This window comes from Budorcas taxicolor, chromosome 7, assembly GCF_023091745.1.
Source record: "Budorcas taxicolor isolate Tak-1 chromosome 7, Takin1.1, whole genome shotgun sequence".
Lineage (NCBI taxonomy): Eukaryota > Metazoa > Chordata > Mammalia > Artiodactyla > Bovidae > Budorcas > Budorcas taxicolor.
The window spans coordinates 61405635-61549813 of NC_068916.1; the positions used below are offsets into that span (position 1 = coordinate 61405635).

The 144179-nt window shown below is 46.4% G+C and overlaps 1 protein-coding gene across 4 annotated transcripts; it reads left to right on the plus strand.

Moving 5' to 3' along the window:
- Positions 1–3121: 3121 nt before the first annotated feature.
- NDST1 (N-deacetylase and N-sulfotransferase 1) lies at positions 3122–82366 on the plus strand. Of its 4 annotated transcripts, none has more exons than XM_052642550.1 (17): positions 3122–3278; positions 4150–4208; positions 22339–22437; positions 32495–33382; positions 41996–42490; positions 45345–45432; positions 61336–61490; positions 62147–62332; positions 64068–64196; positions 65013–65195; positions 69567–69663; positions 70839–70962; positions 72987–73161; positions 75430–75600; positions 76220–76329; positions 77697–77799; positions 81237–82366. In XM_052642550.1, the coding sequence occupies exons 4-17, from the start codon at positions 32870–32872 to the stop codon at positions 81354–81356; spliced, it is 2649 nt and encodes an 882-aa protein (XP_052498510.1). In that variant the 5' UTR covers positions 3122–3278; positions 4150–4208; positions 22339–22437; positions 32495–32869; the 3' UTR covers positions 81357–82366. The 4 variants fall into 4 exon arrangements, with proteins under 4 accessions (XP_052498510.1, XP_052498512.1, XP_052498511.1 ...); XM_052642551.1 differs by lacking the exon at positions 3122–3278 and adding an exon at positions 3625–3715; XM_052642552.1 differs by lacking the exon at positions 22339–22437.
- Positions 82367–144179: the final 61813 nt, after the last annotated feature.

Here is a 144179-nt window from a genome sequence, read left to right on the forward strand (position 1 = left end):
TACCCAGGCTCACAGCCTCCCTCCCCCCAACCCCTCAGCTCCATTGATGAGATGCTGGCCTTGCCCAGCTTGGGCAGGAGGATAGCTGGTGGCCTGACCGGCCTCGTGTAGCCTGTCTCCTATCACCTCCTTCACCTGCGTACAGCCTGCTCACTCCAGCTGGCCCTCAGGATAACATCCCTTCCATTGGACCCCTCATAGCAGGTCACCCATAAGCCGCTCCCAATCCACCTCTCCAGCTTTCTTGCTCATTCCTTCCTTCCTGTTTCCTCCCCCTTCCCCCTACCCCTGTCCATGCAACACTCAGCTTTTCCTGAATGCTTTCCATGTGGCCTGTAACAGGTTGTTCCTTATACCGGGAATGTCATCTCCTCACCCCAGTCCCTTCTGGTTTCTCTGGATCCTGCTCAGAGGCTGCTCCCCTCTTACTGTGGGCCACAGCACTTGCCCTAGGTTTGAGGGGATGGAGGAGCAGGGCATCTTGACAGTGTCCCGCAGAACCTCCCAGGGTATGGATTAGAAATGCGAGTTCTCAGTTCCACCCAGACCCAGGGAGGCCGATTTCCTGGGTGGGGCCTTTTTGCAGGCTTTCTGGGAGACAGTGAGCTGGAGGGCCTTGGGCCCTCAGCTCAGGAAGCCTCTGGACACAGAGAGGGTCATGCAGATCATCTCCAAACACACCGGGACACTTCTTAAGAGTGCAGATCTGTGTCCTTTCAACCCTGCATCTGTTACCGAGAACACAGGCCCTGACACAGGGAAGACGCCTGCAGGACCTCATGTGGATGAAAACGGTTTTCTAAAGCAGATTTGAGCATAAGATTTTGGGGCTTGTTTAACCTGCCCAAGACCCAGACAGTATTCAGGGTTTTTAGATCGTTGACTGCAGGAACATGGATCATAAAAGAGAATTTGCTGGTGGATGCTGATTTCCCTGGCTAAACTGATGGCATGGCTGGAGTATGCCCTAGGAAGTCACAAGCCTATCTTTGAACAAGGCCTGCAGTTTGGGCCTGTGGTCACCAACCCTAGGCTAAGTCCAACTGACTGTGCTCCATCTAAAGCTGTCACATGGACATGACTGGTCTTGAGCCTGGTCCCACCCCTCAGCAGCATACCTTGCTCAGGCCTTTGAGTCTTTCCCTCTCTGAGACATGAGTGGGCTGGCTGAAATCCCTTCTCCCTCTCAACCCTTCCCCCCTCCCCACCGCAACCACAGGGAGGTTACTCTTTAGGGAAATTGGGGTGAGTCTGTCTTACTCTTTAAGTGACTGGCTTAACTTTTTTACCTTTCCTGGCTTTGCTATTTTTTTTTTTTTCACTTATATTTTTTGTTTTATTGCAAGATATTCACTTTACAGTATTGTGCTGGTTTCTGCCACACATCAACATGAATCAGCCACAGGTATATATTTGCCCCCTCCCTCCTGAACCTCCTTCCCATCTTCCACCCCATCCCACCTCTCTAGGTTGTCACAGAGCGCTGGGTTGAGCTCGTGTCACAAAGCAAATTCTCACTGGCTGTCTGTTTCACGTATGGTAATGGATATGCTTCCATGCTTCTCTCTGGATCCTTGCCACCCTGCCCCTCCCACACCATGTCCACAAGTCTGCTCTCTGTCTCTCCACTGCCGCCCTGCAGACAGGTTCATCAGTACCGTCTTTCTAGACTCCATACATGTGTGTTAATATACAATATTTGTCTTTCTCTTTGACTTACTTCATTCTGTAAAATAGACTCTAGGTTCATCTACCTCATTAGTACTGACTCAAATGCATTCTTTTTTAAAGCTGAGTAACATTCCATTGTATGTATGTACCACAGCTTTTGTATCCATTCATCTGTCAGTGGACATCTAGGCTGCTTCTATGTCCTAGCTACCGTAAGAAGTGTTGCAACAAATAATGGGGTGCATATGTCTTTTCCAGGTATGGTTTTCTCAGGGTATATGCCCAGTAGTGGGATTGCTGGGTCATATGATAGTTTCATATATATATATATATATATATATATATATATATATATATATATTAAGCTTTGCTCCTACAGTGAGGTAATCTTGAGCCTCTGAAGGCCCTTAGGAAACCACCAATCTATTGCTTTCCAAATTTGCTCTAGTCTCACTCCAGGCCTATGAGTCAGACCTGTAGGGTAGGGTAGGGGCCTGGTGATCTACATCATTAAACAAACTCCTTATGGCTCCTAATCAAGCAATCAACTAATGACCCAGCCCCTCATTTTACAGACAGGCTCATGAATGGCAAAAAGCCCCACCTGGAACAAATACATCTGTGTGCAGGCTCCGGCTCTCAGCCACTTAAGAAACTCCCAGAAATCATTTTGTCTTTCTGGGCCTCAAGGTTCTCATCTGTTTAATGAGGATGACCACTGTAATCCTGCTTAATTTGCAGGGTCCTTGAGATCCTTGAAATAACACTGGAGGTAGGAAACTGAGGCTCAGTGGGAGAAGAGATTTGCACAATGTCCTCCATCTCTTCATCTGCCTGTTACGTGCCAGGCGCTGGGAATTCAGCTGGGAACAACTTGTTGGGGAAGATGACATTCTAGAAAACAATGAAACCAATAAATGAACAAGATAATCACGATAAAGGGAATAAAGGGGTTTTCGAGGGTAAGGGCAAAAGGGTAGGGGGTGCGGGGAAGAACTGCGCACGCAGGAGGGGTCACTCCAGCAGAGACCTAGTTGTTTGGGAGCCGTCAGAGGAGGCCCTGGAGGGCTGTCACAAGCCTAGTGGAGGCAGAGCCACGAGGCCCCTTCGGCCCGGCGGGCCGCTCCCAGGGCCCTTGGAAGCACGGCGGGCGCGGGTCTTTGTCTCCCTCGGTCTCTCTGCAGCGTCTCCGACCCCCCAGTGCTGTTCCCTCCTTGACCCCGAATAACTTGTTGGCTTCACTCGGGCTTTGTTTCCTCGAGGTCACCGCCTCCGGGACTCCCGACAGCCGCCTCGGGCCCTCGTGGGTCCAGCATCTGACACCCCTCCCGCCCCCGCCCCCTAACCCGCTCCGAGACTGGGGTCAAAGGCAGCCCGCGTCACGTGGTCGCCGAGCAGCACCGAATCGGCCGGGAGAGCCGAGGGAGAATCCGGGTGGAAGCCGAGAAATCCAGCCCCGATAGCAGCGCCCAGTCCCGCCCCGGCCCCCGCCCCGGGGTGCTCGCCGCACGCCCGCCGGCCGCTCGGGCCTCCGGCGCTGATCTCCGGCCGGCACCCACGCTCCATCGCGGGATCGAAACCCGCCTCCACCGCCGAGATTCGGGGAGGTAGGCGCCGGGCCGGAGGGTGTTAGGGGAGGCAGGTGGGGGGGTCCCTTGGCGCGCGGGTTCACCCCTCTGTGCTCCGCGGGCCCGCGCGGGGGCGAGGTGGCGCGCCCCAACTTCCAGCCTCCTGGGAGACCCCCCCACCTCCCACCGCGGGATGGGGGGAAGGCTGAGCGGTGCCCCAGCGCAGTGCCGGGGGCCGGGACTGGGGGCTGGGCACCGGGAGGGAGGGCCTAGGGGTGGAGAGCCTGCGGAAGGCGGGGCGGCGGCGGCGGCGGCGGCGGCGTGGAGCGGGGGTGGGAACGGCGGGAGGCGGCCGCGAAGGGGTTAACCCCGGCCCGGGCCAGTGCCCCACGGCGCGCGCTCGGCCCGGGGGACCCAGGCGTCCGGCGGCTCGCCGGGAGCGCCCCCTCCCCCGGGTGGCGCCCTAGCCGAGGCAGGTAAGAGGCTGGGAGGGCCGGGGCCGGCCAGTCCCCTGTCGCCGAGCCGGCGGGGCCCGAGTCGAGCCGGGCGTGCAGGCCGCGCGGGGCCCGAGTGGCTGCCGGCTCAAGTTTGGTGCGGGCGGGCGCCGGCCGGGCTTGCAGCGTCCGCGGGGCCCCGCGCACGGGGGTGGGAGGACAAAGGGGTGGGGGACCGCGCGGGGGCCAGGGGCAGGCCGGGGTGCGGGCGAGGGCAGCGCGGCAGCTGTAGGTCACGGATAATGTCACTCACGAGGAATGCCCCCTCCCCCTCCCCACTCCCGAACAGGGGAAACTTTTGTCTAGCGAGGGAGGGGGTTAGAGGCCGGGTCCCCGCTTCGGGAAGGGTAAGGCAGCAGGACCGGTTTTCCCTGGGTAGTGATCCGTCTAGTCTCTTAACTCCTCTCCTCCCTCAGGTTCTCGGGAGCAAGGACACCCCCGCTTTGAACGCTGCCCTTTAACAACCTGGGACGAGGTAAGAAGGGTGCGTATGTGGACGCGAGGGCTCTGGGACAAACTGGGAAATTGGGCACTGGCCTCCTGGCTCTTTCCCAGACTCAGGCCCCGGTGGGTCAGCGAGGAGCCATGCCAAGCCCAGGGGATACAGAGCCCCACCATCACACCCAGCTGCTGTACCCACCCGCCCAGAGCATTTGGAATGGCCTGGGCATTATTTTCCCTGGTTTGAGGTTCAGATTGACCTGGGTGCCTGTCACTTCCCAGCTCTGTAAGCTTTGGCTGATTGCTTACCTTCCCCTAGCCTCAATTTTCTCACCTGTAAAATGGGCGAAGTGTAAGAATGGGCCAGGATAAGAATGAAATGAGAACCTGGGGTACCTTAGTAAACAGGAGCATGCTTATATTCAACAAGTATTTGTCCTGTGTGTATTACACGCCAGGCCCTGGGCTAATTGCCTTATATACTTCATCTTGTTTAATTCTACCATGTGACTATCAGCAAGATAGTCACAGAGGGGCAAACTGAGGCACAGAAATCGGGAAGGTTACTCAGGTGAGAAGCGGTGGAGCTTGGATTTGACTCCCCTCCCCCAGCCTGAGTCTCGACTATAGGGCTCTATAAAGTCCTGCTGTAACTGATCTCATTTTCCTCTGAAATTATCAGGACACCCTTGGCCTTTCCCTTACCCCCAGGTGTTGCTCCTTCTGCCCAGTCTCGTGAGGGCTGACATCTTGTGCCTTGGTTCTTATTATTGTGGGAGGCTGGAGCCTGGGCCTGGCGCTGGATAATGGTCCAAGTTCTGTTGCTGGCTGGGTCCATGGCAGCAACTAGCTTGTCGTGCGGGTGGTGCAGGGAGGTGCTCTGCCCAGGGACAGCTGGTGGCTGTCTCTTCCCAGTACCCAGGGAACCAAAGAGCTTTCCAACTCCATTCGGACCAGGTCACTTTCAGATCAGCAAGGGGCAGAGGTAGGGCCAGGAGCGGAGCCCTTGGGGTGATGAGAGACCTATGGCCAAGGGACTTACATTCCAGGTGTCCTCTGGTGTGACTCATTAGCAGGGTCCTCACTGCAAAAGTAGTGGGCTGCTTTGGTGCCCCAACCCCAAGCGTCCTTGAGGATAGTCATGAAGGGTGGATTTTAAGCCCATGTCTCGATTGCAAAATCCTCATGGAAAATGCATGGGTTTCTGAGTCTAGAGGACACTGTAGGCCCTCAGTAAATAGCCCAGGAATGAATGTGGGGTGGCCTAGACTTTCACTTGCATAAGTGCTCTGTGTTAGCCCAGTCTTCTGGTGGCGGTACCATTCCATGACTATGTATCAGGCTCTGAGTAGGGACCTTGAGAAATTTATTTAAAAATAGAAAACAAATTGCTGGTTAGTAAATGACATATTAAAACAATAGAGTGGGAGTAGACAATAAAGTTTTGGGGAGAGGAAAGTTTGTGCATTACTGTTCTAACTGCTCCAAGGGGGCTGTTCCAGCACCGAGTCTGGGATTTGCAGTGTCCATAGGCTTTTCCTGGACCCTGAGAGTAGGGGGTCCTCTTGGACTGACAGTTCATTGCCAGTTTGTAGGAACAAGAGGGGAAATTCGACTACTTAACTAGACTTTAAGGGCACTCAGAAATGTGGGGGATTGAAGAGTCCTGAGGGATGGGAATGACCCTTGGCGTGTGGTCAGACTCTCTCTGTCATGATCAGAGCAAGAGAATCAACAGGTGAAGGGAGGAGAAGCCAGCAAGAATGAAAAGATGGATGGTGAATCTCCGGCCACAGGAGTATGCAAAGACAGTTTTACAATCACAAATCGAGGATGTGGTTAAAGGTATGAAATCATAGGCTGGGGGTTGACCTAGGGGCCAACTGAGAAACCCTGCATGTGAGACACTTAGGAACTGACTCTGGTTTTCGAAGCTTAGAGCTTTCTCTGCCCTGGGCTCTGGACCTGCGTGACCCGTCTTCCAAACTTTGAGGTCAAAAACAGGCCTGTAAGTCCCTGGAGACTGGGCAGACTTCTGCTGGCTTGGGATTTGGTTTAGGATATGGCTTGAAATATCTGGACTGTTTGGAGAACTTGGACATTCTTTACTTGAAATGGAACGTTCGGGTAACTTGTTAAATATGTATGGAAAATGCCTGTGGACGGGGGTGACCGGGAAATGAAATGTGGTGAGGTGCTGCTGCTTTCTGACTGGAGAGTCTGCTAATCTGATGGAGGAGGGAAGGCAAGGATCAAGTGATGGCGAAGAGGCAGGATGTGATCAGTGATAGATGGGCTTTGGAAGGTCAGTGGAGGGGAAAAGCTCTTCTGGTTATTAATGTCGACAGGGCTTCCTGGGGGAGGAAGTGCTTGTGAGGGTGCAGGCAGCGGGAAGGGGGGCAGTGGGAGGCAAGATCAGGTCATGGGGAGCTTGCAGTATCCTGCTCAGGAGTTTGGATTTTATTCTGTGGCTGGTGGAGAGGACAGAGGGTTGTAAGCAGCTCATTGAGTTGGTGCCTGTTACTGTGTCTTGTGCCAGGCTCCTTACAGATGCTTCATTGAAATCTCACAATACCCCTGCAAAGTAGCTTTTTGCTGCTCACCCCCAACCCCACCCCATCTTCAGATGAGGAAATGGAGGCTCAGAGGGGTTGAGTCACTTGCAGACCTGTGTTTGAGCCCAGGCTTGAACTGTTTCTGCCCTCTTGTGCTGCTTCTCTTGGGGGTCATTTGGCAGGAGATGGTGGCAAGACTGGCAGGGTTGAGACCAGCTCAGAGATGATGCTAATTGTGGTCCAGCAAAAAGTTGACCGGCATCTGACTCAGGCCACAAGATGGACTGAGAGGGAAGGAGGGGGAGGCTACAGGACTTCGTAGGTGTCTTGGGGATGGCGTCATCACAGGTGGCTAAGGTTTGGGGAAGGACCCATAAGTGGCCGTGTCACTGCTTTCAGTTCCCTACAGGGCTAACAGTGACACTAACGGGCATAAACCGCCTGGGAAAACAGCAGAGTCCCATTGCAGACAGCACACAGAGACTCTGGAGAGGGTGCAGAAAGCGTGTGCCAGGACCGTCAGGCCTGGGTGACTTCTCTCCGTTCCCTTTTCACCCGAGAATCTCGGCGTTTAGGGTGTGCTTGACCCACTTCCACTTCATTTTTCTCATAGCCTTTCAGAACTGCCCCTTCTGTGCGTTTCTAGAAGTTCCTCTGCGGTGCTCTCCCTGGGAGAGCCCTTGCCCCATGGAAACCCTCAGCCCAGCTGCCCTTTCAGAGGCCCCTCAGGATTTCTAGATCAGCCACCAAAGCCTGAATTGCCAGGGCCTGTGGTTTCACATAGGCCTGAAACCTGCTGCCTTCCTTTCTCAGTCCGTGAAATGGGTTCAGTCTGTCTTTCCTCAGATATGAGGAAATAAGGCTGAATCATGAATCAGGCTGACTGAGTTAGGGGTTGGTTTGAAAGTGAGGAATGGATGGGGTGGGATGTGTGTTGCGGGGGGGTGGGGGCAGGGGTATCTGCCTCTGTCCCCTCATTAGAGGTTAAAGTAGAGTCTCACCAGCCAAGGTACTTTCTTCTGCCTGTGGGCCTGTCACAAAGCTCTGTCAGCTTGAGCTTGGAGGTTGGGAGCTTGGAAGAAGGGGTGGAGGGGGGTGTCTTGGACTGTGTGGTGTTGGGGCTAAAGCCAGTCTGTCACCAAAGGGATTACAGAGGTCCCCAGTGGCTCAGCGAGCGGTAAAGAATCTGCTTGCAATGCAGGAGATGCAGAGATTTGGGTTTGGTCCCTGGGTCGGGAAGATCCCCTGGAGGAGGGCATGGCAACTCACTCCAGTATTCTTGCCTGGAGAATCCCATGGACAGAGGAGCCTTGCAGGCTACAGTCCATGGGGTCACAAAAGAGTCAGACATGACTGTGCTCACACACACACACACAGCCTAACGCTCTTATCTCGATGAAGAAAAGTTTGTGTCCAGTTGCCTCCTGGACCTTTTTATTCCTGCTTGTTTTATTTGTTGATACAGATTGGATTAGTCTAATTTTAAATGTGCACTGCAAATGAACACTTATTTGAGGGCCAGGCATGGGAGGTGGGTGGCTTGCTGTGTGACTACAGTGCTCTATTTCCCAGTCCCCCTTGGCCCTCACAAAGAAACTGTCCCCTTTCCCTCCCTGTGTGCCCAGTCCCTTCCTGTCTCCACATCTCTGCTCACAGAGAGGATGCTGCACCCTAGTCACTTCCGCTCACCCACCCCAGAGTCCCTCCCCAGCCAGTACCCAGCTCCAGCAGGACCTCTTTCTAAATCCACAAAGCTGGCACTACCTGCTCCCTGCTTTCCATGCAGTCTGTTATCTGGGCCTCTACAGGCACCTTCATACACCTGGTTTTGAATTCTGGCTCCTTAAGAACATGTCTCATCTCCTCCAGGCTCCATGCTCTGGAGGCAGTGGCTGCAGGCAGCCCGTTTCTGTCCCACTGGATTTGGGCAGCTTTGCACAGTGGAGTCAGAAGTCCCAGGTTCACGTCCCAACTCTGTCATCGTTAGCTGTGGGATCTAGATCACACTACCTAAATCTCTCGGCATGGTTTTCCTCAACTGCAGAATGAGGATAGTAATAGTCCTGTTTTGCAGGGAGATGGAGTAGATCTCTGCCTGACCCAGTGTCAGAGCCCAGTAAGTGGGAGCTGTTCAGAGATAACAATGGTTATCATAATTATTGTTTGTACCTAGGAGGTGATCTCTCTTTCTAGAGATGAAGGGAGGAATCTCTGGGATTTCTAAGCTTTCTGTCTAGGTTACTTGAGGCTTGTATGGGTGAGGAAACTGAGACTGGAGAGAGGGCAGTGTGCATGGGGCATGGCAGCTGACCGTCTCATCCTGGAAGCCTGGCAGGATCTCTCTTGGTTACATCTGATTTTCCTTTTTTTAAACTAATTGTATTTGTTTTTACTGTCCTGGGTCTTCATTGCTGCACAGGCTTTTCTCTAGTTATGGAGAGAGGGGCTACTCTCTGGTTGTGGTGTGTCAGCTTCTCATTGTGCTGGCTTCTCTTGCTGTGAAGCCCAGGCACGAGGGCCTCAGTGGCTGCATCCAGGGGACTCAGTAACTGCAGTTCCCGGGCTCTGGGACACAGGCTCAGTCGTTGTGGTGCATGGGCTTTAGTTGTTCTATGACATATGGAATCTTCTCAGGGGATTGACCCTGTGTCTCCTGCATTGGCGGGGGATTCTTTATCACTGAGCCACCAGGGAAACCCATTCTTCTCTTCTTTCCTGGTTAAGATGCTCAAGTTCTATAGTCCCAGCCTCCTCCTTGGTGGCCCTGTTGAGTGGTATCGAGAACTTGTGCCAGATAGATTGGCCCAGCTGGCAGCCCTCATGACTGCCCTCAAGACCAGGGGCCCATACTCTAGACTGTGGGCAGCCGTGGAGGTTGCAGCCTCTATGGGCCTCCTGCCCAGCCTCCCTGTGCCCCAGGAAGGGGGAGAGGATGGTGGCAGGGAGAGGTGACCTGGGCTGGATCTCAGGGTGGGCTGATGGGGACACGCATTGAGAAGAGGCTAGGAACCAGGCTCTGGAGCAGGATAAGCTGGGTTCGCATCTCTGCAGGGCCACTTCCTACTTGGTGGGACCCTGGGCGAGCAGTTGTAGGTTCTCATCTGTACAAAGAGGATAACTGTCCTCATCTCACGGCATTTAGAAAGAAAACACAAGGAAGATGCTTAACTGCAAGCCCAGGCCAGAATAGATATGGTTATTGTTGTAGCTGATGATGTAGTTAATGACCAAGGACCCCATTTTCATTCTCCCAGCAACAGAAGGAGGTGGGCACTGTTATCACCCCCCTTTAGCAGATGTGGCGACTGAGGCCCAGCGAGGTGGATGACTTGGCCTGGAGAGGTTCAGACTTGGCAGGTCCGTCCTTGGTGTCTGGTGGTTTCTGAGGGAACTGCTCCGGTCAGACGAAGCTGACTTGCATGAGGCGCTGGAAATGAGGAAGCAGTCTGAGCTGGCCGAGATGGAAGGGGATGTGTCTGGATGGGTGTCTGGAGGTATGGAGTAGAATCCTGCTGTTCCTCGCTGGGAAGTGGTGGAGACCTGAGAGTTCTGGCTCCATGAGGCGTAGCATGGATTCTGCTCACCTGAGGGCCGGCCAAGGATGGGCCTGTCAGGGCAGGTCCGGGGTGGCGGTCGGTGGAGGTTTGCTGTGGTTATTGCGCAGCCACCTCTGGTTTATGCTGCCTGCCCAGGCAGAGGCCAGGTGAGGAGAAATGAAGGTCGTCTTCGCAGGGCCTTCTCTCTGGCTGCACCATCTGCCCAGGTCCCCTTCCTCCTGCCCTTACACCGGGCAGCTCCTGCGTGTGTATTTACAGGACTGTTAGCATCACCTGTTCACAGACACGCCCCCTTACTCACCTGCATGTTAAGTCAGTGGTTCTCAAAGTTGGTTTCTGAACCATTGGCATCAGCATTACCTGGGAACTTATTAGAAATGCAGATTATCCAGCCCCACCCCAGACTTACTGAATCTTAAACTGATGAGTTAGGGAGGGGAATCCAACAATGTAAGTTTCTCAGGTGATTCCGATGCATGCTCAACTTCCAAAAGTACTTAGTTGGGTAATTAAAAAAAGAATTGATGCTTCTCTGGACTCTGAACATATTCAGATACCAGCAAATGCAGGGGACCCAGAGGAAAGCCAGTTTCTCTCTAGCCTGACTTCAGAGAGTCTCCATCTTGTAACAGCTTCCTCTGCCTGGGAAACAGTCTTGTGCCACAGTGATGGGGTTCAAGAGAACCCCAACGTGCTTATAGGAGACAGTGCCAGGGCCACTTGGGAGGTTGGGGAACTTGCAGGTGGCAGACTCTGTGGGTGGCAAGGATGGGTGCCAGGAATAGGCTGGCTGTATTCTAGCACTGGGGGCAGAGAATGGTTCCTGCTGCAGAGAAGGGTGTGTGCTGGGGTCAGGGGCACGTGCATGCATGTGTGGTCACAGTGACCAGATGTGGTCCAGGAGGGCCACGGGGCCTTAGCTGTTACCACCAATGGTTTTAAAGCGTCTCAGTCATTTTAATGATGGTGATTGTATAATTGCCACTCACATTTGTGGAGAGCTTGTCAGTGCTTGCTAGGCACATCCATGTAATCTTCTCTGGAGTAATCCCCAGAGTAATCTTGTAAGGTTGGCATCATTATTGGCCCCATTTTACAGATGAAAATACTGAAGGCACACAGCCATAGCTGGTAGAAATCTAGGAATTTTATTGTGGGGGCCTTAGAAGCATGATCTCCTTGGAAGAGAGGCTGTGGAGGATTGTTTTGGTGTGTTTGTGTAGCAGGCTTTATAGAGCTGCATTCTGTCAAAGGAGTAAGTTGGGCTTTACTGAGGAGGAGTGATGGGATTGTGTGGGGGTGGTTAGGGCTCAAGCCTCCAAATCATGGCCTCCACTACAGACACTGTCACTCTCCCTGTCTCATGGATGGGCCATTTGAGGCTCAGAGAGGTGCTGAGCTGAGTTCCAGGCCCCACAGCTAGAGCAAGAAATAAAGTGAGAAAAAACCCGGGTCTCCTCCCGTTTTAGCAGGAGGGTTTGGGGAATCGTGATCAGAGAGCCCAGCGTGTGCCCTGCTGTTCTCATCTGCCTCCGTGTCTTTGGGGGCAGTGCAGGAGCATCCCTGACACAGTATAAGAAGCCCTTCAGCTCTCAGTGGGGAGCAGGGACCCACACAGGGCCACCCACCATGTCACGATTGGGACCAGGCCTGCAGTGCGCTCTGTTCTGTCCAGGGGAGGCTTTGTTTCCTGAAAACTGTCTCTGCCCCCCACCCCTCCTTTGGCAGGCTGGGTAGCCATAGCCCTCAGGGTGGCCCAGACCAGTGCTGGGGGTAGAGAAGGGTGTGTCTGGAGGAGAAAGCTGCCAAGGAGGGTGGGGCGGCATCCAAGGGGAAGAACACCAAGAAGCCCAGACCCCAGACGGAAACCAAATGTATTTTCTAGGTCCTGAGAGGATATTTGAAACAATGGAAGTAGAATGGGGGAAGTCAGACTATGAAAAGGGCTTCTTGATATCCTTACAGGAAAAAAAAAAGTCTTTAGGTTTGACTTTTGTTTCTCCAAAGGATGTTTATGTAACTTCTTGAAAGCAGGATCCCAAGGCTTTGTCAAGTTTCGGTGCTGCTGTTTATAGACTTGGGGCTGTGGTGCTGGCTGGGACTTGATGCGTTGTCTTCCCAATTTATAGTTGGTGAAACTGAGGCTCTGACAGGTGGAGGTGCTGCCTGCGGTTGCACAGTGAGGCAGCAGGAGGCTTGGGATGGGAGCCTGGGTCTTGCGGGGCCTTGTAAGGGGCAGTTGTCGTCACCTCTTGCTCCCATAGCGCCAGCTGGCCTGGAGCCCAGTGGAGACTGTGGAGGGTCCCTTCTTGGAAACAGAGCTGCTATAGTCTGGGTAAGGCCAGGTCTAACCTGTAGACAGGTGACCCATTGAATGGTGACTTGCAGGGTGGGGAAGCATAGTGCTAAGCTTGGTGATGCCACCCCGTCCAGATGCTGGGGCCCAGCTGTGCACTGTCTGCCTAGCAGCTGGGAGCTGTGAGTCACTCCCAGTGGGTGCAGAGGCGGGGGCTATTGTATATCGTGATTCATTCTGTTCTCCCAGCCCTGAAGGGATGACTAGGCCCTGGGCCCTGATGCGTGCCCACGCCTGTGGACTAACGTGGCTGTCCATTTGGACTCAAGTTCAGAGATGAGGGGGCCAGAGAGCCTCGGGGAGTCCCCTTCCTCCACCTCCCTCTAACTTTGGAGTATTCCATGCTTTGGATCCGCTTTGGTCCCCAGCACAGGGCTATGTGAGCCCCTCAGATCTCCTGCAATGTTTTGTAGGCATTTCTGTGGATTATTTTTCTGCAGAGAAAATCTGTAGGTTTCATCAGGTTGTCAGAGGACTCAGTGGCCCCCAAAGTGCTGACAGGAGGGCAGGGGGCTGCATGCATGCCCTATGGGCTTGAGAGAAGGAAGCTGAAAGGCAGTGTGGTTCTAGCAGAAAGTAGCCTGATAGCAGTGTAGTTTCGAGGTTCATTGTGTGGTCCTGGAGGCCACTGTTGGGTTCTGAAAACTGGCTCCTCCTCTGAGCCAGCTCCGGCATCACCTTGGGTAAGTTAGTATGTCTGTGCTTTAATTCCCCCATCTGTAAAGTGGGAAAAATGAGAGTAGTTATCTACAGGTGTTGTAGACTTTTTAAATAAGATAAAGATAATGTGTGTAAAGGATTTGTGCTCTGCCTGGCACAAAGTAACCACTTGGTTAAAGTTTGCTGTTATTATCAGTTTCAGCTTTGTTGCTAATTTGCTGTGCGATCCTGTTAAGTGCCTTATCTTGGGGTCTTAGTCTCCAGCCACAGCTCTGCTGGGCTTTTCAGGAGCTGCAGGGCAGGGTTGAAAAGCAGCAGTGGGCAGGGGAAGGCCGGGGGAACCTTCTGCATCCTGGGTCTCCCCAGCCCAGGCCCTCACTGGTGCCTTGAGGCAGGATTATGTAACCAGTGGGGCCTGGCCAGGCAGGACTGGATTCTCAACCTCATTTTGTCCTCCATTGTCTCTTTCTCTCCCTTCCCCCGCGGGGCTGTTACATTAGCTGACCTGTTCCTCAGGCTCCAGGGATGAAATCGAACCCGTGCTATTCTGCCACCGACTGGTTTAGTTAGGAGGTTGCTGGGCAAGTGGCCCCTTCCCCGGCCACCTGGGGACAGACAGAGATGACGCCTCTGTACTTGCTTTGGGCATGGAGACCAGGATTCCTTTTTAGGGGGATGGGCAGGCTATAGGCTGGGGGGTGGTGCCCTTGACCCATGGCTTGAATTGGTACGCCACCTCCGCCCACCCTGCCATGACTCGCTTTCCAGGAGTGACCTACCCATCCCTGCAGCCCAGCGCCAGGCCTCCTCTCCCAGGAAGCCTTCCCTGGTAGCTCGGCTACAGAGATCTATCTCTTCTCTTCTGAGCTTTGCATTCTGTTCTCTTTAAGAAAACAGAGGCCGCAGACTGGCAGGACACATCCACCCCAGGGGCAGATTTTACTTGGCCCACACCAAATATTGAGCTAGTTGCCAACAGGAGATTTTACGTAAGATCTCAACTTCTGGCTTTACTTCAAAAATGAGAAGATTGTAAAACTTTGAGCCTAGTTCCCCAGTGGCCGCTACTGGAGATGAAGCACGTAAGCTCCACTTGGCCCCATCCCTCCCGAGCCACTTGGCACACTTACACAGTCTCTCTAGCCTCCTAGGCATCTGAGTTTTCGACCCTGTCCTGTAGGCACGGCTGGTTCTCTCGCCTGTGCTGTGTTATGGTGCCCTGTCTGTCAGCTTTGTGGGCTCTTTGAGGGTGGTTGGGGGTAGCTGACTCCTCTCTCTGTCCCTCGAAGCACTGTGCTCAAGCTCAGGACTGCATACACAGCAGGAGCATAATAAGTGTTTCCTTTATGAACGAAGGCGGGGCATTGCTGAACCTCACCAGCTGTGAAGATTCCATTTAATGGAAGCCTCTGGATCAGCCTGCCCCGTGGCCTGAGAATCCTCCTCCCAGATAAGCCGTGACTGCTTAGCCACTGACCCCGGCAGCTTCTTAAGCTGGGGATAAACAGTCACTCAGAGAGTCGTCCCCATGCTGCAGCATAAGCAAGGAGAGGGACATTTCCCCTGCAGCTGTCTCCACCTTCCACTCTCCCCTGGGGCTTAGAGGAGCTTCAGGGCAGAGAGAGGCTGGGATCAGCAGCCTTTGGATGGCATCAAGTGCAAACCTCTGAATCCTGGGGAGATGGGAGATAGTGGGGGAGAGTCAGTTCAAGTGTTTACTGGACTGGGTTTCCCCTCCTTCAGGCCTTTCTCTGCTTTATTCTTCTAGAGAATGTACTTTAACCCCCAGCTTCTTCAGCTATCTATCTATGCAAGGCTTATTTTACTCTTTTAATGGAAATCCTAACCTTCCCTGGGGACCAGCTAAGATGTCCCCTCTTGGAAGAGGTCTTAGCTGAGAGGTCACAGTTGTTCTGGGTACAAGAAAAATCTGGGAAGCTTTTTTTTTTTTAAAGAAAAAAGCATGCAGGTTTCTGGCCCTCATCTTTGATTCCTTCAGTCCAGAGTAGTGTCCCCCTCCTGGAGATTTAGACGCGAGGGTCTATAGACATGCCTTGAAGACCCTATCTTGGCTCGGGAGCCCAGGGCTGGAAGGGTGGACCTCTGGGTACGTTTGCGCTATGTGACATCTCATGTCCCTTTCCCTCTCTGAGCTGCTTTTTCACCTTTTGTGCACTAACACGCTGGGTTCCTCTGGTGGTTGTGACTGAAAGTGTCTGGAGCGCCATCCTGGGAGAGGCTGACAGGGGCAGCTGGGCAGGTGTCAGAGTCTAGGCCAAGCCCAGAGGGATTTAACACTGCTCAGGTGACAGACAGCTCAGGAGAGGAGGGCCCTGATGGCAGGGGAGGAGGCAGGCTGGAAGCCCGGGTCCCAGTGGGCAGGGCTTGTGCCCAAGAAGGTTGGAGGACTGTCTTGGGCTGCCAGTGACCTGGCCACAGGCTCAGAGGCATCTCGCTGGGTGGTCTGGTGGCAGACAGGTTGAGGCTTCAAGCACGGGCCGGCGCAAGTCATTTACAGATGGGTACGTCGAGGTGCGCGGAGGGAGGGACATCCCCCGTGTCTCACGTGATTATGTGGAAAGCCAGGCTTGGACCCAGGTCTTCTGACTCCCAGGCAAGGATCCACTCCTCTGTCCTCACCTCCCTCCTCAGGGTCAGTGCCAGGCCCCCCGAGCTGGGACAATCGTCTGGTTGTCTGTGACAACCTCGAGGCTTGGCCTGGAAAAGCGAAGCCACCATCGTCATAGCCACCCTGGAGGCATGAAACTGGTTGGTTGTGCAAATTACCCCTCAAACATCCTCCATCCCATTTTTTTTTCATTTTTCCTTAAACTGCCTCCAATGGGCCAGCTGCCTCTGTGCCCGTTTCCGCCTGGCACTGGGCTTCTTGCTCTTTATTCTGAGAACAAAGCTTCCTTCTGATGGCCCTCCTGCTGACAACAGGAAAAGGGCAGGCGTGGCACTGGGCCTCCCTCCTCCGCTTCCCCTGGCTGGGGGCGTGGGGCAGCCTTTGTCAGATGCCGGACCCCAGCAGCACTGGTGGACTGGCGGGGGGAGCCCAGCTGCAGCCCAGTCCGTGTTCCCGCGGGGATGGTAGCTGCCCCATGGGCCCAGCTGTCAGACCCAGAAGCAGCCAGAAGAGTGGGCACAGGCATCAGATAGGGACCAGTGTAAGTCCTGGTCAGGTCCAAGCAGTTACTTGTTCCAGGACTGTTCATGTGACAACCGTCAAGACTCCAGCTGCTACAGGCAGAGTCTCACTTCACCTCCAGGCTCTCCTGGTCTCCTCGGGGCTGAAGAAACCAACAGATGCTCAGATGAGGGCAGCCATAGTCCTTCCGCCAGCACATTTTTATTGAGCATCTATTTTGTTCCGGGCACTGGGACACAGCAGTGAACAAAACAGCCCAGGTCCCTACTTTGGACTTGGGGGTGACATTCTAGTGGTGAGAGAGAGCCAACAAACTGATGAATAGTGGCTATTTGTCAGGTGGCCAGAGTGCCTGCCACAAAAATAAAGCTGTGTTGAGTGGTGGCTCTGCTGTGTTAGGGGTGGGGGTCATGGAAAATCTCTGGTGAGGGGATGGGAGACTCCAGGAGGGAGCTAGGGAGCCACAGGGTGTGTGGGGAAGAGCATTCCAGGCAGAGGGTGCGGCAGCACAAGGCTTCGCAGCAAGAGGGTTTGGGATGTGCTCCAGGAGCAGAAGACTGGCGTGGGCAGGGGCAGAGTGAGAGCGGCCCGAGGGGGAGAGGTGGCCAGCCAGGCCGGGGAGGACTGCCTAGGGCCTCTCGGGCCTTCTAGAGGACTTTGCTGTTGAGTCTGAGTTAAGGGGAAGCTGCCGAGGGGCTGGGGCCGAGGGCTGACTCATGTTTGCGGGCAGGGAGAAGTCAGGAGGGTGGAAGCAGGACATGGCCAGGCCGGGAGGGAGGGAGGGAGGTGTGGCGGTCACACAGGTGGCAGTACAGCTCAGCATGGCGAGGGGTCGGGCTCCGGATGGGTTTCTCAGGATGCTGTGCTGATGGATCAGATGGGCGGCGTGGGGGGAAGAAAGTGTCAGCGGCAAGGTTTCTGGTCTGAGGGACTGGAAGGACGTCTGTGGAGACAGGGAAGGCTGCAGGATGGCAGGTTTAGGGAGAGAAGTGGAGATTTCAGATCAGATGTGCTAGTTAGGGGCATACCCGGGGGAGGGGAGATGCGCGAGTAGAGGCTGGTCCTGGGCGTTCCTGTCGTTGGAGGGGTGTGGGGGTGCCCTTGAGGACCTTCCAAACTCTTGAGAACCTGTCTGTAAGAGCAGCATTTCCTGGGCCTTTCATGTTCTTTTTCTTTCTTTGTAAACCTGCTCCTTTTTCCCCCTTCCTTCTGGACAGAGGAAGAAGGCAGACTCTGAAGACTCTGTCTTGGCGGTGGTCCTGGCCTTTCTGCCTGGTGTGCTTCCTTGGGTGAGGGCTCCTCCTGGGGTGGGTGGCGTGGGGGGAGTCCTCGAAGAGGAAGCCAGAGGCCCCAGGCCTTTCCCTGGCTTGGTTACCAACAGAGAGAGAGGTTTTTCTCTGTGCCTTGGTTTCCCTTCCCGCATATGGAAGTGTTAAGCTGGCCCCAAGGTTCTGAGGGTGGCAGGGAGCACTTGAAGAGGCCAAACACAGAGGTTAAGAACCTGGCTTAAAGTCCAGTGTGGATGCGAGTCCTTGTTCTTCCACCTGGCTGTGAGACTCTGGGCCACTGGCATAACCTCTCTGCGCCTGAGTTTTCTTATCTGTGAAAACAGGCCAACCATAGTACTTGCATCCTGCATCAGAGAGTTCCTGTGAGGGGTAAATGAGAAAATGCACATTGCCACGGCCTCGGCGCACACCACACGCAGTGGATGGAGGCTGTTAGTGACAGTGGCTGTGCAGTGGGTCAGGTTGAGGGGCTCTGCCCCGTGGGTGGTGGGAGCCACGGCAGGCTGTAGAATAGGAGACTGGTCCACACGTGCTCTGAGGAGGCAGCTGTGAGTCTGCCTGAACCCCGTCCACCTGCAGGAGTGACAACTGAGGGCCACCCTGATGGACTCTCTGCCCTTCCTTTAACTGGTGGTCTTCACTGACTTGGCGTGGGCAGCTTCTGCCTTGCACACGTCCTGTGGGAATGGAGGTTGTCATTTTCCCTCAGATCTCCTACAGAACCCTTTGTCTCTACATCCCAGTGGCTGACCTTAGGGAATGTGAGTGTGGGGCTTTGAGGGGTGGGTGATGTTGAGTGTCCTCAGGTTGTCTGAACAGGATCAGGGCAGGCCTGGAGTGACATTCCACTGGGCACTTGGATGTGACCTCGGTTCCTGGTCTGGGTCCAGCCTGGGTGCTTACTCCACTGGAGCCATGGAGGGGTTGACAATGGGTGGAATGTGGCCCCCTTAGGACCCACACTTCAGTGGTGCCCAGGCATGCTGACCGAGCCTGTGCTTTTGCAAGCCTGTTACCCAGCAGTTGAATCGTGCCAGGACAGCCAAGGACATTTCAGATTCCCCTGTGGCTGGCAGCCAGGCTGTCACCAGGCATTGCTTGTTTTCCCAGGGTCCAAGAGTTTTTCGAGGTGGAGAGGGCTCTGGAGATATTCCAGGGACTTTTCTTAACAGCTGGGTAAATTGAGATCCAGAGAAAGCAAGGCACTTGACCAAGGTCTCACAAGGCCGCCTCCCTCCCATCTGTCTCCTCCCTCTGTTCCCATGTCCCTTGCTCAGACTCCTGGCCTCTTGCCTGGACGTTTGTAACAGCCTGCATCTTCTGGGCTCTCCAAGAGCTTTGTTTGTCTTCCTGTTATCCTAATCTCGCCATAACCTGCAGGCACACATGCTGTTTGAGTGTGTCTGCTGTCCTTTCCCCTCCGGTCCCAGAGTGAGCACAGAGATTCCAAGTGCAGGCCTCAGAGCCAGACTGACCTCTGGTTGAATCTCCACTCTGCCCCTTTCTAAAATGGTGAACTGGGGAAGAGATGCCATGTTTCTGAACTGTAGTGTCTCTGTGAAATGAGAACAGTGGCAGTAGTTTGTGAAGCTGTCTTGATGGTTAAATGAGATAACAACATGAAATGTGGGTGTAACACCAACTCAATGGACATGAGTTTGAGTAAACTCTGGGAATTGGTGATGGACAGGGAGGTCTGGCATACTGTAGTCCATGGGGTCGCAAAGAGTCAGACACGACTGAGCGACTGAACTGAATACCTGCACAGAATGAGCTCTCAGAAACGTTTGTTAGTGGGAGCTCCTTGGTGGTCTAGTGGTTAGGAGTTAGTGCTTTCACTGCCGTGGCCCAAGTTCAATCCCTTATCAGGAAACTGAGATCTCACAAGCCATGCAGCATGGTCCAAAAAAAAAAGTGTTTGTCATATAGGCCCATCAGTGCTGGTTGAACTGAAAAGTCAAGGGCATGGAGCAGTAGACAGCTCCAGACCTGGGCTCCAAATTCACTGCCAAACGTTGCCTCACTGTGTTCTTGGGAAGTCACTCTTCCTCCAGGAACCCCACTTTCCTCATAGCAGAAAGAGGGAAGAAATCCCTGCCATGATCTTAGAAGCTTGTCATGTGATGCCAGAGCAGCATCTTTGAAAAAGCTTTGCATCTGTGTGATGGTTTAAAAATGGCACAGTGGTGGCGGTGGTGTGCTTGTGGTGACGAGGACTTTGTGGCCACAGTAGTGGACAGCTGGCCGGGCCGGAGGCTGGTCAGTCTGCAGATGCTCAGCACCCACACAGGCTTCCCATGCCTGCCTCTGCTCCCGCCGCCTCCGGCAGCCCGCCTTTTGCATTAGCCTCAGCATTGCACCCTCAAAGACGTGGGAGGTGCAAAGACCCAGTAGCATCTTCTGAGCTGTAGTGAGTTCTGGGTTATCTGGCAGATCCCGTGGAATGTAGGATTACAGCCAGGCCCTGGTTCGAATCTCAGCTCAGCACTTCCCGACTGTAAGCTTGAGCCAGTTGCTTCACTCCGGCGAGCCTCATTTTCCACATTTGTGAAATGAGGGCTTGATGAAGCAGAGGCCAAGCATTTAGGAAAGGGCAGAGCACACCGTTACACAGAGGTGTTATACCATGTTTTCTGCCTGCAGCGTGGTGCCTGATGGGCTTCTGGATGGCGGGAGTGGGGGCCATTGTGCCCGTTCCTGGGGCTGAGCGTGGAGGTCGGTTATGCTCCCTGCAGAATCGCCCAGCTTGGAGTTAGGTTGGCCCTTGGAGTCATCTGGCACCATTCCATTTTACTGGTGAACACAGCAAGGAGGGAGTGCTTGGCTGGGCTCACTGGCAGGTTAGTGGGAGGCTGGGCCTAGGGTGAGGCGAGGGAGGCACTTAGAGGCAGACTGAGAGGAACACTCAGGTGCCTCAGTGAGACTCCTGGTGCCGGGCAGGTGCCCGCCAGCACCTGAGAGTGGGCGCCTGCTGCCTGGATGCCTCATCCTGGCTCAGTGGAGGACTAGAACACCAGTCTCCCGACTCCAGAAATCAGCCCCTGAGCCTTGGGGGTGTGCAGACACCTGCAGGGTGCCTTGTAGAGCCTCATCCAGGCCCCTTGGCCTCTTTAAAAGGGGCCTTGGATAAGTAGTCACCGGCCTGCTGCTGTTTACTCTGTCTCTGCTCTCGAGCTGTCTGTGATCTAGAGAGAGCAATGCCCTCCCCCTCCCCCTGCCTGCTGCCCCTTCCCCTGCCAGCTGCGCCTCCGTGTGAGCATCCGAGCCCTCACCCGGGTGGGGAGGCATGTTGGCAGCAGGCTCCTGTCGTGGTGACAAGCCCCAGCGAGTCTGGAGAGATGAGGGCGCTTTCATGCAGGCTCTGATGAAGCCTCCTTGGTATCAGCAGGCCTGGCTGGTACCCACCAGGCCTCTGGGAGATTAGGGGGCTTCTGGGGCTCCAAGTGCCTCAGGCTTTCCTTTCCTCCTTGTTGACCCCAGAGCTCCTGGCTTCCCTCCACTCTGGCCATGGGGCCCGGAGGCTTCTCAGCATCCCCCAGGCTTTCGTGCCTCTAGGCCAGGCTCCCTATGACTACCGCTGGGCCACAGGTGACTTGTTACGAGGTGGCCAAGGCTGTTAATCCCTGCAGGAGTTCCTGGGATCACTGCGGGCTGGCAGGAGCCTAGGCCACCCTCGTGGTGTGATGTGAGTAGCCTTGGACAGTCAGCAGTGTCCATCCCCAGACCCTATACTTTCAAACATGCCATTAACACCCCCCTGCCCAGCTGCTACTCTTGGGGCCTGAAACTCTGCCACTGAGCAGGTTGTCTTGTGTTCTCCTTGGCATCCTCTAAAAAGGCAGATACGTTCGCAGGTGGACGTTCTTACATGTTTACTGCTGAAGAGCAAACCCAGGCTGGCCTTAATCCAGCTGCCTATGTGACCATGGCCCAGTTGCCCCTCCTCTCTGGGCTTTGTTAAGGCCCTTTTCCTCTCTGGAACCTCCGCGCTGTGGCAGTTACCCTTCTTTCTCCTCTTGGGGTTGGTGGGGGCAGTGACAAGGGCCTGGCAGCTGGGGTGGGGACCAAAACGAGGCGCTTTGACCACCTGCTGGCCCTGTAGGGGCTATCAGTCCTGCTTCCTCTTCGTCTCAGGACAGGTGGGGAAACTGAGATCTGGATTGGGGGACGGGCCCTGCTTTGGTCACATAGGAAGTCAGGCAGAGCTGCAGTCAGAGCTCAGTTACCCTTGCTGACGACAAGGGCTCATCCGCTCCAGGCTGCCACCCTTGAGAGGAACGCGAGGGCCATCGGCATAGGGTCAGGGACATACTTTCTCCTCTTCCATGGAAGCCGCCTCTGTCAGGGCAGGGGTGAGGGCGCAGGGTCCCTGCCTGCTGTAGGGTCCCCAGGCGTGGGACGGAGTCGGACGAGACATCCTCTTCCTGAGGTTCAGGAGGGTAGGAATTGGTGGCCTCTGGCAAGGGACGCAGTATGGGGGAGGCCTGGAGGCTTCCCGGAACGTGGTTGGTGGCGCGGGGTGCCCCCGGGCCACCCCCTCCCTCCCTCCCAGGGAGGGGACTGGGCTGACAGTAATGCCATTTGTCCTGGCTCTAGGATTAGGCGCGGCTGTGTTAAGTGAGGAGCAGGGAGCCATTACGAGGACGCGGCGACCTAAAGCGGAGTGGAGCTGAGCGGCTGCTGCCTGGAGCTCTGGTGGGTCCTGTCATGTTTCTCCCTGGCCTCCCTGCCCTGTCTGACCATGGCCTCGTGTTCCCTCCCTCCTGTGCAGTCCTCCCAGGTCTGTCTGATGTGTGTGTGCCCACAGTGTGTTCATGTTCATACCCATGCAGGACGGGGCCTGGGGTGCAGGAGTGGCCCCCAAGCCTGGCCCTGGGGGTCCTGTCTGCATACAGGACCAGAAGCGGGTGCCTCAAGGATCTCTACCACCAGGACCGCCCCAGGGAGGCAGCCTAGGGCCGACCTGGCAGACTCCTGACTGAGGAGAAGGAGACTGTGGCTGAGGGGTGGAAAGGACGGGCTCAGCTTCTCTCTGAGCTTCTCCTGACAGCTCAGCAAGTCCACAAATCCACCTGAGGCCAGCAGGTCTGGGAGTTAAAGATTTACCACAGGCCCTGGGGGAGCTGGTGTGGTGAGGTCCCAGGGTGCTCCGACGTTACCTTCGTGGCTTCAGTCCTGTCTAGGTGGTGAGGATATGGCTTGTCAAAGTCAAAAGGCTGCTGCAGACTTTCTGTGTTTGTTCTTTGTTTTGGCTGTGCCGGGTCTTCACTGGGGCATGTGGGATCTAGTTCCATGACCAGGGATCGAACCTGGGCCCCCTGCATTGGGAGCATGGAGTCTTGGCCTCTAGACCACTAGGGAAGTCCCTCTATGTTCTTAGCTTGACTTTTGGGGAGGGAGTTGTTCACAATCTCTGTGAGTTTGTATGGAATGTGGCATCTGTCTGCGAAGAGTCTGCTGACAGCCTTCATGAGATTCTCAAAGGGTGCCGTAACCCCCAGAGGTCACAAACTTCTGATCTAATCTGTACCCCCTTGTTGTCCAGTTAAGGAACAGGCTCAGAGAAGGGAAGGTATTGCCCAGAGGGAGCCGGTGGACACACTGGGATGCTGATGGTACTCCAGGCCCATGTGGAGTTTGCTTCCGCCTCCAGGAGTTGGAGGCCCCCACCCCATCCCGAGTACACATGTTTCTCAGGATCTGTCCAGGGGTCATATGGCAACCTGGGATGGGCAAGAGGTGGAGGGCAGGGGCTGGAGTTGGCCAGTGTTTCCCAGCTCCCCTGCAGGGCTGGCAGACAGGGTGGAATGAATAACGGTAAACTTGTGTGTACTTCTTGAAAGAAAACGACGAATAACTGAGATCACGGTTGGGCACTGCTTGCCGTAGTATCTGGTGTGTAGCAGACCTGTGAGTCATGCTGGTCCCCATGATCCTTCAAGTTGGCCTTGTTAACTCGGATCTCCTGCTTCTGACCCTCACCACCCAGCTCTCCCCTTCCTCAACATGAGGCCTCTGCGTGGGGCATGGAGGCAGCCTCCCGTCTCATGTTGTGGGGTCTCTGCCTGTCTGGGATGGGGCAGGGGATGGTCAGGACCCTCAGGCTGAGGTTCTGCCTCTCTGGGGACCTGTGGTGCTTCATCTGTCCATGAAGGAATGCTTTCCTGTTGCTAGGGATGCCGATCAGCCTGCATTGAGGCAACTGGGGCCAGTCACCTGCAGGGAGCAGGAACCTACCCATCCCTGGGTAGGTTCTGGGCTGCAGAACCTAGTTTAGGAATGGTGTGGAGTGCTGGGCAGCTGCACAGAGGCTGGGGCTCCAAGTGGGCCGGCTTGGGGTAGTCCTAGCTCTGTCCTTGCCCAGCTGTGTGACCTTGAGTCAGTTGCTTCATCCCCTCTCTGAGCATAGATTTCCCTTCTGTGAAGTGCACGTATCAGTGACACCACCTCTCAGGGTGTGAGGACTGGGTGTGATGAATCAAGGGAAGCCAGCATCTGGCTGGCAAGGTACCAGGAGTTCAGTCAGTGCCGGCTGCCATCAGCGAGGGAGGTTAGGATATTTGCAAAGAAATATCTTACTGTTTGGTCCCCACACCCCCAAGTGCCAGTGATCCAGGCCTGAGAGAAATAACTGGGAATGAATTTGACTGCATAGATGGATTTGGGCATTGGGTAGAGAGAGCCCTATTTTGAGGAGTTCTGGGGGCTAGTGAAGAGCTTGCTCTGTGAGGGTTCTGCCCGCCTTGGTTTGTTTGCCTGAGAGCTCCAGTGGGGCCAAAGGGCAGAGGTCCTGCGCCCTCTCACTCCCCGCTTTGCCGCCCTGCCATCTTGTTTGTTTGCTCAGTAAACCCCGTTTTCAGAGCTGGTGCAAAAGTACACTCTCAGCTCAGGCCTTGCTGGAAGAAAGACAAATTCTCAACAAGTAGGGAGTGTCGGTTCTTGAGAGTTTTGTTGGGCATTCCCCTCCCGGGAACCCAGCACAGACCCCAGGTTGGGAGCCAGGGAGTGAACCAGTGCTTTATGGTCTGTTTGCTTGTTCATTGATGCTTGATTTGTGGGTCTGCTTGCAGGCAGGATCATGAGAGGCTGCTTTTGATGTTAAAACACACGTAAGATGCTTGAAAACAAAAACAGAAAGCTCAGCATTTGAAGGGAACAGAGGACGGGGTGTGCAGGCGCTGGCCTGTATCAGCTGTCCTCAGTGGACTTGGAGGGCGCATGCTGCTGAAGGATGGATGGGCTGGGGAGATTCCCAGTTACCGCTTGTTAGCAAGCTCTGGGGCTCGGTTTCCTCATCTGTCAAATGAAGGGAATGTTGTTCGTAGTGGTGTGGTGAGGGGTAAATAATAGCATGTAGTACAGGCATATCATGTCTAATACATGGGAGTTCATGCTTTAATACGTTTAGCTTGGCAGTTCCTTGTAGCAGATTGAAAAAGGGAAAGGTCATTGGCAGGGGCACTTCACTCTTACGTACCTACCGTGAGTGGGTGATCACTTCGCCTTGGAAAGCATTTGGTGAAGTTGGGGCCCAGTGTGCTACTCTTGATTGCAGCTGACATCTCTGGCACGTCAGTCTGGCCCTGGGTGGTGGGGTACAGGGCAGGAGAGCTCATCCAGGACTTCTGAAATTCAGAGCTGGCGGAATCAACTCTCAGCTGAGGCTGGCCTTGGAGGAGGATGTGTAGGCTTTTTTTGTGGATAAGAAAATGGGCCAAGGCAGATGGGGGTGGGGCAGGCCTGGTAGTGCAACCCGAGGTGGTCCTTTCATCTCTCTGGGCCTCCTTGTCCCCGTGTGCTCACCGCAGGGTGGGCCATATACTCTGCAATCCTGAGACCCTTCAGCCAGACTGCCGACTGTCCCTTGGTGGCAGCTGTGGACTCCAGGGTGACGGATAGGCAGCCCTTTGGCCCCCAGCCAGGCGGCGCTGCGGGGCTGTGGGGGATGGGGCGGGCTGCAGATTCCAGCAGAGGAAGGGATTTGCTTCTGGTCCTGGCCTCCCAAGGGTGTGATTGCGCCAGAGAAACTCCTGCACAGCTGGGAAGCAAATGTGAAGGATTTTCTTTGCTATACATGTGGTGGGTGGGGCAGGCTGGGGCTGGGTAGCTGGTGGAGCAGGGTGACTGTGGGGTGCGGCTGGGTAATGGGTGGTGGTGTGACTGTGCTGAGGGTGTGACAGGCTGGGAGGGGCCAAGTCAGCTGTGGGGAACGGCCCTGGGATTGCATGTGGGGCTCCCAGTGCCCAGTCGGCAGCCACTCCTCCTCCCTGAGGCTGAATGCCCATTCACACACTTTTGAGCCTGTTTGCAGGGCTCTCCCCACACTTCTTCTCAACTCCCCACCCCATCCTTGTGCCTGTGGTCTGGAGGCCTGTGTTGATCCATTTGAACATCTCAGCACCATGTAAGTTTGCTTGTCCATTCATGTGCCTGTGAGTGTGGAGGAAGTAGGGGGCATGGTCAGGAGTGACCCAGGCAGGAAATAAAATCTGGGCTGGGTGAGCATGTGGGGCTCTGGGTACCGGCCTCCATTCAGCCCACAGCAGCAGCACGCCAGAGACCTCGGACCTTGGAGCCCAAAGGCCTGCACCTTCAGTGCCCAGTGCCCTGCTTGGTACCTGGCGGGGCTCAGTAGGAACAGAATGAGGAAACAGGGAATGGGTCATCTGCTTGTTCCTGACTTCCAGTGTGCGCCCAAACCTGACCTCTCTTCCTGTTTCTGGATCCACTATCAATTTAATGTGTGGTCTTTGGCCAGTTCCTTCTTGAGTCTCAGTTTCCAAGTCCATTAAGTGAATAATCATCTTGTTAGTCTGTAATCACCATGTGCCAGGCACTGAGCAGTTTTACATAGATCATCTCTCTCAGTCTTGGCAATAGCCCTGCAAGATAAATTAGTAGTATAAACCCCATTTTACGCTGGGGAAACTGAGACTCGGAGAGGTGGAGAGATTTGCACAGAGACCTTTAACAAGGATGCTAGCAGCTACTGCATCACTGCCCCTCAGATGTTTGGGATGACACAGCATGACGCATAGCGCTCTTTACGGGAGGCCTGCTGCACGTGGAGGCAGTGAGTGCCGGGGAGCTGGGTTGTTAGGTGCACTTCACCATGAAAGGCTCAGGGAGCTCTTGGTCTCACTCCAGAGCCCACCTGTCCGTCCAGGGCAGAGCTCGACCTCCTCCTCAGTCCTCCTCTCTAGACAGCTTGGTTTCTGAGAGGTTCCTTATAGCCTCTGCCTCTTTTCTCTTTGGGTCCTAGAGAGGATTCTGGGGGCACCTGGGTGTTTTGGAATCGGGGGTGGGGTCATAAGTGACTTTCAACAGAGCAGTGGCCACAGTTACCGTGGTATTTCCCGAAAGTGCAGTGTTGCCATGGCATCTCCATGACAACCAGAGCATCTCATTCATTATCCCCAGCACCTTGGCAGGGAAAGCTGGGCCTAGGGCTGAAAGAGCACAGTGGAGGCTTGGTTGAGGGCTTGGTAGCTGAGGCCCCCTCATGCTCTCCCCTATCCCTGCCAAGATTCCCCTGTAGGCTCTGAAGCCATCACCATTTCATGGGGTTTGGGTTCAGATTTCATTTCTGCCACTGACTAGCTGTGTGGTTTAAGTGGCTTAACATCTCTGAGCCTTATTTTCTGCAACTGTAAAGGTGAATGACAGTATTAGTTGTAAGGATTAATTGAGATAAAGTATGTAAAAGTGCTTAGCACAGTGCCAGGCACAGGTCATAAGTTCCAGTCCTGCCCCCATCTGCAGGCTCCAGGGTACAGAGCCGTGTGTAGAAACACTCCAAGTCTGCTCCGCCTGGACTACACGCGCGGGTGTGCTCGGGTTGGTGTGTGTGTGTGTGTGTGCACTTAAGTGCTTAATTGCTCAGTTGTGTTCCACTTTTTGCAACCCTTTGTTGCTTTTTACTTTTTATTTATTATTTTATTTTTGGCTGTGCCGGATCTTTGTTGCTGTGTGTGTCTTTCTCTGGTTGTGGTATGAGGGCTTCTCTTGTAGTGATTTATCTTGCTTTGGAGCATGGGCTTTAGGGCTTGCAGGCTTCAGTAGCTGAGGCATGTTGGCTCAATTGTTGCGGCTCCCTGGCTCTAGAGCACAGGCTCAGTAGTTGTGGCACACGGGCTTAGTTGCCCTGACTGTGGGATATTCCCAGATCAGGGATCGAACCTGTGTCTCCTCCATTGGCAGGTGGATTCTTTACCACTGAGCCACCAGAGACGCTCTCTTTGTGACCCAATGGACTGTAACCCACCAGGCTTCTCTGTCCATGGAATTTTCAGGCAAGAATACTGAGTAGATTACCATTTGCTTCTCTGGGGATCTTCCTGACCCAGGGATTGAGCTTGCATCTCCTGTGACTCCTGCATTGTAGGTAGATTCTTTACCTGTTGAGCCATCAGGGAGCTAAATGAGGGAGGGAGGTCAGCTATGAGACTGTGTTTACCCACCTGAGGCTGGAGCTGGAAGTATAAGCTACAAAGGTAGCCAGTGGGTGTGCATGCCCTGTGCTGAGTTCAGCCATTCAGTCGTGTCTAACTCTTTGTGACTCCATGGACTGTAGCCCTGCAGGCTCCTCTGTCCATGGGATTTCCCAGGCAAGAGTACTGGAGTGGGTTGCCATTTCCACAGGCCTAGTGTCACTAAAATGTGTGTGTGTGTTTTTTTTAAATGGACTTTTTGTTTTTTATTTTGCCCCACCACGCAGCATGTGGGATCTTAGCTCATCAACCAGGGATTGAAACTGTGCAGAGTCTTAATCACTGAACCGCCAGGGAAGTCCCTCAGATGTGCTCTTTTTCAAGAAGTTGGAAGTTCTTTTTTTCTTTTATCAGTAAACAACTTAGTCTTCTATTTGCCTAAGGCCAGCTGTTGCAGGCACTGAGGCCCCAAGACTTCCAGAAGGGATAAGGGGGGTTGGCGAGCCATCCTGCCTCCCAGTTGCTGCCTGCCCCATCCTATTCCTGCAGGAGATGGGAGAGTAGATGAAGTGTACCCTTTCGCCATCAAGTATCTCCTCAATTTTGTGTGTGTGTCAGTAGCTCAGTCGTGTCTGACTCTGCCACCCCATGGACGGTGGCCCATCAGGCTCCTCTGTCCGAGGGATCTGCAGGCACGAGGAGTGGAGTGGGTTGCCGTTTCCTTCTCCAAGAAGTTGTGAGTTCTGACTTTTATATGAAATCTCCTGATTTTAAGATGCTGATAGCTAGTCTCAAAGAAAAATGCTGTCAAAGAATTTTGCATCCTGTTTTGGCTGGAGGGTCCTGGTTCTCAGCTTCTGTGCTATAGAGTAGGATGGGGCAGGAGCCCGAGGAATGGGATGTGGGGGCAGGAAAGGGGTTGGTGGGTGGAGATGACTTCAAAGACATGATGATATTGGAACTGGGGTCTTGAAGGATGAGTAAGTGTCCCAAGGGGTAGGGGAAGACATTCCAAGCAATGGGAACTTCATTAACAAAGGCTTAGATGCATGACCAAGACTGGTGACTGGTTGGGCGAGGCTGGAGTTTAGGAAGATGGCTGGTGATGTTGGCAAGGCCCAGGCAGGCCCAGGGCGGGAGGGAAGTGTTGAGGCCTCAGCCCCCAGATGTCCTTGAGGCCTGCGCAGCTCCACGGAAGTTTGAAACCTTTGTTTGGCATCCCTTGAGCCACAGGGGTGCAGGAATTCAGGCAGGTATGGAGGGCCTTGAATGGCTGGTGCTGGGCCCTTGAGGGGTTGCAGTAGGGGCCGCACTGGAGGCCCCCGTGGCCAGCTCGATGGTGGTCCGCGATTTGCCAGCTACCCGGCCTTCTCTGGGGCCAGGGGCTAGTTGGTCACTCTCTTTCCCTCTTTACCCTCTCTTGGGCTTGAGCTTTGCATGGCCTTCTCTCTAGCCTTCTGGCTTCTATATGGCCTCTGGTCATCCATCCAGTTCCCCAGCAAGGCATGGCTTCTGAAAGTGGGGATTTGGGACTCCAAGGGCCAGTAGAGACTTAGAGAGTGCCCAGAGCTTGACGGTGCTTTGTGGGCTCAGGTGTTACCCACGTTATGAGTACGCTAAATAGGAACACATCAAAACAGCAGCTGGGCTTTCCTCAGGGTTGTGTGCCAGGCATGACACTTCCTGTGTATCCACTCATTTAATTTTCACAACTTCGGAAAGTACGTCAAGTTTTGCAGTTTTACAGATTAGGAAACTGGGGGCACTTAAAGAATTTGCCCAAGATTACACAATTGCTAGGTGGTAGGGCTTGGGTTTGAATGAAGCTGCCTAGCTCTAGTCTGCCCATGTAACCTTTAGGCTCTATTGACCTAGGGCTTTAGGAAGTTGGAGGCACTGGGTTTGGACTATGAAATTGTTACATTTCCCAGTGTACGTGCATTTTTTTAAAAATAGGGAAATGTCTGATTCCCACAGGGGTCGGTGACCCCAAGACGCCTGAGACTGCTGGTTGTGTCATTAGCACACATGTTGAAAGGCTGTTAATGCAACAGGCTGAAGGCCGGTGACCAGAGCACCCAGGCCAGCAGGGGCAGTGGGGTTAGATGGCCTGAGTAGGCAGGTGCCTCCCCACCCACTGTGCTCCTGTCCTGGCCCTGGGCCAAGGGGTGGGGCTCGCTGTGGCCGCAGGGCAGAGGGCTGCCCTTATCAAAGGGGAACGGGACTTGGGTACACCCTGGGAATAAGCTGGGCCAGTCGCCCCAGCTCTCTCGGCCGCACCTGGGAAGCCTGTCCCGCCTTGCCCTGCCGTCAGCTGGAATTGCAGGGACTCCCTGGAAAGCTCTGCCTGTTCCCTTACGCCTACGCTGTGCTATGCATCCCTCTCTCTCCCTACCCTGGGCCAACCCTTGCTTGGCTTTCTGGCCAGTTCAGGTACCACTTCCTTCAAGGAGCCTTCCTTAATCCTCCCCCTTCCTCCCCAGGGGGATTAAGTGCCCCTCAGTTCTCTCAGATACCCTCCCTCCTCCCACTGTCACACTCCCTGCATCGTGGGTGCCTGTTTTCTTGGCTGCGTTGGGTTCCCTCTGATGCTGGTACATCGTAAGAGACTGAACTGTAGAATATCAGAGGTGGAAGAGTCCTCAGACATCATCTGGCCCAGGCCCCTCGCTGACCGACGAGAAGCCTAGAAAGGGGCAGAGTGTGCCTGAGGCCACACAGCACGTTATGGCAGAACTGGGAGCAGACCCAGTGGCTAAGACACGTCCTCATTTCATACCCCTGCCTCTTTGCTGAGCACATCTTTTAAAAATATTTGTTTTCACCTAGTCACAAGATAACAAATGATTATTATACAAAATCTAGGAAACAAAGGAAAAGAAAAGTCAGAGATAATTGTTACTGTTTTTTGTTTTGATTTTTGGATTTAGTACCAGTTTCTGGCTTATACGTAAAATTTTTCACAAAAGACAGTATGGTCTTACAAACGTGTTTTCTACTTTAACAATATATATGGTAATTATATTTCTGTGTCAGTTAATGTCTTCCTTCAGCATACTGTAAATGGCTGCCTAGGATTCCATCACATGCTTGCATTATAATTGCTAAAGACAGCCCCCTATTGTTGGGCATTTGCTATTATAAACAACACTCTATGCTATTATACAGAACGGGAATTCGTTTTCTTGTGGGGAAATCTTTGCACACTTCTCCAATTACTACCTCTAGGATGAGTTCCTAGAAGTACAGCTGTAGGGTCTCTGGTAGACTGTACCCACGCTGAGCAGACCATGTGGTCTAGGGGCTGGGAGCGGGTTTGAGGATCTTCATCCCTGCCTCTGGGTCTGAGACTCACATTCCCCTCCTGGCTGTGCCAGCCCAGTCCCTCACACCTCCTACCCTCCCATCCTGCAGGGGAGCTCTCCTGCCAGTTTTCAGCAGCTACCTCCACTCAGGTTTAAGGGAGACTAGAGCGCCGTGGTCGGGTTGCTGTTTGGGTGAGGATGTTGGGCGAGCTTGGGATCCTCAGGGCAGGGGGTTTGGTCGCGTGCTGTGCTGGGCTGGTGTATGCCACTGTGGGCTTGTGCCCTGAGGATGAGAGATGCCTGTTGTATTTGGGGCAGATAGCGATAGCTGCCGTTTCTTACGTGTGGCTTACGCCGTCCTCCTCCCGTAGGTTTCCTCAGTCACCCTCGACCCCAGCCAGGTGCAGCAGGCCTGGTGATTTCACACGTGAGATCGCTGAAGCTTGAGAGGGCCTTCTAGCACAGCCAAGCCGCTGATGCTTCACAGCCTAAGTCTGAATCCTAGTCTGAGCCTTAGGCTTTAATCTGTCAGATGGCACTGCTAGGCGCATTCCGAGAGAGAAATGGGTGGGAAGCACGCGGGTAAGGGAGTGGGGGAATGCGGCGTTGGGTCGTGATTTAGAATTCCACCTCTAGCTGCCAGGCCTTGTGAACGCTTATTGTCCCACTTCATTCTTCCTGCTTCTGGAGTCTTCTTGGTGCAGTCTTGGACTCTGGTAATCATGATAAACAGCATCTATCACTGTAGACACCATATGCAGGTAACTGCTCAGCGTGATGTATGTATCATGGGACGAAACCTCCCAGCCTCTGGTGAGGCAGGTACTGTGGTTAACACATGGAGAGACTGAGGCTCAGAGAGATGAAGAAGCTTGCCCCAAAGCATGCACCCAGGTCGAGCAGCAGTAGTTGAACTCGGGCCTGCCTAGATCAGGTCCTGTGGGTCCACAGTCGGTGGAGCCCCCCAGGGCCCACACTCTGGCTTTCCACCTTCTGATTCTCCTTCTCTCTCCACAGCCTTGGCCCCGGGGGCCCCATTGAGTGAGCGGCATGTGGCGCCCCCAGGCCTGTCCAGCATCCTTCTGCACGCTGCCCAGCACCCCCAGGAGGCCCTGACGCCCTGGGGCACTTCTGCTGTGCACAGGACCACGTGGGGGTTTGCCATGGTGACATAAAGGGGTGCGGAGGAAGGAAGGAGCGCAACCAGCCGTGGACTGCGCCCCTGGCTGGGAGGAAGGGCCAGGGCCCAGATCCTCCTCTCCCCTGCCCACTGCGGGCCTCACTCACTGAGTCTCTGTGAATCTCTTGGCTGGTGGACAACTCGGGCGTCTCCTCCTGCGTGGGGCCTTGGGGCAGGCCGGGGCCCTGGTGGCCACGGTCTCGGGGGCCAGGATGCCCGCCCTGGCGCGCCTCCGCAGGTTGTGTCGGCACGTGTCCCCGCAGGCCGTCCTTTTCCTGCTGTTCGCCTTCTGCCTGTTCAGCGTTTTTGTCTCGGCCTACTACCTTTATGGCTGGAAGCGGGGCCTGGAGCCCTCCGCGGACGCCCCTGAGCCTGACTGTGGGGACCCTCCTCCCGTGGCCCCCAGCCGCCTGCTGCCGCTCAAGCCCATCCAGGCAGCCACCCCTTCCCGCACGGACCCGTTGGTGCTGGTGTTCGTGGAGAGCCTCTACTCGCAGCTGGGCCAGGAGGTGGTGGCCATCTTGGAGTCCAGCCGCTTCAAGTACCGCACGGAGATTGCACCGGGCAAGGGCGACATGCCCACACTCACCGACAAGGGCCGCGGCCGCTTCGCCCTCATCATCTATGAGAACATCCTTAAGTACGTCAACCTGGATGCCTGGAACCGGGAGCTGCTGGACAAGTACTGCGTGGCCTACGGCGTGGGCATCATTGGCTTCTTCAAGGTACGCGGGGAGCAGGTCCGAGCAGTGAGGGGCTCCAGCCGAGCTCGATTCTCATCCCGCACTCGCTGGCTGAGTTCCTGACTTTCCCACCTGTACAGTGGGTGTAATGACAGCACCTCCTCCCAGCTTGTTGGTCGTGAAGGGTGAGCGGGTAAGTGTAGGTAAGGTGCTTGGGGTACATGGTGCCCCGTGTCTGATAGGGCCTTTTAGGTATTAGCTTTATTAGGAGCCTTGCCTGCCTTACACAGGCCTTGCATGCTGCTGGCCCATTCTTAAGAGTGGCCCTAGGCATGGGTGCAGAGGAGAAGAGCATGTGCTCTGCTGGGTCATTCAAAACCTGTCACGGCAGTTCTCCCAAGGGCGGGGCTATGTCCCTGTTTTGCAGATGGGCAAACCAAAGCTCAGGAGGGTAAAGTTAGGTTACAGGAGGCCATGCTGCCTGTAAGTGAGAGAGCCAGCCTCTGAGCCCAGACTCAGATGGTTGGGACTCTGGGTCCTATACCCTTTCCTCTTGGCTGTGGAGGGGTATATGGAGTTCATGCACCCCTTCAACCAGAACCATTTTGCATTGGAAGAAGGAAGGGAAAGAAATCCCAGAGGACAGGTGAGCTGCTCTGGGCTTGGTGGGGTACCCGGAGCAACTGCTGGGACCATGGTCCTTTCTGAAATTGTCATGGAGAAGCTGTCCTTGGGGAGGAGGTTGGGGATAACAGGACAGGAGACCCAGAGGCTCTGGCCAGAGAACCCTGAACTGCAAGGTGGGTGACTGGGACTAGCTGGGTGCTTGGGGGTGTTTGTTCCTCCATTCAGCAAATATTTTCGGAGTGCCTAGCATGTTTAAGTTCTTCGGTGGGCACTGGGACACAGTGGTGATAGAAGTGTGCAAAGTCCCTGCGGTTGTGCTGCTGACATTTCTGTGCAATGGGTGGGGTGGGTGACTAGACAGTGGGCAAATAAACATACCATGTGGCAGGTGGTGATAAGTACAAAAAAAAAAGCAGGAAAGGGCACGTGGATGATGGATATGGGCAGTGATGCTGGTTTTGATAGACTGGCCAGAGACGTTTTCTTTGATTAAGTGACTGGAAGGGCGTGAGAGGAGCCCATGACTCTGTGCAAAGGGCCTTCCAGGCAGAGGAGACAGTAAACACACAAGTCCCAAGGTCAGCCCTTGTGTGGCGTGAGTGGAGAGAGGAGCAGGAGATGGGTCAGAAGTAGCCTGTGTGCACCGGTGGCTGCTCGTTCGTGCCCAGGCGTTGGTGGCACAGCTGCGCCCTGGTCCTGTGCCCTGTGCTGGGAGGACTGGTCTAGATGAGGGTGTCTCACGGTGTATTCTTTCACACACTAATGGAGTAGGATGCTCTGCCACTAGAAAAGGTTTTGTGGGCCAAGAAATTGAAGGCCCTTAGAAGTCCTGCAGTGGACCAACCTGGTGAGCTTTGTTCCCCAGCTGGCTTGATGACAAAACCCTTTATTTCATGTCTCAGCATCTGGGGAATGCTGGCCTGGTTTATGGCTGGGCAGTGGTGTAGCATCAGACGGCTGCATTGTCTGCTTTCCCTTTGCTCCTGGACTCTGTTCCCTTTCCTGACATGAGCTTCATTATGCTCGATGCAGAGCCCCAGGCCTGAGAAACGTCGGCGTGGCTGACAGCTACTGAGTGCTCAAGCACAGCCACACACATCTTATGCACTTTATGTGAACTAACACATTTGACACTCATAGACCATCCTCCAAACCAGGTGGAAGTCATCTTGATTTGAGAGAGAAGGAAACTGAGGCACGGAGGGGCAAAGCAGTGTCCCCACACTCAACACCTCTAATGAGCATAGGCGTAGGATTTGAACCTAGGTGATCTGGTTCCACAGACTTTATTCCCAACACTGGGATGGGTCCAGGAGCATTGAAAACCATGTATTTAGTAGCATTTGCACCAGAGGCCATGCCCAGTGCCCAGAGCTCCCCTGGTTTCTGGGGACCAGTCAGTGGACTCTGGTCATTGGGCGCAGTGGGTACAACAGAGCTGGGATCCTCTCAGGCCCTGGTCCCTTGCTATACAGAAGGTGAGCATTTGGCCCAGGGAGGGGCAGGGGTATGCTGAGTCTCCTGTGGGGCCTGTGGTCATTCCAGTTCTCCGTGCTCTTTCCACCCTACTGTGAAAGACAAGACCCCCTCCTTGGTTTTCATCAGGGGCCGGTGACTTTCCATTCTGACTGGAGCCATCTGGTGGTCAAGCTGCGTGTTTCTGCTCTTCTGCAAGAAACATGTGCTGCAGGTCGGGGGTTGGGACTCCAGGGGTCTGGACGCGCTCACTTTCCAATGCCCACAGCACTGGACTCCCTGGTCAGTGGGAGAGCAGGGGCTGGAGAGTCCAGACTGTGGGTCAGCTCTTTCTGTCAGTTATAGACAGAGTGACCTTGGGCAGGACATTCAGCTGGTCTATGAAATGGAGCCAGTCACAGCACCCGCCTTTGTTGTGCCACATTGAAGACAGGACAGTGGACAGAAAGCACTAGCACAGTGCTTGGTGCCCAGAGCCACCCAGGAAATGGCAGCTGGCTTGCCTTGCCATCTTACTCAGCACACACAACTGGGGGTGGCTCTCTGTCCTGTGGCTCAGCCAACATGTACCCCTGAAGTCCCTGAGGGCAGAGTCGGTCTTCATCAGTAGCCCTGTTTTCCTGGCTGAGCCTGGAAGCTCCAGGTTCCCCCGGGTTGAGCACATCCTGACAGAGGCCTGACAAGGGCCGCTAATGCTTTCTGTGCACACTTGTGTGTGTGTGTATAAGTTACCTCAGTTGTGTCTGACTCTTTGCAACCCCATGGACTGTAGCCTGCCAGGCTCCTCTGTCCATGGGGATTCTCCAGGTAAGAAGACTATAGTGGGTTGCCGCATGCTCCTCCAGGGGACCTTCCAGACCCAGGGATCAAACCCCTACATTGGCAACTGGAGTCTTTGCCACTAGTGCCACCTGGGAAGCCCTGTTTGTACACTTATTCTGTGCCACACCCTCAGCTTATTGCCCTGCAGGCCTTGTTGTTCAGTTGCTCAGTCATGTCCAACTTTTTGTGACCCTATGGACTGCAGCACTTAGCATTCCAGCTTCCCTGTCATTCACCATCTCCCAGAGATTGCTCAAACTCATGTCCATTGAATCGGTGACGCCATTCAATCATCTCATCCTCTGTCACCCCCTTCTCCTCCTGCCCTCAATCTTTCCCAGCATCAGGGTCTTTTCCAAAGAGTCAGCTCTTCCCATCAGATGGCCAAAGTGTTGGAGCTTCAACCTAAGCGTCAGTCCTTCCAGTGAATAATCAGGGTTGATTACCTTTAACATTGACTGGTTTGATTTTCTTGCAGTCCAAGGGACTCTCAAGAGTCTTCCCCAGCACCACAGTTCAAAAGCATGAATTCTTCAGCGTTCAGCTCTCTTTATGATCCAACACTCACATCCATACATGACTACTGGAAAAACCATAGCTTTGACTAGATGGGCCTTTGTTGGCTAAGTAATGTCTGTGCTTTTGAATACCATGTCTAGGTTTATCATAGCCTTATTTCCACGGAGCAAGCGTCTTTTAATCTCCTGGCTGCTGTCCCCATCCCCAGTGATTTGGGAGCCCAAGAAAATAAAGTCTGTCACTGTTTCTACTTTTTCCCTATCTATTTCCCATGAAGTGATGGGATGGATGCCATGATCTTAGTTTTTCGAATGTTGAGTTTTAAGCCAGCTTTTTGACTCTTCTCTTTTACTTTCATCAAGAGGCTCTTGACTTCCTCTTCGCTTTCTGCCATTAAACTGGTATCATCTGCATATCTCAGGTTGTTGATGTTTCTCCTGGCAGTCTTGGTTCCAGCTTGTGAGTCATCTAGGCCGGCTTTTCACAGGATGTACTACTCTGCATACAAGTGAAATAAGCAGAGTGACAGTATATAACCTTGACGTACTCCTTTCCCAGTTTTGAGCCAGTCCATTGTTCCATGTTCGGTTCTGTTGATTCTTGTCCTGCCTACAGGTTTCTCAGGAGGCAGGAAAGGTGGTCTGGTATTCCCATCATTTTAAGGATTTTCCATAGTTTGTTGTGATCCACACAGTCAAAGGCTTTAGCATAGTCAATAAAGCAGAAGTAGATTTTTTTTTTTTTAATTCCCTTGCTTTTTCTAAGATCCAACAGATGTTGGCAATTTGATCTCTGGTTCCTCTGTCTTTTTTGGATCCAGCTTGAACACCTGAAAATTCTTGGTTCACATACTGCTGAAGTCTATCTTGAAGAATTTTGAGCCTAATCTTGCTAGCATGTGAAATGTGCAATTGTGTGATAATTTGAACATTCTTTGGTGTTGCCCATCTTTGGGATTGGAATGAAAACTGACCTTTTCCAGTCCTGTGGCCACTGCTGAGTCTTCCAAATTTGCTGACATATTGAGTGCAGCACTTTAACAGTATCATCTTTTAGGATTTGAAATAGCTCAGTTGGAATTCCATCACCTCCACTAGCTTTGTTCATAGTGAGTTTCATAAGACCCACCTGACTTCACATTCCAGGATATCTGGCTCTAGGTAAGTGATCACACCATCGTGGTTATTTGGGTCATTAAGACCTTTTTTGTACAGTTTCTCTGTGTATTCTTGCCCCCTCTTCTTCACCTCTTCTGCTTCTGTTAGGTCCTTGCTGTTTTTGTCCTTTATTGTGCCCATCTTTCCATGAAATGTTCCCTTGGTATCTCCAATTTTCTTGAGATCTCTAGTCTTTTTGTTGTTTTCCTCTATTTCTTTGCATTGTTCACTTATGAAGGCTTTCTTATCTCTCCTTGCTATTCTCTGGAACTTTGCATTCAGTTGAGTATATCTTTTCCTTTCTCCTTTCCTTTCTCTTCTCTTCTTTTCTCAGCTATTTGTAAGGCCTCCTCAGACAACCACTTTGCCTTCTTGCATTTCTTTTTCTTAGGTATGGTTTTGGTCAGTATCTCCTGTACAATGTTACAAACCTCTGTCCATAGTTCTTCAGGCATTCTGTCTACCAGATCTAATCCCTTGAATCTATTCATCAACTCCACTGAATAATCGGAAGGGCTTTGATTTAGGTCAGACCTAAATGCTCTAGTGCTTTATCATATATAATTCTCATAGGTCTTGTGAAGTGAGTACTTTGTTTTCAGGTGAGGAATTGAGGCTCCAAATGTAACATGGCTGTCTAGACTGACACAGCTCGTAAGTCTGAGCCAAGATTCAGCCACCACGCTCAGCTCTTTTAGCCCACTTTTGGGAGCAAACTGACCAATGGCTGTAAGACCTGAGGCCCTAAGAAGTAGTGACTTGGCATTGAAACATGTATACTATCATGTAAGAATCGAATCACGAGTCTATGTCCGATGCAGGATACAGCATGCTTGGGGCTGGTGCACGGGGATGACCCAGAGGGATGTTGTGGGGAGGGAGGTGGGAGGGGGGTTCATGTTTGGGATTGCATGTACACCTGTGGTGGATTCATGTCAATGTATGGCAAAACCAATACAGTATTGTAAAGTAAAATAAGGTAAAAATAAAAATTCAATGAAAAAAAAAAAAAAAGTAGTGCCTTGGGAAGTAGCACCCTGAGGTTTCCAAGGTCATGCAACCAGTTACTCTCAGTCTGTACTGCTGCTGCTGCTGCTGCTAAGTCGCTTCAGTTGTGTCCGACTCTGTGTGACCCCATAGATGGCAGCCCACCAGGCTCCCCTGTCCCTGGGATTCTCCAGGCAAGAATACTGGAGTATTGCCATGTCCTTCTCCAATGCATGAAAGAGAAAAGCGACTCTCCGCGACCCCATGGACTGAAGCCCACCAGGCTCCTCCGTCCATGGGATTTTCCAGGCAAGAGTACTGGAGTGGGGTGCCATGTACTAGGCCTCCCCATTCCCGGGTCAGGGCTGTTCCTTCCTCTGCCTGATGACCCCACTGGAAGACTTGGTGTCTCCTGTGTGGGTCCCCAGTGCTGAAGAACAGGAGGGATTCCTCTCCCTTGGGGCGAGGCCCACAGTGGGGATTCAGTCTCTGCCATGCTTATGGTTACTTTCCCTTCCCTTCCCAGACATTTGCTTTCACTGCAGGTTGGGGTGACAGTCAGTGACTTGGCTTTCTCCCTTCCTTGCCGCGTCCCAGCAGGCCAGCTGCCTGAGCTGCCAGCGCCTGGCAGTCAGTTCAGGATCGGGGCTTTGAAATGGGATATCCCAGTGCCTGTGGTCCGCTGTGGCCTCCCCGGCCACAGCAGGTGATGGACAGGGTCTGAGATGTCGCTGGCCCCCACTGCCTTTGTCCCTGGTGCTAGCTTAGTAGTCTTGGGGACTCTGGGGCTGGGGGAGGGGCCTCTCAGTTAGGGACTCTCAACACAAGGGTGGGGAGTTGGCACGTGTTCCTGGTGTGTGGAGAGTGGAACACAGGCCCCTTACCTCAGCTTGTGAGGCCAGGGCCCTCCAGAGCCTTACAGAAAAGCACTTGTGCGTGGAGGTTATTACTGAAAGGTGCCCTGGCACAAGGCTTGGCCCTCTCAAGTGTCCTTGCATGGCGCTCACAGGCCAGCTCTCCAGCATGGCCCAGTGCACCACCCTGCCTCCCTCTCCAACCATTTGGCGCCCTTTGTCCACTCTTGCTTTGTCCCACCGCACTCATTCCTCACACAGTGGTCAGATGGACCTTTAAAATGCAAATAGGAACCTGTCATCCCTCTGTTCAGATCCCATTGATGGCGTCTGTTGGCTTCCCAGTGCCACTTCCAGCCTCCAGGGTCCTGCAGGTCTGGCCCCAGCTGACCTTTCTGCCTCTTCTCCCTGTTGATTACTCTGCTGGCCTTTCCATGTTCCTTGACTGTGCCGCACTCTCTCCAATCTCAGGACCTTTGCACTTGCTGTTCTTTGAACTTGGCTCCCACCTCTGCCCTAGTTGACACTTGCTCATTCTTTAAATCTTAGTTCAGAAGTCCGTTTCCTAGCGAAGCCTCTCTTGAGCTAGCTGACTATGCTCAGTTACCTACTCTTCTATAGCTCTGAACCTCTTCTGTGTAGTTGTGCCACATTGACGTTTTATGTGCATTTCTGCTATTTTGATTTCTCTCTTCTCTGCTTGCCTTTATAGTTCATAAGGGCAGGAGCAGTGTCTGTTTTCTCACCACATGCCTGTTACTTAACACAGTGCCTGGAATAGTGAATAATTGTGGGTTAAACAAATGAAATGTGTAATGAACTGCTGGCATGTGCCAGGTATTTGGGATCTGTCTGTTCTTTCTTTTTAAAAATTCAGTTGCTCATCAAATATGCCTTTTCTCCCACTGGGTGTCAAGCCTGTGCTGGCACCAGGGATCCAAGGTGGAAATGACATCATCCCTGCCCTTGAGAGGGCGCGGACTGGCAGAGAGACTCTGAACAGATGGTGCTGCAGCTGAGGCTTTAATATGGTCCCAGGGATGAGAAGAGGGCAGATGCATTGGGTTTTGAAGGATGAGCAGGAGTTTGTCAGGCCAAGAAGACGCAAAGGAGCTGGCACAGGGGCAAAGACAGATTGTACTGCAACCAGAGGAGGGTGACTGGGAGGGTGAAGGACAAGGGGCAGGGGCTGTGGGTCTAGGGAAGAGGAAGGAGAGGGTGCTGGGGGTACTGTCTGAAGGTCCCCAGAGAGCTGGCAGCGGTGGGTCCTGGGAGGAGACAGGCACAGGGAGCTGGACTCCTGCGGGGCGTGGCCTCGGGCGTGCCGGGGCGTCTAGGGGTTGGGAGCACTTTGCGGCAGAGTGTCTCCTCCTGTACCCCCAGCAGTCTCCTGCGCTCTGATCTCTTCTCCGTGGGCATTCGCCCAGGCTTTCTCCTGAAGGAAAGATGGTGTAGCAGAAGCCAGCTTGGAAAGCCCAGGCAGGGAACCTGGTGGTCAGGTGGGCGGGCTCTGGGGTCAGCCATCTGGCTGTGCGGTGTGGCTCGTCCTGACCACTGTGTGACCCAGGACGGCACCGCGCTCAGAACCTCGGTGTCCTTGCCTGTGAAGCAGGGTGACAGAGGCTGATGTGAGGACTGAAGGAGCGATGGTGACGCCGCCAGCCCTGTTCTGATCACTTTGCCAGGCTTAATGCTCACCCTCCTCCACCAGCCCTGAGGGACTTGCTGCCATTCTTGGCCATGTTTTATAGCAGAGGAAACTGAGGCGTGAGGAGGTTACATAACTTGCTCAAGGTCAGGCAGACTGGTGGCAGAATCCGTGCGCTCCACTGCTGGCTTTCCCATGTGTGATTTTGGACAGGTTACCCAGCCTTTCTGGACCTGGTCTCCTTGTCTGCATAACGGAGATGCCTCCATTGTGGGGCTGCTGGGAGGATTACAGGGCCCCTTCATGTGAAGTATGCGAGCCTGGCTCCTGGCTTTGGGAAGCCGTCCTGTGTGTTAGCTGGCGTAGTACTGAGGTGGGCAGAGTGGGGCGTGCTACATTCACACAGGCTCAGGAGTGTGATGAGGCCTCTGGGAATGAGAGCGGGTACTGCTGACATTACTTTTCTCTGCCCATCCCAGTATTACACCTGAGATTCCATGGTCCCGGGGGGCTGTGGATCTGATGGCTGTCTTCCCCCTCCCCTCTCCTCCCCTCCCTGCTGCAGGCCAATGAGAACAGCCTGCTGAGCGCGCAGCTCAAAGGTTTCCCCCTGTTCCTGCACTCGAACCTGGGCCTGAAGGACTGCAGCATCAACCCCAAGTCCCCGCTGCTCTACGTGACCCGGCCCAGTGAGGTGGAGAAGGGCGTGCTGCCCGGCGAGGACTGGACTGTGTTCCAGTCGAACCACTCCACTTATGAGCCAGTGCTGCTGGCCAAGACGCGCTCGTCTGAGTCCATCCCGCACCTGGGCGCGGACGCCGGGCTGCATGCCGCGCTGCACGCCACGGTGGTCCAGGACCTGGGCCTGCACGACGGCATCCAGCGTGTCCTCTTTGGGAACAACCTCAACTTCTGGCTGCACAAACTCGTCTTCGTCGACGCTGTGGCCTTCCTCACGGGCAAGCGCCTCTCGCTGCCTTTGGACCGCTACATCCTGGTGGACATCGATGACATCTTCGTGGGCAAGGAGGGCACACGCATGAAGGTGGAGGACGTGAAGGTATGGCTGGGGGTGCCAGCAGGGGCAGGGGACGCCTCAGCACCATCAGCGTCTGCTGTCCCCACTGTGACTTTGCTCTCTGTACCTCCTTTATGCTGTCCGTCCCCCTCCCTTGGCCATTTGGTTCTATTGTCTTCTTCGCAGCAGGTTGCCATTTAAAATTATTTGAAGTACTGAATATAGAGGAATTTTGCTTCTGGATATGTGGGGCTCAGGAACATAACTACTGAGAGATGGGAGCTGTGCAGAGTTGTTTACCTACCTCTTAATCCAGACATGATTTTTAACTCTCAAAAATGTGTATGTCAGTATCAAAGCTCCTCCAAAACTCATAAAACAAGAATTAGAGCTTAAATTATACACAAGGCATACTTTAACTGAGCTCTGTATAGATGGTGGAAGGCATGTATTTAATTCAAAAAATGTTTACCTAACTTAACTAACTATATGTAAAAGCATTTTGCAAGCCATGAAATTTTACACGTTTCACTGTAAAAGAGATACCTACAAATTAAGACCATTAAGCATTCTCTAAAAGACAGCTTCCATCTACTCACTATTTTACTCAGGGTTATATGCAAAGGGAACAACATCACTTGTGTAAATGGGGAAATCAGTATCACATGCCATAAATAGAGGGCAGCCATAACAATAGATCCAGTGAAAACAAAACAGGGGATTAAATTCTAGCGAAGTACCGCTGCCTACTGACCGCCTGTCCTCTCTTATGTGAGATTAGTGAGAGTTAGAAATGTATTAGCGCCAAACCAAGACTTTTTTTTTTTTTGATGTTAGGAGAAGTGAAAGAGACTTTACAGGAATGCTTTCCTCCCATGGGTGTTGTGTTGGGATTCTCTGTAGGTCCTGAAAGGGCCATAGTGGGTAGGGCCCCCGGGGTGAGGGGCAGGGGGATGTGTTGACTCTTCCTTGGTCCAGAGTGAACTCTCTGCTCCTCCTTACACCTCCAGAGGAGAAGAGCAGAGCAGGGACTGTTGGGGAGCAGGCAGTGTCTGGGGAGTCAAGACCTGGGTTCAAGTCCCAGTCTGCCCCTAAGTGGGTAACCTGAGTACACCCCTTCCTTTGTCTGAGCCTCAGCAGTGAAATGACAAGATGGGGTGGGTGGGAGGGCCCTGGATGGCTGGGGTGGGGGTGGGGTGTGTGTGCAGGTGCCAGGCTCTGAGTTCTCTGCCCCACTTTTAGGACAGGGCAGTATGGCTTTTTTACATGTTTGCTTCTGAGATTTCACCTCCTCAAGGGCTCCTCTGTTGGAAGAAAGTTTTGTGACAACTCCTCGTGAGCCCTCCAGCTGAGGCTTCATACAATGCCACAACCCACCTCCCACAAAGTAGATTACTCTGTTTTCTACCTAGGTCATTCTTCCAGTGGCCCAGCCTTGCTCTCTCCTCTGTAACTTAGGTCTTTGCTCCCTGTCCAGGATGAGTCCTTGAGAGGTCCAGAGTTGGCCCCAGAAGGAAATCAGGCTGCCAGACTCAACTGTGTCTCCCATGAACCCCAGACTTGGCCTCTTGGTTCTTATTTTCCCCATTTTTAGAGTGAGAAGAGTGCTAGCAGTTTGGAGCTGTTTCTGTAGAAGAGTACCAACAGAGATGCCTTCTTCCACGCACGCAGCTCAGTGGAGACTGCCGAGCCCTCCAGCAGCCGGGTCCCATTTGCCTTAAGCATCCTTTTTTGAGTCAGAATGGACAGCTTAAAAAAATTTTTTTCTTCAGTCCCAAGCACTGGCGACAACTGAGCTTTTCTTTCAGGAACATGAATGTTGCCTCATTAACTTGTACAGTACGGGCTGTCCAGTACAACTTAAGTAATACCAACAGCAGCTTTTATTCAAGGCTTGGCAAGCACCAGGCTCTGTGTTCAGCCCTTTCTGTGTGTTGCCTCATCTGATCCTCACAGCAGCTTTGTGAGATGGGTATTGTTTTAAATCCCGTTTTACAGAGGCAGACACTAAGATTCAGAAAGGTGAAGTGACTGGCCCAAGGCAACACAGCTAGGGCATGGCTATCCATGAGGTAGTGCATGGCCCCAGGAGAGCCAGGACTTTCGTTTGCAAAGTGTTCTGATAGCAGGCTCTTGCAGGTTTCCCAGCAGCCTTGCACATCATGCCTGGTAGGGATTTTTTGAGTCCCTACTCCAGAGGACAACTGTTTGCTTGTTTGACAAGGGTCAGCATCCCTTCGCTGACATGCAAAGCACTGTGTGTGCCGTGCATGGAAACGCTGCATTGCTGGACACACAGTACCTCTTTGGAAAAGTTGTGGTCCTTTGATATCAGCCTTTTAGTCACCAGTGAGGTGAAATCCCCCTCGTTTGGCAGATGGAGACGTGAGGCTCACAGTGGCAGTGACTACAGGCGTGGCGATGCCACCATTTTTCATCATTTGCCAAAATGCCAGGCTGTTTTACATGTAGTATCTCATTTAAGAGTCCCATGAGAGAGCTGTTGTTATCCCCATTTCACACCTAGGGAAACTGAGGCCTGGAGAAGTTGCTAAACTTTCTCAAGGACACAGCAGTACCAGGCTTAGGGTCTAGGCCTTGTCTGGCTGGAGGCCTGGTGGAGGTGGCGGCACAGGCCGGCTTCGTGGGAACAGGGCCTGCACGGTCACACAGGGCCCCATGCTTTGAAGACGCCCACACAAGGTGATTCTCTGCTGTTGCCTTCCTGACATTTTTAACAATTTTTGTGCAAACATCCCTATTCTTATTTTTCCCTGGGCCCTGCAGCCTTTGTAGCTGGTCCTGTTGGAGCCAGACCCTTGATGTGGGCCCTCATGGGAGGAGCAGGAGCTCCTGGCTTCCTCTCACCCCACTGTCCCCACTCTGCCTATCCTAGGCCCTGTTTGATACACAGAACGAACTACGGACACACATCCCAAACTTCACTTTCAACCTGGGCTACTCAGGGAAATTCTTCCACACAGGTAAGTGGGCCTGGCTCTGCCCCTACTCACAACTTCCACGGGCCCTCAGCATCCAGACCCTCGGAGTGCAGTGCCGTGGGGACAACAGGAGAGTGCATGGGCCACTTAGGGTCACATTTGACCTGACCCCTGTGGCCTCTCCCAGAGCCACACAGCCCACAGAGCAGTCCCAGCCCCAGGTAGAGGGCATTTGGGGGTAGCAGTGATGTGACGACAGCCCCCAGTTCATCCCCGGCCCTCAGGCTCTGCTGTCCTGGGGGTGGGCATCTTCTCCCTCTTCTCTGTCTCACCCCCGCCTTTAATATTCTTTGTACTGCTTCTGCCTTACAAAGGAATTGGTTGAATTTTAAGAACATTACAGAAATATATAGCAGAGAAAGTGAAAAGGCACTATAATTGTACCCACCCCAGAGATGAGCACTGTCATGAGTTTATTTTCTTTCTTTCTTTTTAAAATTTTATTGCTGTATAGTTGATTTACAATGTTGTATTAGTTTCAGGTGTACAGAAAAGTGATTCAGTTATACATATATACATATCCATTCATTTTTAGATTCTTTCCTCATATAGGTTATCCCAGTATATCGAGGAGAGTTCCCTGTGCTGTACGGCGGGTCCTCGTTGGCTCTCTCTCTCATTTATGGTCGTGTGTACATGTTAATCCCATACTGCTGATTATCCCTCCCCCTTCTTTGGTAACCATAAGTTTGTTTTCCATATCTGTAACTGTTTCTGTTTTGTGACTAAGTTCATTTGTATCATTTTTTAGAAATCAGATTCCGCTTATGAGATATGATATTTACTTTGGCTTATTCAGTATGATAATCTGTAGTATCCATGTAGCTGCAAATGGCATTATTTCATTCTTTTTAATGGGTGAGTAGTAGGTACTGTCAGTTGCTCAGTCGTATCCGACTCTTTGCGATCCCATGGACTGTGCCCGCCAGGCTCCTCTGTCCGTGGGATTCTCCAGGTAAGAATACTGGAATGGATTGCCATTCCCTTCTCCAGAGGATCTTCTGACCCAGGAATTGAACTTGGGTTTCCTGCATTGCAGGCAGATTCTTTACCGTTTGAGCTACTCTATGTGCCTTCTCTTTATCCATTCCCCTGTGGGTGGACATTTAGGTGGTTTCCTTGTCTTGGCTGTTGTAAATAATGCTGCAGCGAACATTATGGTGCATGTATCTTGTCAAATTATGGTTTTCTCTGAATATGTGCCCAGAACTGGGATTGCTGGATCATATGGTAGCTCTATTTTAGTTTTTTAGGAAACCTCCATAACATTCTCCCTAGTGGCTATACCAGTTTACATTCCTGCCAACAGTGTAGGAGGATTCCCTTTTCTCCACACCCTCTTCAGCATTTACTGTTTGCATATTTTTTTGATTTTTTTAATTGGAGAATTGTTTTACAGTGTTGTGGGGATCTCTGCCTTACATCAGTGCAAATCAGTCATGATCATATATGTATATATATCCCCTCCCTCTAAGCCTCCCCAGCCCCCTGGCCTGCTCCACTCCTCTGCATCATCACAGAGCACCGTGCAGAGCTCCCTGTCTATTGTTTGCATAGTTTTTGATGATGGCCATTCTGACTGGTGTGAAGTGATAGGTCACTGTATTTTGCTTTCCTTTTCTCTGATATTTAGTGATGTTGAGTATCTTTTCATGTGCCTTTTGGCCATCTGTATGTCTTCTTTGCAGAAACGTCTGATCTTCTGTCTATTTTTTGATTGTGTTGTTTTTTCGACCTAGAGCTTCATGAACAGTTTTGTGTCTATTTTGGAGATTAATCCCTTGTCAGTCACTTTGTTTGCAAATATTTTCTCCTATTTTGTGGATTGTCTTTCTGTTTATGGTTTCCTTTGCTGTGCAGAAACTTTTGAGTTTGAGTCCCATTTGTTTATTTTTGTTTTTGTTTTCATTACTCTGGAAGGTTAATTCAAAAAGATCTTGCTGCGATTTCTGTCAGAGTGTTCTGCCTGTGTTTTCCTCCAAGAGTTTTATAATGTCCAGCCTTATATTTAGTTTTTGATCCATTTTTAGTTTATTTTTGTGTCTGGTATTAGAGAATAATTTCATTCTTTTGCATGTAGCTGTCCAGTTTTCCTGGCACCATTTATTGAAGAAGACTGTCTTTTCTCCAGTGTGTAGTCTTGCCTCCTTTGTCATAAGTTAATTGCGCATAAGTACGGGGTTATGTTTCTGGGCTTGCAGTCCTGTTCTGTTGACCTGTATTTCTGCTTTTGTACCAGTAGCATGCCTCTTGGTGACTGGGCTTTGTAGTGTAGTCTGAAGTCAGGGAGCCTGATCCCTCCGCCTGCATTTTCCTTTCTCAGCATTGCTTTGGCTATTCAGTCTTTCGTGACTCTGTACAGACTTAAAATTTTTGTTCTAATTCAGTGAAAAATGCTATTGGTAATTCGATAGGGATTGCATTGAATCTGTAGATTGTCTTGGGTAGTATACTCATTTTTGACAGTATTGATGCTTCCAATCCAAAAGCATGGTATATCCCTCCATTTGTGTCATCTTCTGTTTCTTTTCATCAGTATCTTATAGTTTTCATAGTACAGATCTTTTGTCTTACATGGGTTTATTCCTAGGTATTTTATTCTTTTTGATGTGATGATAAATGGGATTGTTTTCCTAATTTCTGTTTCTGACCTTTATTGTTCGTGTGTAGGAAAGCAAGTGATTTCTTTGTATTAATTTTGCACCCTGCAACTTTACCAAATTGATCAATGAGCTGTAGTAGTTTACTGGTACCATCTTTAGGATTTTCTGTGTATAGTATCATGTCATCTGCAAACAGTGGCAATTTTACTTCTTTTCCAACTTAGATTCCTTTCATTTCTTTTTCTTCTTTGATTGCCATGGCTAGGACTTCTAAAACTATGTTGAATAAAAGTGGTGGCAGAGGACATCCTTGCCTTGTTCCTGATTTGTAGGGAATGGTTTCAGCTTTTCACTACTGAGAATGGTATTAGCTGTGAGTTTGTCATATATGGCCTTTATTATGTTGAGGTAAGTTCCCTTTATGCCCACTTTCTGCAGTTTTGTTTGTTTGTTTTTTAATCATAAATGGGTGTTGCATTTTGTCAAAAGCTTTCTCTGCATCTATTGAGATGATCATATGGTTTTTGTTCTTCAGTTTGTTAATGTGGTGTGCCACATTGATATGTGGATATCGAAGAATTCTCACATCCTTGAGATAAATCCCACTTGATGGTGGTATGTGATCCTTTCAGTGTATCGTTGGATTCAGTTTGCTGCTATTTTGTTGAGTGTTTTGTGTCTCTGTTCAGTAGTTTCTTTTGTGTGTGTTGTGTCTTTGGTTGGTGTCAGGGTGATGGTGGCCTCATAGAATGAGCTTGGGAATATTTCTTCTCTGCCGTTTTTGGGAAGAGTTTCAGAAGGATAGGCATTAACTTTCCTCTAAATGTTTGATAGAATTTGCCTGTGTAGCCCCCTGGTTATGGACTTTTGTTTTGGGAGTTTAAAATCACTGTTTCAGTTTCAGCACTTGTGACTGGTCTGTTCATATTTTCTGTTTCCTCCTGGTTCAGTCTTGGAAGGTTGTGTCTTTCTCAGAATTTGTCCATTTCTTCTAAGTTGTCCGTTTTTTTTTGCATATAGTTTCTGTGTGTATGTGTGTGTGGGGTCATCTTATGATCCTTTGTGTTTCTGTGGTGGTCATTGTGTACCTTCTTCATTTCTAATTTTATTGATTTGCACCCTTTGCCGCTTCTTTCTGAGAAGTTTGGCTAAAGGTTTATCAGTTATATCTTTTCAAAGAACTGGGTTTTAGGTTCATTGAGCTTTTCCATTGTTTTCTTTGTCTCTATTTCACTGAGTTTTTTACTGTGATCTTTATGATTTCTTTTCTTTTACCAACTTTGGGTTTTGTTACTTCTTGTTCCACTAGTTGCTTTAAATGTAAAGTTAGGTAGTTTATTTGAGATTTTTATTGTGAGGGAAGATTGTATTTGCTGAGTCCCATAGGTTTGCTATTTTTTTATTTGTCACTTGTCTCTAGTTATTTTTTTATTACCTCTTTGATTCTTTCATTGATCCGTTGGTCGTTTAGTAACATATTGTACAGTCTCCACATATTTATGTGTTTTACATTTTTTCCTCAGTAATTGATTTCTAATCTCATAGTTTTGTGGTCAGAAAAGATGCTTGATGTGATTTCAATTTTCTTAAATTTACCAAAGCTTGATTTTGGCCTATGATGTGATCTGTCCTGGGGAATATTCCATGTGTAGTATAGAAGGTGTTTCCTGTTTTCTATAAATATCAACTAAGTCTATTTGGTCTAATGTTTCTTTTAGGGCCCATGTTTCCTTGTTTATTTTTTTCGTCTGGCTGAAAAATCCCCCACTATTGTGTGTCACTGTTTCTGCTTTTATAGCCATTAGCATTTACTTTATATATTAAGGAACGCCTATTTTGAGTGCTTATGTATTTACAACTTAAAAAAAATGACAAGAAACAAGGAAGGGCACAATGTAATGATCAAGGGATTAATCCAAAAACAATATATGACGATTGTTATATACACATACCCATTATCCTCTAAACTCTTTCCCATCCAGGCTGCCATATAGCATTGAGCACAGTTCCATATGCCATACAGTAGGATTTGATGCTTATCCATTTTAAATATAGTGGGTGTGTTCACATGTATCCCAGACTCCCTACAACCCCTTCTCCCTGCCCTTCATCCCTGGCAACCATAAGTCATTCTTAAGTCTGTGAGTCTATTTTGTTTTCTAAATAAGTTAGCTTGTATCCTTTCTTTTTAAATTCCCCATACAGGGAATATTTTGTGGTATTTCTTCCATCTCTGTCTGATTTTCTTTACTCAATATGAAAATCTCTCTGTCCGTCCATGAGGCTGCAAATTGCATTATTTCATTCTTTTTAGTGGCTAAGTAATATCTCCTGAATAGGTGTTGCACTTTTTCTTTCTCCATTCCTCTGTCAATGGACGTCTAGGTGGCTTCCAAGTCTTGGGTATTATAAACAGTGGTGCAGTGGACCCTGATGTGCGGGTATCCTTTGGAATGCTAATGTCTTCTAGATGTATGCCTTGGAGTAGGATTGCTGGATCGTGGGGTAGTTCTGTATATAGTTTTATAAGGAACCTCGGTAGTGTTCTCTGTAATGCGTGTACCCATTTACACTCCCTGCAGCAGTTTAGGGGCTCCATTTTCTCCACATTCTCTCCAGCATTTATTGTTTTTAGACTTTTTTTTATAATGGCCATTCTCACCTATGTGCAGTGGTATCTCATTGTAGTTTTAATTTCCATTTGTTTAATGATTAGTGATGTTGAACATCTTTTCATGTTCTGTTGGCCATTTGTATGTCTTCTTTGAGATGTGTCTGTTTAGGTTTTGGGTCCAATTTTGCATTCTGTTGTTGGCATCTTTTATATATTCTGAACATTAAACCCATAGGAGGCCTACAGTGTTCCAGCATTTTTGCCCTCCTCTAGGTTGTCTTTTCACTCGTGTGAGAATGTCCTGTGATGCGTGGAAGTTTCTTATTTTTTGTTTTTTTTTTAAGGCCAATGTCTGATTTTCATTGTTTTCTGTGCCTTAGGTGTCAAATTGAAGGTTCCAACACCAAATTGAAGGTCAGGGAGATATTCAGCCTTTTTTTCTTCTACAGTTCTATAGCTTAGTTCCAGCATTTTAGGCCTTGAGGCATTGTGCATTAAATTTTGTGTATGGTATGAGGGAAGGTCCACTGTAAAGGTTTTGCACATGAGGTCTGAGTTTTGCAGTGCCATTTGTTGGATCTGTTCTTGGCCCAGCGACCAGACTTAGCACTTCTATCAGAAATCAGGTGAAATTAGAAGTGAAGGTTTGTTTCTTGGTTCTCAAGTCTATTCCATGGTCTGTATGTCTATGCTACTGCAGTAATACACATCTGGAATACTATTTGGCTTTTCAGTGTCCCTTGGAATTCCATGAGAATATTATGATGTTTTTACCAGTTCAGAAAAAAAAATCAGATTGAATAGGAATGAAATGAATCTCTATTTTTACTGAATAGTATTATTTGAACATTACTAGGCATTCTAATATATTTAAACATGTTGTTTTCCAATTATTTAGGTTTCTTTAAGCAGTGTTTTAGAGTTTTCAGGGTAGAAGCGTTTCACATCCTTGACTGAATTCTGAAATATTTTATATTATGTTTCATTTTTTTTGAAGTATAGTTGTTATTCAATGTTGTGTTATCTTCAGGCATACAGCAAATTGAATCAGTTGAATTATTCGTATATCCACTGTCTTTTAGATTCTTTTCACATAGGGGTTAATGCAGGGTACTAAATAGAGTTCCCTGTGCTGCACAGTAGGTTGTTACTAGTTATCTATTTTATATAGAGTAATGTGTGTATGTTGATCCCAGTCTTCTAATTTATCCCTTCCAGCCACCCCTCACTTTCCCTACTGGTAACCATAGGTTTGTTTTCTGTATCTGTGTTACCAATAATTGCATTTATGGCAACATTTCAGATTTTGGATATAAGTGGTATTATGTGATATTTGTCCTTTTCTGTCTGACTTACATCACTGGCTGTGAGAATCTCTGTGTCCATCCATGTTTCTGCAAAGAACATTATTTTGTTCATTTTATGGCTAGTAATACTCCATTGTATATATGTACCACTTCTTTACCCATTGTCTGCCAGTAGGTACCTGTGTGGCCTCCATGTCTTTGCTATTGTAAACAGTGCTGCCATGATCGCTGGGGTGCATGTGTCTTTTTGAATAATAGTTTTCTCTGGATATATGCCCTGGAATGGGATTGCTGGATCTTATGGTATTAATAGTTCTGTTTATTGTTTTCTAAGGAACTTGTATTTTCTTCTTCATCATGGTTATACCCGTGTACATTCTCACCATTTGTGTAGGAGAGTTCCCTTTTCTCATTACCCTCTCCAACATTTATTTATAGCTTTTTAAAAAAAACTTTTGTATGCATTTATTTTTTGCTGTGTTTACTCCTGGACTATCAATTTTTTTTTCTTTACTTTCTTCTGGGATATCTTTTTCTTCTGCACAACCTCCTCTTCTGGTTTAGGAACAATGTTTTCCTCCAGTTAGCATCATCTCAGTGTGGCAGGGAGGGCTCACTTGTGGGTCGATCTGACCGTGAGTCTCTAAGTCCTGTGCTGCCTCCTGGGGTCTTTGTTCACCTGAATGTGCTCAGTGACCACAGAATCTATATCTTTGCCCTTAAGTTCAGCACTCTCTGCATTTCTGAGCATGTGCAGTAAAAATTCAGCAGTCTTTTCAGACCACTCTTTGGCCTGTGCACACCTACCAACTCCATGCTGGAATGATGGAATGGCACGCATTGCCTGTTTACGGTGACATCCTTCAGATATTGGTGGCTTTTCAGATATGCATACACTTAATGGCCTGGGTGGTTTCTCGAGTGTTCTTAAAGTGAACACGAAGATTTGAACCTCTTGATCTGTGTGATTTGTGGGGTTTTCTGGGTCAAGTGTGTTGTGCTCCATTTTTAGAGATAACGTCAGACCCTGTTGGTTTTATGATGATGGCCATTGTGACCTGTATGACAAGACATCTCATTGTAGTTCTGATTTCCATTTCTCTAGTAATTGGTGGTATTGAGCATCTTTTCGTTTGCTGTGGGCCATTTGTATGTCGTCTTAAGAGAAATATCTGTTCAGATTTTCAGATCACTGTTAAATTGTGTTGTTGGCATCTTAAACCCGTAGCAGGCCTCTGGTTTGTAAATATTTCTGCCAACCTCTAGTTGTCCTTTCACTCTCATGAGAATGTCCTGTGACACATGGAAGTTCTTAACTTTTTTGATGACCAGTATATCTAATTTTCATTGTTTTCTATGCCTTTGGTTTCACATTTTTAGGACCCATAATCCAGGCCATTGTCATGGAGATGTATCTGTTTTCATCTGTAGTTTTTAGCTTACGCTGAGGGTTTCTTTCTGTGTTCCAAGTAGACTCGATGGTTTGTATGTCTATTTGAATGCAGTAACACACTTTTGCAAGGTAAATTTGGCTCTTGAGCATCCCTTGGAATTCCAAATAAATATTAGGAATTTTTCTCCCACTTCAGGGGGAAAAAAAAATTTCTGAACAGGAATGAAATGAATCTGTATATTGGGCTGACTAATATTGTTATTTGAGCAAAAGTAAGCATTCTAATATTTAAACATGGGTTGCTTTCCAATTATTTAGGTCCTCCTTAAGCAATGTTTTTGAGTTTTCAAGGTAGAAGCTTTTCATTTCCTTGATTGAATTCTGAAATGTTATATTATGTTTAAATTTTTATTAGAGTTTAGTTGGTATACAGTGTTGTATCAGTTTCTGGCATTCAGCAAAGTGAATTAGTTAGATCTATACCTGTATGCACTCAGTTATAGATTCTTTTCACATAGGAATTAATGCAGAATACTGAATAATAGAGTTCCCTGTGCTATATAGTAGGGCCTTATTGGTTATTTGTTGTATAGATATATAGATATAGTAGTGTGTATATGTTGATCCCAGTCTCCTAATTTATGCCTCTCAGCCACCCCTCACATTCCCCTCTGGTAACTATAGGTTTATTTTCTATATCTATTTTGTAAATAAGTTCATTTATACCAACTTTTTAGATTTTGCATATGAATGATATCACATGATATTTATCATTTTTTGTCTGACGTATCACTGACTATGAAAATCTCCTGGTTCATCCATGTTGCTGTAAATGGTAGTATTTCGTTCATTTTTATGAACTCCATACTCCATTGTATATGTGTACCGCTTCTGCTTTACCCATTTGTCTGTCACTGGATACTTAAGTTACTTCCATATCTTAGCTATTGTAAACAGTGTTGCAGTGAACCTTTGCATCCATGTATCTTTTTGAATAATGGTTTTCTCTGGATATATGTCTTCGAGTGGGATTGCTGGCTCATATGGTAGTTCTGTATACAGATTTTTAAGGAACCTGAATATCCTTCTCCATCATGGTTGTATCCATTTACATTCCCACCAGTAGTGTAGGAGAGTTCCCTTTACTCCTCACCCTCTCCAGCATTTATTGTTTGTCGATTTTTTGATGATGGTCGTTCTTTTTTCTTTTACCTTTTAATTTTGTATTGGAGTGTAGCTGAATACCAATGTGATAGTTTCAGGTGGCTAGCAGAGGGACTCAGCCATACATATAAATGTATGCATTCTCCCCAAACTCCACTCCCATCCAGGCTGCCATGTAACACTGAGCAGAGTTCCATGTGCTACATTATAGGTCCTTGTTGGTTATCCATTTAAACTATAGCAGTGTGTACTTGTCTATCCCCAACTAATTATACCCTCTAGCCTTCCCACCTGGGAGTTACAGGTTCATTCTCTTAAGTTTGTGATTCTGTTTCTGTTTTGTAAATGAATTCATTTGTATCATTTCTTTCTACATTCCACATACAACAGATGTTATGTGATATTTCTCCTGTGTGTTACTTACTGTATGACAGCCTCTAGTTCCATCCATGTTGCTGCAGATGGCATTGTTTCATTCTTTTTAATGGCTGAGTAGTATTTAATTGTACACATACCGCATCTTCTTTATCCTTTCCTCTGTGAGTGATCATTTAGGTGGCTTCCATGTCTGGGCTGTTGTAAACAGTGCTACCGTGAACGCTGCGGTGCATCTGTCTTTTAGAATACTGATTTTTCCTGATAAATGCCCTGGAGTGGGACTGCTGGATCGTATCGTACATAGTTCCATACATAGTTTTTTAAGGAACCTCTATATTCTTCTTCATCATGGTTGTACCCATTTACATTCCCACCTGTAGTGTAGGAAAGGTCTCTTTTCTCCGCATCCTCTCCAGCATCTATTGTTTGTAGATTTTTTGATGATGGCCATTCTGACCTGTGTGAGGTTGTATCTCATTATAGTTTTGATTTCCATCAGTTAGTTATATTCTGCATCTTTTATGTGCTCTGGGCCACTTGTATTTCTTTTCTAGAGAAACGTTTTTTTAGTTTTTTGCTAATTTTTAAATTGTGTTGTCGACATCTTTTACCTATTCTGGATATTAATCCCATAGTCAGTCTGTGGGTTTGCAAACATTTTTTGCCATTCTCTTGCTTGTCTTTTCACTCTTTTGAGAATGTCCTGTGATGCATGAAGATTTATTTTTTTGAAAGCCAGTGTATCTATTTTTCATTGTTTTCTATGCTTTTGGTATCATATTTAGTGAACTCTGAACAAAGCCAAGGTCATGGAGATGTTCACATAATGTTTTTTCTACATAACTGTAGGTTCAATTCAGTTCTGTTGCTCAGTTGTGTTCAACTGTTCGCAACTCCATGAATCGCAGCATGCCAGGCCTCCCTGTCTATCACCAACTCCCGGAGTTTACCTAAACCCATGTTCATTGAGTTGGTGATGCCATCCAGCCATGTCATCCTCTGCTGTCCCCTTCTCCTCCTGCCCTCAATCTTTCCCAGCATCAGGGTCTTTTCAAATGAGTCAGCTCTTCGCATGAGGTGGCCAAAGTACTGGAGTTTCAGCTTCAACATCAATCCTTCCAATGAACACCCAGGACTGATCCCCTTTAGGATGGACTGGTTGCATCTTCTTGCAGTCCAAGGGACTCTCAAGAGTCTTTACAACACCACAGTTCAAAAGCATCAATTCTTTGGCACTCAGCTTTCTTTATAGTCCAACTCTCACATCCATACATGATCACTGGAAAAACCATAGCCTTGACTAGATGGACCTTTATTGACAAAGTAATGTCTCTGCTTTCTAACATGCTGTCTAGGTTGGTCATAACTTTCCCTCCAAGGAGTAAGCGTCTTTTAATTTCATGGCTCCAGTCACCATCTGCAGTGATTTTGGAGCCCAAAAAATAAAATCAGCTACTGTTTCCACTGCTTCCCCATCTATTTCTCATGAAGTGATGGGACCAGATGCCATGATCTTAGTTTTCTGAATGTTGAGCTTTTAGCCAACTTTTTCACTCTCCACTTTCACTTTCATCAAGAGGCTCTTTAGTTCCTCTTTGCTTTCTGCCATTAGGGTCATGTCATCTGTATATCTGAGGTTATTGGTATAGCTCCTGGCAATCTTGATTCCAGCTTGTGCTTCATCCAGCCTGGTATTTCACATGATGTACTCCGCATATAAGTTAAATAACCAGAGTGATGATGTTCAGCCTTGTTGTACTCCCTTGCCAATTTGAACCAGTCTGTTGTTCCATGTTTGGTTCTAACTGTTGCCTCTTCACCTGCACACAGGCTTCTCAGGAGGCAGGTAAGTTGGTCTGCTATTCCCATCTCTCTAAGTGTTTTCCATGATAGGTTTGTTTTCTATATCTGTGACTCTAATTCTGTTTGTAAAGAAGTTCATTTGTACCAACTTCTTAGATTTTGCCTATAAAGTGATATCATAAGGTAGGTACTTGTCATTTCTGTTTGACTTAATCACTGACTATAAGAATCTCTTGGTTTATTTATGTTGCTGCAAATGATATTATTTTGCTCATTTTTACTGCTGGGTAATACTCCATTGTATATATGTACCACTCCTTCATTGGTCTGTTGATAGATGAGTTGCTTCCACGTCTTGGCTATTGTAAACCTGCAGTGAACCCTGGGATGCATGTATGTTTTGAATAATGGTTTTCTCTGGAATATGCCCTGGAGTGTTATTGTGGGATCATGTGGTATTAATAATTCTGTATATAGTTTTTTAAGAAACCGCTGTATTATTCTTCATCATGGTTGTACTCATTTATATTCCTGCCAATAGTGTAGGAGCATTCTCTTTTCTCTGCACCATTTCTAGCCTTTATTTTTTGTAGATGTTTTGATGATGGCCATTCTGACCTTGTTGTTCAATTGCTCAGTTGTGTCCAACCCTTTGCGACCCATTGGACTGCAGCATACCAGGTTTCCCTGTACTTCACTGTCTGCTGGAGTTTGCTCAGACTCATGTCCATTGAGTCAATGATGCCATCCAACCATCTCATCTTCTGTTGTCCCCTTCTCTTCCTGCCCTCAATCTTTCCCAGCATCAGGGTCTTTTCCAGTGAGTCAGCTATTCACATCAGGTGGCCAAAGTACTCGAGCTTCAGCATCAGTCCTTCCAGGAAATAATGAAGGTTGATTTCCTTTAGGGTTGACTCATTTGCTCTCCTTGCTGTCCAAGGGACTTTCAAGAGTCTTCTCCAGCACCGTAGTTCGAACGCATCAGTTCTTTGGCCCTCAGCTTTCTTTATGGTCTAAATCTCATATCTGTACATGACTACTGGAAAAACCATAGATTTGACCAGATGTACCTTTGTTGGTAAAGTGACGTCTGTGCTTTTTAATACAGTGTCTAGGTATCATAGCTTTTCTTCCAAGGAGCAGGCATCTTTTAATTCATGGCTGCAGTCAGCATCCACAGTGATTTTGGAGCCCACAAAAATAAAATCTGTCATTATTTCCATTTTCCCCCCATCTGTTTGCCACAAAGTGATGGGACTGGATGCCATGTTCTTCATTTGTTTTGGTCTTGAGTTTTAAACCAGTTTTTCACATTCCTCTTTCACCTTCATCAAGAGGCTCTTTATTTAGTTCCTCCTTGCTTTCTGCCGTTAGGGTGGTGTCATCTGCATATCTGAGGTTATTGATATTTCTCCCGGCAATGTTGATTCCAACTTGTGCTTCATCCAGCTCGGCATTTCACATGATGTACTCTGCATATAAGTTAAATAAACAGGGTGACAATATACAGCCTTGACGTACTCCTTTCTCAGTTTTGAACTAGTCTGTTGTTCTATGTCCAGTTCTCACTGTTGCTTCGTGACCTGTATACAGGTTTCTCAGGAGGCAGGTAAGGTGGTCTGGCATTTCTGTCTCTTTTAGAATTTTCCACAATTTGTTGTGACCCACACAGTCAGAGGGTTTACTGTAGTCAGTGAAGCAGAAGTAGATGTTTTTCTGGAATTCTCTTTCTTTTTCTATAATGGATATTGGAAATTTGATCTCTGGTTTCTCTGCCTTTTCTAAATCCAGCTTGTACATCTGGAATTTCTTGGTTTACATACTGTTGAAGCCTAGTTTGAAGGATTTTGAGCATTACCTTTTAGCATGTGAAATGAGTATAATTGTGTGGTAGTTTGAACATACTTTGGCATTGCCCTTCTTTGAGATTGGAATGAAAACTGACCTTTTCCAGTCCTGTGAGCTCTGCTGAATTTCCCAAATTTGTTGGCATATTGAGTGCAACACTTTAACAGCATCACCTTTTAGGATTTTAAATAGTTTGCCTGGAATTCCATCACCTTCACTAGCTTTGTTTGTAGTAATGCTTCCTAAGACCCTTCCTAAAAGAGTCTGTTGTAAATAGCATATGTGTATATGGGTCTTATTTTTGTATCCATTCAGCCAATTTATGTTTTTTGGTTTGAGCATTTAATCCTTTTACATTTAAGGTAATTATCAATATGTATGCTTTTAATGCCATTTTGTTGTTAGATTTATTTCTGAAGATTTTTTTTTCTTCCTTTCTTCTTTTGTTCTTTTCTCTTGTGATTTAATGTCTATCTTTACTGTTGTATTTGGACTACTTTTCCTTTTTTGAGTCTGTATCTTTTGTAGATTTTGTGTGTGTGTGTGATTTCCCCGAGGTTTTGATATAGCAGTCTACATATGCACAAGAGTGTTTTAAGTTGCTGGTCTCTTAATTTCCAATATCCCTCATTTGCACTCTCCTCTCTTCTAGGTTTATAGTTTGATATCAGCTTGGTATAGGAATGATTTCCTACCTTTACTTTGTTTACAGTGAGCTTTCCCGTTTTGTAATTTTCCTGATTCTCGTTGTCCGCCCTTTATTTTCTGCCTAAAGAAGTTCCTTTAACATTTGTTGTAAGGCTGGTTTGGTGGTATTGAATTCTCTTAGCTTATGCTTGTCCGTAAAGCTTTTGATTTCTCCATTGAATTTGAACGAAAGCTTTGCTGGATAGAGTATTCTTGGCTCTAGATGTCTCCCTTTTATCACTTTAAATATATTGTGCCATCCCTTCTGGCCTCCAGAGTTTCTGCTGAAAAATCAGCTGATAACTCTGGGGGAGTTCCCTTGTATGTTATTTGTTGCCTTTTGTTTTTAATATTTTTTTGTCTTTAACTTTTGTCTGTTTTATTAATATGTATTGGGGTGTTTATGGTCCTCCTTGGGTTTATGTTATATGGGATTCTTTCTGGACTTAGCTGATTATTTTCTCATGTTAGGAGACTTCTCAGCTATAATCTCTTCATATATTCTCAGTCCCTTTCTCTCTCTCCTCCTTCGGGACCCTATAAAGCGAATGTTGGTATATTTAATATTATCCCAGAGATTTCTGAAACTGTCTTCATTTCTTTATTTTTTTCTTTTTCTGTTCCATGGCTGTGATTTCTATCATTCTGTCTTTCTGCTCACTTCTTCTGACTCAGTTATTCTGCTATTGATTTCTTACAGTGTATTTTTCATTCCAGTTATTGTATTGTTTTCATCTCTGTTTGTTCTTTAAATCTTCTAGCTCTTTGTTAAACATCTTTTGTATTTTAATGATCTATGCCTCCATTCTTTTTCCGAGATTTTGAATCATGCTTACTATCGTTACTCTAAATTCTTATGCCCTGGTGGCTCAGAGTAAAGTATCTGCCTACAGTGGGGGAGACTTGGGTTTGATCTCGGGGTTGGGAAGATCCTCTGGAGAAGGAAATGAAAAGCCACTCCAGAATTCTTGCCTGAAGAATTCCATGGACAGAGGAGCCTGACAGGCTACATACAGTCCATGGGGTCGCAAAGAGTCAGACAAGGTTGAGCAGCTCACACTTTAGCATCTTTAAATTCTTCTTCAGGTTGGTTGCCTATCTCCACTTCATTTAGTTGTTCTTGTGGGGTTTTATCCTGTTCTTTGCCTGGAATGAGTTTATTTTCATGTTTTAAGGGTTGAGGTTGAAGGCTGAGGGCTCTCTGGTTCATACTTGCCCTCCTCTTGGTGACTTTCCCTCGTTCCTCACATGCTACCCTGCAGGACTGGGCAGGAGGGAAGAGCCCATGAGTGGTCATCTGTAGTGAGTATTCACTTGAGCTGCCACCTGCTTGGGCCACAGTGAGGACAGCCTCTCTTAAATTCTAGGCAAACTCTCCTGGTCTGCAGCTCTGGGAGGAAAGTCTGCAGCTTAGCGCCAAAGCCAAATAAGAGCAACATTGGGTTGTTTGTCAGTATATTTATGTTCTTAACCCTTAACGGGGCTTCCCAGCTGGCACTAGTGGTATAGAATCTGCCTGCCAGTGCAGGAGACACAAGAGAGGCAGGTTCCACCCCTTGGAGTAGGAAATGGCAACCCACTGTAGTATTCTTGACTGGAAAATTCCATGGAGAAAGGAGCCTGGCAGGCTGCAGTCCATTGGGTTGCAAACAGTCAGAGATGGCTGAGCCACACACGCACAACCCTTAGCATATCAGAGGTAGTTGGGGTGATATACACAAGACAGCTTGAACATCTTGTATATATACAAGAAACATCTATAAGTTAATAAGTAAAAGACAACACAGAAAAACAGGAATAAAATCACAGCAAGCAAGTCAGAGCTAGAGGAAACCATTGAGATCATTGTATCTGAACTGCATATTGAACAGACAGACCTCGAGGGCCCAAATATGGGGGAACTTGGCCAAAGTCACCCACTGACTCAAGGCCACATGGTTCCAGGACCTGGACTGGGGCTCTCTCTGTGCTGCCCTATAGTTCATAGAACTGCTCTGAGCAACTTTTGGGTGGGCAGTGGCCTTCCATGCCCATCCCTGGGCCTTGAGGCAGGTGGGCTGGGCTGAGCTGCCTGTGCTTGGGCTATAGGTACTGATGCTGAGGATGCGGGGGATGACCTGCTACTGTCATACGTGAAGGAGTTCTGGTGGTTCCCCCACATGTGGAGCCACATGCAGCCCCACCTTTTCCACAACCAGTCTGTGCTGGCTGAGCAGATGGCCCTGAACAAGAAGTTCGCTGTCGTGAGTAAGATTCCCTACAGGGCAGAGCTGGGTGGGCTTGGGGCTGGACTGGGGGTCAGAACTGCCGGCCTCCCGCTGCTTTTGCAGTTCCATGTGACAGCTTTTTATTAACATCTTTATAGCCACTGTCTCATTGAAGACTCATTGATACCCAAGAGCCCGGTGTCTTGATAGCATCATTTTAGATAAGAAACCGAAGCTTGGGGAGGCCACCCCAGCTTATAAGAGGTTTAACCAGAACTTAAACGCAGGACTGTTCTTCCGGAGCCAAGCTCTTGTCTTGAGGCTAGACTAGGAGCCCTGGGCAGCTGGAGGAGGTGCCCAGCAAGGAGAGAATAAGGCCTGGTGCTAGTGCCCCCTGAGCTACCAGCCAGTCATAGAGACCATGAAGGCAGAAGGGTGCCCATCCTTGCTTCTCACTCCTGGAGCAGGAGGAAGTGAACACTGGGCTGAGAGCTGAAGTCCCAGCTCGGCCGGTGCTTTCCTCCAAGACTCTGGGCCCCGAGCCTCAGCTTTCCCATGTGCACCTCGAGGTCTCGGACCTGCTGTCCTGCCATCCTAGTCTCTGACTTCTCTCCCCTGCCCTCCAAAGGGGAAGTAAGGCCCAGAGGAGCAGGAACCCTGTGCTCACCCTGCCCTGGCCCTCCTCTCCCCAGGAGCATGGCATTCCCACAGACATGGGGTACGCGGTGGCACCCCACCACTCGGGCGTGTACCCTGTGCATGTGCAGCTCTACGAGGCTTGGAAGCAGGTGTGGAACATCCGCGTGACCAGCACGGAGGAGTACCCCCACCTGAAGCCAGCCCGCTACCGTCGTGGTTTCATCCACAATGGCATCATGGTGAGTGCAGCCCGGAGCCTGAGAGGCAGGATTTGGGGCACCTGGTTAGGGGTTTCTGCTGTCCCCTCTGTCACCTGAGGCTCTCTATCTCAGGGAGGGAGGAGGCCAGTCTGCCTCTTTAGTGAGCGACTCTTATGCTTTTGTGACAGGATCAGGTGGCTGAACATTTTTTAAGAGGCCTCTGATGAGGCCCTGGGACAGGCCTTTGTCTCATCCATTTGTTGGCTTACGTGAAATGTGTCTTTCCCTTTTTTACACACTGGGAATACTGAAATCCACAAAGTCAACAGAAGTCCCCACCTTTGTAGACCTGACATTCTAGTGACAGGAGACAGTGCATTCATGACTGTGTAAAGTATGTAATGGTCAGATGGTATAAGTGCTGTGGAGAAGAGTCAAGCAGGGGGATGGAGAAAGGGTGGGCTCAGAAGAGGAGAGGGCTTCCCAGGTGGTGCTAACCTACCTGCCGGTGCAGGGAGACGTAAGAGGCTTTGATCCCTGGGTTGGGAAGATCGCTGGAGGAGGGCCTCACAAGCCAGTCCAGCATTCTTTTCTGGATAATCCCATGGACAGAGGAGCCTGGAGGGCTATGGTCCATAGGAATTGCAGAGTCGGTCATGACTGAAACGACTTAGCATGCATGCGGGAAAAGAAGAAACTTTAACAAGATAGTTAGGGAGAGCCTTTTGGGGATGGAACCATGCTGCTACATGAGGAAGAGCATGTATGGCAGAGAAAACAAGCGCAAAGGCCATGAGGCAGGCTTGTGCTGGTGGTTTTGAGGACCAACCAACAGGCGACTGTGGCTGGAAGACAAGTTGGGAGGTGGCAGGTGATGAGGTCAGAAGGGTGATTGGTGGACCGGGTCATGTAGGGCAACTAACACCCCTGGATGGGCTTGAGCTTTAGTCTGTGGTGGGGGGGTTTTGCGTGGAGTGCTCTGATGACCTGACTCATAAATTAAAAGGATTTCCATCATTCTGGCTGCTAGGGGGTAAAGTGGGGAGCAGGTGGAGGCTGCTGCAGTCTTCCGGTTGAGGTGCAGTGGCCTGGCCCAGGGTGCAGTGCTGGAATGTGTTCAGATTCTGGACTTAGTAGTTAGAGCATACATGAACTGCTGATGAGTTGGACATAGCATATAAGAGAGAGAAAGATTACTCCCAGTTTTTGACCTCAGCCACTGGAGTGGCTAGATAGTTCTCATCAGTCCAGATGGGCAGCTATGGAAAGGCTAGAGTCACACCTCCATCCATCCGGCCACTGACCTCCTCCTTTCAGGCATTCCTACTGACCCTGGGGATGAAGGTGGTGACGGAGAGGGTGGATCACATAAGAAACAGCTAAATCAGTGCACAACCGAGAGTGCCATGAGGCAAGTGCTAAAGCCAGGAGAGGAGTCACAGAGCGTGCCTGGGCGTGCTGCTCTAGAGAGGGAAGGGGCCCTTGCTGGGCACACAGGCCAGGTTGCCAGAAAGATTCTCCCTTGCCAGTCCCTATTACCTTGGAGTCTGTTCACTTCGTACAGAGAAATGTGAAAAGTATTTACGTGTGTAAACTGGCAAGGCCAGGTGGGCTCACTTGGGGGACTGTCACAGGCTGCAGACGTTCTTTGGTGGGGAAGATCCCCAAGGGTGGGGGCTGTGTGGTCACATAGGAGGCTGCCTCTCTGGCAGGACTCTGCCTGCCACCATCTGGACCTGGAGAAGCCATAGCTCCTCTCCCGCCCCATCTCTAGGTCCTCCCGCGGCAGACCTGCGGCCTCTTCACACACACCATCTTCTACAACGAGTACCCGGGTGGCTCCAGTGAGCTGGACAAGATCATCAATGGGGGCGAGCTCTTCCTGACCGTGCTCCTGAACCCTGTGAGTGCTCCCCAGCCCTTGGCTGGGGTGAGGAGGGGCAGCTGGACCGCCATCCCTGGGGGAGGGTGGGAGCAGGTGTGCAGCTGGGAGTTAGAAAACCCGCATTCCAGCCCTGACCCTGTCCCCACCTGCTGTGTGACCTTGGCAGAGAATCTGAGCACCCTTTGTTTCCTTTTATCATCTTACACTTCTGTACAATAGTGTTGGCATTTTTCCCCATGTTCTTTTTCCAATCCTTGTGTGTGTATAAATATATAAATATTGCATATTAAAATATATAATAAACTGAATATGTTAAACTATATATCACTATCTGTATACATTTATATATATGTACTGATAGATAAAGTTTAAAAGGCACTTGCTATAGATGTAGAGTGCATTTTAAACTTTTCACCTCTTTTCCTGGGCCTCTCTTTCCTTATCTGTAAAATGGAAATAATCATCCATGCTTTGATAATGTTAGATAGATATCAAGTGGTGGTGGTATCAGCTTTGTGGGGTAACCGTGTATTCCTATGGTTCATGTACTCCCTCACCTTCCTGCCAAAAAAGTACGAAAGAGCACCCATGTGTCTGCACAGGAGGTCAGCTTCCCTTTCGGGGCTGCTGTGCTTGGTGTCAGACTGGATTCACCTGGTGCACCTAGTCCAAGGTCACGTGGCAAGTTGACCGATGGCCCTGGTGAACCGTGGACTGGTCATCGAGTGGCACCATAAGCTTAAGCAAGGCCAGCGGGTCAGAAGTCGGGGTGAAGGTAGTGAAGGGGGCTCAGAGGCTGACAGCCCCTGCCTCCCATCTTCCTCCCTGGAGCAGATCAGCATCTTCATGACACACCTGTCCAACTACGGGAATGACCGCCTGGGCCTGTACACCTTCAAGCACCTGGTGCGCTTCCTGTACTCCTGGACCAACCTCCGGCTGCAGACGCTGCCCCCGGTGCAGCTGGCCCAGAAGTACTTCCAGATCTTCTCCGAGGAGAAGGACCCACTCTGGCAGGTGAGTGGGGTGGGTGGCCTGGATACCTCGCTGCAGGGAGGCAAGGCCCAGCACCCACAGGCCTGCCCTCCAGGCACAGGCTCAGGGACTCGGTCCTCAGGCCCGCATGCTCTCTCGAGTGTAAACTCAGCTGTACACTTGCTCACCAGCGGGGGCACTGTCACTTGTTCTTGTGCACATGAGACTTCCCATGCAGAACCTATGTGAATGCACACTCACACACAGCCTGTGAAAAACAGCGTCATGGGACTGCAGGTGGACATGGTATAAATGAGTGTGGGAAGCAGCTGCTGGCCTGCCTGGATTCAGTCTGTTACGTCCCTTCTCACTCCAGTAGGCTCTGAGCCCGGGAAAGGGGGCCAGTCAGAGAGCTTAAGGGACAGTCCTTCGGGAAGTCCGCCCCAGTTGTTCAGTTGCTCATTTGTGTCCAAGTCTTTGCAACCCCATGGACTGTGGCATGCCAGGCTTCCCTGTCCTTCGCTGTCTCCTGGAGTTTGCTCAAACTCACGTCCATTGAGTCAATGGATGATGCCTTCCAACCATCTCATCCTCTGTCGCCCCCTTCTCCTCCTGCCCTCAATCTTTCCCAGCATCAGGGTCTTTTCTGATGAATCTGCTCTTCGCATCACATGGCCAAAGTATTTGAACTTCAGCATCAGTCATTCCAATGAGTATTCAGGACTGATTTCCTTTAGGATTGACTGGTTTGATCTCCTTGCAGTCCAAGGGACTCTCAAGAGTCTTTTCTAGCACCACAGTTCAAAAGCATCAATTCTTTGGCTCTCAGCCTTCTTTATGATCCAGCTGTCACATTCGTTCATGAATACTGGAAAAACCATAGCTTTGACTGTATGGACCTTTGTTGCAAAGTGATGTCTCTGTCGTTTAACACACCGTTAGGTTTGTCATGATTTTCTCCCAAGGAGCAAGCATCTTAATTTCATGGCTGCAGTCACCATCCACAGTGATTTTAGACCCCAAGAAAATAAAGTCTGTTTCTGTTTCCATTTTTTCCCCTATCTATTTGCCATGAAGTGATGGGACTGGCCATGAAATTAAAAGACGCTTACTCCTTGGAAGAAAAGTTATAACCAACCTAGATAGCATATTCGAAAGCAGAGACATTACTTTGCCGACTAAGGTCCATCTAGTCAAGGCTATGGTTTTTCCAGTGGTCATGTATGGATGTGAGAGTTGGACTGTGAAGAAGGCTGAGTGCCGAAGAATTGATGCTTTTGAACTGTGGTGTTGGAGAAGACTCTTGAGAGTCCCTTGAACTGCAAGGAGGTCAGCCCTAGGATTTCTTTGGAAGGAATGATGCTAAAGCTGAAACTCTAGTACTTTGGCCACCTCATGCGAAGAGTTGACTCATTGGAAAAGACTCTGATGCTGGGAGGGATTGGGGGCAGGAGGAGAAGGGGATGACAGAGGATGAGATGGCTGGATGGCATCACTGACTCGATGGACATGAATCTGAGTGCACTCCGGGAGTTGGTGATGGACAGGGAGGCCTGGTGTGTTGCGATTCATGGGGTCGCAAAGAGTTGGACGCTACTGAACTGAACTGAACTGATGGGACTGGATGCCTTGATCATTATTTTTTGAATGTTGAGTTTTAAGTCAGCTTTTTCACTCTCCTCTTTTACCTTCATCAAGAGGCTTTTTAGTGCCTCTTTCCTTTCTGCTGTTAGGGTGGTGTCATCTGCATATCCCAGCAATCTTGATTCCAGCTTATGCTTCATCCAGCCCTGCATTTTGCGTGATATACCCTACATGTAAGTTAAATAAGCAGGGTGACAATGTACAGCCTTGACGGACTCCTTTCCCAGTTTTGAACCATTCCATTGTTTCATGTCCAGTTCTAACTGTTGCTTGTTGACCTGCGTACAGGTTTCTCAGGAGGCAGGTTAGGTGGTCTGGTATTCCCATCTCTTTCAGAATTTTCCACAGTTTGTTGTGTTCCACACAGTCAAAGGCTTAGTGTAGTCAATAAAGCAGAAGTAGATGTTTTTCTGGTTTTTCCTTTTCTTTTTCTATGATCAACAAATGTTGGTAATATGATCTCTGGTTCCTCTCCTTTTCTAAATCCAGCTTGTACATCTGGAAGTTCTTGATTCATGTACTGTTGAAGCCTAGCTTGAGGGATTTTGAGCATTGCATTGCTAGCCTGTGAAATGAATGCAATTGTGCGGGAGTTTGAACATTGTTTGGCATTGTGCTTCTTTGAGATTGGAATGGAAACCAACCTTTTCCAGTCGTGTGGCCCCTGCTGAGTTTTCCAAATATGCTGGCATTTTGAGTGCAGGATTTTAACAGCATCATCTTTTAGGATTTAAAATAGCTCAGCTGGAATTCCAAGACCTCCACTAGCTTTGTTCATAGTAATGCTTCCTGAGGCCCACTTGACTTCACATTCCAGGATGTCTGGCTCTACATGGGTGATCACACCATTGTGGTTATTGGGTCATTAAGATCTTATTTGTACAGTTCTGCGTATTCTTGCCACCTCTTCTTAATATCTGTTGCTTCTATTAGGTCCATACCATTTCTGTCCTTTATTGTGTCCATCTTTGCATGAAATGTTCCCTTGATATCTCTAATTTTCTTGAAGAGATCTCTAGTCTTTCCCATTCTATTGCTTTCCTCTATTTCTTTGCATTGTTCACTTAAGGCTTTGTTATCTCTCCTTGCTATTCTTTGAAACTCTGCATTCAGGTGGGTGTATCTTTCCTTTTCTCCTTTGCCTTTCCCTTCTCTTCTTTTCTCAGCTGTTTATAAGGCATCCTCAGACAACCATTTTGCCTTTTTGCATTTCTTTTTCTTGGGGATGGTTTTGATCACTCTCTCCTATACAGTGTTACAAGCCTCTATCCATCGTTCTTCAGGCACTCTGTCAAATCTAATCCCTTAAATCTATTTGTCACTTCCACTGTATAATCATAAGGGATTTGATTTAGGTTATATCTGAATGGCCTAGTGGTTTTCCGTACTTCTTCAACTTAAATCTGAATTTGTCAATAAGGAGTTCATGATCTGAGCCACAGTCAGCTCCTGGTCTTGTTTTTGCTGCCTGTATAGAGCGTCTCCATCTTTGGCTGCAAAGAGTATAATCAATCTGATTTTGATATTGACTTTCTGGTGATGTCCATATGTAGAGTTGTCTCTTGTGTCGTTGGCAGAGGTTGTTGGCTATGACCAGTGTGTTGTCTTGGCAACTCTGTTAGCCTTTGCCCTGCTTCGTTTTGTACTCCAAGGCCAACCTTGCCTGTTACTTAAGGTGTGTCTTGACTTCCTGCTTTTGCATTACACTTCCCAGTGATGAAAAGGACATCTCTTTTTGGTGTTAGTTCTATAAGATCTTGTAGGTCTTCATAGAACTGTTCAAGTTCATCTTCTTCAGCATTAGTGGTTGGGGCATAGGCTTGGATTACTGTGATGCTGAGTGGTTTGCCTTGGAAATGAACTGAGACCTTTCTGTTGTTTTTGAGACTGCACCTAAGTACTGCATTTTAGACTCTTTCTTTGACTGTGAGGGCTACTCCATTTCTTCTAAGGGATTCTTGCCCACAGTAGTAGATATAATAGTCATCTGAATTAAATTCGCCCATTCCCATCACTTTAGTTCACTGACTAAGATGTCGATGTTCACTCTTGCCATCTCCTGCTTGACCATGTGCAGTTTACCTTGATTCATGGACCTAATGTTCCAGGTTCCTGTGCAATATTGTTCTTTACTGCATCAGACTTTAATTTTACCACCAGACACTTCTGCAGCTGAGCATCATTTCCACTTTGGCTATCTGCCCCAGTGGGGACTGTCAAAAACTAGGAGCAGAAGCTTGAATTGATGGTCTCACAGTTCAGACCAGGTGTCCACAACCTAGCTTTTAAGTCAGTATGGCCTGGCCTGTGGTCTGTTTTTGTAAATAAAGTTTTATTGGAACATGGCCATGCTCATTCTTGTACATACTGTCTGTGACTACTTTCAAGCTCCAATAGCAAAGACTGGATAGTACCCAAGCCTAAAATATTTAATAAACATTTCAAAAGATTTACTATACTTCATAAAGTTTTCTGACCTCTTGCTGAGCTTTTAAATTCAACAGTAGGAGCCTGTGAGCTCCTGTTATGCGCCAAGTGCTGGGGTGAGCATTTTCTAAGGCTTTGTCTGGGAGTGGGAGACTGACCAGAAATCATTGCTGCCTACCAGTAGCTCAGTGTCCTGAGGTGGGGTGTGACAAGGACACGTGTCGTTACGCTTGTCACTCAGGGCTGTAAGAGCCACACGTCCATGTGCAGTGGGAGTCTGGAATCCACTCACGGAGTCCGTTCTCCCGCCCCGCCCTGACATCTCTTCCACTGTCGTTTCAGGATCCCTGCGAAGACAAGCGCCATAAGGACATCTGGTCCAAGGAGAAGACGTGTGACCGCTTCCCAAAGCTCCTCATCATTGGCCCCCAGAAAACAGGCAGGTCTCTCCACTCTTGACCAGCTTCCCTTACTGTCTTGACAGCTTCCCCTGCTGTCCCAGCCACACAATTCTGGAGACCGTCATGCCCTGGTCCCACTCTCCAGTAATCTACACGCTCTTTCCCAGGAAGTGGGACTGAAGCTGGGGTGACCATGAGTTGCCCATCAGTGTGGAGGTGGGAAGGGTAGAGGTTGGGCATTGAATTCTCCTGTTGTGAATCACAGCCTCAGGGAGCTCTCTTGGTGTCCTCTTGGGAGTTTGGGTCCAAGCAGAGAAGCCCAGATCAGATGCTTTGCAAGACTGAGCAGTGCTTGGCAAAACTGGGTCAGGGCAAAGAGACCGTGACAAGTTAGGACTGTTTGCAGTGGTGACATGCACACTACATGGTATGGATGGCTGTTCCCATGTTACAGACAAACACTCCTGGCTCACAGAACTTGTCACTTTCTCTAACACATTTAGTTAGAAGATGGCATATCCAGGTCTGGAACTCTGGTCTCTGTGCCCCCAAAATATATACTCTGAACCACCGAACTCTGAGGTCTCTTCTCTTCTGAAACCTCTCATTAAAGCATGTTAACTGTAGATCCGTGTAGGAAAGGAATGGACCCTCTAAAGGGAGAGGGTCAGCCCTGTACTGTTGAATGGGGAGGGAGTGTGAGTGAAGGAAGGGCACTCAAAGAGGAGGCATCTGGGCCAGATTTCTTAGCCCTTCAGGAATTTCCCAGCAGGCTGGTGAGTCTGGAACTCCCTTGTCCTTGAGTTCCTCCCAAGTGCCAGAGAGGACTGAAGCCCAGGGCTTGAAGGGGCCAGCAGAAACCGTCTTCTTCTGGGGTTTTGAGGGGACAGTAATCAAGTGGATGTGAATGCCGGAGTACAGTGCTGAGGATTCTGAGGCCAAGTCTTTGTGATGAAGAGTGCTGTGATGGGCTAGTGATGTCTGCAGTGGATTCAAGAGTTGGGGCGCCCACCTGTAAGCTCTGTATTTGCCTGTCCTGAGTTTAGTGTGTTTCCCTCATGGTAGAGACGAAGAAACTAAACCCAGAGAAGAGAAGGGACTTTTCCAGTGTCTCCCAGTGAGTAACGGAGAGCCAGGACCAGAACTCAGGATTTCAGACTGTCTTTTCCCTGGGGGCCTGGGCCCAGGTCTCACCCGCCTTCCTTCCCTGCAGGTACCACGGCCCTCTATCTGTTCCTGGGCATGCACCCTGACCTCAGCAGCAACTACCCCAGCTCTGAGACCTTTGAGGAGATCCAGTTTTTTAACGGCCACAACTATCACAAAGGCATCGACTGGTGAGTGGGTCTTTCTGTCAGCAGTGGGACAGGACGGCCGCCATGGAGGCTGCCAAGGAGGAGGTCTGCTGAGGCCACAGCAGGAAGCAGCTGGCGCTTGCTCACACGCAGCCAGTTCCTGTAAACAGGGACAGAGTGCGGTGACCCTTGAGTCATGATGTTGGAGCCTGCACACAGATGGGATGCTTGATGAGGAAGCCCTTTGCCCCTTTGTATTATTGCCTGGACTCGGAATACTAGACGTTAGAGTCCCTCCCCTTCCTTGCCTTCACGAGTCCAAGAAGAGAAGAGGGACACGCCTGAGGCCCTGAGAGCTGAGGACAGAGCAGGGGTTAAAAATCCAGGTGTTCTGACCGGAAAGCTGGCCCTTTCCACTGCGTGTGACTGACCGTGTAGCAGGAGGCGTTCTTGTGAGCCCTTCAGAGGTGGCTTGTTAGGTCTTCAGGGAGTCTCCTGGGAGCGTGGCTGGAGTTGCAGATTCCTACCAGAAGCGGTCACCAGAGGCTACCCCAGGGTGTGGGTGCTGGGGGGGGGGATGCTTCCACACTGTGTTTCTTATGTTTGCCTCTCTCTTATTTGTCTTTTCTAACCTTATACGTGTATTGTTTATTATTATTTTTATGTCTGTGGTTTACCTGAGTAGAGGCCTCATGGGCATTATTCTGTTTTCTGGTATTTCTCTGTGTATTTCCAGCAGCCTCTTTCTGTTTCTTCCTTCCAATCATCTGTCAGGCAATCTAGCTGTCTTTTTCTCTCTCTGATACTGCCACAATCTCTTATCTAAAATCCATTGTAACCAGATGCATGATTGGAAGTCACCTCTTTCTGGATTTAGAGGGACATAGCATATTTAACAGCACCTTCACCAAGGTCTGGGGCAGCACCCATTAGCAAGTTTATTAATATATCTGTAGCAAAGTATGTGAACATTTATGCCAAGTAAGATTCTGAAGTCAGGGTTTGCTGCCGGATGGCTTTGCTACAGACTTAGCGAAAAAGCTTCTTTCTCAGAGCTTTCTCCCTTTAGGTATAACCAACAATGAACTGTGAACGTAAAGGTGCTATTTTGTAAAGAAATTTTGGAAATGTCAGAGAACTAGCAATTTCTCAGCTCCACTCCAAATATTTTGTTTGTAGGGGTACAGAAATCCCCCAGGCCCCCGGGTAACTCTGAAATCTGATAAATGGGTCCCTGGGACCACCCAGGAGAAACCTCGCCTCACAGGATAGAGTAGGGATCCTATGCCCTTAACTAAGACGGGCTCTGTGGGCTTTGGTTCCCAGAAACTTCCGAAGCTGTAGCTCCGTCTTGCGTGAGTAGGTGCCCCTGGGAGGGTCTGGAGTGTTTATTTTCTTTTCTGAGGGGCCCTCAACCTAGAGGTGATCTCAGAGGACTGGTGTGGACAGTCAGTCTGGGCGGGATGTGGGAGCTTCATCTGGGAAGCTGTGAGGTTCACCCATATGAGGCAGGTGGAGTGTGGGGGGACAGATGGTAGGCAGTCAGTCGCCTCCCCTCCTTGTCTGCTGGTCTACAGTAACAGCTTAGAAAGTACCATCAGGTCAGGAAGGAAACCCTGCAGCCTGGAGGCAGCAGAGGGCGTCCTTCCCCTCAGTGCTGGGGTTCCCGGGTCAGAAGCGTCCCCGCTCGCCCCCTAGTGGCAGTAAGGGTTAGGGCTCTGTCAGTTTCACCCTGGGAGCATCCCATTTAAGAAGAAAAGACGCAACCCCTTCCCATGCATACACACCTCCCCCTGCCCCCAGCCCCGCCACACACATCACACCCACAAGTCTTCAGATCCTCTTGATCCCGAGGTCTCCCCGAAAAAGCAACTGATTCATAAGGAGTCTGCCAGTGGCCACTCTGCCTCGGATCCTGGCAAGTAAGTCCTCGTTAGACCCAGAGCAGCGTGCCTGCTTGCGTTCTCACGTTCCACCCCTCAGTGAGCCTGGCCCTCCCGGCTGCGTTCCCCAGGCCCCTCCTCCTGAATCTTGCCTGTGAGCCCTCTTCTGTGGGCTTCCTGCAGGTACATGGAATTCTTCCCTATCCCCTCCAACACCACCTCCGACTTCTACTTTGAGAAAAGCGCCAACTACTTTGATTCGGAAGTGGCTCCCCGGCGGGCAGCTGCCCTGTTACCCAAGGCCAAGGTCCTGACCATCCTCATCAACCCAGCGGACCGAGCCTACTCCTGGTATCAGGTGAGCTGGGGAGGGGCCCTGGGCAGTGGCACGGGCTGTGTCCTCCACTCAGCCACTAATAAATATCAGCGAACACTTTTCCTGCGTCGTCTTTGTGCTCACCCTCAGCTGGCTCCTGCAGTGCACTGGTGGGTAAGAACAGGGTCCCCTCCACTGTGCTCCCAGCCCAGAGGAGGAGCCGGGCAGAAATCCATGCTGAGTCCCAGCCAGGTTACCTGCTCCCCCTCCCAGCTTCATCTGGGGACCTGCTCTGACTCTGATTCTCCAAGTAGAGGTGGAGGCTGGTTTTGTCTTGCTGAAGCCAGGATTTGGTGAATAGTGATCCAGGCTTCATGCTATCTGTGGCCGCCTCACTGGGCTCTGGGTGGGGCTGGGAATTCAGAGAGGGACAGAACACAGGACCTGCTATTCCTAGTGGAGGATGCAAATGCCTGATCAGGGAAGGAAGTTACCTGGACTGTGGTTTGTGTGAGGGAACGCAGCTTCTAGTTTCTACTTGATTGTGTAAGAACTAGAATTTCCTATAATATCAATGACCTGACTGAATTTTTTCTGAGCGCCTTTCCACTGGGCTTATAGGAAAGCTTAACCTCGGGTCTTTTGGGGGGTTTCCTCCCCTAGCTGCCAGTCTTGCTGGAATTATGCTTATGCCAGAGTGGGGGGCTTCCTGCTCTAGAGCTGGTCCTACTGTAGGCCTGGCCACTCTCTGAGCTTCCTCTCTGGGGCTTCATTGTGACCACAGGCTGGTAGGAGTCTGGGTGCAGATCCCCCAACAGACCTCTCTCCTCCTCTCCCTCCCAAACCTGGTTACCCTCCTTATCTGGTGTGCAACCCCACTCTTCCTCTCACTTATCTAGGACTTTCTGTCTATACCCCAGTATTCTTTCCTCTGGGCTTTGATCCCGGGGGAACAGAAGCCATTTCTCTTGCGTGCCCTGCTGCCCCCTACCCTGTGCCCCGGCAGTGAGCAGAGACTGACCATCTGTATTTATGGGGGGAGGAAAGAGGAAGGAGAGGGAGGCAGAGGGAAAGCAGCCCTGGGTGGAGGCATCCGGGTTCTGTCCTAATGCACCTCCTCCTCTAGAGGGCGGAGAGCTTTGTGTCTCCTCTCACAGGTTCATCAAGCTGGTGACTAGCTCAAGTTCATGTGCTGGCGTTTTGAACCCAGCTCCTCCAGGTCTAAGCCCCTGTTCTTTCTTCTGTCTATAGCTGAGGCGGGATAAGGAGAAGTGGGGCTGATTCCTCCCAGGACGGTCCAGGGAGGTCCAAGGAAGGGAAGGGAAGGATGATGGCCTGGCTCAGAGGGGAGATCAGGAGGAAGGGGGCCGTCCCCCAATTCCTGGCCCAGGCTGTGTGTGATGCTCAGTGAGGGTGTGGGGGCTCCTGAGGGTCACCCCTGGTGAACAGGCTCGTGATCTGTGGACGTTGGCACTCTGCAGATGCTGACTGCATAATGCCGGGGCATTATTTCAGGTGCTTCAAACCTGGTGTGTTCCCCTTTCCACTTCTTCCCCAGTCCTGGTTTAGTCTGCTTGGGCTGCCACAGCAAATATTATAGATTGGGTGGCTTAAACAGCAGCACTTTTTTCCCGCAGTCCTGGAGCCTAGAAATCTCAAGTCCAAGACTGAGGTACCAGTTGGTCTGGCTCCTGGTGAGAGCTCCCTTCCTGGCTTTTAGACAGCCACCATGTCACTGTGTCACGGCAAACCACCTCTGTAGTGTCTCTTTGTACCAGGGCACCAATCCTGTCACGGGCTCCGCCCGCCTGACTGCATCAAGGCTTGGAGCAGACATGTGTATCTGCCTGGTGTGTGAGCACATAGCTTTATTTTTATTGTATTTATGAACGATTACCTTTATTATCTTTATACGACAGCTGGTTCTAGTTTTCTGTCTGTGAAGGCAGTATTGAGTTTTATTTTGAAATGCATTTATGAGAATAAGATATGTCCACATAAAGACAATCCTGTTGATTTGGCATGCACAGGTGGGCATGGCAGAGACTACAGAGACGGTACGAGAGGACCAGCATTCGGAAGCTCTGACCTAGGCTGACCCCCATCTTGCAAAGATGGGGAAACTAGGGCTCCAGGGGGCTGTGACTTCCCTGAGGTCAAAGGGTAATGACAGGTAGAGCCAGATCTTGAGGCCAGGGCTCCTGGCTCCAGCTCGGTGTCCTGGCCACCTCCTAGTCACTGCCCCACAAAAGCCTCTCCCTTTGGTGCCTCCATGTGACACACTGACCCTCTCTCCCTGCTTGTCTGCAGCACCAGCGAGCCCACGATGACCCGGTAGCCCTGAAGTACACTTTCCATGAGGTGATCACTGCTGGGCCCGACGCATCCTTGAAACTGCGCACCCTCCAGAACCGCTGCCTGGTCCCTGGCTGGTACGCCACCCACATCGAGCGCTGGCTCAGCGCCTTTCACGCCAACCAGGTAGGCCTATCCCTGACCCTCGGGAGGGCAGCCATAGCACTGACTTGGGGCAGTTAGCTGAGGGCCTCAAGATCTCTTTTACCAGCGACAGGGCCAGAAATGCAGTCGTTGGACACTTAGGTCTTTGGGATCGTCAAAGGTTTCAGTCTTGTTTATCCCAGGCCCTTGTCCCATCACAGCAGGCTCTGTAACCCTAAGGGGACCCAGAAAGCCCTGGAATAGGCCCTGGGAGGGAGGGGAGAGCCCAGTTGGAGAGGTAAAGAGCCAGGTTGCTAAGGCATTTTAAGGAAACCCTTGGAAGGTTTAGGCAGGAGAGTGACATGTAGTCCAGAAACTTGGAGAGAGGCAGAGAGGGTGGTGTCGTAGGGGCAGGAGGGAAAGACAGGGTCTTGGTGATGGATTAAATGCTGGGAGAGGACGGTGTCAGTCAGAAGAAGGCAGGGAGCAAGACTGCCCAGGACTGAGGCACAAGGACGCCTCCTGTCTGAGGAGGAGGAGGAGGCACTCTACAGAGCGTAAGGTCCCCAACCCATAACTGTGGCTGCTGACCCAGAAGACTAGGGGCCTGTTGGCCACTGGAGTGAAAACAGGTTCAGATCACACACTTTTTTTTTTCCAGATTCTGGTCTTGGATGGCAAATTGCTGCGAACAGAACCTGCCAAAGTGATGGACACAGTGCAAAAGTTCCTTGGGGTGACAAACACCATTGACTACCATAAAACGCTGGCGTGAGTGTTATCTTGGCCTTTCAGCAGGGGGATGTTCTAAACAGGCACATGGGCCCAAAAGCCGGAGGCTGGAATGATTAGGAGAGAGACACAGATTAAAGTCAGCAAGTATGAGGAAGTATGCGTGGCCCTGATGGCAGTTTAGCAGAAAAGTTAATATGACTTGAGTCATATAAACAAAGGTATTGACTCAAGAAAAAGGGAGGTGATGACTCTGTTCTCTTCTGGTAGTTCTTCCCCTAGGGTGTTGTTTTCAATCTGGACTGAACATTTTCAGAATGTTTAAGTTAGACCAGCAGTGAGCAGCTCTAATACCCTTAAGGGTTTCTCAGCATTAGTTTATGACTTAAATATAATTTAAGGAAAAAGATACTATAAATATTGTCAACAGTTAATAATTTTCATCACGTAAAACCCAGTGCAAGGACACTGAGAATGCCCTCCCAAGGTGAATAAGTGCCAGCCTTTGTTGAGGGACTCAGGGCTGAGGAGGGGCTGTCTCTGAGGGTGAATCACAGACCCGTGACACACAGCTGGATGAGGGGGTCTCAGGAGGAGAAATAAAGTCTCATTCCCCAGCTACCTTCTCTGGAAAGCCCTGCAGCAAGAATATCGCCATCTCCCTACTTTGGAGGATGAAGGTAGAGAAAGAAAGTCAGTCCTTTGCTCTGAGGGTAGAGAGGAGCAGCAGCTAAGGGCATAGCTGTGGGAGCAGAGATGCCTGGGTGAGGATTCCAGACCCATTACTACTTTAACTGTGGAACTTTGGACTTGTGTCTTAGTTCTGTCAAGCCTCACTTTCCTCCTCTACAGGTTGGGGGTACAGATAATAATAATTCCTATCTCCCGAGGGCCACTATCTTGTGGAGCTCTTGGCTTAGTGCCCAGAATGTACTAATCTCAGTAAATGACAGCTGCCCTCAGCATCACCATGCCTGCCCTGTGACCCATTCAGAAACCCCCATCTCGCTCTCCTGCCAGAAGGAAACTCTGTTCTCCTGCTGTCCTAATGCCCAAGAATCTCCAGATAGTTGCTGATCTGGGACTGAATTCTGACATCACTATACCTCCCCTCCCGGTAACAGCACCTGCTCTCCCCAAAATACCCTGGAAGGCCCGCATGACTTCAGATTCTGAAGGCAGTCTTGCTTTGTCAGTTCTGGAGTTTACTAAACAACAGCAACTTTCTAGATATACACATGCTTAAACACAATTGTAGATAGAGCATTTCTTGATAAAGATTGAATTTATTAAAAAGCAAAAGAATCCCCACTAAACGTTCTTCTACTGGGTCTGGCCCCTGAGTTGGAGAGTGCCAGGAGGGTTTCCAGGCTGAGGAACGATGAAGGCTTTCCCCACCTCCACAGGTTTGATCCAAAGAAAGGATTCTGGTGCCAGCTGCTCGAAGGAGGAAAAACCAAGTGTCTAGGCAAAAGCAAGGGCCGGAAGTACCCGGAGATGGACTTGGATGTAAGTATCAGACATGCCGCCTATGGCAGGGGAATAAATGATGGGGCCCCATACTGGAGAGAAGCTTCTCTTTACCTGACACCCAGTGCTCAATGCATTGCCTTGACATTTCTTGGAAAGCTTTCTTAGGAGGAAACATGGGCTAGGATTTAACAACTCAGAGTTGATCTAGTTAAACAGTATTTCCTTTCGCAAGGGCTGAATGCTATGGGGCTTTGAGAATGAATCAGACATGTTCTTTGCCTTCAGGGAGTTCCTAGTCTAGGAGGAAAATGAGTCACATTTGCCAGTAAGTACAATACAAGGCAAGAAGCGCTTTGTGTAGTTAGGTGTGCACATGTGCGATGGGACTTCAGAACAAGGACGCGCCCTGTAAAGCTGGACGGGCAAAGGCTTCTCAGATGGGGTGGGGGCTGACTCTGGAGCTGGGCCTGGAAGGATGGGGGAGCATTTGGACCTATGGCATGGAAGAATGAGGCATTCTTGTAGGAGAGGACATCCTTTATAGTATAAATGTATGGTAAAACATACGTAACTGTGACTGTGGTTATGTTTCCCAGTTTTTTCATTACCCCTTGCTCATTTTTTAAAAATCCAAGTATAGTTGATTTACAATATTATATGTTTTAGGTACATAGCAAAGTGATTTGGTGTTTATATATATACATATATATATATAAATTTTTCAGATTATTTTCCCTTATAGGTTATTACAAGATATTGAATATTGTTCCCTATGTTATGCAGTAAATCCTTGTTACTTATTTATTTTATATATAGCATTGTGTATCTGTTAATCTCATACTCCCAATTTGCCCCACCCCACGCCCTTTCCCTTTGGTAACAAATAAGTTTGTGTTTTGAGTCTGTTTCTGTTTTGTAAATAGATTTACTTTTTAGATACCACATATTAAGCGATATCATACAGTGTTTGTCTTTTTCTGTCTGACTTCACTTAGTGTGATAATATCCTGTAGGTCCATCCACATTGCTGCAAAAGGCAATGGTTCATTCTTTTTAATTTCCTTGTAAAGTGACTCATTTGTACATATGCGCATACCTATTCTTTCTCAAATGCTTTTCCCGTTTAGGTTATTACAAAATATTAAGCATAGTTCCCTGTGCTATACAGTAAGTCTTGTTGGTTATCTGTTTTAAATATAGCAGTGTATATATATCAATCCCAAACTCCCAGTTTATTCTCCTCCCCCTTTAGTAACCATAAGCTTGTTTGCAAAATCTCTGAGTCTGTTTCTATTTTGTAAATAAGTTCATAAATGCTGCAGTGACCCCTGGGGTGCAGTTTTTTTCCTTCTCACTACTGTTTCCTTCAGTATATGCCTAGGACTGGGATTCCTGGATCACATGGTAGGTCTATTTTTAGTTTTCTAAGGCACTTCCATCCTGTTTTCCACAGTGGTTGCACCAATTTACCCTCCCATCTACAGTGTAGGAGGGTTTCCTTTTCTCCACATCTGCTCCAGTATTAATTGTAGATTTTTTGATGATGGCCATTCTGACTGGCATGAGGTGATACCCCACTGTAGTTTTGATTTGCTTTTCTCTAGTAATTAGTGATATGGAGTATCTTTTCATGTGCTCTTTAAGCCATCTTTGCTTATGTCTTCCACCCATGTTTTGATTGGATTGTTTGCTTTTTGATATTGAGCTACATGCGCTGTCTGTATATTTTGGAGATTAATCCCTTGTTGCTTCATTTGCAAAGATTTTCTCCCGCTCTGAGGGTTCTTTTTGTTTTGTTTATGGTCCTGTTTGTTTATTTTTGTTTTTATTTTCCTTACTCTAGGAGGTAGATCAAATAAGATCTTGCGGTGATTTATGTCAAAGAATGTTCTGCCCATGTTTTCTTCTAAAGAGTTTTATAGTATCTGGCCTTACATCTAGGTATTTTATTCTTTTCAGTGCATTGGTAAATAGGATTGTTTATTTCTGATATTTTGTTGTTAGTGTATAGAAATGCAGTAGATTTCTGTGTATTAATTTTGTATCCTGCAAATTTACCAGATTCATTGATGAGCTCTGGTAGTTGTCTGGTAACATCTTTAGGATTTTCTTTGTATAGTGTGTCATTTGCAAACAGTGATGGTTTTACTTCTTTTCCAATTTGGATTCCTTTTCTTTCTTTTTTTTCCCTTCTGATTGCCGTGGCTAGACTCCCAAAGCTATGTTGAATAAAAGTGGCGAGAGTGGACATCCTTGTCTTGTTCCTGATTTTAGAGGAAATGCTTTCAGTTTTTCACCATTGAGAATGATGTTAGCTGTAGGTTTGTCATATATGGCCTTTGTTATGTTGAGGTAGGTTTTCTCTATGCCCACTTTCTGGACAGTTTTTAATCATACATTGGTGTTGAGTTTTGTCAAAAGCTTTTTCTGCATCAATTGAGATGATCATATGGTTTTTATTCTTCAGTTTGTTGATGGGGTGTATCACACTAATTGACTTGAAGATACTGAAAACTCCTTGTATCCCTGATATAAATCCCACTTAATCATGGTGTATGATCCTTTTACTATATTGTTGGATTAGAATTGCTAGTATTTTGTTGAGGATAAAGATCAGAGCAGAAATAAATGTAACAGTGATGAAGGAAACAGTAGAAAAGATCAATGAAACTAAAAGCTAGGTCTTTGAAAAGATAAACAAAGTTGATAAACCATTAGCCAGACTCATCAAGATTAAAAGGGGTAAGGGTGTAAATCAATAAAATTAGAAAGGAAAAGCTGCAACTGATACCACAGAAATTCAAAGGACCGTTGGAAACTCCTCTCAGCACTGACCTGAACACCAGCAAAATAGACACCCTAGATGACAGGGACGAATTCTTAGCAAGGTACGACCTGCCAAGATGGAACAAGGAAGAAATAGAAAATAGGAACACACCAATCACAAGTACTTAAGTGGAAATTGAAAATGTGATTTAAAAACTCCCAACAAACCAAAGTCCAGGGCCAGAGGGCTTTACAGATAAATTCTATCATCAAACATTTAGAGAAGAGTTAACACTTAACCTTCTGAAACTCTTCCAAAAAATTGCAGAGGAAGGAATACTCCCAAACTCATTCTGTGAGGCCACCATCACCCACCCTGATACCAAAACCAGATGAGGATACTACCACAGAAAAAAGAAAATTATCAATCAGCGAATATCACTGATGAACATGGATGCAAAAATCCTCAACAAAGTACTCTTGATTAATTCTCTCTCTTTTCTCCCAAACACGAGTTTTGACCTTGTGCACTACAGTTTGGTGCTTTACTATATGTTTTCTTTTGAAGGTTACCATTTTGAAGAAGGTTGTGAATAAATAATGGGAGTGGGCGATGATGGCAGCAGGGTGCTGGTTTTCCAGAGGCAGGGGCGGGGGTCACTCGAACCAGCACATGACCAGCATCTGAGCTTCCCTTCCTGTTGCAGTCCCGTGCCTTCCTGAAGGACTATTACCGGGACCACAACGTTGAGCTTTCCAAGCTGCTCTACAAGATGGGCCAGACACTGCCAACCTGGCTCCGGGAGGAGCTGCAGAACACCAGGTAGCCGCGGCCCCCACCGCCGGACTGAATGTGACGGCAGGGATGTCCCGCCACACGCTGAGCCAGACTGACCTGCAGAGTGGGGAGTGGGACCCGGCTGGCCAAGCACTCACAGCAATACTCCGCCATGGCCCGGGCCAGCCAGGAGGAGAGCCCAGGCAGGTGCCCACGTGCCTCAGAGCATCCAGCACGCCGTCGGTGGCCTCTCGGACCTCCCTTGCCACCTGCGGTCCGTTCCGCTCACAGTCTTTCATGGGGAGGCCACTTTCTGTTGGTGGAAGGCCACAGGCTGGTAGGAAGGAGGCACAGGACTCTGTTCTCTGGCCCTCACTGTGTCCTACCCACCGCGCTCTCCCCATCCATTGCTCCCTGCCCCTGTAGGGTGTCCACTCAGTATTAGCTGCCACGTCATCTCTGTCCTCCTTTCAACAAGGACAAGGGTCCAGCTGGGGCCTCTGGCAAACCAGGGAGAGAAATTGGACGTGTCACTGACATTTCAAGCCAGGCTCTTCAGAGGGGTCAGCTGGAGGCAGCCACAGGCGGGGTGTGAGGGTGGCCGCCTTGAGAGAATGCTGGACCTCCACACCCATTGCGGCCCATACCTTTGCATCTCATCTTCCTGCTTTGGGGATAGAGCCGCTGGTTCATACAATACCCACCCGGTTCTCAAGGCCACCTTCAGGGCCCCAGGGTCACTGCCATGCCATTTGGACCCAGAGACCCAGTCCTCAACCCTGCCCTCTCTCTCCCCCTGGGCTATGACATGCGTGGTGTTTCCTGTGGTAAGAGACTGAGGCGGTCGTGGGGCCGGCTGTATACATGCTCCAGTGTACATTTGTTGCCCCCAGGCCCCTGCCTTGACCCCAGGCAGATGCTGGACAGAGTTGGTGAGACCACCACCTCTTCCTGACGCCAGCTCCCTGGGGCCAAGGGTACCTAGAGCTCCCCTTAACCTCCCAAGTACTAAGAAGCTAAAGTATTTTAATTTTTTTTTTTCTTGGTGCCAGAGTTTATACCCTGGGTGCTGGGGTTGCACTGTGTTACATATATATATATAACTGTGTATATATATATATATATATATATATATTATATTTTTTTGGTTGGGTTTGTTTTTAATTCAGTCATATAGAATGGCGGCAAGCCCCAGTCCCAAAGGGTGTCCTATCTCAGTGCTAGAGCATGGGATGGGTTGGGGGGGCGGTATGTATCTTCACGTGTGGGGGCCTCAAGGACACAGAATGGATGTGCCCTTGGAAAGGTCAGGTGCCATGGCTGCCCGGCAGCTACTCCAGGGGAACAGGGGTGGTAAGATGCAGAGGGAAGACCTGTTGTCTCCAGGAAGTCTGCCTTCATGAAGTGCAGTGATCCCAGGGACTTCTGATCAAAGGAAACACCCAGGCTGAGGTAGGAGACCCCGGGGCTGAATGCTGGCCTGTCCCCCTTCCCCTCACATGGTGCTAGGTGGGGAGCTGCCCTGGGAGCTTGGGGGCCCCCAGGACCCCCCAGAGCTGTCTCCAGCCCCTCTGCAGACAAGCGGATCTCTGAGCTAGTTTCTGATGGGGGCCTGCCCCTACCCCCCTCTTAACAATGTGAAGTGACTAAGGCTGGGGTGCCTTTTCCCCAGTCCCTCCCACTGCCAGTTCAGCTTTGAACTGACACCTCGGAAATCCTTTCTAGAGAGCCTGGTCTTTGTTCATAGGATGCTGGGGCTGAGGAGTCCCTCAACGGGTGTGGACACAGCTCCAGAAAGGGGAGGTGGCCTCCTGGGCTGACGTCACAGAATTGACTGGGAGCAGGGCCAAGAAGCGAACTTGAGGCTCCCGCTTCCATGCCCAGAGCTCCTCTTCCAATGCCACACTGCCTCTGAGCCTGTCCTTGGGACCCTGCCCTGCCAGGTTGCTGTCCCTCCAGCGGTCACGCCTTTAGTCATTCCAGGATATGGGGACAAACCACTCCTTCCCAGCCCGGTGCCTTCTCAGTCCCAGATCTGCATTCCTGTCGTGCTCGCCCCACCTCAGAAGGCCCTTCCCCAGCTTGGAAACCTGGATCTTGGTTCCCGGGGTCTCCGTGGAATGGAGAAGTGGAGTGTTCTGCGGAGCCGGCCACATGTGGTTCTACCGTCCCCCGAGGGAAGTGTTCCCATTATGCTTTTTCACAGGGCCTTAGAACCTGGCACTGCCAGCCCGGCCGGGGCTGAGGAGCAGAGTGTCTGAGGACTGGGTGGCATGCCTGCGTGCATGCTTGTGAGGACTTACTTGCACCAGGAACCAGACTCCCAGAGCTGGCAGTGGCTTCCACAGTGCAGAGCCCAGCCTTCAGTGCAAGGCTTGTGTTCTGTGATGAGGACCTCACAGCTCCCACCGTCTGAGGTCTGTCCTTGAGGGGCGGGTGGGTCCGGTCCCCTTCTCCTCCAGCCTGAGGAAGAAACAGGCAGGTTTGAGACCCTGAGGAAGCAGAGGAAATCCTAGGGACTTGACCTGTCACGTGTTGTAAGTCTGTCTGGTCACTGCTACTTTTTCCCTTCCCACTAAAGGAATCTGTCTCAAGGACCCCCTGCCAGGACTTGGAGGTACTGGGGAGGGGAGAGAGCCCTAGGAGCTCTTTGGCTACTGAGTACACAGATCCCCCTGAGAGGGGAAGAAAACCAGAGGTCAGTGGTGCCGTGTCCTCTGCATCCTCCATGTCACTAAGTCACTGTGTGGCCTGAAAACAAGAGCAGAAACTCTGCCCCCCTTCTGCTGTCTCCTCCACACGCCTGTGCCCCAGGCTGGGAGCAGGTGTGCTGTGTCACCGGGGTTCTAGAGCTGCCCACGGCAGGCGCCTTGCACTTGGAGAAAGAGTCTGAGGTGTAAGGATGGGTCTCTTCTGCACCTCTCAATAGGAGCAGCCAGTGCCTCTGGGGCCCAGCGAGGGAGCAGTGGTCTGTTCCCAGCAGGAGGAAACTGCTGGGCTGACCTGCAGAGACCAGTTGGTCCCAACATGGAGCTGTCCCCACAGGTATGTTAGAAAGAGCAAGTAAATGTTGTACCCAGTATTCTATAACTAACTCCCACTACCCGCGGTTTAGACTCACAGTGAACATTTTGCCACATTTTTTTATCTTTTTGTCTGTACACTTTTTCTGAACTAGTTTAAAAGTTGCAGTTATCATTAAGACTCCACCCCCAAATACTTCAGCCTGCATCTCCTAAGAGATAGGTCATTTTCCTTCAGTTGGCCCTCCATCACACCCAAGACAACAGTCATTTCCCAGTAACATCAGTCCCTATGTAAAGTTCCCCCAAATAATTTATGCCTGGTTTTAGAATTAGGACCTAGTTAAGGTACACAAGTTGCATCTTGGAAGTGTGTTTTCTAAAATCTCTTTCAAACCAGTGAAGTTTCCATTCTGCTCACTTTGGTTTTTTAAATGACGTTATTTCTGAGGCTCGACGTCCCGCAAGCTGATCTGTTTTTCAAGGGGTCTAGTTCCTCTAACCCTTGTACTGGCAAGGGTGATTTAGGCTATGGGGAGTGTTACCTTTTGTTGCTGACTTAAAAACTTCAGTCCCTTTGCTGTCACCTGTACCAAGTGCCAAATCAACAGAGGGGCAGGCCAGAGCTCCTGGAGAGGGCGGGGGAGGCAGCTTCATGACTGGGCTGGGAGAGTCTAGAAGGAAGAGGCCGCACGCGTGGAGGCTGGGCCTGTTGGAAATGAGGCATCTTGGACTCATAAGGTCCTGTGTTCTCGTTCTGATCCTGGAACTGGAAACAGGGCACCAAATAGTATCTCTTTCTCTCTGTTTTGCATCTCTGGGTTTTCGCTTCCTGGAGGCCCATGGTCTGTGTGCGTGAGGGCAGAGCCGCAAGGATGCACCAAAGAAAGGGGAGGGCGCATTGCGCAGGCCACGGTTAGGGAGAAAGAGCGCTGGGCTGAGGCAGGAGATGTGAAGTTCTGTCCAAGTCATGTGCACCGAGTAGCCCAGTGACAGTTTTCCTCCCAGGGGCTTAATTTCCCCATCTAGAACAAGCAGGTGGGGCTGCAACATGGGCTTTTCAGACATCGAAGAAGGAAGGGGTCTGCTCTCGTTGAGGTGGGGATGGAGGCCCCCTGCTCTTGAGGCAGTGCTGGGCTTCCGGCTTGCTTGCCTGGCTGGGGCTGCCTGTCCCCATGGCTTCCCTTCGTCAGCTCCCACCAGGGAGAGCCGTGGGCCTCGTGTGCAGTCAGTGTCGAGGGCCCAGGGAAGACTCTGGCTGTGATTCATCCTAATAAGTTCATCCCTCCCTCCCTCCTCTCTGTGGCCCTTGAGGAGAATGAGGGCGGTGAGGGTTTTCTATGACTGTGCTAGCTTTTATTATCAGCAAGAGGGCTCCTTTTGTAATTTGTGCATGAAATTCATGTCATTTCCTGGGGAGAGAGGAGAGGGCTGACTGAGAGGGTGGGGGGTAGGTTAGGGGAACAGGCAGAGGTTTCCTTCCTTTGTGGGTGGGGAGGAGAGAGGAGGGTGCTTTCCCACTCAGCTGATCAGGGCTCTCAAACCAGCCGTTTTGGGTTGTGTTGAACGTGGGAACCTTCCTCCGTTAATGTACAATCTCGAACTAACTGCTAATAAAGTGGGGTTCTGTTTGTACACCTTGGTCACATCTGTCTGTCTGATCTTTTTTCAAGGCCCACAGGAGTGGTAGAGAGAAGGGTGTTTGCACGGTGGCCGCTGTGGCCACCCCTGTAATCACAGTGACTTTATCAGGTTAAAGGCCAATCCCACAGAGGGTAAGCCGCCGCCGGTAGGGGCCTGTCCCAGGACAGCCAGATGGGGTCTCTCAGGTGACAGAGAGCTCTCCGGCACGCTGGGCAATAAGTGCTGGAGTTGTGTGCTGCGAGGAGCCTCTGTCTGGAGAGAGTTCTGCCCTCAGCGTGTGATGTGATTGAAGGCAAGTCACCCTTATGCTTGAATCTTCAGTTTCTCTCACCTCTTAGGGGCGTGGAAGGTGTTGAGCTCCGTGGCCACTCTGGAGAGCTCGATTCAAATGCAGATTCCCTGTCTGTGCCCCCAAGAATTCCTCCGTGGCAGATGTGTGTGTGACCCGAGCACCTGCATTTTAACAGCCTCTCCAGCACACTGAGGCGCCCCACTCAGGGAACCCTGGTTCAGATAGGTGGCTCCTGCAGGTTCTAATTAATGAATTCCAATTAATTCCTCCTACTGCCCAAGAAGTGAAAACTTTGGATGAAATGACTGACTTCCTAGTTCTCCCTGCTTGGTTGAGGTCAAGTTTGCCGGGGTGGGGCAGAGGTGGGGAGCAGAGAGGCAGAAGCCGCTCCCTCAGAGGCCGCTGGGGAACTTTACAAAATGCACATTCCCAGCCTCCCCCAGTCCTGTCCACTCAGAACCTCTGGGAGAGAGATCCAGAAATGTGGCTTTTAAACAGTCCCTGCCTCACAGGAAGGTGTGGGGACACTTGAGTCAAGCCACCAAGGGTCATCCTGAGAAGCTCCCCAGAATTGGGGACGGCTGCCTTGGGGTCTGCTGGGACACAGAGGGAAACATAAGTGCTGCCTCGGTGTGGACACTGCCTGTAACAGCAACTCGGCACTGATTATTCACAAGGCCTGCCGCCCCAGCTCTCAAGAAATATCCTGGGAGAGGTAATCAAAAAAGAATTCAAATCAGGACAACTCTGTGGAGGCCAATTTCAAGAGGTAAATATTAGTTTCACTATTGTTTAAAAAAGAAAAAGCACAGGAAAAGATGGTTAACATGGCTAATGATTAGAGACAGGGGACTCAAAATTGCAACAAGGTAACACCTCCCACCAGAGTGATTATCTTTAAAACATCTACTAAGGATACAGGCTGAACAGGATGTGGGGGAAAGGGACACCTACATTAGAGATACAAAGGGGAAATTTCATGCAAAGATGGGCTCGATAAAGGACAGAAATGGTCTGGACCGAACAGAAGCAGAAGATATTAAGAAGAGGTGGCAAGAATACACAGAAGAACTGTACAAAAAAGATCTTCATGACCCGGATAATCATGATGGTGTGATCACGCATCTAGAGCCAGACATCCTGGAATGTGAAGTCAAGTGGGCCTTAGGAAGCATCACTATGAACAAAGTTAGTGGAGGTGATGGAATTCCAGTTGAGCTGTTTCAAATCCTGAAAGATCATGCTGTGAAAGTGCTGCACTCAATATGCCAGCAAGTTTGGAAAACTTGGCAGTGGCCACAGGACTGGAAAAGGTCAGTTTTCATTCCAATTCCAAAGAAAGGCAATGCCAAAGAATGCTCAAACTACTGCACAATTGCACTCATCTCACATGCTAGTAAAGTAATGCTTAAAATTCTCCAAGCCAGGCTTCAGCAATACGTGAACTGTGAACTTCCAGATATTCAAGCTGGTTTTAGAAAAGGCAGAGGAACCAGAGATCAAATTGCCAACATCCGCTGGATCATCGAAAAGGCAAGAGAATTCCAGAAAAACATCTATTTCTGCTTTATTGACTATGCCAAAGCCTTTGACTGTGTGGATCACAATAAACTGTGGAAAATTCTGAGAGAGATGGAAATACCAGACCACCTGACCTGCCTCTTGAGAAACCTATATGCAGGTCAGGAAGCAACAGTTAGAAGTGGACATGGAACAACAGACTGGTTCCAAATAGGAAAAGGAGTACGTCAAGGCTGTATATTGTCACCCTGCTTATTTAACTTATATGCAGAGTACATCATGAGAAACGCGGGACTGGAAGAAACACAAGCTGGAATCAAGATTGCCGGGAGGAATATCAATAACCCTAGAAATGCAGATGACACCACCCTTATGGCAGAAAGTGAAGAGGAACTAAAAAGCCTCTTGATGAAAGTGAAAGAGGAGAGTGAAAAAGTTGGCTTAAAGCTCAACATTCAGAAAACGAAGATCATGGCACCCGGTCCCATCACTTCATGGGAAATAGATGAGGAAACAGTGGAAACAGTGTCAGACTTTATTTTTGGGGGCTCCAAAATCACTGCAGATGGTGACTGCAGCCATGAAATTAAAAGACGCTTACTCCTCAGAAGGAAAGTTATGACCAACCTAGATAGCATATTCAAAAGCAGAGACATTACTTTGCCGACTAAGGTCTGTCTAGTCAAGGCTATGGTTTTTCCAGTAGTCATGTATGGATGTGAGAGCTGGACTGTGAAGAAGGCTGAGCGCCAAAGAATTTATGCTTTTGAACTGTGGTGTTGGAGAGGACTCTTGAGAGTCCCTTGGACTGCAAGGAGATCCAACCAGTCCATTCTGAAGGAGATCAGCCCTGGGATTTCTTTGGAAGGAATGATGCTGAAGCTGAAACTCCAGTACTTTGGCCACCTCATGCGAAGAGTTGACTCATTGGAAAAGACTCTGATGCTGGGAGGGATTGGGGGCAGGAGGAGAAGGGGATGACAGAAGATGAGATGGCTGGATGGCATCACTGACTTGATGAACATGAATCTGAGTGAACTCCGGGAGTTGGTGATGGACAGGGAGGCCTGGCGTGCTGCGATTCATGTGGTCACAAAGAGTTGGACATGACTGAGCGACTGAACTGAACTGAACAGTGTCCTTGAATGTGAAGTGTAAAGAGTCCCCTGGAGAACAGCACCACAACTCCTCAAGAAACTGAAAATAGAGCTGCCAGTTGATCAGATATTCCCACACCTGGGGATGTATCTGGAGGAAAGACACAGGCACCCCAGCGTTCACCGCAGCACTGTTTACAATAACCAAGACACCAGAGTGGCCAGAATGTCCATGGACCAATGAATGGATAAGGAAGAATAGAGACAATGGAATCTCAGCCATAAAGAAGAAGATAAGACCCTTCTCAGCAACATGGATGGACCCAGAGATGATCATACTAAATAAAGCTAACCGTCATGTGATATCACTTAAAGGTGGAATCAAAAACTCATTCCAGATGAACTAATTTGCAAAAAAAAGTAGAGACTTGGACAAGAAACTTGCTTACCAAAGGGGAAAGGTGAGAGGAAAGGATAAATTAGGTGAAAGAAACCTATACACACTAATATATATATATTATAATAATTATGATAGATCATCAACAAAGACCTACTCTATATCACAGAAAATTCTATTCAGCATGCTTTAATAACTTGTATGGGAACAGAGGCTGAAAAAAATTTGCCATGTATAGATGTATAACTGAATCCCTTTGCTGCAGACCTGAAATAAAACATTGTAAATCAACCATACTCCTAGAAAAACTAAAAATAAGAAACACCACCTCCATGAGAATTCCCTGGTGGTGCAGTGTGCTTAGGACTCCATGTGTCAATGCTGAAGGCCTGGGTTTGATTCCTGGTTGGGGAACTAAGATCCCACAAGCTGCATGATGTGGCCAAAAATCCCCCCAAAGGACAGCAAAAACCACCTCGATGGCACAAGGGTGGCGCTTTCAGAAACTTCTTGGGGTTTGTCGGCTGGGAGCTTGGTAAAAGTCATGGCGCAACAATAAGAACATGGGTGGGAGGTTCCCTGGTGGTCCAGTAGCTAGGACCCCGCACTCCCAATGCAGGGGGCCGGGGTTCAATCACTGGTCAGGGAATTAGATCCCACATCAGTAAAGCTGCAGTAAAGATCAAAGATCTTGTGAGCCCCAGCTAAGACCTGGTGCAGCTAACAAATTCTATATATAAAGAGCATGGGTGTAGCATTAACAGGAGCAGTGAGGATGCACGGTCCAGATGGGATTCCTGGGCCAGGTAATCAGTCAAGCTGTAACAGAGAGGTTTGAAGTAAGAATTCTTTTTTTTAAAGAAACGTAATTGAAACCCAGGTAGAGGCAGAGACTTCTCACTGGATTTGGGGTGAGTATCAGGACTCACCAGTGCATCTCCTCCGTGTCCCTGCACTGTTTTGGAACCCGAAGAATCCTTGAAACACCCCGGGGAAGCCCAGCCCAAGTATTCTCAGAGGTCCCAAGAGTCCTGCAGTTCTAACAGTCTGAACAAACACATCGAAACCTCCTCATCTCCCACGTGAGGAGTCCTGACTCAGGGAGCATCATGCCCAAGGGGCAGTGTCAGATCCTGGAAATGGGTACTCCCTCAGAGAAGCCCTGGATCTGGTGCACGGGGCAGTGTGTTTCATCACAGCAAAGCCCTGGAAACAGCTTCGATGTCCATCCAGAGCATTGGCTAAATAGCCACTGCTATGGCCACATGCTGGAACATGGTGATGGAGGAGAGAATGAATAGCTCAGGCCCCAGGTCCCCATCCAGGGAAATTTGAAGAATGTGACCATCTGTGGAAAGAGGATGCCATAGAGCTAAGTACACGTACATGCTCTGCTGGCTCCGACTACTTACGCCATTCTGCACTGTTTTTCCTGGCAATGTAGCTAGCTCGCTCTCACACTGAGCTGATAACTGCTACTTCTGAGGGAGAAGGAAATGGGGAGGGGGAAGCTTTCAAAGGGGACTTTAGCTTTGTCCCAAGTATTCTACTAAAAACAAGAGAGATGTATGTATCATTTGTGGAATGAAAATGTCATAAAGGTAACTTTAAGAAACAGAAATGGGCAAAGCAGAAAATGAAGTCCAGAGAGCAGGACTGTTGTGGGATGCTCACCGTAAAAACAGCCCTGCTGCTCTCCCAGCCCACAGGCACCCAACATGCAGGGCCAGAGGTGGCCCTGGCTGTGGGGGGAATTCTTGCCTTGCTGCAGGAATCCTGAGCACCTGTCAGGCTCCTGACCTGGGGACCCTGATTCGCTGTGTGACTGTGGGTGACTCGGCTCCACATGCTCACACGAGGGAGTTGGAGTGAACATCAGTGTTGGGACAAACCCAGCCTAGCACCTGTGAAATTCATAACATGAATCTACCCAAGAAGAAACAGCTGCACATCTGTATTGAGGGACATTTTTGCAAAATAACTAGCCTGAACTCTCAAAATGGTTGAGGTCATGGAAGGTCAAGAAAGGCTAAGAAATGGTTCAAGGAGATTAAAGGATACTAAAGATACTAAAGAGCCTTGGCAAATCAACCATCATTTATAATCCAGGAGAGTTCCTAGCCTAGGAAAAGAGTTACTTGTAAAGAACACCATACTAACAGTTGGCAAAATGTGAATATCTTCTGTGTGGATTGGATACAATTATACTGTTATGTAAGAGTATATCATTACTCTTAAGTAGTACATGCTGAAATATTGATGGGTAAAAGGGAAGAAATAAAGCTGAATTTTGACCCCTGCGTTTTCTCTAATGGGTCAAATTTATCTGGCACAGTTCAGACCATGTCCACCAGGGGACACTGTCGCCCCACCCTCTGACAAACTAGAGTTGGCTTGAACCTCCTCTGGGAAGACTGGGCTTGGTGATCAATGGTGGTGAGGTAATGAGACTATAAATAATTCAATGACAGGATTAATTAAAAACTTTCTCACTCTGTCAGGGAGGGCTTCTGCTCGTCAAGTGCTCTCTCAATCCTTGCCACAACCGTCTGAGGTAGGTATTATCCTTACTCCCACTATGTAAATGAGGAGTCTGAGATTCGGAGAGGTTGAATAATTCTGCCAGGATCACAGAACTGGGAGTCCTTGGTCTGTGAGATTCCACTGCCTTGAGCCCCCCGGGTGGTCCTGCCTCCTATCATGAGTCAGACTGGGGAGAACGCACTGAGCCTGCCCCTGCCCGTCTATAGGCTGAGCACTTAAAAGTGTGTGTGTGTCCCACCCATGAGTATAAAGCAAGCACAACGCCGCCTACAGTGAGACCTAAGTCCAGCTCTAAACAGCAGCCCCACCCCCCTGACCTCTAACCCACACCAACCCGCACCTCTCCAAGGGAACGACTACCATCAGTGTCTCTGGATCTTTCCGGAAGTTATTTTTCAAATATGACAGCTCAGTACACACACATCCTCTGCTGGCTTGCCCTGCTCAATCACGTTCTGCACGGTGCTTCCTCCCTGGTACTGGGCGCTGTGTGGCAGGTGTTGCTGCTTTCTCGGCAGTGGATGGAGATTCTGGTTTAGGCACTGAGGGGGCTCCACTCTATCAAACGTTTGGAGGAGGAGGGAGGGAGGGATAAGCTGGAGCTTAAGTTCTCTAGGAGCTGTTCCCCGTTCTAGGGAGCTGTCGTTTGGGAAGGGAAGAGGCTGTGTAGCATAGTTGCTGAAATATGCACAGAGAGCAGACCTGATTTCAAATAGGTCCACACTGGTTTTGTGACCTTGGGCAAGTACCTTATATCCCCGAGGCTGTCTTATTGGTAAAATGGGAACAGTGATGGGTGGCAGGTGCCAGGGCTGCTGTGAGGAGTAAGGCCTGCTCCACACTGAGCACTCGGTAAAGCCTGACCCAGTTCTAGGCACCCAACTTTGGCAGCTCCCATGCCTTGGCCTGGGGCTGGCACTGCCACCTTTGTCCTGAGGCTGAGAAGGATGGGGCTGAAGAGCCAAGAGGAATCCCCAACGGGGAAACTCATCACGTATGATTGTTCTCTCTGGGACCCCTGAAATCAAATCGGTTAGGTGATCTAGGACACTGAGAATGACCCCTCAAAATATACATCCCCTCAAGTACCAACTTCCCAGAAATGCAAAGGATCATAAAAGAATACTATGAACTGCATGTCAACAAATAGATGAAATGAGCAAATTCCTAGGAATACCCAAGCTACCAAAACTGACTCAAGAAGAAAGAGGAAATCCGGATAGAACTGCAGGTCTAGAGACTGGACTTCCCTGGTGGCCCAGTGGTTAAGAATCCGCCTGGCAATGCAGGGGACACGGGTTCAATCCCTGGTCCAGGAAGATTCCACATGCCGCAGGACAACTAAGCTCATGCACCACGACTAATAAGCCCATGGCCCCGGAGCCCCTGCAGCGAGAAGCCCGCAGCGAGCTTCTGGAAAACTGCAACATCCACTCCCAATAAAAATTCTCCAGAAAGCGGGCGTCAGGGAACCTATCTAAACACGATAAAGGACGTTACCAAAAATGCACAGCTAACAGCATTCTCAGTGGTGAAAAGCTGAGCGTTTCCTCTGAGGTCAGGAACAAGACAAGGATGTCTTGCCACTCATACAACATAGTTTTGGAAGTCCTCACCGCAGCAGTCAGAGAAGAAAAATAAAAGGAGTTCAAACTGTAAAAAAAACTCCCTGTTTGCAGATGACAGGATAGTATATGTAGAAAATCCTAAAGATAGTACCAGGAAACTGTTAGAGTATCAGTAAAGTCAGTGAAGTTGCAGGATACACAATTAATACAGAAATCTCTTACATTCCTATACGCTAATGATGAAAGAACAGAGGGAGGGAGACATTAAGGAAACAATTTTGTTAACCATCACATCAAAAAGAATAAAATAATGCCATTTGCAGGAACATAAAAGGACTGAGAGATTCTCGTACTAAGTGATGTAAGTCAAAGGAATACAAATATGATATGGTATCGCTCATATGCGGAATCTGAAAAGATAGTACAAATGAACTTATTTACAAAACAAAAATAGTCACAGATGCAGAGAATGAACCTACGGTTACCAAAGGAAGGAGGAGGTTGGCAGAGAGTGATAAATTAGGAGACGTGTAGGGGGATCAACAAATACGCAATACAACATACGTAAAACATGACTAATAGGGACCTGCTGTAGAGCACAGGGAGCTCGACTCACTATTCTGTCTTAACCTGTATAAGAAAAGAATCTAAGAGTGGGTATACATATGCATATGAATAATTCACTTTGCTGTACGCCAGAACTTAACAAGATATTGTTTATCAACTAACTTCAGTAAAAATTAAAAATATAAAATATTTCAGAATTTATAAAGTGAAAGGACTGTACCCTGAAGCCTCTAAAAACATTGCTTAAATTAAAAGGACCTAAATAAATAGAAAACAACACATGTTTAAAGATTAGTATGCTTAATATTGGGCTTCCCTAGTAGCTCAGTTGGAGAAGGCAATGGCACCCCACTCCAGTACTCTTGCCTGGAAAATCCCATGGATGGAGGAGTCTGGTAGGCTGCAGTCCATGGAGTCGCTGAGAGTCGGACACGACTGAGCGACTTCAGTTTCACTTTTCACTTTCATGCATTGGAGAAGGAAATGGCGACCCACTCCAATGTTCTTGCCTGGAGAATCCCAGGGACGGGGGAGCCTGGTGGGCTGCCGTCTCGGGGGTCACACAGAGTCAGACATGACTGAAGTGACTTAGCAGCAGCAGCAGTAGTTCAGTTGGTAAAGAATCTGCCTGCAATGCAGGAGACCCCAGTTCAATTCCTGGGTTGGGAGATCCACTGGAGAAGGGATAGGGTACCCACTCCAGTATTCTTGGGCTTCCCTGTGGCTCAGCTGGTAAAGAATCCGTCTGCAATGCGGGAGACCTGGGTTCGATCCCTGCATTGGGAAGAACTCCTGGAGAAGGGAAAGACTACCCACTCCAGTATTCTGGCCTGGAGAATTCCACGGACTGTATAGCCCATGGGGTCACAAAGAGTCGGACACAACTGAGCGACTTTCACACACTCACTCATGCTTAATATTGTTCAAATATTGTTCACTCACGCTTAGTATTTCCCAGAATAACATATAGATTAAATCCAATCCCTGTTAAATCTAAGAGTTTCTCTATTTTCCAGTTTGTATTTAATTTTTAAAAACATTTTGTGTTGGAGTGTACTTTATTAACAATGTTGCAATAGATTTAGGTAGATAGCAAAGGGGCTCAGCCATACATATCCATGTATCCAGTCTCCCCCAAACTCCCCTCCCATCCAGGCCACCGCATAATATTGAGCAGAGTTCCATGTGCTATATTGTAGGTTTTTATTGGTTATCCGATTTTAATTATAGCAGTGTACATGTACATCCCAAACGCCATAACTATCCCTTCCCCCCATCCTTACCCTCCTCCCGGCAAAATTACTGTCACTAAGTCTGAGTCTGTTTCTGTTTTGTAAGCTCATTTGTATCATTTCCTTTTAGATTCCACATATATGGTGTGTCGTACAACATTTCCCCTTCTCTGCCTTACTCCACTCGGTATGACTATCTCTAGGTTCATCCATGTTGCTGCAAATGGCATTATTCCATTTTTTAAAAAAGACTTTGAGTAGTACTCCATTATATAATACACCACACCCTCTCTATCCATTCCACTGCCGATGGACATTTAGGTGAACTCCATGCCTTAGCTATTGGAAACAGTGCTGCAGTGAATATTGGGGTGAATGGATCCTTTTGGATCATGTTTTTCTCTGGATATATGCGTAGGAGTGAGACTGCTGGATCATATGACAGCTCTATTTTTAGTTTTTCAAAGAACCTCCATACTGTTCTCCATAGTTCAGAGTTACTTTTTATTTTAAAAATGGGGAAAAATCCTAATATTCTTTGGAATTCCAAAGGACACCAAAGAGCCAAAAATCTTGCAAAACAATGGTAATGTGTTATTAGAATAGACTTACAAACCATGGGACAGATATGAGAATCCACAAACAAAACCTCACTTCTATTTTCACTTGATTTCTGATAGAAATGCTAAGACTGGTCCCTGGGCTAAGAACATTTCCAACAAATGACATTGCAAAACCTGGACCTCACGGGCAAAATCTTGAGGGTGGACCTGACCTCATACCATCCAGAAAAGTTAATACAGGATGAGTCACAGCCTAAATTTTGGAGCTAACCTATAGATATGTAGAAAAACATCCGTGAACATCTTCATGACCTGGGCTTGTTCATAGTTCATTAAAAATGATACAAAAGGCACAGGAAACAATGAAAAATAGATACACTTGCTTTCAAAAAAAAAAAAAAAGCAAAACTTCCATGTGTCATAGGACATTCTCAAGAGAGTGAAAAGGCAACCAAGAGAATGGCAGAAAATGTCTGCAACCCACAGGCTGCCTATGGGATTAATATCCAGGATATATAACAGATGTCGACAGCACAATTTAAAAATGTGAGGCAGCAAGAGACACAGAGGTAAAGAACAGACTTTTGGACTCTGTGGGAGAAGGTGAGGGTGGGATGATTTGAGAGAATAGCATTGAAACATGTATATTACCATACGTGAACTAGATTGCCAGTCCAAGTTCAGTGCATGAGACAGGGCACTCAAGGCTGGTGCGCTGGGACAACCCTGAGGGATGGCATGGGGGGGAGGTAGGAGGGGGGTTCAGGATGGGGGACACGTGTGCACCGTGGCTGATTCGTGTCGATGTGTGGTGAAAGCCACTACAATATTGTAAAGTAATTAGCCTCCAATTAAAATAAACAAAATTTTATAAAAAAGAACATTTAAAAAATGAGCCCAAACCTAAACATTTCTCAAAAAAAAAATGTACAAATGGCCAAGAGCACATAAAAGATGCAGGATATAACTGATTATTAAAGAAATGGAAATCAAAACTATGAGATACAACCTCACACAGGTCAGAATGGCCATCCTTAAAAAATCTACAAACAGTAAATGCTGGAGAGGATGTGGAGAAAAGAGAACTCTCCTACACTATTGGTGGGATTGAAGAATGGGTACAAGCGTGATGAAGAAGAATACACAGATTTCTTTAAAAACCATATATAGAAATACCATATGAGCCAACAGTCCCACTCCCGGGCATATATGCAGAGAAAACCATTATTTGAAAATATACGTGCACCCCAGGGTTCACTGCAGCACTGTTTACAATAGCCAAGACATGGAAGCAACCTAAGTATCTATATAGACAGAGAAATGGGTAAAGACGAAGGGGTACACATATACAATGGAGTACTACTCAGCCATGAAAATGAGCGAAATGCTACCATTTGCAGCAACAAGGATGGACCAGGAGATTCTCACAGTTCCTGATAGACAAAAATGATAAATATCATATGATATTACTCATATGCCAAAGCCAAAAAGTTGATATAAATGAACTTATTTATAAAATAGAAATAGAGTTATAGATATGGAAAATAAACCTACAGTTACCAGAGGGGAAGGGGAGGGGTGACCAGGAAGGATAAATTAGGAGCCTGGGATCAAACATATACACACTACTCTATGTGTAATAGATAACCAATGAGACCTACTGTAGCACAGGGAACTCTATTCAGTATTCTGCATCAATCCCTATGTGAAAAGAATTTAAAACAGAGTGGCTATATGTATATGTTGAACTGATTCACTTTTCTCTATGCCTGAAACTGATAAACATTGTACACCAACTATACTCCAATAAAAATTTATAAATAACATAACATTTCAGAATTCAATCAAGGAAGTGAAAGGCTTCTACCCTGAAAACTCTAAAGCACTGCTTAAGGAGGACCTAAATAATTGGAATACAGTCCATGTTTAAATATTAGAACGCTTCAAATAACAATACTAGTCAGCCCAATATACAGATTCATTTCACTCCTATTCAATCTGAGAGCTCTCCCTCCTCCCCCAAATTGGGGGAAAAAATCCTAATATTCATATGGAATTCCAAAGGACACTGAAGAGCCAAATTTGTCTTGCAAAAGTGTGTTACTGCATTCGAATAGACATGCAGATCATGGAATAGACTTGGAATACAGAAACGAACCCTCAGCCTAAGCTAAGAGCACTGGCGAAACACTGGCGAAACACTGACACACGGCTTCATGATCTTGGCTTGGGTTTTGGGTCCTAAAATATGACACCAAAGGCACAGAAAACAATGAAAGTTAGGTTCACTGGTCCTCAGAAAAATGAAAAACTTCTATTAGTCATGGGGCATTATCATGAGAGTGAAAGGACAACTAGAAAATGGTAGAAAATGTTTGCAAACCATAGGCCTGTTGTGGGTTTAAGATCCAGAATACATAGAGGATGCCAACAACACAATCAAGAGTGATCCAAAAACCTGAACAGCCATTGCTCCTAACAAGACATACGAATGGCCAACAGCATGTGAAAAGATGCTCAACACCACCAATGATTAGAGAAGTGAAAATTAGAACTACAGTGAGATATCACGTAGGTCAGAATGGCCATCATCATAAAATTTACAGGGTCTGAAGTGACCTCTAAAAACGGAGCGCAATACACTTGACCCAGAAAGCCCCACAAATGCAGATCAAGAGGTTCAAATCTCCGTGTTCACTTTAAGAACACTTGAGAAACTGCCCAGACCATTAAGCGTATGCATATCTGAAAAGCCACCAAGTGTCTGAAGTATGTCACTGTAAAGAAGCAATGTGCGCCATTCCATCATTCCAGCGTGGAGTTGGTAGGTGTGCACAGGCCAAACAGTGGGGCTGCACGCAGGGTCAGTGGCCTGAAAAAAGTGCTGAATTTTACTGCACATGCTCAGAAATGCAGAGTGCTGAACTTAAGGGCTTAGATGTAGGTTCTCTGGTCATTGAGCACATTCAGGTGAACAAAGGCCCCCAGGAGGCAGCACAGGACTTAGAGACTCATGGTCAGATCCACCTGCACTGAGATGATGCTAACTGGAGAAGAACATTGTTCCTAAACCAGAAGAGGAGGTTGTGCAGAAGAAAAAGATACCCCAGAAGGAACTGAAGAAATAAATCTGATGGCCCAGGAATAAACACCGCAAAAAATAAATGCATTTAAAAGTAAAAAAATCTATGGATAAATGTTGGAGAGGGTAATGAGGAAAGGGAACTCTCCTACACTAATGCTGGGAATGTAGGTAGGCACAACCATGATGGAGAAAAATATACAGTTTCCTTAAAAAAAACAATATACAGAACTATTAATACATAAGATACCTCAATCCCACATCAGGGAATATATCCAGAGAAAATGGTTATTCAAAAAGATAGATGCACCCCAGGGTTCACTGCAGCACTGTTTACAATAGCCAAGACATGGAACCGCTCTGTCAATCAGCAGACAAACAAGTGTAGAATGAGTGGTACATGAAGACAATGGAGTATTACTCAGTCATAAAAATGAACAAAATACTGTTATTTGCAGAAGCATGGGTGGACGTAGAGATTCTCACAGCCAATGATGTAAGTCAGACAGAAAATGACAAATATCATATGATATCACTTATATGCAAAATCTAAATAAATGCAGTTATCAATAAAACAGAAATAGAAACACAGATATAGAAAACACACCTATGGTTACCAGAGGGGGAAGTGAGGGGTGGCCGGAAGGGATAAATTAGGAGACTGATATCAACATACACGTATTATTCTATATAAAGTAGATAACTAATAACAACCTACTCTACAGCACAAGGAACTCTATTCAGTATTCTGCATTAACCCCTGTGTGAAAAGAATCTAAAAGACAGTGGATATACGAATATATTTAACTGACTGACTTTGCTGTATACCTAAAGCTGATATAACACTGAACACCAACGATACTCCAATAAAAATTTAAACATAATATATTTCAGAATTCAATCCAAGAGGTGAAATGGTTCTACCCTGAAAACTCTAAAACACTGCTTAAAGAAAACCTAAATAACTGGAAAACAACTCATGTTTAAATATTAGAATGCTTAGTAATGTTCAAATAACAATACTATTCAGTAAAAATAGATATTCATTTCATTCCTATTAAATCTCAGAGTTTATCTTTTTTCTGAATGGGGAAAAATACTCTAATATTCATATGGAATTTCAAGGAGGCCAAAGAGCCCAAATAGTCTTCCAGATGTGTGTTACTGCATTGGGAGAGACATACAGACCATGTAATAGACTTGAGAACCAAGAAACAAACCCTCTCTTCAGTTTTTGCTTGATTTCTGATAGAAGCGCTAAGACTGGTCACTGGGCAAAGAACAGATCCAAAAACAGCACTGCAAAACCCTGGCATCACGTGCAGAGTCTTGAGGGTGGACCTGACCTCATACCATACACAGAAGGTAATGCAAGATGAATCAAGGGCTAAATTTTGGAGCTAAGCTATAGAACAGGGCAGGGCAAAGGAGCAGGCAAAGGCTAATAGAGTTCTGCCAAGAGAATGCACTGGTCATAGCAAATACCACCTTGCTACAACACAACAGATGACTCTACACATGGATATCACCAGATGGTCAATACCAAAATCAGGTTGATTTTATTCTCTGCAGCCTAAGATGGAGAAGCTCTATACAATCAGCAAAAACAAGACTGGAAGCTGACTGTGGCTCAGATCATGAACTCCTTATTGCCAAATTCAGACTTGAAGAAACTAGGGAAAACCACTAGCCCATTCAGGTATGACCTAAATCAAATCCCTTACGATTATCCAGGAGAAGTGACAAATAGATTCAAGGGATTAGATCTCATAGAGTGCTTAAAGAGCAACAAGCTGTGGAAAATACTTAAAGAGATGGGAATACCAGACTACCTTACCTGCCTCCTGAGAAATCTGTATGCAAGTCAAGAAGCAACAGTTAGAACTGTTGCTGGAACAGACTCATTCCAAATTGGGAAGGGAGTATGTCAAGGCTGTATATTGTCACCTTACTTATTTAACTTATATGCAGAGTTCAGTTCAGTTGCTCAGTCATGTCCAACTCTTTGCGACACCATGAACCGCAGCACGCCAGGCCTCCCTGTCCATCACCAACTCCCAGAGTTCACCCAAACTCATGTCCATTGAGTCGGTGATGCCATCCAACCATCTCATCTTCTGTCGTCCCCTTCTCCTCCTGCTCTCAATCTTTCCCAACATCAGGGGCTTTTCCAATGAGTCAGCTCAGGTCGCCAAAGTATTGGAGCTTCAGCTTCAACATCAGTCCTTCCAATGAACACCCAGGACTGATCTCCTTTAGGATGGACTGGTTGGATCTCCTTGCAGCCCAAGGGACTCTCAAGAGTCTTCTCCGATACCATAGTTCAAAAGCATCAATTCTTTGCTGCTCAGCTTTCTTTATAGTCCAACTCTCACATCCATGCATGACTACTGGAAAAACCATAGCCTTGACTAGACGGACCTTTGTTGGCAAAGTAATGTCTCTGCTTTTTAATATATTGTCTAGGTTGGTCATAGCTTTCCTTCCAAGGAGTAAGCGTCTTTTAATTTCATGGCTGCAATCACCATCTGCAGTGATTTTGGAGCCCAGAAAAATAAAGTCAGCCACTGTTTCCACTGTTTCCCCATCTCTTTCCCATGAAGTGATGGGACCAGATGCCATGATCTTCATTTTTTGAATGTTGAACTTTAAGCCAACTTTTTCACTCTCCTCTTTCACTTTCATCAAGAGGCTCTTTAGTTCCTCTTCACTTTCTGCCATAAGGGTGGTGTCATCTGCATATCTGAGGTTATTGGTATTTCTCCAGGCAATCTTGATTCCAGCTTGTGCTTCCTCCAGCCCAGCATTTCTCATGATGTACTCTGCATAGAAGTTAAATAAGTAGGGTGACAATATACAGCCTTGACATACTCCTTTTCCTATTTGGAACCAGTCTGTTGTTCCATGTCCAGTTCTAACTGTTGCTTCCTGACCTGCATACAGATTTCTCAAGAGGCAGGTAAGGTGGTCTGGTATTCCCATCTCTCTCAGAGTTTTCCACAGTTTATTGTGATCCACACAGTCAAAGGCTTTGGCATAGTCAATAAAGCAGAAATAGATGTTTTTCTGGAACTCTCTTGCTTTTTCCATGATCCAGCGGATGCTGGCAATTTGATCTCTGGTTCCTCTGCCTTTTCTAAAACCAGCTTGAATATCTGGAAGTTCACGGTTCACGTATTGCTGAAGCCTGGCTTGCAGAATTTTAAGCATTACTTTATTAGCGTGTGAGATGAGTGCAATTGTGCGGTAGTTTGAGCATTCTTTGGCATTGCCTTTCTTTGGGATTGGAATGAAAGTGAGAAATAGATTTAAGGGACTAGATCTGATAGAGTGCCTGATGAACCATGGACAGAAGTTCGTGACACTGTACAGGAGACAGGAATCAAGACCATTCCCAAGAAAAAGAAATGCAAAGAAAAAAAAGAAATGCAGACTACATCAAGCAAAATGCTGGACTGTGTGAAGCACAAGCTGGAATCAAGACTGCAGGGACAAGTATCAATAACCTCAGATATGTAGATGACACCACCCTTTGGGCAGAAAGCAAAGAGAAACTAAAGAGCCTCTTGATGAAAGTAAAAGAGGAGAGTGAAAAAGTTGGCTTAAAACTCAACATTCAAAAAACTAAGATCATGACATCTGGTCCCATCACTTCATGGGAAATGGGAAAACAATGGAAACAGTGACAGGCTTTTTTTCCTTGGACTCCAAAATCACTGCAGATGGTGACTGCAGCCATGAAGTTAAAAGATACTTGCTCCTTGAAGAAAAGCTATGACCAACATAGACAGCATGTTAAAAAAGAGACATTACTTTGCCCACAAAGGTCCATTTAGTCAAAGCTACAGTTTTTCCAGTAGTCATGTATGGATGTGAGAGTTAGACCATAAAGAAAGCTGAGCACTGAAGAATTGATGCTTTTGAACTGTGGTGTTGGAGAAGACTCTTGAGAGTCCCTTGGACTGGAAGGAGATCAAACCAGTCAATTCTAAAGGAAAGCAGTCTTGAATATACATTGGAAGGACTGATGTTGGAGCTGAAACTCCAGTACTCTGGCCACCTGATGCAAAGAACTGACTCATTGGAAAAGACGCTGATGCTGTGGAAGATTGAAGGCGGGAGGAAAAGGAAATGACAGAGGATGAGATGGTTGGATGACATCACCAACTCGATGGACATGAGTTTGAGTAAGCTCAGGGAGTTGGTGATGGACAGGGAAGCCTGGCATGCTACAGTCCGTGGAGTCGTAAAGAGTTGGACACGACTGAAGGAGTGAACTGAATTGAACTGGTTTGGCGGTGCTGAATTCTCTTAACTTTTGCTTGGGTTGTGGGTCCAAAAGTATGACCAAAGGCATAGAAAACAATGAAAATTAGATACATTGCTCCTCAAAAAATTAAAAACTTCATGTGTGAAAGGATGTTCACACAAGAGTGAGAGGACAACTGAGAGAATGGCAGAAATGTTTACAAACCATAGGCCTGCTATTGGTTTAAGATTCAGAATATATAAAGGATACCAACAACGCAATTCAAAGGTGGTCCAAAAACCCAAACAGACAGTTCTCCTAAGAAGACATACAAATGGCCAACAGCACATGAAAAGATGGTCAGCATCACCATTATCAGAGAAATAGAACTTAGAACCTCAATGAGATATCACATCACAAGTCAGAATGATCATCATCAAAAAAACCTACAAACAATAAATGCAGGATAGTGTGCAGAGAAAAGGGAACTCTCCTACACTACTGGTGGGAATGTAAATGGGTACAACCATGATAGAGAAGAATATTGAGGTTTCTTAAAAAACTGTATACAGAACTACCATATAATCCAGTGATCCCACTCACATGCGTATATTCAGAGAAAACCATTATTTGAAAAGATACATGCACCCCACGGCTCACTGCAACACTATTCACAATAGCCAAAACATGGAGGTCACCTAAGTTTCTGTCGACAGACAAGTGAAGAAGAAGGATACTCAACAGGAAAACTTGTGATCACTTTTTAAAATCAAGACACAGAACAGAATTATCTTGGAATATTTTGAAAAATGCGAACGCTCAGGTAAAGCTGTTTTTCTCCAAGGCAGTGTTTCTAATGGCAGCCATGTTGAAAGGCTTCTGGACCGCATGCTGGTCATTCACCTTTATCTAGTTTGTTTCGCTTTTTCTATTTCATGTTCGGTGCTCCCATTTCATTTACTTTATGTTTTCCAATTTCTGTCTCTTTTTGTGTTGTTGCTCTTTCTCAAGCATTTATCAAGTGTGGTAGTAAAGCTTTTGTATACAAATACATATACAGTATGTATAATAAAATGGATATATATATATTTCAATGCATGAATTTTTGCCTAGCTAAAATTTTTTTGACATTTTGATTATACTTGTTTGACTCAACATGGCTAGAATGCTAGACTTTAATTTATATTCACTCAGAACCTTTATATAATTCCATGTATTTTGGCATCTAGTATTAGTGCTAAAAATTTATCTTAGTGATTTAAAAAAATTTGAATGAGACTTGAAATTTCTAATCTAGTTCTAAGAATATAAAGATATATGATGTTTAAAAAAAGGAAATAAGTGATACAGTATTATTAACTAAAGTACAGATTTTGTTCAAATATTACAAAGTTTTATGCCAGTATCCATTATATGTTTTAATCCTTATCAAGATTCCACATTGTATTTAGCTGCACCTTCAGCTGGATGCAACAAATTCTGATAAATTCTCTTTTCATTTTGATTTTATTACAAGTATTTTCTAATTTTCCTTGTTTTGGCTTCTTAGATACAGCCATTATTCAAGATTGGACATTTAATTTCTAAATACATTGGATTTTGTTTAAAGTATCTTTAATATTAATTCACATTTTGATACTGATTTCTCATTTTAATGATTTCTTCTCTGCCATCACCCTCTGTTCTTCTCACTCTAACCTTATTGAGGCTTTGGATGGCTAAGTCAAAGATCACTCTGATAAATGTCATGTTTTATATGAAAATATGTGGGTTGCTTTCAAATATCTTTTGATATTCATTTCCAGCATAATTCTACAGTGATAAGAGAACATGCTCTCTACGAGTTCAATACCTTTCAGACCATGAAATATTTACCCCTTGTGCTATGTCCCTGGATATGATCCAGTGTCTTGTAGTTTACAGTCTATGGGAACTTGAGTACAATTTTTATTATGCTGTTGTTTGAAATTTGGATAAACCTTGATTATGTTGAATTGGTGTGTAGCATTTCCCAGCTCTACTCTATCCTTCTTCTTCTCTGTATTCACTGTATTAATTTTGGGGAGATTGACTTGAGACTCCAAATAAAAATATTAATTTACTTAAAAGATAATTGTAATAATGAGTTGAACTGTATATAAATTTGTTCTGCATTTTCCAAGTCTTTTATAAATGTGTTATCATACTTTCATAATTTAAAAATAAAAAACTTTTTAAAAAAAGATAACACTGGTACATACATACAATGGGGTAATACTCAGCCAGAAAAATGAGTGAAAAACTACCATTTGCAGCTATATGGATGGCACTAGAGATTCTCATAGCCAGTGATCTAAGTCAGACAAAAAATGACAGATATCATATGATATTGCTTATATGCAAAATCTAAAAAGTTGGTGCAGATGAACAAAAAAGAATTAGAGTCAGAGGTATAGAAAACAAATGTATAGTTACCAGAGTGGAAAGTGTGTGGTACTTGGAAGGATGGGGGAATGTATGCACACTGCTCTGTATGTAATAGGGAACTAATAAGGACCTATTATACAGCGCAGGGAACTCTCTTCAGGATTCTGCTTTGACCCCTTTGTGAAAAGAATCTAAAACAGAGTAGATAGAGACATACATCTAATTGATTTACCTAGCTGTATGTCTGAAGCTGATACAATGCTGAACGACAGCTATACTCCAATAAAAACTTAAACATAACAAAATATTTCAGAGTTCATCAAGGAGGTGAACGTCTTCTACCCTGAAAACTCTAAAACATTGCTTACAGAAGACCTAAGTAATTGGGAAACAACCCATGTTTAAGTATTAGAATGCTTAGTATTGTTCAAGTAACAATACTAGTTAGCCCAATATACAGATTCATTTCATTCATATTCAGTCTCCGAGTTTCTTTACTTTTTTTGACAAATTGACAAAAACATCCTAATATTCATATGGAATTCCAAGAGATGCTGAAGTTTCAGAATACTATCCCAGATGTGTGTTACTGCATTAGAATAGGTATATAGTCCATTGAATAGACTTGAGAACCCGGAAACAAACCCTCACTTCTATTTTCACTTGATTTCTGATAGAAGTGCTAAGACTGGTCACTGGACAAAGAACAGATCCAACAAATGGCACTGTAGAACCCTGACCTCACATGCAGAATCTTGAGGGTACACCTGACCTCATACCATACACAGAAGGTAATTCAAGATGAATCAAGACCTAATATTTGCAGCTAAGCTATAGAACGGTAGAAGAAAAAACTGCACATCTCCATGACCTTGGATTTGGTTATGGTGCCTTAAATGTCAGACCAGAGGCACAGCATACAACAACAACAAAATATAGATACAGTGGCCTTCAAGGAAAAGATGAAAACTTTCCATGCATCACAGGACATTCTCATGAGGGTGAAACCTGAATGGATTTACTCTGCAGAATATGTAAAAGACACTAACAACAATATAACTTGAAAATGGACCAAAAACCCAAACAGACATTTCTCAAAGGAGACATACAAATGGTCAAACGAACATGAAAAAATGCTGAACACCACTAATTATTAGACAAATGGAAATTAAAACTACGGTGAGATACTACCACACAAGGGTCAGAATGGCCATCATCAAAAAATCTGCAAACAATAACTGCTAGAGAGGATGAAGAGAAAGAGGAGCCCCCCTACACCGCTGGAGGGAGTGTAAATGGGTATGCCATTTATGGAGAACTGTGTGGAGGTTCCTTAAAAAGGAAACTATTATATAGAGAACCTTAAAAAGGAACCTATATAGAACCTCTATGTAGAATTACCATATAATTCAGCAATCCTTCTACTAGGCATACATCTGGGGGGAAAGTCAGTATTTGAAAAAAATACTTTCATTGAAGTGTTCACTGCAGGATTGTTTACAATAGCCAACATGAAAGCCATCTGTGTGTCCACTGACAGAGGAATGGATACAGAGAAAGCGGTCCATCTATGCAATGGAATATTTCCCAACCATTAAACGGAATGTAATAATGCCATTTGCAGCAACATGGATGGACCTGGAGATTTTCATACTGGGTGACGGAAGTCCCACTGAGAAGGAGAAATATTGTATGACATCCCTGGTATGCAGAATCTAAAAAGAAAGGATACGAGCGAATTTATTTACAACACAGAAGCAGACTCACAGACTTATGGAACGAACCTATGGCTGCTTAGGGGAGAAGGACAGGGCAAAGGGATACTTAGGGAGTTTGGGATCGACATGTACACACTGCTATATTTAAAATGGATAACCAGCAAAAGTCCTACTGTATAGTATAGGGAATTCTGCTCAATGTTATGTGGCAGGCTGGAAAGGAAGGGAGTTTGGGAGAGGATGGATGCATGTATATTATGTATGGCTAAGTCCCTTTGCTGTCCACCTGAAACTATCACTACATTGTTAATCAGCTATACTCAGTATAACATAAAAAGTTTAAAACTAAAAACAATAAATAAATAAATTAGATACTACCATTTGCAACAACATGGATGGACCTAGAATTTCTTATAAAAGGAACATTAAGTCAGATAGAAACGAGAAATATCATTTGAGATCTCTTACATGCAGAATCTAAAAAGATGATACAAATGAACTTATTTACAAAAGAGATAGAGAGGCATTGAGATAGAAAACAAATCTATGGCTATAAAGGGGAAGGTGAGAGGGTGGCAAGGAAGACTAAGTTAGAAGATTGGGATCAACATATATGGACTGCTGCTAAGCTGCTAAGTCGCTTCAGTCGTGTCCAACTCTGTGCGACCCCATAGATGGCAGCCCACCAGGCTCCCCCGTCCCTGGGATTCTCCAGGCAAGAACACTGGAGTGGGTTGCCATTTCCTTCTGCAATATATATGGACTACTATATATGTATTAGTAAGGTCCTACCATATAGCACAGGGAACTCTACTCAATTTTCTGTACTAACCTGCAGGAGAAAAGGATTTAAACAAAGTGGATATATGTATAACTGGTTTACTTATCAAAGCTTATTCACTTTTTCACTTCAGGTGCTGTGCGCCTGAAACTGATACAACATTGTTAATCAACTATACTCCAATAAAATTTAAAAATAATAAAAAGTATTTCAGATGCCAAACAAGGAGGCAAAGACTTCTACCCTGAAAACTTTAAAAACTGCTTAAATTAAAGAGGACCTAAATACCAGACCACCTAACCTGCCTCTTGAGGAATCTGTATGCAGGCCAGGAAGCAACAGTTAGAACTGGACATGGAACAACAGACTGGTTCCAAATAGGAAAAGGAGTACGTCAAGGCTGTATATTGTCACCCTGCTTATTTAACTTCTATGCAGAGTACATCATGAGAAACGCTGGGCTGGAGGAAGCACAAGCTGGAATCAAGATTGCTGGGAGAAATATCGATAACTTCAGATATGCAGATGACACCACCCTTATGGCAGAAAGTGAAGAGGAGCTAAAAAGCCTCTTGATGAAAGTGAAAGAGGAGAGTGAAAAAGTTGGCTTAAAGCTCAACATTCAGAAAACAAAGATCATGGCACCCGGTCCCATCACTTCATGGGAAATAGATGGGAAAACAGTGGAAACAGTGTCAGACTTTATTTTGGGGGGCTCCAAAATCACTGCAGATGGTGACTGCAGCCATGAAATTAAAAGACGCTTACTCCTTGGAAGAAAAGTTATGACCAACCTAGATAGTATATTCAAAAGCAGAGACATTACTTTGCTGGCTAAGGTCCATCTAGTCAAGGCTATGGTTTTTCCTGTGGTCATGTATGGATGTGAGAGTTGGACTGTGAAGAAGGCTGAGCGCCGAAGAATTGATGCGTTTGAACTGTGGTGTTGGAGAAGACTCTTGAGGTTCCCTTGGACTGCAAGGAGATCCAACCAGTCCATTCTGAAGGAGATCAGCCCTGGGATTTCTTTGGAAGGAATGATGCTAAAGCTGAAGCTCCAGTACTTTGGACACCTCATGCGAAGAATTGACTCATTGGAAAAGACTTTGATGCTGGGGGGGATTGGGGGGCAGGAGGAGAAGGGGACGACCCAGGATGAGATGGCTGGATGGCATCACAGACTCGATGGACGTGAGTGTGAGTGAACTCTGGGAGATGGTAATGGACAGGGAGGCCTGACGTGCTGCGATTCATGGGGTCACAAAGAGTCGGACATGACTGAGCGACTGAACTGACCTGAAATAAACAGAATACAGTCCATGTCTGAAGATTAGAACACTTAACAAAGTCCAAAATAGCAATACTCACCAGAACAAATACAGATTTAATTTGATCCCTATTTAGCTCAGAGTTTCTTTTTTTTTTTTCTGTTGTTTCTCAAATTGGGAATAAATTCTAATATTCGTGTGAAATTCTGAGGGACACCGAACAGCCAAAATTACCTTGCAAAAGTATGGTTACTGCATTCCCATAGACATAAAAACCATGGAATAGACTTGGAACCCAGAAACTAACCCTAAAATTAAGCTGAAAATCACAGATGAAAACATAGACACACATCTCCATGACATTGGCTTGGGTTATGGGTCCTAAAACATGACTCCAAAGGCATAGAAAACAATGAAAATTAGATACACTGGTCCTCAAAAGAATGAAAAACTTCCGTGCATCATAGGACATTATCAGGAGAGTGAAAGGACAACCTAGAGAGAGGCAGAAACTGTTTGCAAACCTTAGGCCTGCTGTGGGCTTAAAATCCAGAATGTGTAAAGGATGCCAACAAAGCTATTCACATGTGGTCCAAAAATCTGAACAGACATTTCTCCTAAAAACACATAAAAGTGGCCAGAGGCACAATGAGAGATGCTCAGCATCACTAATTATTAGAGAAATGTAAACTAGAACAATAATGAGATACGATGACACAGAGCTAAGAATGGTCATCATCTGAAAATATCAAGACAATAAATGCTGGAGAGGGTGTGGAGAAAAGGGAACTCTCCTACACTATTGGTGGGAATGTAAATATGTACAACCATGATGGAGAAGAATATGAAGATTCCTCAAAAAAAAAAAAAAAACAACCATATATAAAAATACCATATGGTACAGCAATCCCATTCCAGGGCATGTATCCAGAGAAAATCATTATTTGAAAAGACACATGCATCCCAAGTTTCACTACTTCACTCTTTACAATAGCCAAGACATTGAAGCAACCTGATTATCTTTCAACAGACAAATGGGTAAAGAAGAAGCTGTACTCACTTATAGAAAAACTTGTAGTCACTTTTTAAAATAGCCAAAGCAATCTTGAGAAAGAAGAATGGAACTGGAGAAATCAACCTGTCTGACTTCAGGCTCTACTACAAACCCACAGTCATCAAGACAGTATGGTACTGGCACAAAGACAGAAATATAGATCAATGGAACAAAATAGAAAGCCCAGAGATAAATCCATGCACCTATGGACACCTTATCTCTGACAAAGGAGGCAAGAATATACAATGGATTAAAGACAATCTCTTAAACAAATGGTGCTGGGAAAACTGGTCAACCATTTGTAAAAGAATGAAACTAGAACACTTTCTAATACCATACACAGAAATAAACTCAAAATGGATTAAAGATCTGAACGTAAGACCAGAAACTATAAAACTCCTAGAGGAGAACATAGGCAAAACACTCTCCAGCATAAATCACAGCAGGATCCTCTATGACCCACCTCCCAGAATATTGGAAATAAAAGCAAAAATAAACAAATGGGACCTAATTAAACTTAAAAGTTTCTGCACAACAAAGGAAACTATAAGCAAGGTGAAAAGACAGCCTTCAGAATGGGAGAAAATAATAGCAAATGAAGCAACTGACAAACAACTAATCTCAAAAAAATACAAGCAACTCCTGCAGCTCAATTCCAGAAAAATAAACGACCCAATCAAAAAATGGGCCAAAGAACTAAATAGACATTTCTCCAAAGAAGACATACAGATGGCTAACAAACACAGGAAAAGATGCTCAACATCACTCATTATCAGAGAAATGCAAATCAAAACCACAATGAGGTACCATTTCACGCCAGTCAGAATGGCTGTGATCCAAAAGTCTACAAGCAATAAATGCTGGAGAGGGTGTGGAGAAAAGGGTACCCTCTTACACTGTTGGTGGGAATGCAAACTAGTACAGCCATTACAAAGAACAGTGTGGAGATTCCTTAAAAAACTGGAAATAGAACTGCCTTATGACCCAGCAATCCCACTGCTGGGCATACATACCGAGGAAACCAGAATTGAAAGAGACATGTGTACCCCAATGTTCATCACAGCACTATTTATAATAGCCAGGACATGGAAGCAACCTAGATGTCCATCAGCAGATGAATGGGTAAGAAAGCTGTGGTACATATACACAATGGAGTATTACTCAGCCATTAAAAAGAATACATTTGAATCAGTTCTAATGAGGTGGGTGAAACTGGAGCCTATTATACAGAGTGAAGTAAGCCAGAAAGAAAAACACCAATACAGTATACTAACACATATATATGGAATTTAGAAAGATGGTAACGATAACCCTGTATGCGAGATAGCAAAAGAGACACAGATGTATAGAACAGTCTTTTGGACTCTGTGGGAGAGGGAGAGGGTGGGATGATTTGGGAGAATGGCATTGAAACATGTATAATATCATATATGAAACAAATCACCAGTCCAGGTTTGATGCATGATACTGGATGCTTGGGGCTGGTGCACTGGGATGACCCAGAGGGATGGTACGGGGAGGGAGGAGGGAGGGGGGTTAGGGATGGGGAACACGTGTACACCTGTGGCGGATTCATGTTGATGTATGGCAAAACCAATACAATATTGTAAAGTAATTAACCTCCAATTGAAATAAATAACTTTATATTAAAAAATAAAATAAAAAACTCAGATGCATTACAGAATTATCTTGGAATATTTTGGAAAATACAAATGCCCAGGTAATACTATTTTTTCCCAAAGCTTCAGATGTGTTTCTAATGAGCAGCCACGTTTAAAAACAACTGGACTATGTGATGATCTTTTACTTTTAACTAGTTCATTTCACTTTTTCTATTTCATATTCAGGACCCCTGTTTCATTTAGTTTGTTTTCCAATTTGTCTATTTTTGTTGTTGTTGTTCTTTCCTGAGCCTTTATTAAATGTAGTAATAAAAGCATTTGAATACATATGTATAGTATGTATAATATTTATATCTAGAAAATTTATGAATTTTTGCCTAATTATAAAAATTTATGACATTTTGTTCTACTTGTTTGATGTAGTGTGACTCGAATGTTAGATTTCTAGTTTATATGCACTCAAAACTTTGATATAGTTCCATGCATTTTGGCATCTAGTATTACTGCTAAAAGTCTAGAAAATTTATTATCTTAGAAACTCAAAGTAAATTTGAATGAGGCTTGAAACTTCTAATCCAATTTGAGAATATAAAGAAATATTATGTTGTAAAAAAAAAACACAGCAGGAAATTAACAAGTGATAACAGGATTATTAACTAAAAAGTACCGATTTTGTTCAAATTTCACAAAATTTTATGCCAGTGTCCATTATTTGTTTTCATACCTCACTCAAGACTCCACATTGTATTTAGTTGCACTGAGCAGCTTCAGTTGCATGCAACAACTATAACAAATTATCTTTTCATTTTTACTCTATTACAAATATTTTCTAATTTTCCTTGTTATGGCCTCTTAGATATACCCATCCCTTAAAAATGGACATTTAATTTCTAACTGCATGGGATTTAGTTTAAAGTATCTTAATATTAACTACGGATTTTGCTGTTAATTTCTCACTTAAATGCTTTCTTCCCTGCAATTGCCCTCCGTGTATGTTTCAGTCTAACTTTATCGAGGCTTTCATTGGCTAAGTCAAAGGTCTTTCTTGGTAAATGGCACGATTTGCACTTGAAAACATGTGTGGGCTATTCTCAAGTATCTTTTGATACTGATTTCTGGTGCAATTCTGCAGCAGCAAGACAACAGACTCTGCGGCGTCAGCACTTTCAGGCCGTGCAGTCTTTGCACCCTGTTTTATGTCCTGGATATGTTCCAGAGTCTCCTAGTTTCCAGGCGATGGCAACTTGAATAGAATTTGTCTCCTATTGCTGTGTGAGAATTGTATAAATCTTAATTATGTTGAAATGGTTCCTAATTGCTCCCAGGCCTACTGTATCTTCAACTTCTCTGCATATGCACATTCCACTAATTTTGGCGAGTATGATATTGAAACTCTAACCAAAGAATTTATCTAAGTAAGAAAATTATACAGTGAAACTATATATAACTTTGTCCTGAACTTTCTGTGTTTTGTAAATGTGTTATACTTTCATAATTTAAAGAATGAATTACTCAGCCATAAGAATGAGTGAAATGCTATCATTGCAGCAACATGGCTGGATGGAGAGATTCTCATAGCCAGTTGTGTTAAGTCAGACAAAAAATGACAAATATCATATGATATCGCTTATAGGCAAAATCTAAGAAGTTTATACAAATGAACTTATTTACAAAAAGAATTAGAGTCATAGATATAAAAACAAACCTATAGTTGCCAGAGTGCAAAGTGAGGGGTGGCTAGGAGGGATAATTTAGGAGAAGGGGATCGACATATAAACAATACTCTATGTATAATAGATAACTGGTAAGGACCTACTCCATAGTACAGGAAGCTCTATTCGGTACTCTGCATTAACCCCTATACGATGAGAGTCTAAAACAGTGGATATCAGTATATGTCCAAGTGATTGCTTTTGCTGTATACCTGAAACTAATACAACACTGAACACTAACTACACTCCTATAAGAGTGTAAAAATAATATAAAATATTTCAGAATTCAATCAAGGAGTTGAAAGGCTTCTACACTGAAAACTTTAAAACATTGCTTAAAGAGGACCTAAATAATTTGAAAACAACTCATGTATAAATATTAGAATGCTGGATAATGTTCAAATAACAATACTCTTCAGATCAATATGGAGCTTCATTTCATTCCTATTTGGTCTCAGAGTTTCTTCTTTTCAGAATTGGGAAAAACATCCTAATATTCATATGAAAATTCAAGGGATGACAAATAGCCAAAACTGTCTTGGAAAATGTGTGTTACTGCATTAGTGTATACATACAGACCATGGAATGAGAACTGGGAATGAGAACCCAAAAATAAACCCTCTCTTCTATTTTCACTTGATTTCTGATAGAAGTGCTAAGCCTAGGCACCGGGCAAAGAACAGATCCAACAAATGGCACTGCAGAACCTGGACCACATGTGCTGAACCTTGAGGGTGGACTTGACCTCATACAATAAACAGAAGGTAATGCAGGATCAATCAAGGCCTAAATTTTGGAGCTAAGCTATAGAACAGCAGAAGAAAAAACAGCTGCACATTTCTATGACCTTGGATTCAGAGATGGTGCCTTAAATATCAGACCAGAAGCACAGAAAACAATGAAAAATAGACACACTGGCCTTCAAAAAAAAGAAAAACTTCCATGCATCACTACAACAGAATCTTAGTTAGCCACTAAAAAGAATGAAATAATGCAATTTGCAGCCACACAGATGGGCCTAGAGATTTTCATATTGAGTGAAGGAAGTCAAACAGAGAGGAAGAAATACTGTATGGCATCCTCTGGATACAGAATCTAAAATGAAAGGATATGAGAGTATGATATTGAAACTCCAACTAAAAATCTTAATTTATCTAGATAAAAAACTATACTATATGGTGGCTTTATATAGAACCTTGTTCTGTATTTTCCAAGTCTCTTGTGAATGTATTATCATACTTTCATAATTTAAACAATAAAAAATTTTTTAAAAAGAAGAAAAAGTGGTAATACATACAATGGAGTATTACTCAGCCATAAGAATGAGTGAAATATTACCATTGCAACAACAGGGTTGGACCTAGAGATTCTCATAGCCAGTGATGTAAGTCAGACAAAAAAATGACAAATATCATATGATAATGTTTACAGGCAAAATCTAAAAACTTGGTACAAATAAACTTATTTAAAAAAGAATTAATGACCCAGCAATCCCACTGCTGGGCATACACACCGAGGAAACCAGGATTGAAAGAGACACATGTACCCTAATGTTCATCACAGCACTGTTTATAATAGCCAGGACATGGAAGCAACCTAGATGTCCATCAGCAGATGAATGGATAAGAAAGCTGTGGTACATATACACAATGGAGTATTACTCAGCTGTTAAAAAGAATTCATTTGAATCAGTTCTGATGAGATGGATGAAACTGGAGCCGATTATGCAGAGTGAAGTAAGCCAGAAAGAAAAACACCAATACAGTATACTAACACATATATATGGAATTTAGAAAGATGGCAATGACGACCCTGTATGCAAGACAGGAAAAAAGACACAGATGTGTATAACGGACTTTTGGACTCAGAGGGAGAGGGAGAGGGTGGGATGATTTGGGAGAATGGCATTCTAACATGTATACTATCATGTAAGAATTGAATCGCCAGTCTATGTCTGACGCAGGATACAGCATGCTTGGGGCTGGTGCATGGGGATGACCCACAGAGATGTTATGGGGAGGGAGGTGGGAGGGGGGTTCATGTTTGGGAACGCATGTAAGAATTAAAGATTTTAAAATTAAAAAAATAAAAAACTAAAATAAATAAATAAATAAAAAAGAATTAGAGTCATAGATATATAAACAAACCTATAGTTACCAGAGTAGAAAGTGAGGGGAGGCTGGGAGGAATAAACTAGGAGATAGGAATCATCATATACCTACTACTCTCTATATAATAGATAATTAATAAGAACCTACTGTATAGCATAGGGAACTCCATTCAGTATTCTGTATTAACTCCCATGTGAAAAGAATCTAAAACAGAGTAAATGCATGTATATGTCTAACTGATTCACTTTGTTGCCTGAAGATGATACAACAGTGAACACCAACTATACTCTTAAAAAAATTAAGAATAATATAAAATATTTCAAAATTCAGTCAAGGAGGTGAAAGGTTTCTACCCTCAAAACTCTGAAACATTGCTTAAAGAAGACCTAAGTAATTGGAAAATAAGCCATGTTTAAGTATTAGAATGTTTAGCATTGTTCAAATAACAAAAATATTCAGACCAATATAGAGATTCATCATTCTTGTTAAATCTCATCATTTCTTTTTTTTTTTTTTCTGAATTAGGAAAAAGGTCCTATTTCATATGGAATTCAAGGGATGCTGAAGAGACAAAATTATCTTGCAAATGTGTGTTCCTGCAGTAGCAGAGACATACAGACCATGGAATAGACTTGAGAACCCAGTAACAAATTCTAACTTCTATTTTCACTTGATTGCTGATAGAAGTGCTAAGACTGGTCCAAGAACAGATCCAACAAATGGCACTGCAGAACCCAGACCTCACGTGCAAAACCTTGAGGGTGGACCTAACTTCATACCATACATGGAACTTAACACTAGGTGAATCAAACCCGAAATTTTGGAGCTAAGCTATAGAACTGTAGAAGGAAAAACAGCTGCACATCTTCATGACCTTAGATTTGATGATGGTGCCTTAAGTATCAGACCAGAAGCACAGAAAATAATGAAAAATAGAGACATTGGCCTTCAAAAACATAGTGAAAAAATTTCCATGCATCACCATGGGATTGAAGATACAACCTAGCGAAGGGCAGAAGATGTTTCCAAACATTAGCCTGCTACGGTTTTAATATGCAGAATATGTAAAGGCCTCCAGCAACACAACTCAAAAATGGACCAGAAACCCAAACAGACATTTCTCAAAGGAAACATATAAAAATATCCAGCCACTCATGAAAAGATGTTCAACATCACTAATTATTAGAAAAGTAGAAATTAAAACTATAATGATATACCACCTCACATGGGTCAGAATGGCCATCATCAAAAAATCTACAAGCAATAACTCCTGGAGAGGATGCAGAGAAAAGGCAACCCTCCTATACTGCTGGAGGGAATGTAAAATGGGTATACCAAATACTGAGAACAGTATGAAGATTCCTTAAAAAAACTATAGATATTATGGGGAGGGAGGTGGGAGGGGGGGTTCATGTTTGGGAATGCATGTACACCCGTGGTGGATTCATGTCAATGTATGGCAAAACCAATACAGTATTGTAAAGTAAAATACAGTAAAAATAAAATTAAAAAAAAACAAAACTATAGATAGGATGGCCATATAATTCAGCAGTTCCATAGCAAGGCATACATCTGGAAATAAAAATTAGTATTTAAAATGATACATGCACCCCAAGGTTCACTGCTGAAGAGTTTACAATAGCCGAGATATGGAAGCTGCCTAAAAGTCCATCAACAGAAGAATGCATAAAGAAACAGCAGTACATCTGCACAATGGAATATCACTCAGCCATTAAGAAGAATGAAATAATGCCATTTGCAGCAACATTGATGGGCCTAGAGATTTCCATACTGAGGGAAAAAAGTCAGATAGAGAAGGAGAAATGCGGGGAGCCAGCGTGAGGAACTCCGCCCATGGCAAAGGTCATGAGGAAGGACGCTTCGGCATACGCAAGGGCGGGATCGAGCCTCAGGAAACCCCCTGTTCCCGAGCATCTACCCCCCAAACCAGAGTCTACCTACTCTACTGTTTCATGCTCTCACCTACACCTCTGACTTTATGGGGGGCTATTCCCCACCGGTTCTCTCGGAGAAGGAGTAAACTTGCAGCTCCAGTCAATAAAAATTCCTTGGCATGACAAGGGTGTCTCAGGTCAAACCTCTCTGCTGGCAGACTAGCTTGTGTGACAGGATTATCCATGCTCCTGCCACTATGCACATGATTGTTTACTATCTCTCAACCATAAACAGCACAGAGAGTTTGGAGTATTTTGAAAATCTTAATTAGCATAGGGCTTTTCTCATTGTTGAGTCAATGATTGCCGCCAGGCCTCCATATCCTTAGGCACCTGGGAATATATTAATGTATTTGGAATGTAGAAAAGAAAATATAGTATAGTAGTTTTTGATGTTAGCAATACTAGACTTGTTGAGTTAATGAATTTTCTCTTTTGTTATAGATCACTGTACTTTGTTATAAATCACTGTGTCCTTGCTATGCAAAAATGTAACTTTATCACTAACTTAAGACTAAATAGATCTTAAGGGGAACATTGGTGAAGGGTTTTCATTTGTTGGGCTGATGTTTGCTGCTAAATCTCCATATTCCCTGCCCTTATAATGAATATAACTAGCATATAGGAGAAATAAGTATTAACCTTTAAGATTAATCATGTTAACCTTAGGTTAAATAAATTCCTTTCTTAGTTGTAACCCACTACACCCTCACCCTATAGGAATGCAACTTTATCTGATACCTTCAGAGGGTGGCGCCTGGTTTAAGAAAAAACACCCTTGGAAAAAATAAGTTTTTTGGTTATCAGAAAGAAAGGATCATAAACTGTCAGCAGGCCTCATGGCCCTAAGATGATGTAAAACCCCTAAGACCTTTTTTTTTATACATTTATGTGAAGCACCTGATTTTGATAAAGGTCAGGACTGCTGGCCCCTGCATGACTTTAAAATTTCCATTTGTCTCTATGTGTAACAAAAGGTACATAAGCAAACCTAAAAAATAAAGAAATCGGATCAGTTTCTGGAAAGACTGATTCCCCTGTGTTGTCCTTTCTTTCCTCTTCTAGCTGAATTCCCATCTGGAGCGTGGGTACTCGCCACGTCTACTTACTTGCCCTGGCTTTTAAGTTCCACGTGAGAAGGAGCCCAAGGAGGGGTACCTTCCAATATTCAAGTGGCGCCGGTGGCCCAACGTAGATGGTGCAAATTCCTTGTCTTGGAATTTTATTGGTATTCCACGTAAACCAAGTTATTCAGTCTCTTTTTCTTCACTAATTTTCCTACTACACTATGCGTTTCTAATCTCTCTATATATCTGTAATTAAATAAGTTTTTTCCTAGGTTGCCGATTCCATCTCCCCTTCGAATTACCCTGGATCCACCGGGGCTGGACCCCGGCAGGTGGTGCCCCCTCCAAGCAACTAGGGTCATCAGCCCTGTTGTCCCCTTAGTATGGAGCAATTAGGGTCATCAGCCCTATCGAATGACCTCCCCTCTATGAGTAATCAAAAAAGAAGGCATATAAGTAAACTTATTTACAAAACAGAAACACATTCACAGATGTAGAGAATGAACTTATGGTTGCTAGGGGTGAAGTATGGGGAGAACAGATAGTTAGGGAGTTTAGGATTGACATGTAGATACTGCTATGTTTAAAAGGGATGACCAGCCAGGTATAGTGTAGGGAACTCTGCTCAATGTTTTGGGGCAGCCTGGATGGAAGGGGAGTTTGAGGAAGAACTGATACATGTATATATATGGCTGAGTCCCTTTGCTGACCACTTGAAACTATCACAACATTGTTAATTAGCTATACTCTAATAAGCAGTTAAAAGTAAAAATAAATAAATAAATGGAATAGAGCCATGTGCAGCAACATGGATAGACCTAGAGATTCTCATACAGAGGAACATTAGTCAGATAGAAAAGAGAAGTATCATTTGATATCTCATATGCAGAATCTAAAAAGATGATACAAATGAGCTTATTTACAAAAGAAAAATCGAGGCACAGATATAGGAAACATACCTATGGCTACTAATGGGACAGTTGAGAGTGTGGAGAGAAGTGTCATGTGAGTGTATGTTCCTCGGTTCTTTGTCTCGTCACAACAAAGATTTGGAGCGACGGACAGAAGGAATAAACTAGGAAATTGGGATCAACATATATACACTATTATATATGATAAATAACTAACAAGTACCTACCGTAAAGCACAGGGAACTCTACCTCAATATTCTGTATTAACTTATATAGGAAAAGAATCTAAAACACAGTGAATATATGTATACATATAACTGATTCACCTATCGGTGTTTATTTACTTACTGACTTCAGCTGCTGTACACCTAAAATTTACAACAGTGTTAGTCAGTTATATGCTATTAAAAATTAAAAAATAATATAAAATATTTCAGAATTCAAACAAGGAGGTGAAAGACTTCTACTCTGAAAACTCTAAAGCATTGCTTAAGTGACAGAAGACCTAAATAAATGAAATACAGCCCAAGTGTGAAGATTAGAACACTTAATATTGTTCAAATAACAGTACTATACAGAACAATATACACAACTCCCATTCAAGCTCAGAGTTTGCTTTCTTCCGTTATTTTTTGAATTGGGAAAAAGTCCTATTATTCATATGAAAATATGAAATTCCAACAGATCCTAAACGGCCAAGATAATCTTGCAAAAATGTTACTGCATTCTCATAGGCATACATACCATGGAATTGACTTGGAAACCAGAAACAAATCCTCAGGCTAAGCTAAGAACTACAGATGAAAACACACACACACACACACACACACACACACAGATCTCCATGACCTTGGCTTCGGTCATGGGTCCTAAAATATGACCCCAAAGGCATAGAAGACAAAATTAGATACACTGGTCCTCAAAAAAAATAAAAAACTTTCTTGTGTCACAGGACATTCTCAGGAGAGTGAGATGACAGCCTAGATAATGGCAGAAAATGTTTGCAAACCATAGACCTGCTTTGGGTTTAATATCCAGAATAGATAAAGGAAGCCAACAACACAATTCAACAGTGGTTCAAAAATTTGAACAGACATTTCTCCTAAGACATACAAATGGCCAACAGCACATGAAAAGATGCTCACCACCACTAATTATCAGAGAGATGGAAATTAGAACTACAATGAGATATTCATCACACAGGTCAGGATGGCCATCATCAAAAAATCTGCAAACAATAAATGCTGAAGAGGGTGTGGAGAAAAGGGAGCCCCATACACTGTTGGAGGGAGCATAAATGGGTATACCATTTATGGAGAACAGTATGGAGGGTCCTTAAAAATCTATAAACAGAACTACCGCGTGATCCAGCAACACCACCCCAAGGCATACATCCGGAAGGAAAACCTGTATTCAAAAAGATGCAAGCACTCCCAGGTTCGTTGCAGCACTGTTTACAATAGCCCAGACATAGAAGCCTCCTAAATGTCCGTCAACAAAAGAATGGATAAAGAAAATGGGGTACCTCTATACAATGGAATATTACTTGGCCATTAAAAAATAATGAAATACTGCCTTTTGCATTGACATAGATGGCCCTAGAGATTCTCATACAAAGGAACGTTAAGTTCAAAAAGAGAAATATCATTTGATATCTCTTATAAGTGAAGTCTCTGAGTCATGTCCGACTCTTTGCAGCCCCTTGGACTGGAGCCTACCAGGCTTCTCCATCCATGGTATTTTCCAGGCAAGATACTGGAGTGGGGTGCCATTTCCTTCTCCAGGGGATCTTCCTAACCCAGGGTTTAAACCCAGGTCTCCCGCATTGCAGGCAGACACTTTACCCACTGAGCCACCAGGGAAGCCCTTATATGCAAAATCTAAAAAGATGATAGGAGTTAACCTATTTACAAAAGAGAACTAGAGGCTTATGGTTACTAAAGGGGAGAGTGAGAGGGTGGAGGGTTGGAATAAACTAGGAGACCGGGACAACATATATACATTAATACACATAATAGATAACTTAAAAGGACCTACCATATAGCACAGGAGTCTACTCAGTTTTCTGTATTAACCTATACAGGAAAAGAATCTAAAACAGAGTGGAAATAAGTATATGCATGGCTGATTCACTTATCAGTGCTTATTCACTTATTTACTTCAGGGGCTGTACACTTGAAACTGATACAACACTGTTAATCAACTGTAATCTCATACAAATTAAAAAATAATGTAAAATATTTAAGAATTCAATCAAGAATATGAAAAGGCTTCTACCCTGAAAACTCACATTGCTTAAATGAAAGAGGACCTGAACAAATAGAAGGCAACCCAGGTACGGAAAAGAGAACACTCAGTGTTGTCTAAATAGCAACACTCTCCAGAACAATATACAGGTTCAATTCGATCCATATTCAGTCTCAGGTTTCTTTTTTTTCTGTTGTTTTTTGAAATGGGAAAAAATTCTAATATTTTCTGAAATTCCAAGAGACACTGAATGGCTGAAATAATCTTGCAAAAATGTGCTACTGTATTAGCATAGACACACAGACCATGGAACAGACCTGGAACCCAGAAATAAACCCTCGAGGTAAGCTGAGAGCTGCAGACGAAACACAGACACACATTTCCATGATCTTGGTTTTGGTTCCTAAAAATGACACTAAAGGCATAAGATACAATGAAATTTAGATACACTGGTCCTCAAAGAAATTAAAAACGTCCATGCATCACAGGACATTCTCATGATAGTAAAAGGACAACCTGGAGAACGGCAGAAAATGTTTGCAGACCATAGTCTGGCTACAAGTTTAATAATCCGAATATGTAAAGGGTGCTACTATCTGGGTGCCACTATCTGGTGTCACTATCCAGAAGATAATAAAGGACAAGGAAACCTGTGTGCTGCAGTCTAAGAGGGTCACAGAGTCAGACACGACTTAGCGAGTAAACAATATCAACACACAAAGGATGGCAACAACACAATTTAAAAGTGGTCCAAATATCTGAACAGACATTTCTTCTAAGAAGACATACAAATGGCCAACACTACATGAAAATAGGCTCAAAATTACTAATGATTAGAGCAATGGAAATTAGAACTACAATGAGATATCACATCATACAGTTCAGAGTGGGCACTGTCAAAAAATATACAAACCACAAATGCTGAAAAGGGTGTGGAGAAAAGGGAACTCTCCTATACTATTGGTGGGAATGTAAATGGGTACAGCCATGATGGAGAAGATATACAGGTTCCTCAAGCTATATGCAGAACTACCATATGAGTCAGCAATCCCATTGCAGAGCATATATTCAGAGAAAACCACTATTCGAAAAGATACTTGCACTCCAGGGTTCGCTGCAGCACTGTTTACAATAGCCAAGACAGGGAAGCCACCTAAGTATCTACAGACAGATGGTTAGAGAAGCGGTACACATAACAGTGGAATACGACTCAGCCACAGGAATGAACATAATCCTGCCATTTGCACAACATGGATGGACCTAGAGATTATAGCTAGTGATATAAGCCAGACAGAAAATGACAAATATCACTTATATGCAAAATACAAAACATCGGTGCCAATGAACTTATTTACAAACAAGAAACAGAATCACAGATACAGAAAACAAACCTGTAATCACCAGAGGGGAAAGTGAGAGGTGTCCGGGGGAGATAAATTAGGAGACTGGAATCAACACACACACACTACTCAATGTATAATAGATAATAAGGCCCTACTATACAGCGCAAGGGAACTGCTATTCAATATTCTGCTTTAACCCCATATGAAAAAGATCTTAAACAGAGTGGATATAAGTATATGTATAACAGATGTACTTTAATGAATGCCAGAAAGTAACGCAACATTGAACACCAGCTATACTCTAGTAAAAAGTAGGAAATAATGTGAAATATTTCAGATTTAATGAAACAGGTGAAACAAATACTTCTACCCTGAAAACTCTAAAAAATTGCTTAAAGAGGACCTAAATACATGGAAAACAATCCATGTTTAAAGATTAAAACACTTAATATTGTTCAAATAACCATACTATCTAGAACAATATACAGATTCAATTCAATCTATATTCAATCTCAGAGTCTCCTTTTTTCTTGATGTTTTTTGAATTGGGAGAAATTCTAATATTCAAATGAATTTCCAAGAGATGCTGAATGGTGGAAATAATCTTACGAAAGTGTATTACTGCATTAGCATAGACATACAGACCATGGGACAGACTTGGAACCTAGAAACAAACCCTCAAGCTAAGCAAAGAATTACAGACAGAAATACAGACACACATTTCCATGACCTTGATTTTAGTTATGGTTCCTAAAATATGATGCAAAAAGCATAGAAAACAATGAAAGTTAGAGGTGCTGGACCTCAAAAAAAAATGTAAAACTTTCATGCATCACAGGATATTCTCACAGAAGTGAAAAGACAAGTTAGAGAATGGCAGAAAACATTTGCAAACCATAGGCCTGCTTTGGGTTTAAAGTCCAGAATATGTAAAGGATGCCAATGAAACAATTCAAAAATGGTCCAAGGGGCTTCTCAAGTGGTACCAGTGGTAAAGAACCCACTAGCCAATGCAAAGCTGGTCCAAGGCTTCCCAGTGGTAAAGAATCTGCTTGTTGGTGCAAAAGACACAGGTTCAATTCCTGATCTAGGAAGATCCCACATGCTGCAGGTCAACTAAGCCTGAGGGCCACAGCTGATGAGCCTGTGCTCTCAAGTCGGGGAAGTGCAACTACCTGGACCCAGATGTCACAACTGCTGAAGCCCACTTGCCTAGAGCCTGCGCTCAGCAACAAGAGAAGCCACTGCAGTGAGAAGGCCACGTGCCACAATTAGAGAGTAGCCAGCCCCTGATGGTCACCACAGGAGAAAACCCACCGCATCAACAAAGACCTAGCATGGCGAAAAAATAAATTAATTAAAAAAGAATTTTTTAGTGGTACACAAACCTGAGCAGACATTTCTAAGAAGACATACACATGGCCAACAGCACATGAGAAGATGTTCAACATCACTAATGATCAGGAAAATGGAAATCAGAGCTACAGTGAGATGTGAAGTCACATAGGTTAGAATGGGCTTCATCAAAAACACTACAAAGAATCAGCACCAAAGAGGATGTGGAGAAAAGGGAACTCTCCCATACTATTGGTGGGAATATAAATGGGTACAACCACGGTGGAGAAGCATACGGAGGTTACTTAAAAAACTGTATGCAGAACTACCAAATACAGGAATAGACTTGAGAACCCAGAAATAAACTCTCACTTCTATTTTCACTTGATTGCTGATAGAAGTGCCAAGACTGGTCACTGGGCCAAGAACAGACCAACAAATGGCACTGCAGAAGCCTGACCTCATGTGCAAAGCCTTGAGGGTGGACCTGACCTCATACCAGGCACAGACTGTAATGCAAGATGGTAATGCAAGATCAAGGTAATGCAAGAAGGTATCAAGATGCAAGATGAATCAAGGCCTAAATTTTGGATCTAAGCTGTAGAACTATAGAAGAAAAAACAGCTGCACATCTCCATGACCTGAATTTGGTTTTGTTTCCTTAAATATGAGACCAGAAGCACAAAAACAATGAAAAATAGATACAGTAGCCTTCAGGAAAAAAAAAAAGAAAAATTTCCAGTCATCACAGAACATTCTTAAGAGAGTGAAAAAATAAACTAGAGAAGAACAGAAAATGTTTGCATACCACAGGCCTGCTGTGGGTTTAATATGCAGAATATGTAAAAGATATCAACAACAGAATTCAAAAATGGACCAAAAACCTAAACAGATGGCCAATGGCACATGAAAAGATGCTCAATTTCACTCATTATTAGAGAAATGGAAATTAGAACTACAATGAGGTATCACATCATACAGGTCAGAATGACCATCATAAAAAATCTACAAAATATAAATCCTGGAAAGGGTGTGAAGAGGGAACTCTCCTACACTATTAGTGGGAATATAAATGTGCACAACCATGATGAATATGGAGATTCCTTTAAAAAAAACCTGTATACAGAACTACCATATGATCCCACAAACCCACTCCAAGGCATACATCTGTAAAAACCAGTATTCAAAAAGATACATTCACCCCAGGGTTCACTGCAGAAGAGTTTACAATAGCTAAGGCAGGGGCTGCAAAGAGTCGGACACGACTGAGCAACTGAACTGAACTGAACTGAAGGCAGGGAAGCCACCTAAATGTCCATCAACAGAGGACTGGATAAAGAAAATCTCATATATCTATACAGCTGAATACTGCTGGGCCATTGAAAAGAAGGAAATAATGCCATTTGCAGCGAAATGGATGAGCCTAGAGTTTTGCATACTGAGTGAAGGAAGTCAGAGAAGGGGAAATCTCATACGACATCCCCTGTATGTGCAATCTAAAAAGAAAGGATACAAGTAATCGTATTTACAACACAGAAAACAGACTTAGAGAACGAACTCATGGTTGCCGGGGCAAAGGACAGGGAGAAGAGATAGTCAGGGAGGTTGGGATCAACATGTACACACTACTATATTTAAAATGGATAACCAGCAAGGTCCTCCCATATAGCATTGGGAGCTCTGCTCAATGTTACGTGGGAGCCTGGATGGGAGAGGAGTTTGGGAGCGATGGATCCGTGTATATGTATGAATGAGTCCCTTTGTTGTCCACCTGAAACTATGACAATATTGTTAATCAACTATGCTCCAATATAAAATAAACAGGTGTAAAGTAAATACAAATGAATAAATCACTGAAATGCTATTTGCCGTAAATGGATGGACTAGAGATTCTCATACAAAGGAAAGTCAGATAAAAAGAGAATCATTTGATATCTCTTATGTGAAGAATGTAAAAAGATGATTCAAATGAACTTCTTGAGAAAATATAGTTACTAAAGGGGAAAGTGAGAGGGTGGAGGAGAGGAATAAATTAGGAGGTTAGGATCAACATATATATACTACTATACATATAATAGGTAACTAATAAGGACTTAGCTTGCAGCCCAGAGAACTCTACTCAATATTCTGTACTAACCTATATGGGAAAAGATCCAAAACAGAGTAGGTCTATGTATATGTATAGCTCAGTGGGTGAAGAATCTGCCTGCAGTGCGGGAGACACAAGAGACACGGGTTCCATCCCTGGATCAGGAAGATCCTCTGGAGAAGGGCATGGCAACCCACTACAGTATTCTTGTCTGGAGAATCCCATGGACAGAGGAGCCTGGTGGGGTGCAAAGAGTCAGACATGACTGAAGTGACTAAACACATAACTGCTTCACTTATCAGGGCTTATTCATTGATTCTCTTCAGGTGCTATATACCAACCGATATAACATTGTTAATCAACTGTTCTCCAGAAAAATAAAAAAATAATACAAGGGCACTTCTCTGGTGGTGCAGTGGGTAAGAATCTGCCTGCCAATGTAGGGGACACGGGTTATACCCCTTGTCCAGGAAGATTCCACAGGCCATGGAGCAATTAATTCTGTGCTGCGCAATTCCTGAGCCCATGTACAACAACTGCTGGAGCCCGTGAGCCTAGAGCCTGTGCCCTGCAGCAAGAGAAGCCCCTCAAGGAGAAGCCTGCTCACCACAGTGAAGGGTAGGCCCCCTTGCTGCAACAAGAGGAAGCCTGCCCAGAAGCAGAGACCTAGTGCAACCATAAACAAATGAATGGTTTATACATCATGTGCAGCATTTCAGAATTCAGTCAAGGAGGTGAAAGGCTTCTACCCTGAAAACTGTAAATAGCTGCTTGAAGAGGACCTAAATAAATGGAAAACAGTCCATATTTGAAGATTAGAACAGTAAACAGTGTTCAAATAACAATAGTATCAAGAAAAATACAGAGATTCAGTTCAATCCCGGAGTTTCCTAGTTTGTTGTTCTTTTTTGAATTGGGAAGAAAAAATCTAATATTCATATGAAATTCGAAGAGATGCTGAAATAATCTTACAAAAGTGTGCTACTTCATTCAGATACACAAATAGACCAAGGAACAGACTTGGAACCCAGAAAAAACCCTCAGGCTAAGCTAAGAACTATAGACGAAAACACAGACACACATCTCCATGCTCTTGGCTTTGCTAATGACTCATTATATATGACACCAAAGACATCGAAAACAATGAAAACTAGATACACTGGTCCTCAAGAAAATGGAAGAAGTCCATGCATCATAGGATATTCTCACGAGAGTGAAGAGACAACCTAGAGAATGGCAGAAAATGTTTGCAAACCGTAGGCCTGCTATGGGTTTAAGATCTGGAATACCTAAAGGATGCCAACACCACCATTCAAAGTGGTCCAAAAATCTGAACAGACCTTTCTCTCAAGAAAACATACAAATGGCCAACGGCACGTGACAACATGCTCAACATCACTCATTATTAGAGAAATGGAAATTAGAACTACAGTGAGATATCACGTCACACAGGTCAGAATGGCCATCATTTAAAAAATCTACAGTCAGTGCTGGAGACAGTGCAGAGACAAGGGAATCCTCTTGAACTATTGGTGAAAATGTAAATGGGCATAGCCATTATGGAGAAGAATATGGAGGAATATTAAAAAACCATATATGGAACTATATGCACCCCAGGGTTCATCATAGCACTGTTTACAATAGCCAAATAATGGAAGCCACCTACATGTCCAACAACAGAGAAATGGATAAAGAAAAAGCGGTACATCTACACAATGGAATATTACTTAGCCATCAAATAGAATGAAATCATGCAATTTGTAGCAACATGGATGAACCTGGAGATTTTTATACTGAATGCAGTAAGTCAGACACAGAAGGAGAAATCTTGAATGACATCTCATGTGTGCAGAATCTAAAAAGAAAGAATACAAATGAATTTATTCACAAAACAGAAACAGGCTTATAAACTTAGAGGAAGAACTTGTGGTTGCCAGAGGGGAAGGACAGGAAGAAGAGATTGTCAAGGAGGTTGGGTTGGACATGTACATAGTGCTATATTTAAAATGGATAACCAAAAAGATCTTACTATACAGCATGGGGAACTCTGTTCCATATTGTGTGACAGCCTGGGATGGGAGGGAATTTGGTGAGGGGGAGAATCGATACATGTTTATGTATGGCTGAGTCCCTTTGCTGTCCACCTGAAACTGTCAAAACATTGTTAATTGGCTATGTGTGTGAAGTCGCTCAGTCGTGTCTGACTCTTTACGACCCCGTGGACTATAGTCCACCAGGCTCCTCTGTCCATGGGATTCTCTGGCTATAAAATAAAAAGTTTAAAAGTAAAAACAAGTAAATGAATACTGCTATTTGCAGCAACATGGATGCACTGAGAGATTCTCATACAAAGGAACATTAAGTCGGATACAAGACAGAAATATCATTCGTATCCCTTATATGCAGAATCTAAAATAATGGTACAAATGTACTTTTTCACCAAAGCAACAGGCACTAAGACATAGAAAACAAACCGATGGTTACTAAAGGGAAAAGATGACACCACCCTTATGGCAGAAAGTGAAGAAGAACTAAAGAGCTTCTTGATGAAAGTGAAAGAGGAGAATGAAAAGGTTGGCTTAAAGCTCAACATTCAGAAAACGAAGATCATGGCATATAGATGGGGAAACAGTGGAAACAGTGGCTGACTTTATTTTTTTGGGCTCCAAAATCACTGCAGATGGTGATTGAAGCCATGAAATTAAAAGACACTTACTCCTTGGAAGGAAAGTTATGACCAACCTGGACAGCATATTAAAAAGCAGAGACATAACTTTGCCAACAAAGGTCCATCTAGTCAAGGCTATGGTTTTTCCAATAGTCACGTATGGATGTGAGAGTTGGACTATAAAGAAAGCTGAGCGCTGAATAATTGATGCTTTTGAACTGTGGTGTTGGAGAAGACCCTTGAGAGTCTCTTGGACTGCAAGGAGATCCAACCAGTCCATCCTAAAGGAAGTCAGTTCTGGGTATTCATTGGAAGGACTGAAGTTGAAGCTGAAACTCCAATATTTTGGCCACCTGATGCAAAGAGCTGACTCATTGGAAAAGACCCTGATGTTGGGAAAGATTGAAGGCAGGAGGAGAACGGGACGACAGAGGATGAGATGGTTGGATGGCATCACCAACTCAATGGACATGAGTTTGGGTGGACTCCGGGAGTTGGTGATGGACAGGGAGGCCTGGCGTGCTGCAGTTCACGGGGTCGCAAAGAGTTGGACACGACTGAGTGACTGAACTGAACTGAGAGAGTGGCAGGGAGGAATAAACTAGAAGACTGGAATCCACATATATACACTGCTGCTGCTAATAAGGACCTACTATACAGCACAGGGGCCTCTATTCAACATTTGGCATTAACCTATGTTGGAAAAGAATCTAAAACAGAGTGGATGCATGTATATGTATAACTGATTCACTTATCACTCCTTATACACTCGCTTCAGGCGCTGTACACATGAAACTGATACAATGTTGTTAATCAACTACACTCCAATAATAATTTTAAAATAATTTTTAAAATCTCAGAATTCAATCACAGAAGTGAAAGGCTTCTACCCTGAAAACTCTAAAATATTGCCTAAATTAAAGAGGACCTAAATAAATGAAAAACAACCCATGTTTAAAGATTAGAACACTTCAGTTCAGTTCAATCACTCAGTCGTGTCCGACTCTGTGATCCCATGAATTGCAGCACGCCAGGCTTCCCTGTCCAACACCAACTCCCGGAGTTCACTCAAACTCATGTCCATCGAGTCGGTGATGCCATCCAGCCATCTCATCCTCTGTCGTCCCCTTCTCCTCCTGCCCCCAATCCCTCCCAGCATCAGAGTCTTTTCCAGTGAGTCAACTCTTCGCATGAGGTGGCCAAAATATTGGAGTTTCAGCTTTAGCATCATTCCTTCCAAAGAAATCCCAGGGCTGATCTCCTTTAGGATGGATTGGTTGGATCTCTTTGCAGTCCAAGGGACTCTCAAGGGTCTTCTCCAACACCACAGTTCAAAAGCATCAATTCTTTGGCACTCAGCCTTCTTCACAGTCCAACTCTCACATCCATACAGGACCACAGGAAAAACCATAGCCTTGACTAGATGGACCTTAGTCGGCAAAGTAATGTCTCTGCTTTTGAATATGCTATCTAGGTTGGTCATAACTTTTCTTCCAAGGAGTCTTTTAATTTCATGGCTGCAGTCACCATCTGCTGTGATTTTGGAGCCCCCTAAAATAAAGTCTGACGCTGTTTCCCAATCTATTAGCAGTGTTCAAATAACAATACTATCCAGAACAACGCACAGATTCAGTTTGATCCCTATTCAATTCAGAGTTTTACTTTGTTGTTTTTTGAATTGAGAAAAAAAATCTAATATTCATATGAAACTTCAAGAGATGCTGAACAGACAATCTTGCAAAAGTGTGTTACTGCATTAGCATAGATATACAGACCATGGAACGGACTTGGAACCCAGAAACAAACGCTCGAGCTAAGAACTACAGACAAAATCAGACGCACATCTCCATGACCTTGGCTTTGCTTATGATTCCTTAAATATGACATCAAAAGCATAGAAAAAAATGAAAATTAGATACACTGGTCCACATAAAAATGAAAAACTTCCATGGGTCACAGGACATTCTCTGAAGAGTGAAAAGACAACCTGGAGGATGGCAGAAAGTGTCTGCAAACTACAGGCCTGCCATGGGTTTAAGATCAGCAAAATGTAAAGGATGCCAAGAACACCATTCAAAAGTGGTCCAAAAACCTGAACAGACATTTCTCCTAAGAAGACGTACAAATGGCCAATGGCACATGACAGCATGCGCAACAGTATTCATTATTAAAACTGAAATGTTAGCCCCTTCAGTTCAGTCGCTCAGTCGTGTGCGACTCCTTGCGACCCCATGAATCGCAGCACGCCAGGCCTCCCTGTCCAACACCAACTCCTGGAGTTCACTCAGACTCATGTCCATCGAGTCAGTGATGCCATCCAGCCATCTCATCCTCCGTCATCCCCTTCTCCTCCTGCCCCAAATCCCTCCCAGCATCAGGGTCTTTTCCAATGAGTCAACTGTTCATATGAGGTGGCCAAAGTATTGGAGTTTCAGCTTCAGCATCAGTCCTTCCAATGAACACCCAGGACTGATCTCCTTTAGGATGGACTGGTTGGATCTCCTTGCAGTCCAAGAGACTCTCAAGAGCCTTCTCCAGCACCACAGTTCAAAAGCATCAATTCTTCGGCACTCGGCTTTCTTCACAGTCCAACTCTCACATCCATACATGACCACTGGAAAAGCCATAGCCTTGACTAGATGGACTTTTGTTGGAAAAGTAATATCTCTGCTTTTCAATATGCTATCTAGGTTGGTCATAGCTTTCCTTCCAAGGAGTAAGCGTCTTTTAATTTCATGGCTGCAGTCGCCATCTGCAGTGATTTTGGAGCCCAGAAAAACAAAGTCTGACACTGTTTCCACTGTTTCCCCATCTATTTGCCATGAAGTGATGGAACCAGATGCCATGATCTTCGTTTTCTGAATGTTGAGCTTTAAGCCAACTTTTTCACTCTCCTCTTTCGCTTTCATCAAGAGGCTCTTTAGTTCCTCTTCACTTTCTGCCATAAGGGTGGTATCATCTGCATATCTGAAGTTATTGATATTTCTCCCAGCAATCTTGATTCCAGCTTGTGCTTCCTCCAGCCCAGCGTTTCTCATGATGTACTCTGCATAGAAGTTAAATAAGCAGGGTGACAATATACAGCCTTGAGGTACTCCTTTTCCTATTTGGAACCAGTCTGTTGTTCCATGTCCAGTTCTAACTGTTGCTTCCTGACCTGCATACAAATTTCTCAAGAGGCAGGTCAGGTGGTCTGGTATTCCCATCTCTCTCAGAATTTTCCAGTTTATTGTGATCCACACAGTCAAAGGCTTTGGCATAGTCAACAAAGCAGAAATAGATGTTTTTCTGGAACTCTCCTGCTTTTTCCATGATCCAGCGGATGTTGGCAGTTTGATCTCTGGTTCCTCTGTGTTTTCTAAAACCAGCTTGAACATCTGGAATTTCACAGTTCACATACTACTGAAGCCTGGCTTGGAGAATTTTGAGCATTATTTTACTAGCGTGTGAGATGAGTGCAAATGTGCGGTAGTTTGAGCATTCTTTGGCATTGCCTTTCTTTGGGATTGGAATGAAAACTGACCTTTTCCAGTCCTGTGGCCACTGCTGAGTTTTCCAAACTTGCTGGCATATTGAGTGCAGCACTTTCACAGCATCATCTTTCAGGATTTGAAATAGCTCAACTGGAATTCCATCATCTCTACTAGCTTTGTTTGTAGTAATGCTTTCTAAGGCCCACTTGACTTCACATTCTAGGATGTCTGGCTCTAGATGAGTGATCACACCATCATGATTATCTTGGTTGTGAAGCTCTTTTTTGTACAGTTCTTCTGTGTATTCTTGCCACCTCTCTTAATATCTTCTGCTTCTGTTAGTCCATACCATTTCTGTCCTTTATCGAGCCCATCTTTGCATGAAATGTTCCCTTGTTATCTCTCATTTTCTTGAAGAGATCTCTAGTCTTTAGCCCCTTAGTTGTGTCCAACTCTTTGTGACCACATGGACTTTAGCCCACCAGGCTCCTCTGCCCATGGAATTCTCCAAGCAAGAATACTGGAATGGGTTGCCATTCCTTTCTCCAGAGGATCTTCCCAATCCAGGGATGAAACCCAGGTCTCCCACATCGCAGGCAGAGTCTTCACTATCTGAGCCACCAGCAAAGCCCTGATGGGTACAAGCATGATGGATAAAATATGGAGGGTCTTTAAAAAACTATATATAGAAATACCATATGAGCTAGCAATCCCACGCCAAATCATACATCTGGAAAAACCCATTATTCCAAAAGATACATGCACGCTGGGTTTCACTGCAGCACTGTTTATAATAGGCAAGACAGAGAAGCCACCAAAATCTATTGATAGACAAATGGGTAAAGAAGAAGTGGTACATCTATACTAATGGAATGTTTTCCAGCCATAAAAATTAACAAAATACTGCCATTTGAGGCAAAATGAATGGACCTACAGATTCTCATAGCAAGTGATATAAGTCAGACAGAAAGTGACAAATATCCTATGATATTGCTTATATGCAAAATCTAAAAAGTTGGCTCAAATGAACTTATTTACAAAACTGAAATACAGTCAGAGATACAGAAAACAAACCTATAGTTACCAGACCGTAAAGTTAGGGGTGGCCGGGAAGGATAAATTAGAAGGCTGGCATCAACATACACACAGTACTATATATATAATAGGTTAACTAGTAAGGGCCTACTATATAGCACAAGCAACCCTATTAAGTATCATGCATTAACCCCTATGTGCAAAGAATCTAAAGCAGAATGGTTACATATATACATATATGTATATAACTAATTTAACGGTTCATGACCATCACCAGGGCAGATGTTTCCCTTTCATAACCTGGCAGTTGGAGCCACAGTGGCCTGAAGATCAGAAGAATCACTAGCTGGGGTGGGGGCGGCAGGCACAGGAGCAGGAGAACAGCCATCTTGAGTGGTTTGGCCATACACTCCGCCCCTCTTTACCACGCACAACCTTTACCATCGTAGTCTGCCCCTCTTGTGCTCTGTCCCTGAGCTCAGGTGTGTAGAGGGGCACTGCAGCCAAACAACACCCGTGCCATACAGGCAACTGCAGACAGAGAGTGTCTAGAATTCAAAAGGCGGGCAAACTTGGGAGCCAGGCACTTCTCAGGTCAGTCTTTCTTGGAATTTGAGGACAACAATGGCATCTCAGTGCAGACCCAACAATGAAACTCATTTCACAGTGAGGCCTCCACAGTCCCCCAGGCCCCAAACAGATTCCCCCCTCACTGGACTACTGACTGTAACCAACTGAGCAGAACCAATGGGGCCTTCCTGGCACAGAGATTCCTCCGTGTCTACTTCCTATCTCTTTGTAGAAAAACTTGAGCCTCCAAGGCCTTCCTGAGTTCCAAAGAATAAATTTAACCTGAGAAGATGCAGAAACCGAAACAGTCAAGCAGGACAAAATAATAATTCAACCATTAAACAGTCAAGGGCCTTTAGCTCATCCTCAAGGGTTATAGATAATATTCTGAACCAAATCCTTTGAGCTGTTTGCAGATATTGAAACGGATGAAACGTAAGATGTTTAAGAGGTACAATACAGGGAAGGTCATGACCATTAAGCAAAATACAAGTAGTAAGAGCATTCTGAGATAATAGCACCCCTGCCTGAGGTTTTTTCCTGGCCTGCGGTACCACACCCTCTGTCCACTGTGTTCCCACAGCCAGTGCCCAGTACTGGAGAGGCAGTATAATAACAGACGATGGGTTAATATAATGTGAAAGTGTTAGCCGCTCAGTCGTATCCGACTCTTTGGGACCCCATGGACTGTAGCCCATCAGGCTCCTCTGAACACAGAATTCTCCAGACAAGAAGACTGGAGTGAGTAGCCCTTCCCTTCTCCAGGGGATCTACTTGACCAAGGGATCAAACCCAGGTCTCCTGCATAGCAGGCAGATTCTTTACCATTTGAGCCACCAGGAAAGCCTAAAATATAATTTAATATAATATAAAGAAAGCTGAGCGCTGAAGAATTGATGCATTTAAACTGTGGTGTTGGAGAAGACTCTTGAGAGGAGATCAAACTACCCCATCCTAAAGGAAATCGATCTTGAATATTCATTGGAAGGACTGATGCTGAAGCTGAAAATCCAATATTTGGGCCATCTGATGTAAGGAACTGACTCATTGGAAAAGACCCTGATGCTGGGAAAGATTGAAGGCAAGAAGAGAAGGGGATAACAGAGGATGACATGGTTGGGTGGCATCACTGACTCGATGGACATGAGTTTGAGTAAGCTCTGGGAGTTGGTGAAGGACAGGGAAGCCTGGTGTGCTGCAGCCCATGGGGTCACAAAGAGTGGAACACGACTGAGTGACTGAACTGAACTGACTGAATATAATATAATAAATATAATATGTTTTTCTCCAGTGGGGGGCCCAGATTAGTTACTTTAGTAGTCTTAGGTGGGGCCAGGTAGAAGACAGGTGAAATCTGTAAGTCCCTTTCTAATCCTATTTCCCATGAGGTAGCAAACTCAAACCACCAGTAACCTGCAAGTTCCAAGGCCATTTTACAGTGTGTTCCCTTGGGGAAGCGAGTTATTGTCCTGACGAATAGTTGGCAGTGGTCCTCTGGTGGTCAAGAGTTGAACTTGGATTGTGTTGACTAGTTGCTGCTTGGTAACAGGGCAGAAGCACTGGGATGTGTCCATAAGTTGAGAAAGCCAGTTTCCTGTCTCTGTAGTTGTTTAAGTCCATTCAGAGCCCAGCAGCAGTGAAACTGCCATTTGTATCAGCCCATTCTTAAACTTCATGGTTGGTAAAATGTGTTCCTTGGTTACTATCGATTTCCATGGAGGGCCTTATGTCATGCACAGCTGTTCTAGACCCTGAATAGCGGCCTTTTCCCATTATTTATCTTTTGTAGCATTGTTGATCACATGTGGCTACTCTTTCATCACACTATATCATTGCTCTGCCCCTTTTCTTAGCCGGGACCAGAAGACCAAGAGTACTCATATCATTTTTCCACTGCCACTGACCGCATCCAAATCGTTCCAGGTAACCAATACACAATCCTGTCCCTGAGTTAATATCCCTGAGACTTATGTCTGTAACTGTTTAATAGTGTCAGAGGTCTCCTTGTCTTTTTGACCAGTTAACATTCAAGTATTCGATAGATAATCCAGGTCCTTACATTTTGTCTGTACCCACTAGCTGTCCTCAGGCAGTCAGATGAGCCACGAGCTGCTACTTTTAAACTGAAAAGGCTCTGAGGTTAACAGGATAGCATCAGCTTTACGGAAGAGAAAGACATTTTTGTGGTAGTCAGCTGCACAGGGCTCCATTCAAGTGGCGGTCACCCTTACTCCCGCAGTTTTCCATTCCCTGGCCTTATTTCCTGACATCTCAGTGCTCCTAGGAGTTTCTTGGGCTGGCTTGTCAATTGTTGGGCTGTACCCCAACAAGTGTTATAGTTGCCCAGCCTCAAGACTAAAGAAAGGCTCTGGAAGTAGTGACAGAGACATCAATGGTTTATTGGACAGGGGATTTAACACATCCAAAACAAATGGGTCTGGAGCAACACCCTCATTGTGAGTGGCAGCTGGCAGGCAGGACATGGCAAGTAATCTGAGCTACTATGAGGAAATGGAGGCCACCATTTACAGGGGGAATTGACGTCAGGGTGGTTCCTCAGTTACCAGGGAAACCAGGAGCTGGGGCACCTCAGGTTCATGACCATCACAAGGGCAGATGTTTCCCTTTAATAACCCAGCAGTTGGAGACACTCTAGCCTGAGGATTAGAACAGTCACTAGCTGGGGCAGGGGGACAGCAGGCTCATGTCAGTAGGGCTAGGAGATGCAGGGCTGGTGGAACAGCAGATACAGTAACAGGAGAACAGCCAGCTTGAGTGGCCTGACCATACAAGCAGACACACAAAAGGCCAAACATCGTATGGTTCCTCCAAACATCTAGAATGGAAAATTCACAGGTATATGGGGAGGGAGGTGGGAGGGGGGTTCATGTTTGGGAACACATGTAAGAATTAAAGATTTTAAAATTTAAAATAAATAAATAAATAAATAAAATAAAAGCCCCCCCCCCAAAAAAAATAATAAAGTAAACTAGAGGTTATCAGAGGTTGAAAGAAGAGGGAATGGGAGTTTAATGGTCCAGAGTTCCCGCTTGGGGTGACAGAAAATATTAGAAATAGAGAGATGTTTGCACAACACTGGGAAGGTAATTAATGCTTGAAAGTGGTTAGAATGGGGACTTCCCTGGTGGTCCAGTGGTTAGGACTTCATGCGTCCACTGCAGGGGGCATGGGTTCCATCCCTGGTCAGGGAACTAAAATCCCATGTGGCGTGGCCAAAAAAGAAAGTGGTTACAATTGCAAATTTTATGCTATATATTTTTTAGCACAATTAAAATACTTACATGGCATTAAAGGGAACTCTAAAAAAATGAGATTAAAATTTACATTCCATAAAGTAATGCTTTAAAGTATACAACCAGTGGGTTTTAGTATATTCGCAAAAATATACTAAATTGGTGTATTTTCAGTCATCACCACTCTAATTCTAGAACATTTAATCACCTCAAAAAAAAAAATAAAAAGGTTTATATCCATTAGCAGCTGTTCCTCATTCTTCCTTCTTCCCAGTCTCTGGCACACACTCAATTACTTTGTTTCTCTGGGTCACTTATTCTGAAGATTTCACATAAACAGAATCCTACAATATATGGCCTTTTGTGTCTGGTTTCTTTCACTAAAACATAATGTTTTCAAAGTTTATCCACATTGAAGCATGAATCAGTACTTCAAACTGTTTTCCATAGTGACCAAACCAGTTTGCATTCCTGCCAGCAATGTACAAGGGTTCCAGGTTTTCCACATCCTTGCCAAAACTTATTATTTTCCATTTTAAAAAATTGTATCTATCGGAGTGGGTGCAAAGTGGTTTTTGATTTGCGTTTCTCTGATAATTAATGATCTTGAGCATCTTTTCATGCGTTTGTTGGCCATTAATGTCTTTGGGGAAATGTCTATTCAAGACCTTTTGCCCATTTAAAAAAATGTTTTAAAATTTGTTATTTATCTTGGTACTTGGCTGCGCTGGGTCTTCATTGCTGCTTGAGGGCTTTTTCTGGTTGTGGTGAGCAGGGCCCACTCTCCAGTTGCAGCGCTCAGATTTCACATTGCGGTGACCTCTCTGGTTGTGGACCACTGGCTCGAGGGCACACGGCTTCAGTACTTGCAGCACAAAGGCTCAGTACTTGCAGCTCCTGGGCTCCAGGGCACAGGCGCAATAACTGGCGCACAGGCCCAGCCACTCCACAGCATGTGGAATCTTCCGGACCAAGCATTGAACCCATGTCTCCTGCATTGGCGGGTGAATTTTTAACCACATGACCACCAGGGAAGTCCTGTTCATGTTTGAATTGTCTTTTTTTTTCTCTTGAGTTGTAAGAGTTCTTGATGCATTCTGGATAAATGAACCCTTCTCAGATAGGTCATTTAGGTCTTTGACCCATTTTGAGTTGATCTTTGTGTACTGTGTGCAGCTGGGGTCCAGCTTCATTCCTTTGCGTGAGGCTAGCCAGGCACAGAGGAGGATTAAGACTCATGAGTGTCACCCCCACCACGTTCTCTCCACAGACACTGAGAACTCTGGGCCAGCGGTTCCCAAACACCCACCTGTGCCAGTCACAGACACTTAAATGGCCTCAGAATCAATTGGGCAACTTCCAAAATTCAAATATTCAAACACCCCAAATCCTGATTCAGGAACTCTAGGAAGGGCCCAAGAATCTGTGTTTTCCAGGTTCCCCAGGGGGTCTTTTGTGCATCCAGGTCTGGGGGCTGCTGGGGCTGGCAAGTCTTGATCACTGTAACCCAGTGTGCTTTCTTCCTGCCCTCTGCTGTACCAGGCTGTGTGCTTCTAGGGTGGCGTACAGACATGGATCCGTGTCCCAGATGACCCGTCCCAAAAGACCCGTAAAATCCCCTCTCTTTCAAGTCTCTTTCCTTCCATCTCTTCCCTCCTTTCCTCTGCCTGCCATATTTACAGCCCTTAAATCTCTCTTCTTATAGGTAATCTTCCTGGCTAGCCTCTACATACTCTGATCACAGATATTCATAGTCATTTTGAAATTATAGAAAGAGAATTTCTATAAATTATAAAGAGTATGATACAGGACTTCCCGGTGGTACAGTGGGTGAGAATCTGCCAATGTAGGGGACAAGGGTTCGATCCCTGGTTCTGGAAGATTCCACGTGCCACGGAGCAGCCAAGCCCGTGCCCCACAACTACTGAGCCCACACTCCAGAGCCGTGTGCTGCAGCTACTGAAACCCTAGAGACTGTGCTCTGCAACAAGAGAAGCCTCTGCAGTGAAAAGCCTGCACCCCTCAGTGAAGAGCAGCCACCAATGCTCACAACCAGAGAAAGACTGTGCATAGCAACGAAGACCCAGTGCAGCCAAAAAAATAAAAATAAAAAATTTTTAAAACCACTTTCATAAAAAAGAGTATGATACTATAATTTATAACGAATGGGTTACATTAGAGGTAATATTGTTATAGCATATGTTTACATTAGCATATACATATTTTTTTAATCATATTACAGACTTTTAATTGCAGGTATTTAGTCCCAGTGCATAGGTATATGAGTTAAGCATGATGTGGTAGAGCTGAGAAGGCCCATCTAGTCCCTTAGTTCCTCTCTTCTCCATTTTTCAGAAGGGGAAATTGAGGCCAAGGGGCATAGATAATAGGGCTCAAATGACTTTGAGGACCCTTGGCCCCCACACCCCTTGCTCACTTGGCTGTAAGCTCACCCAGGACTCACCCACCCAGTTTTCTAACTGCCTGACTCATAGCAGCCTGTGGCCTAAGTAGGGGAGGCTGAGGCCAGTCCTCAGCGGTCTGCCCAGCCCCCATCCAGCTTCCAGCCTTTACATGAGGGCCAGGGCCATCTACACAGCTGGAGTCAGTTATCCAGATGTTTATGGGTCTTTGCCTCTGGTGTTTATAGTTCCGCCTTTGGGTCTGTTTTGCATCCCACTCTAATTAGAACAATACCCCAGAAGGCGGTATGAGGGGGGAACCACTGGATGGGGAGCCGTGGGCTGGACCTGCGCCCTGGCTTCTGCCTAGCATCCATTTAACAAGGTCTTCGGGCCTCTTTCAAGGACGCAGGAAGGACAGCAAGATGGCGCCAATTAAAAGTGGATGAGAAAGCAAGCACACAAGGAGGGGGAGAAAGGAGAGGCGAGAAAAAGGCTAACGATGCAGGCTGCCGTGATTCCGGCGCTCTGCACAGGCAAAGCCTTGGGCCAAACCTTAATCACAGAAGTCATAGATGTCCATTTGGAAAATTGAGAACATATAGACAAATCAGAGAAAAACAAAGCTGTCCATACCTATGACTCTGGAATAATCACTGTTAATATTTTAGGACTTTTCCTTTCTGTTGTATAAATTCGTTTGGTAGAAATGAGAATAAACCAACATTCTATTTTGCTTTTCAATCATAATAAATTGTCAACATCTTTTTGTTGTTGTTTAGTCTCTCAGTTGTGTCCAACTCTTTGCTACCCCATGGACTGTAGCCTGCCAGGCTTTACTGTCCATGGGATTTCCCAGGCAAAAATACTGGAGTGGGTTGCCATTCTCTTTTTTAGAGGATCTTCCCAGACTCAGGGATCGAACCCATGTCTCCTGCTTTGACAGGTGAATTCTTTACCACTGAGCCATCAGGAAAACCTCAACATCTTTACATGTTATTAAATATTTTCCTACTATTAACATATCAAATTGTCTTATTTCCATTTTCATCGAGAAACACGATTGTTGGCGAAAGAATAGCAGTCATCAGTGAAGTGCACAAAATCTCAAGCATAAGAGTCTCTCTTTTCTGGGTCCCTGGGCTAACACTTCTAACTCTTTGGTGGGCTTCCTTCACAAGCGCTCCTATGCACATTATAGAGCTGTATTATAGTTTATTTAAATGATCCCCTTGCATTGAACACTGAGGTTAGGCACCTGGCTGTGGCTTGAAGCCCATGGGCAGCCAGTATGGTCGGGGAATCGTCCTAGGCCCCAAAGCAGATGAGTTTCTCTCAGAAAATCCCATCAGTGTATCATAATGAATAATGTCCTCCGCACCATGCTGGCAGGAACCACAGAAAAGAGTTCCGCTACTCTGTTTCCTTGGGAATTCATGTTTGCTTTTATTTTTCAAATTAATGCAAGTAATACACATTCAATTGCAGGGGAAAAAATGTAAATACAAGCACGCAAACCTAAGAAAACTGAAATGACTCATAATGCACTTTGTTGTCTGTAATCATAAAAGCTAGTGTTTACTGGATGCTTGCTCTGTGCTGGTCACACTGTGCTAAGGTCCTGCACACATCACAGAGGCGGGGTCATTCATCTTGCAGAGCTTGCAGCTTGGCTTTGAGGTTTGGTGCCTTGTCCATCATCTCCTGGCTACAGGGTGGCAGTGTCTGCCTTTGGACCAGGCCTTGTAGCTTCCGAATCTTCGCTCTTACACCATACCTCCTGCTTCCTCTATGTGTCTGCCTGAAGGTTTTCTTCTGCTGCTTTATTTTTCTGACCATCTCCTGTATCATTAAATATTCTTGGAATTCAGTTTTTTGTGAATGTCCCACTCTTTAATTGTTGACTGTGTTAAATCTTTAGTATCATAAACAAAGCCACTTGAACATTTTTGCAGCTTAACCCTTGAGCACATCTGCAGTTATGTCCACAGAGCTGTTTTCTCCAACTGCCCTCGCTGACCAATCACAGCAACGGGCATGGGGGTGAGGGTGAGGGGGGACACTAGTGAGATGTGAGCACCAGCTGTTGGCTCTGTCAGCTCACCTGGAGGGAAACGTCCTACTCTACGGAGCAGACAAAAGGGGCGGCTCGTCTTAAAACTGTCCTCCAGAAGTGGGTTCTCAGCAGAGCTCAGAGAACCACTGAAAGGCTAAGAGCTAGAAATGACTCCCCTGTAGCCACATCAATACAGCCCCCTTGATTTCCCAGATGGTTGAGTCAGAAGAAGAATAGAGAAAACCGATCTAAAGGGAGGGGGTGGGCATCTTCAACAGAGGGGAAAGGAAGCTCTCATTTCTCTGGGGAGACTGATTCGGAGTTTGGAGCCCAGCCCATAGAACAGCTCACAAGGCTCCAGGGCTCTGTTCCCAACCCTCTGGAAAGTGAGAAAGGTGTGTCCCAGAGCCCAGTGGGGCAGATGGGGCATCTGGTCTACCTGGGTGCTTGGCTGAGTCTTGAAGGACTGGTCAACCCAGGTGGAAAAGGAGAGGTTCAAGGCAGGTGAAAACAGGAATGAAGACTGGAGGAGAAGGACAGAGGGCCAAGGACTGCCGAGGAGCTGAAGGCCTTAGTCTGGAGAGTGGGAGTGCGGGCGGGGGTGAGGGGAGAGGAGTGAGGGAGCTGGAGACTTTTGGCAGGTAGGTCCTTGGGGCCTCATCCAAGGTATAAGGAGTCTGCACTTTATCTCGACGGTGGCAGCACTGCCACCCTGGTTTGGTAGAAAGACACAAGGTTTGTGCCTCCCCCTGATACTTCCCCCTCCCCTCTGTTGTCAAATGCCCAGGAGCTGCTCCACCGTGCCAGGTGCTGGGAGAGAGGTGGGGAGGAGGACCTGGGTCCTGGAGCCTCTAGACAGGGCCAGAGACCCTCAGGGAAGGCGCTCTCAGCTCCCATGGCAGGTCGCCCCGCGCCAGCCGCCCTGTGGCAGGTGGTGTGGCAGCAGCAGCCTGGTCCCTGGAGCCTTGCGCCCAGCTCTGCCTCTCCCAGCGGCATGGCTGCAGCCCAGCTGCTTACCTTTCTGAATGAGTTTTGCTGCATGTAAAATGGAAACATTAATAGGAGGAGGAGGAGAATCATGTAAGGCACAGAGCGCAGCACCCAGAAAGTGCGTAATGTGTGTTAGTCGTTCATTTGTGTCCAACTCTTTGCAACCCTGTCCATGGCTCCACTGTCCATGGGATTCTCTAGGCAAGAATACTGCAATGGGTTGCCATTTCCTTCTCCAGGGGATCTTCCCGACCCAGGGATCGAACCCAGGTCTCCTGCATTGCAGGCAGATTCTCTATCATCTGAGCCACCTGGGAAGCACTACGATCATTATTCCCATCCTGTGCCATAGAGGAGGGAGGCCGGCCACCCCTGCTTGCCTGCCTCCTTCATGAAGCTGAGGTCTGCTTCTCTAGCTCGCTTGGTGAGGCCTTTGCAAGTGTGAGGGGAGCGGATGGAACCATAGAGGTGGCTGTAGCCCTCCCCTGTTCACAAGGAAAGTCATGATGGAGACCAGTCCTCTTGCTCCAAGCCGGGGCCCTTTCCCTTCCCCATTAAATTGAGTATGTGAGCCCCCTGGTCCCCTGACAGGCTGGACTCTAGGAGCCAAGTGCACACCCTGTTCCAGGCCCTTTCTCCATGCTAAGCTCCATCTCATTGAAACCCCCGCAGGCCCGAGAAGGGACTCTGTTACTCCCCTCTACACGGAGGGTGGCGCCCGGCCCAGAGAGCTTCTGTGCATTACTCAGACTGAGCCTGTGGGTGGCAGGGCCAGGACGCCTCCCTTCTCTGTCTGACCACAGGCCCTGGCTCTTAACAGAGGTACAGCCAGTCCCCCCAGCCCAACCCCCGCCCCGAGGTCCCCTCACACGCCTCCCTCCCCGAGGCTGCCCACCTGGCCTGGCCTGTGCGGAGGTGAGCCCTGCCGGGCTCTCACAAGGCGCCATTCATCCAGGCAGGCTGCTGATGGAAACCATGTGTGGTGCGGCCGGCCAAGGTGGCGGCAGCTCCGGAAGCCGGGCCTGG

Coding starts and splice junctions, on each gene's coding strand:
- NDST1 (XM_052642550.1), top strand. CDS start 32,870: ATGCCCGCCCTGGCGCGCCTCCGCAGGTTGTGTCGGCACGTGTCCCCG. Junction 61,491..62,146: donor TGAACAAGAAGTTCGCTGTC/GTGAGTAAGATT, acceptor TCCTCTCCCCAG/GAGCATGGCATTCCCACAGA. Junction 62,333..64,067: donor TCATCCACAATGGCATCATG/GTGAGTGCAGCC, acceptor CCCCATCTCTAG/GTCCTCCCGCGGCAGACCTG.